This window comes from Lemur catta, chromosome X (assembly GCF_020740605.2).
Source record: "Lemur catta isolate mLemCat1 chromosome X, mLemCat1.pri, whole genome shotgun sequence".
NCBI classification, from domain to species: domain Eukaryota; kingdom Metazoa; phylum Chordata; class Mammalia; order Primates; family Lemuridae; genus Lemur; species Lemur catta.
Window position 1 is genome coordinate 46,580,121 of NC_059155.1, and position 144,179 is coordinate 46,724,299.

The following is a 144,179-nucleotide window of genomic DNA, read 5'->3' on the forward strand; positions in this document are numbered from 1 at the left end:
AATAATCAAGGGTAGGAGAGAGGTGGAGCATTAGGGGTAGGAAAGGTGCTTGGGGTTCTGTTAATCAATGACTGGTAGAAGTTTCACAGTTTGGTTGTTTGGGACTAGGTCGACCTGTTGCAAAATATTAAATGAATATTTCCAGTCCTAAATGTTATCTCTGACCATACACTCTGCCCCAAATCCTCTTGTGCTAATGGGAACACCATTGAGCATTTGAGGGCCATAGTGACGATTTAGATGTTCTAAAGATTCAGGGCATACAGAGTATTGTAGAAAAAAGCAAGAATCAAGGTAATTGAAAAACAGAAAAGTGGGCGTTCAGCTTTAGAATATTGGGGGAAACCTCCAGAGGTAGCAAGGTGAGGGGAGAGGCAAAACCCACTAGAAGTAGTAAACAAGAAACTTCCAGAAAAATGAGCAGAAGTAACAAGTCCTAAAGTACGAGTCCCATACTCAGCTTTAGAGTTCAGCTAGTCGTAATGGTTCCCAAGGAGCAGGCCCTGGCAGCCTTTCACTTTTGTTAAGTAAAAGCACAAACACTCCTTCATTTCCCTATAGAGGAAAAGGTTTCTGTCTTGGAATTCTGAGTCTGGGGCAGACAAGGTGGAATTCATATATAAACTAAGGCCAGGGATGAATCTATTTTATTTCAGGCAAAAATTCCTTAAATTTGTTGAGGACCTTCAAACCAAGTAGTTCTAATACTTTCAAAAGCAACTGGGCTTTCGCTAGCTGTTTATTATTTTATTTGGTTTCTTTCTAAATCAGAGGAAGTGCTGATTGCAAGGGAGCTGGTAGGCCTGGCCTGTTCCCAGAAGTCTCGAATTCAGAACTGTACCAACCGAGGGCCTAGGCCTGGAGTTTCTCTGTGTGAGAGGCCCCAATCTTCTCAGTACTCGGTGCTGTTTTTCGGCTGCTCTGTCTGGCTGGAGTGCGGGCAGTTGAGCTAAGAGCTTGCTTCTCATTGGTGAACAACACGACCTATAGAAATTGAGATCTGCTTGTCTCTGGAACTCTTACTGCATCCTCCAGGAGGTTGACCAATGAATCTGTTGGGTGGGGGGTGAAGTAGGAAGGGGTCCGGGAACTCTCTTTGTGAGGCAGGCTACAATTTCACTTGACTTTTCTTTTTGTCTCTTGGGATGGTAGACAATTAGCTTGCCATCACTGGTCAGCAGGTTTTCTTTGTTCAATGCTTCGTCTGTCTTCCCCCCAACCTCTCAGAAATCAAGCATATGAAGATCAAATGAGTCACTGCTCTTGCTCTGCTTAGGAAATTGAGCTGACAAGAATAGTTAGCGCCTATAAGCTTTGGGGAGGAGGGATCGCAGTGGCTGTCCTGGAGGTCTTTCAGCATCCCATTTCCCCAAGTCTTACACTGTGCCCCAGCACAGTTAATTGAAAGTTGGTCAAACAGCAGAACCTAAATGACAAAAAGTAGCCCTTTTTTTGGTGTTATGGGCCATAGCAACTTGCAAGGCTGCCTTTTAGATTTTGGATAGATCCTTTTAGTTTAAATGTTCTTGGTTTTTGGAACAAAACCAACCACAAACCACGATCTGAATTGAATGGTGAGGGGCAAGTTGCACTTACTTTCTATCCTCCTTGAGCCTTTGATGCTGCTGCTCCTTCAGCTAATTACTTCCTGTAATGAGTGTTATATGCAGATGAAATGAGAGTTCTTAGAATACAGCATGAGCTGGGCACAGATCCTGGCTACCGCTGTTGGCAGACTCTTGAAGGATCTCAAGTCGCACGCGCGAGTTACCTTGGCTAGATCTGAGTGAACAAATGACTGTCTCGTTTGTTGGCTGAGCTTGGTTAATCCAAAGCAACCTGGTCCAGGCCTTTTCTAACGAATGGGGGGGGGTCTATATATTTATTGAAACTCATCACCCTGATCTCCGTGTAGACAATCAAGCTGAAAAAGGCATGAAGTTTCAGGACAGAGTCACATTCATATTCTGCACCACAAAAGCCATCCAATCAACCCCATGCCGAAATAAGTGCACACCTGCAAACCTCTCATAGGTGGAGGGAAGTTAAACTGTGGCTGAGGAGGCATTAGAGTCTTAGTCTTTCTGTCTCTCCACACAGGGCTGTCAGGGCCTCCCCAGGAAAGGGAGCTATCAGTAATGGCACCCTACGCCCCCCAGGCTTGGCAGCCTCCAATCTCCTCCTACACTGAGCTCCTCAGTGACAGGAGCCAAGGATGGAGCAGCCAGGTCATTGACTGAAAAGGTGGCACATGTGCCCTCACATCTGAGAACTTCTTAGTTTGTGCGCACCACTGGGGGAAAATAAGAAGAAACTCGGGAGTCAGTCCAGGCAAGACTGTAAGTATGAAAATGTAAAGTGTCTGTAGATGATTAAGTGCCTGATGACTTTAGCTTTAGATGAAGTGGCCTCTCTCCTGCCGTCCAGAGTGTGAGTTAATGTGATAGAAATGTAGGCTCTGTCGTTATTCCCAAGGTTCCTTTTTAAAACCTTTTCTCTTTCCCCTTCTCTACCCAAGTTTAGTAAGTAAACCCCGCTTGTTGAACTAAGTGCTTAGGTACTGGGGTTATCAGTGGTTTCATAGTCTTTTGAAAATTGTGCAATAATTCTCCGAGCCAGTGGGTTAGTGGTCTTCAGCAGTTCGGCTGCTGAGGGGCGGGACTTCAGAGTTGCCTTGCTTCCCTTCTTTTGTAGCAAGGCCTTGAAATCATCGTTTCTGCCAGCATCTAGGTTGGCGCTGCCGCCCGACCCTGCGGTGGCAGCCGACTCACTGATCGGAGACTCAGCTGTGTTCTTTATCGGCGAGTGGGAGCTCTGTCTGCTGCAGGCAAAGGTCTCACCAGGCTCCTTCCAGCCGAGCAGCTTTCTCTTGGACCTAAATAAGACAAAGTTTGATTTGAGTGAGTTCACGCAGCAGATGTTTACCAGTGCTTCACAGACCTCCATGCTAGTGACACGATCTGAGAATGGCCGTGAAGCGGCCTGGCAAGCGGTTATATTGACTGGCCTTCTCCCTCACCTCTACGTCCTCAGAGTTCCTTGTTGGGTCCCCTGTCCCCACACGCCTTTCAAGGCCCACAGCTGGAGTCACTTGGCCTGTGCCTGCAGGCTCAGTCCCACCCAGGTTCTAGGACCAAGGACGAATTTCAGGAGTCAAGGCTAGCAGCTCAGTGACTCTGAACCAGAACAATCTGGAGAACGGTCCTGTTCTAAACTGATGCTCCAGCTCCAATAATTGGGCTCTTTCCAGTTTTCTTGTCACCGAGCCCCTGACAGGTGCCCCTGTTCAAGAACTGGGTCCTCATTTGGTCCCCCTTTGCCCAAGTCCCTGCTTTGATATACTACCTGGTGCCCTACTTCACCTCTTGATAATATTTTTTAGTACAAGGAATTCTGTGAAGGGTTAAATGTCTCTGACTATAGACAGCTGTGAGAGAGCAGATGGAGCCACAATAGGCCAAGCAGTTGCTAGGAGACGAGGGGCCTCTCACTTAGCACCTGGTCCTCCCCCACTCCCCTCCTCCCCTTCACCCAACCATGTCAGTGAATTTGAGATGTGACACCCTGGACTGTACTCATATATGTGCATATCTGAATTTAGTCTCCAATTGCAATTCTAACGGCTGCTTAGAGGTAGAAGTTTTTCTTTAAGTAGAAGAAGGGAAGGCAATTGCAATTAGAATTAATGAAAATGGTCCAGACCTGTGTATCACAGTAAATAAATCTTCAGTTGTGCGTGAAGCCACAAAGACGTCATCATCATCCTCCGCAATCCATTCGGCTGTTTTATCACTGATTAAACTTTTTTCTTCGGTACTTGATTCCACAGAACTCCCTAGACATAAGAATCAGAAGGAATGACTTTGACCACAAAAGATAGGACGAAGCGCATTCTCATATGTTATTTCATTCGATGTTCAAAGAAACTCCAGATGGGCAGCAGGGTAGAGATTTTTAATGTCTCCATTTTGCAGAGGAGGAACATGAAGTTCAGAAGTTTAATGATTTGCCCAAGGTGGAGTGAGCGGTGAAGATCAGCCTGAGTTCCTGTTCTCTCATGCCTTTGTCATTGCAACAGGCAGCCCGAGCATTCTCTTGCTTTAAATATGGTGCATCATTTTTAAAAATCAAGGAGCTGAGAGAGATCTAAAGTAATGACTCTCACCCAGCGGGTCCTAGTGGGACCTATCTGAATCTCACAGAGAGCCTGTGGCATCTGAGGGAGCATATGCTAAAATTACCTGTGGGTTTGATTTGCTTGTGTTAGTCACAATGATTGACTTATACCAAAAGTTCAAATCAGCTTATAGAAGGCCACGAGATTTTGATGTTTGGTGTTATGACTCAAAGAAGGAGGAGAAACATGGATGAACCTGAGAACATTAAGCTAAGTGAAATAAGCCGGTCACAAAAAATCAAATACTATATGATTCCACTTAAATGAGGTGTCTAGAGTAGTCAAATTCATAGAGCCAGAAAGTAGAATGGTGGTTGCCAGGGAGGAATCTGGGGGGAGAGAGAAAGGGGAGTTGTTGTTTACTGGGTATAGAGTTTCAGTTTTGCAAGATGAAAGGCGTTCTGGAGGTTGGTTGCTCAACTACTCAACTATGTGAATGTACTTAACACTAATGAACTGCACACTTAAAAATGGCTAAGCTGGTAAAAGTTATATTTTGTGTATTTTACCACAATTGAAACAAAAAGAGACAGAAAAAGAAAGAATGAGAAACATTAACTAGGCTGCTTTTTTGGTTCCTGGAAGAGCTAGCCTCAAACCACCCAAGAAAGTGAGCTCCCTTCCCTCTGGAAGGCACGAGGAAAGGCTGCTGGTGGTAACATATTCCATTCTTTCTGAAACCCCCAAGCCTCCCGCGGCACTAGAACTCAGACTAGGGGGCACTGAGTCCCCAGGAAACTAAATTCAGTGCAGCTAATGAAAAGTACTGTACAGGGAGGTGGAGAAGTAGTTCCTGGGGCCTAGGGATGCATGCCTGACTAGGCAGATGGGATCCTGAACTCCTAAGGTGTTAGGACCTAGTTTGATTTCATTAACTCAGCACTAGGGGTTCGAGGGTGGACCGGCCCAAACTGGGCCTTGGCCATCTGCCCCGGGTCAGTCTTGATCCCAAAGGGAATAAGGCCGACCCATGGTTCCCATATAGACTAACCCAATCTTTAAGAGGTGCCCCCTACTGACTTGGTCCTCCTGGGATCAGGATAAATATTCTGGGGTACCTGCTTCTGTCTTGGGCACTCTATTCTCACGCCTGTCTCTCCTGTGATTGAAAAAAATCCAGGGAACAGTTTACTAACCCAGAGGGCTTGCCTCCTTTTCACTGTCAGCCTGTGGAGTTGAAGTAGCCCTTTCACCATCCCCGGTGCGGGGACACTTGGCATCTTCCTCCAGGGTGATGATGGGGCTGAGAGGCAGCCTTGGTTCTGCCATGTAGGCCTCCATTTGGGCTGTGGGGGAGGTAAGAGGCAGGTACAACACGCTGGGCTTTTTTGGCACAGGAGGTGGAATCTTGCCTTTCTTTTTCTCAGCTTCTTCTTGGCTCTGGAGGCTAATTCTATCAGGGAGGGCTCTCACCTTGGGGCCCTCGTCCTCCATGCTTCCCTGGGAAGGTTGCTGGGTTCCTGAGAAGAAAGCACCAGAGGAACTGGCAAAAGGCATGAAAACAACAGACGAGGGTGCTGTCGACTCGCCTGGGCTTCTGCCATTGGGGAAGCTGGAGGACTTTGGTTTCCGCACCACCATGTAGCTGTCTTGAGAGAGTGGTCTCACGTGTTGAATTGAGCTCTTGGGGGTTATAGTCAAGGTAGGTGAAGTAAGTGGGTACTCCTCAGGGACAGATGGTGGCTTGTGGATCAAGCTTGGAGGTCTTCGAGCCAGCGGAGGCTTCTCAGCTATGGGAGGTTTCATCTTTCTCTCTGGCAAGGTGAAGACTTCTTCTGCTCTGGGTTCCTCAGTATAGTCAGGGCTCTCAATGTCATCTTCCGGCTCAGACTTGCTGACTGATCTCAGGCGAACAGAACGTAGGTCAGACTGAGTAACCATGGGCATGATTGGCTGGTTGGGACTAGTTTTCTGGGCCAACTTGGCCCCGAAATTTGTATCTGAGTGATGCCTGCTCACCTTGGTTTTGCTTCGGATGGAGATACTCATCCCAGACAGATCCAGGTTGGTTGAAGGGGTCAATGGTAGGTCAAATGATAGCCGTGACTTGGGAATTTTCTCCATTGGTGATGTTGGGGGGAGTGATGACTTCCTCTCAGGTACCACTGGACGTACCCGGACGCTGCTGCTTGGAGGGGGTACGTGGCCCAGGGTCAAGGACATGGAGACAGTGGGTGTTGGTGTCTCCGACTGGCTGGAGTAGCCACTGGAGGGTGACATCAGCCCAGTGGGCCTTCCTGGGGAGGATACCTCCCTGGCTTCCACCTCGATGGAGAGTTGGGAAGGTGTAGTGGCTCTGGAGGTGGAAGGGGAGGCAAGAGACTCTGAGCTGCCCTGAACTTGGGTGCACTCAATGACCGTGGTGCCAGTGGCAGTGCTGGAGCTGGACAAGGATTGGTAGGTGTCACCAGACTTCCAGTCAGTAAGATACCAGTGGTGGGAGAATTGTGTACCTTCCGGATCTTTGAGGGTTGGCACAGCTGGGTGACCCTGAGCATCTGGGTGGGACGAGTGATGTCCTTGGTATTCCAAGGAGAGGCAAAGGCTCCTGGGCCTCTGGTCCTTGGGTAGCACAGATCCCCCTTCTGGCAAGAGGACTGGCTCATCTTTGACCAGTGAGACACTGCGCGTTGGTGGGGAAGGCTTCTTTTTGGCCTTCTTGAGTGAGATACTCTTGGACCTCTGCCTTCTGTGCTGGGCCTCCTGTTGGGCACTGAGGGAGGCAATGTTGTCAGCACTGTTGCTGCCCTCAGAACTTGTACTGGCATAAGGCATGGCACAGGCCTCACTGGCCTTCTGCTCCTTGTCATAGTCCACATCTGTGGTACCCGAGTCTGTGGGCACAGACAGTGACCGTTCCCGGAATCTGCTGGCCCCACCTGGGCCTGTCTCCAGCTTTGAGGTAGCACCGGTCAGAAGGCCAATCTTGGAGGGTCTTTCCGGTACTTGCCTTCGTTGAGTAGGGTGTTCAGAGTAGCCAGACAACCCACTGCATCCTGCTGGGTTATCACGAGCAACAAAGAGGGTAGCAGCCTCCTTAGGAACCAGAGGTGGGAGTGTGTTCAGAGAGACCCAAGAATTCCCAGAGGAAGGATGTTTTCCATTTTCATTGACTTGATTTCTCTGGCTGGTGGCACATGGAGTCATGTAGGTAAAAGCATCTCCCTTCCAGGAAGTGGAGAACGTCGATTCTGTGGGTCCATTGCAAGAATTGGGGATGCTGTACACCATTCCCATGCTCTCCATACCAGGAGGGTTTGGGCCACTCCGTGCCTGGGGAGGTTCTTCTGGCTCACTCGAAGGATTTCTCAGTACTGGTGATGTGACACTTGGGAACCGAGCTTCCTGACCAACCGCAACTCTTCCATGAACACCTTCCAGAACTGAGTGACTGGGCCTGATGTCAGAGGTGGTACAGTGGGCCACACTGCCTGCTGGGCTGTTGCTGTGACCTGGAGGAAGTAAACACAGAATGTTAGTGGTGCAGCAAGGGATCCCCGATCAGCTGTTCTGAGACAGGAGCACCAACTTTTTGCCAAGAAGCATCTGTCAACAGCTTGGTCAGAATTCCTTGGTTCTTCCTTTCCATGGATGAGGGAAGTTGGGTCCTTTCCCATCACCCCACAGTGAGTCATAGGGTGCCCTTGAATTGTCCAGATGGCTGCCAAAGGCTTTCCAACTTTGATTATTCCTTTTACAGCTGAAGTGTCACATGGGACTACCTTGGGCTTTTCCCATACTTTCACCCCAGCCTCATGAAACCATCACAGACCTCAGCGTTCATCCATCCGGAGATGAGAGCAGAGGCTTCCGAACTAAGGACAGCACTGTGTGACTTTCAGCTCCAGCAGTGACTCTGGAGTATGCCCGAGCTGGAAAGTTAAGAGTCTGGTTGCATTTCTGGCACCTTTCAATTTTAGGTTTTGCAATATAAGAGACTTAGGATAATCTACAGATGTGAGGAAACCATTCAGATGTTCCAAATCCCCAAAGGTTTTCTCATATATGTGAACAACTATTACTGCTATGTCATTACTACTACTGCTATGATCATTTATAATAACAGTCACCATTTGTTGAACACCGGCTATGTACCAGGCACATGGTAGGCAAATTATGTACAATAACTGTAATCCTCACAGTAACTCTACTGGATCGGTATTATTATTCCCAATTTACAGACGAAGAAGCTGAGACTCAGAGAGGTTATGAAACTTGACCAAGGTCTCATGGTCAGTAAGCGGAGAGGCCCAGACTCACATCCTCTGGTATCTCCCTGCTCTGTGCTCTTTGGATGGCGTTCATTTAATGGTAGCAATGGTTCTGTTAAAATGATGGTTTTAGCAATGATTCCTCCCCTCTTATCTATTTACCTAAATTCGGCACATGTGGTTATATTACACTTATGATGGGTAAAAATAATGTAATGAATTTATTAGCCCAGGAGACCTGCTCTCCATAATCAGCTGCTGCCCTTGACAAGAGGCCCTTGGCTATTCTTAATCACCACATTGGCTTTTTCAGGACATCCACAGCCCCCTACCCACCCCCCCCAAATTATTCCTGTTCCCCATCACCACAGTACCACCTGGGTGGCAGGATGGTGGGAGTGGGCAAAGGGAGGGGTCTGGGGGATCGGCTGTGGTGGGGTCACCTTGGTCTCGCTGGGAAAAGTTAGAGAATCCAATAATGGTCCGCCTCCGCCTCAGGGTGGACTTAGGGTTCACGGCTGTCTCTGTGTTAAACAACGAGTGTCGCAAACTTGCATGTTTATCAAACTGCTGCCCTGTAGCCAAAATAAAGACACTTGGGTGCATCCCAGTTTCTGTTTAAAGTACAGTGGAAATTGGCCTGAGGTAGAGAGAAGGGATGATGGCAGTAGCGATGAGCATGAACAGTGTCCAAGGCAGGCGGCGCTTCTTCTCCATCCCTCCCAGTTTGGCCCTGGCACACATGCTGGCTTCCACAGGCTGCGTCCAGGTCACCTGCAAGTCTTAGGTGGACTGGGGCAGTGGTTTTCAACCCTGGCTACATATTAAAATAAACTGGGAAGCTTTTGAAGCTCCAATACCTGGACCCCACCCCAGTACACTTAAATCTCTGCGAGTAGGGTCCAGGTAGTAACATTTTTTAGAAACTCTCAGGTGATTATTAAGATTTAGAACCACGTGCGAGAGCCGGGGGTGAGAGCCATCAGCGAGGAGCAATGGGCTGAGACTAGATGTTGCTTGACTGTGATCTTTTCTCAGCCTTTATGTGGGCCAGGTGAAGCCTGTGTCTCCAGGAAGCTGCCCGTCTGTGCTCCGCCATCTGGGTGCCTATAGCCACCTGGTTACATTATACCAAAGTTGGCTGCAGTACAGTGAATGAGCTCAATTTCTCTTCAAGTGTTGGGCCAGTCTTTGGCTCCCAGGAAATGACTGGGGCAGTTAGGGTGACACAGGGCCACGGGGCGAGGTATGTGGTTCCCCTCCCTGTCTCTCATTCCACAGCTGGCTCATCAGACCCTTCCCCTTGGCCACACGGCCACACGGCCACATATGTACACACACACCCCAGCAAGAGTCTCTGTGGGCAAAACTCAGGGACAGCCTGCTTGAGAGTAAGAGAGATATTTCGAAAGAGAGCACCCAACGTCACTTTATGAGTCTCTCCTTATCAGCCCTTACTCCTCTTGGTACATCTCCCTAAGCCGTGGGCTCTGTTTCCTGTCTCTGGTTTCCTGAGATGACGCCAGTGGCAGTGGATGACCCCATATCAGGGAACATTGCCACATGTGGCCAGAGCTGTCCTCATCGTCTTCATTAACATTTTCCAGCATAGCATGGGCTGGTGCTAGCTCGCATGGTCCCTCTGGTCCCTTTTGGTTACTGAGGTCTTGGTTTCATCAGGTCACTGGCCCTATCTCCTTCTGAAAATGACTGGCCCTCCCCTTCCCCTTATAGCCTGTGGAGTGTGGAGCATGAATTAGCAACGGGCATGGCATAGTGTGCCACATGTCCCCAGAGCCACAGCCATCTGAGCTGTGTACATCATTTTCCCCACTCTCAAGGGTTGTACTGGGTCCCCTTTTGGTCTCTTTGGCCGTAGTACCTTTCTACTACTTCTATTCTTGAAAAACTTGCCAAACAAGTCGAGGAGGCCCACCTCGCTAGAAGACCAGTGTCTAGTGTAAGTGCCAGAAGGCCTCTGGCCTGTGCCTGGGTGTGACCCTCCCTTTTACCACCAGCACTCTGAACTCCTCTATCCCCCTCCAGCTCCTATTGGTGTACTCCAAATCTGGCTTCGGGCACAAGAAGTTGTCTTTTTCTGATCCAAACAGAACTCACTCACAAACTTTAAGTTTCCACATATCCTCTGAAGAGCACACAAATTCACAAAGTTTTGGAGCTTTCTATTAAGAAAATTTCACTTGCTATCAAATGGGCTCAGTTAGTGTGGCAGTGCCAGTAGGGAGTGAAGAAAGAGCAGCCAGAGCCCCCTCTTCTGCATACCTCCGTTCCCTGGCGAGAGCCATGACCGTGACAGCGCAGGGCGAGCCAGTAGCAAAGAAAGTCTCACTCCCTCCCCCAGCACCCGGTGCACCGGAGAGGATGGTCTGTAGTGGCATGGAGGGAAGCGGACAGAGGTGGTGCTAAGCAACTCTACCAGAGACGTTGATGGGCACAATGTCAGATTGCGTGGAGCAAGGCTGAGGCCACCGCTTCTCCTCTAGGATAGGCAGAGGGAAGGGGCTATTCCAGGCAGTTTGCTTGTCGGCTGTGGTAGGCAGGCCCGGCAAGGCCTCGGGGGCCCTCACACCCTGGGTGGTGGTCTCATCCTCGCTCAGCTGTCGTTTTGTAGGCTGTTGGGAAAGAAGGTGATGGAAAGGGTGTGCTCCCGCCTGGCGATGAGCCAGTGCCCGCAGGACAGCTGTTTAGAGAGGGTGGTTGGAGGTTTTGTCTGGGAGGCAGGAGAGCGTGGACAGGCTGCCAGGCCAGGCACCTGCCATGCAGGGCTCATCCTGGTGGGGCCTCAGGGTAGCTCTGCTGGTGAGCAGAGGTGAGCAGCAGCTTCCAGTGGGTAACGTAAGCAGCTTGAGGTCTCCTGTCACTGGGTGCACGCTGGCTCTCCCAGGAGGGGCAAGAGGCAACTCACCATCAATACAAACTCCAGACGCCTGGCAGACTGGGGCCTTGGGCTGGGGGTGGGCTCAGGGGCCTCATCAGAAGAGCGGAAGGTCTGCCCCAGAAGTCTGGCCTCCGAGTACTGTTCCTCATATTCTTCTGAAAAATAGCAGAGTGGAGACACACTCTAGGGGGCCACGGCTGAGCACTGGGCTTGGGAAGGACCATGAGCCGGAGCTCCTGCTCCAGCCGCCAGGCCTGACTTGCATTCTTACTATAGGCTATTTCCCAGAGTCTGAGCCAATGGATTCAGAAATGGAAAGTGCCTGCTTCCCAGGACTGTGAGGGCCGAAGAGAAAAGAAAGTCAATAAATAAATTCAAGCTGTGCTGGTTTGGGGACCAAGTCCTTATCTCAATGGCCCCCACCCTAAGTGCTCAACTTGGAGAAGAGACTCAGGATGCAGATACCTTTTGATACTTTAGACTGCAAGGTCCTCTCTTTGAAGCCCTGCAGCTCTTCAGGTTTTCTGCAAGCCTACCAAGGGAATGACCTGTGTGAAGCAAGAGGAGATCTGCACTGCAAAGTCCAGTCTGGAGTTCTCTCTTGGATGCCAGGAACTCTTACTTGAGCCTTTGAAAGCCTGTACCTGTACCTTAGTCCCACTGTGGGTGAGGTCAGGTCTAGGAGGACTAAGGTGAAGGAGAGGGAAGGAGGAGGTAGCAGCATAGAAGAGGGAGAAGTTCAGAGGCACTGTCGTAGGGTGATAAGAAGGATGCATAAGATTTGAATGGGTTTGACTGAAGGGATGAATTCAATGAATAAACAAAGAAAGTGAGAGTAAAAAACAAATGTCCATGGTCTACCTACATTTGAACAAAGACTCTCTTAGAATCATAGAAAGTCAGGGTTGCTCTCAGGGTTCTCTGGTCCAACACCCCATTCTGCCCAGAGTCCCTCCTCAGCAGCCCTTCCAGTGCTTCTGCATGCCCAGCGCGCACACAGTTGGGGCTGTCAGGTGTGTCAGAAAAGTTCTTCCTTATCTGGAGGTGAAATCTACCTCCCTCTGGGTTTCCACCCACTGGTCCTAATTCTGCCGGTAGCAACACAGAACAGAACAGACCAACTCTTTTTTTCTGCATGGCAGCTCCTCTGTTATCTGAACACAAGGCTTATGCTGTCCCTTGGCATCTTGCTTCTCTAAGGTCACCACTGCCCTGGCAGGGAGGTGGGGGTTATGGCTGTAGTCCAGTTGGTGGCCCATGGGCAGTTTTCTATTCTTCATTAGAGTCAACCTTCGTTGGTAGGTAAATGAGAGCTGACAAGACCTGTCTTCACATTTAACATCCACTGAGCATCTCTTGGGGGATCTAGCCCTGTGCCAAGTGCTTCTGAAACCCAAGGGTAGTAAGAGATGTGATTCTTTACATCAAGAAGCTCAGTCTGGTTAGGAGGGCAAAATAGGTGACCTCTGGTTGCTGTGTATTGGGCTTACTTTGGTGAGGCAGTAGCTACCCTGGAGGCATGTGGACAAGGTTACTGTAAGAGCAGAGTGAGTGAAGCCCAGAGTGAGAGACTATGCAGATGGCCCCTTTGTCTTCCGGTGCCAGGATTCCAAAGGCATGGGCGATGTGGCAAGAGGAGGCCTGGAGGGAATGTGGGAGTTTCCCACCCAGCTCTCTGTGAATGGCTTGACCCATTGTCCGGCCTCAGCCTCCGTCCTTGTTTTCCCCATGGACTACTGAGCTGAAAAAGGGGTGGGGGGGCGCTTGGAAACAGACTCTTTTAGAATCATTAGTCTGAAAGGCGAAAGATGGAAACTGTGTGCTCTGTTTGTTGATAGGTTTTAAACCGTTCTCTTTCTCTTGCTGGTCCCTGTCCTCTTTCTTCTTTGCCTCCCTCCTGCCGCTGCGCATGTCGCCTCTGGACTCCGGCCGCAGCCCCCCTCCCTCTCAGTACCTTGCAACAGGCTCTGGAGATTGAGCTGCGCCTCGCGAAGCAGCTCCTCTACACTCGGGGGCCTGCCCGAGGAGAGGAACACGTTCACTGGCTGTCGCCATGACGACCTCGAGTGGGCAGTCGCTGTCGCATTTTCCCGACCCGAGTTAGCTGCAGCTAGGGAAGGAGAGAGTCAGTGAGAGGCGCAGCCGAGGGGGGCGGCGCGCCGCGGCCAGTGGGCGCCCGCGGTTCCCCAAGACCCGCCCCCGCGGGCGGGGGGAGAGCGAGGCTGCGCTTAAAAGGCGGGGAAGCGGCGGCCGCAAGACTTTTCCTCGACAGATCCTGCCGCAGTCGGCTCTCTCTAGGTCCGACCGCCTCGTCCTCCCAGCCGCCTCACCACTGCCACCGCCACCGCCGCCGCCGCCGCCGCCCGAGTCGCCCGCACCCTCCGCCTGGCGCCTCCCGGCCCGGTGCCGCCGCCCGCCCTCCCTGGCCCCGCGACGAGGTAACGCGCTCCGGGCCCGCGCCGCTCGGCCCTCTGTCCCCAGCGCCGCCCTCCGCGCTCGCCCCGGTGGGTGTGGCCCGGCCTCTCCCGCGCCCGCCGCCGCATTTCGGCCTCCTCCCGCCGCCCCAGCTCCCGTCCCTCGCCCCGAGACCCAGGGCCCCTGAGCCGGTCAAGATGTCCGAGGCGGCAGGAAACCTCAATAGCCTCCGCATGGCCAACGTAGCCCTGCGGGAAGAATTAAATGCTCTGCGCGGGGAGAATGCCAATTTGGGCCTTCAGCTCGGAAGAGCCCTGGCTGAGGTTAATTCCTTGCGGGGCAATGTCTCGAGCTACATCCGCTGGCCAGTGCCCATAGTGCCCGTCCTTGCCGAGGAGAACTTTGAGTTCCCGCTCAGTGAGATCGACGCCATTCCCGAGGGAGAACTGCCCTTCTTGTGCTGGCCTCCCCCACGCACCGAGCCCGAGTATGTCTCGGATGATCTTTTGATTAACGTGATCCAGGACTGCAGCACCCCGGATGGGCCCACCGACCCTCCTCTGCTGCCCATCCCGCCCCCGCCGGCGGTGCCCCCGCCCGCGTCAAAGGAGCCGCCCCCGCAGGCCCCTCTGCCACCGCTGGAGCGGCCTGAGATAGAGCCGTTTTCAGGCGACCCAGTCTATCTGGCTGAATTCCTCATGCAGCTCGAGACCTTCATAGCTGACCATGAGGATCATTTCCCCGGGGGCGCCGAGCGGGTGGCCTTTCTGATCTCCTTTTTCACTGGTCAAGCCAAGGACTGGGCCATCTCGGTCACCCAGGAAGGAAGCCCCCTGCATGCCAACTTCCCGCGCTTCCTCGATGAAATCCGTAAGGAATTCTGTGGTCCCATCCCCCCACGTGTGGCTAAAAAGGCCATCCGCAAGCTCAAGCAGGGACACTGTACCCTCGGCAGCTATGCAGATGCTTTTCAGTTCCTGGCCCAATTCTTGTCTTGGGATGACTCCCGCCTCCAAAATCAATTCCTCAAAGGCCTGTCGGAATTCTTCCGCAAGGAGCTCTTATGGTCAACTGAAATGGCTGACCTGGATGAACTGATTCTCGAATGTGTGGAGATAGAAAGAAAGGTGCGCGTCCCCAAGCCAATCCCGCTCCCTGGGGTTCGCAATATCTTCTTCCCTTTTGCTCCGAGCCCTAATGAGGATGAAAGTGAAGTGGAAGAGTACTACAGTGAGGGTGAAGGCCAAGAGGCACGCAGGCACAGGCTTCACCCCAAGGACCAGCGGAGGCGCATGAGGGCTTTTCAGCAAGAGATGGAGGAGGAGGAGATGAAGGAGGAAGACATGCGGAAGGAGGAGGAGGAGGAGGAGGAAGAGGAGGAGATGAAACAGAAAGTGGAGGAGGAGGAGATGAGGAAGAACGAAGATGAAGAAGAGAATAATGATGAGGAAGAAGATGAAGATGAGGATGGGGGCCAGAAACCAGAGCAGGAGCCAGGGATGGTGGAGACCTATGGTGAGGAGGAGGAGGAGACCCTGGATGAGGCCCAAGAGGATGACCTAGATGACCTGATGGAGATGGAGCCGACCTTTGCCCACGTGTCATCCCAGACTTCTGGCCCCATGAGTGGCAACTATGCCGAAAATTTTCTGGGTGCATCGCCTCCCATAATACAGCCCAGCAGACGGAGGAACCAGAACCGAGTCCCACTTCTGGAGGGCCTTCCAGGCACCAATTCACCATTCTACAGCTCACCACCACTGATTCGCCGCGCGGGTCGCTTGGGGCAACGCCAAATTCGAAGACGCCCCCCAGTGCTATTCCGCCTCACTCCGAGACAGGGGGGCCACCGAGCTGCTCGTGGCCGAATTCGCGTGTGAGTGCTGGGGCGACATGGCCACCCAGAACACACCCTTCTTTGTCTCCCACCCCTGCTACTGCTGCCACACCTGCTCACCTGCTGACCAGTACTTAAGGGAGTTCTAGACCTGCAGAACCCAAAGAAGACCTACAGAATTCCAGACCGTCTTGCAAGCAAGACCAGAGAGTGGCATGTGCCTGACCAGGGCCACCTGGGAAAGGAGGGATGAGCGATAGCTGCCCTCCTGGCATGTACTCTGCTCAGTCCTGCCACAGCTGGAGGGCAGGTTTCTGGGCCTGTTCCCATAAATGAACTGGTCGCCCTCTTGTATTTCCCCTCTAGTTGTTCCTAACCCTCACCTCTCCTGCGTTTATTTGCCCTGTGTTCTACAGTTTTATCCTCTGATGGCTCACCAGGACTTCATCCAATGCCTCACTGATCTGCCCCAGTGACTAAAGGACAGGCTACACTGAACTCCTAAAGCCACTGAGGCCAGTTACTAGATGTAATCGACAGCAAGCAGGATGGTATCAAGAAATGTACCTAGAAGCCTCCACTCATTTCATGTCACACCTCCAGTAGAAGGGCCTGGAAGAGGACCCTACATCTAGTCCAGTGAGAGTGCGCAAAGCCGCATGTCAAATGAACAACTGAGATTTGTCCTTGACTGACTGTGTAAGCTAGTTCCACTTCTGGCACTTGAGGGCCCTTGAACCAGCTTGCCAAATCTGGGGCCCTCTCCTCTTACCACACTGCCCTCCTGGGTATCCCTGGTGGACAGTGCCCAACAATGCAGGCTCTCCACCTTTCCTTGATGTTGCCTAAAGGGTAGGCAGTTGTGGGGTGGCAGAGGAGAAGGAGAAAGGAGCAGCAACAACTCAGTTTGCCGTTGTAAGGAGTGACTCTTTCCTTAGGAATGGTGGTCTCCTCCCCCAGCCAGGCCTTGGACTTCAGCCCCCAGTGAAAGGTCTTTACAGGAGACTTTCCATCCTTGGGGTTGCAGAGGAGGCCTAACTGGCCTTTCCTTCTGGGATAGCCAAAGAGAGGAAGAGCCCATAGCCTGCTCTTTAACTCCCTTTGACTTCAAGGATTCCTTAGTTCTGAGAGGAGAAAGAAAGGTTGGCTCTACAGAGACTGCAGCCTTGCAGCTGGGACATCTTCATGACTCTCAAATGGGGGTCAACCCCTGGCCTGCTGCTGTGCTTTGATTAGACAGTGAGGCATAAGAGGGTGACTGCCTCCTAGGAACTCCTAGGACTTCTGGGTGAAAAGAGACCTGCTGCTCGTCTTGGGTCCAGAAAACACTGCTTCTGCAGTGAAAAATACACATTTACTATGTCAGCTCTGGCCACAAAATGCCAGCCAAACTGGCAAGCCTGAACTGCCCCTGGACACTGAACTTTCTGCACAGTGCCTGGCAGCTGGGCAAGTGCAGCCAAAGTGTCTGTGGCCAGAGAGAGGGAAACAGTTAAACCTCTGCTCCTCACTGGAGTCTGACACATAACCTCAGCCCAGCCTTAGGATTTGGTCCTGGAGGCAGGAGGAAGGAGCTGGAGGAAGAGGAGCCGCAGAGAAACCCAGTCCTCCGACTGGTTTCTGGTGAGGTCTCTATTCATCATTGGGAGGTAAGATGCCCTTTTGTTGATCACTTTTGTTTCTCAACCCGGGGATCAGTGGAGTTGGGTTCCTATAACCTGTTGCTACCTTTTAAAAACGTCTCCCCTCTCCAAAGAGAAAAGTAATACATAATCATTACAGAAAATTGGGAAAATAGAGAAAACTATAAGGACAACAACAACAACAGCAAAACCCAAATGTTCAGAATCCCACCACACGACGCAAGCACTATTAACACACTGCCACCTTTCTTTCTAGTGTGTTCTTGCTGTGTCTTCTCAAAGCTGAGATCATCCTGCTTTGCTCTGGATCAGCAGGATTTAAAATGGCTGCCACCTGTGCAGTCATGCATACTGAATAATTTATTTAAGCATTCTTCTAATTTGTTGGACATTTCAATTGTCTGGTTTTCCCCATTCCCATCAGGGCAGGAGTAAACAACCCTGTAAAGAAACTTTTGTCTGTTTTCCAGCTTATTTCCTCAGGAGAGCATTCCAGAAGGGGAACTGCTATTCTTCGAGACTGTGGACCCTGTTTGCTGATGGCCGACACACTGTCCCTGCTGTCCCACATCCCTGTGGAGGAGTATGAAGGACAGGTGCCTTGCACCCCTACTTCCAGGGAGCCCTCAGCACAGGCCCTGCCTATTCCCATGATGCTTCTCACCCTGAACCCTCGGAGCCTCAGCCAGGGACAGAACGGATGAGCAGTGAGCTGGTTTCCAGCACTCTGGGGGCAGGAAGGGCTTGGGCTTCCCTTTGACCCTCTTCCCCGCTTTCCCAGATCTTCAATATTGTGATGTAACAGCCACAAGAGCTGTAAGAGGAACTACGGGCTTTGGGCTTTTTTTGGGGTCGAAAGAGGGGTTGGGGGAGGGGATGCATGCGGGGCATGAAGGCAGCCCAAGGACTCCCAGAAACTCGGAGGACTCGTTTGAGATAAATATGTTATCGTTGCATTACTGTGTTGTGAAAATCAGAAATTGCTCTGTATGCTAAAGCTTTCTCTCCTCAATAAAAATACAAAGGGTGTGTAAAGATTGGGTCTCTCTGGGTTACTTTACAAGCACAGACAGGTACCCAATAGGTATCCGGGTACTTCCAAGGCCCCCTGCCTGAAGCAACCCTAGCCTGAAGTCTTGAAATCCTCAGATGAGGAAACTAAGGCCCAGCGAGGCTCAAGGGACCTGCCTACGTTTAGGATGGCAGAAATTGTTAGGAGGGAAGTAGAAGCACTGGGCATCTTGAAAAATAGCATGAGTTCTCTACCTACTGGGGGTGTGGGTGGCCCAGCCCTCCCTCCCATCCCGTGACAGCACCCCCTCCACCCCAACAGCACATGGGGCTTTGAGTGGAGGGAGGGAGGCCAGCCAGGGTGCGTGGGGAGGGCCCTTCCACTTTTTTGCCACTAGATGGCGCTGTGGGACGCCAGTGAGTGGCTGGGGACCCTGTTGAAACACAAATCCCCAGAGCTGTCCCTGTAGAGGCCCAGCAAGACTGTGGGGGCAGGAGAAACTGAATCCCATTCTGGGATTTTCCCAAGTTTTCCAGCAGGAACTGGACATTTTTTTCCCTGGGGAAGTGGGTGGGAACACTCACCGAGCCTTTACTAGTTGTGAGTGCTGTGCCAGGCACTTTCCATCCCTTATCGTATTTCATCCTGATTATCTTCCTGGGGGGCAGGCCCTGTCCTCCCCCTCATCTTAAGAATGAGGAAACTGAGGCTGAGAGAGGAGAAGTCACTGGCCCAACGTTGACAGCTAGTGATTGGCTCCTTTGTAGCCCCTCAACTGCCCATTGCCCCACTCCATTGGCTCTACTGTCTTATAGGTCAGGCTGGTCTCCGGGTTCTGCCCTGTCCTCCCCTCTTCCACAGCTTGCAGGATTCCGGTGGAAAAACAACCCCTAGTTTCAGAGGCACATTTGCTTTGTCCCTTTAAGAGGAAGGAAGGGAGGAAGGGAGGAAGGGAGGGAGGGAGGAAACCAGCCAGTTTCTGACCATGTGCCAGGCACTTTTAACGACATCATCTCATCTCGTTGGCACACTTCAGCAAGGCAAGCAACAGTGTGTCCTTTTAGAGTGGAGGGACATGAATCTCAGAGATATTTGGTTCCATGGGGTCTCTGGGTCTTTGTGACTCCTAAACCCACATTCTCTCAACTCTAATACACCATGCTGTCACCCAGGAGAGGCCCCTGACAAGCTCAAGCCTCAACCTGACTGGATACTTGGTCTTTGCCAAAGCGACCAAGTATGCATCAGGTGTACTATCTCTGGAGGCTCTGGGGAACCAGCCAGGTGGCAGTTCTGCCCTGCAGGGAAGGGAATCCTGAGTAAGGCGGGCGAGTGGTTGTGCTGAGTATGTAGCTGACTGCCCCTTCTGGGGAGGGACAGGGTTATGGAGCCATGAGCTTCATCAGTGAGTAACGGGGCTCCCTGTTATGTTTCAGGGGGTCAGACAAGGTCTCTAGCATGCCTGGGATTTCACATGACATCACAGGTAGGGATGGGTGAGTCCATATTATGTAATGGCCAATCAGAGAAAGTGGGGAAAAGTAAGAAAAATAGGGTCAGCCTTTTTCAAACCCCACAGCTAGAAGCACTGTGGGGACAGGGAAAAGAGACCTGGATTCCAATCCAGCCCTGCCATTGGCCCATACGGGATCTTGCACAATTTCCATCCCCTCTCAGGCCATGGCTTCCTTATCTGTCTAGCCACTGTTGAGCCCCTGGGGCCCAGCACATGACTTGGTACACAGTCGGATCTCAACCCTAGTTTGATACATAAATGAAGAAGTGAGTGAGTAAATGGGGTGCTGGGTGGAGACCTAGAGGCAGCCTGCTAAGGGCACCTGCAGGTGGCATGAAGCTTGGAGGACTAGAGGATCCCCTCCAAAATGGACAACTGAAGCAGCTCCCCTGCTGGTCTACTCAGCCTCTAGTCTCTACCCTCCTAATCAGCCCACCTTCCACATGCCCGGGGCTGGGGGCCATGGGCCTTTGAACTCACAGATCCAGTCTTGTTGCTCCTATAACAAAAACCTTTCAATGGCCCTCCTTCCTCTTGGAAAGACTTGTGGACCTGATTGTGGCATTCTTCACCATCTGCTCATAAACTACCTATGCTGGCTCATCTGCCCACACCATCCTTCTTCCTTCTCCTATTCAGTCCAAACTCCAGACATGCTGAATTACTTCCTTCTTTTCTTTACATACCAAGCCCGTTCTGGCCCCTGGGCCTTTGCATACCTGATTCCCTCTGCCTTAAAAATTCGTGAAAACTCACCACCCCACTCCAACGGGCAATCTTCTTCTCAGCTCCAAGACCACTTCCTCCACAAAACTACCTCCACTCCCCAAATAAGCCCCTTGCCTTCTGAGTTCCCCCTCAGCCCCCTACCGCTGACCCCATGGTCTGTGAGGCTCGAGTTCAACCTGGGAGCAGAGGCTGGTCCATGACTCCACAGTGAGTTCGTTGCTGCAAGGCTGCTGTTACGTGTGAGAGCGTGGAGTTGCCCCCTTTGCAGAAGAAGGCTGCATTGGCAGTGGCCTTTAGGAGGAGGACTGGCCCCTGAAGACCTGGCTGATGGTATGCAAGCAGAGCTGGAAGTCCCCCAGATGAAGTTGGATGTGGGGACAGTAGGGACAAACGGGAGAGAAAAAGCAGGAGCTTGCAGAGCTGGTTGTTATTTCTGAGCTGGGCCCTCTGTTGATGGCCTCCTTCTCTTTGAGGGCCATCACTTCCTCTTAGTGGTGTGGTGGACAGTGACCTCCACTAGGCTTGAAAGTCACACAGACCTGGCTTTGAACCCTGGCTCTGCCACTCCCTTGCTGTGTACCCTTGAGTTGGTTATTTCACTTCTCCTAAGCCCCAGTTTCCTTTTTCTAAAAATGAAGATAATAATAGTATATATTGATGAGATCATTGATATGAACCAGCAACAACAATAAAAATAACTAATACTTGTTAGCCCTTACTATGTGTTGGGCACCAAATGTTTTACATTTCTTAACACATTGAATCATCACAACCACCCTAAAAGGTAGGTAAGTGTTATTATTTCCCCTTTTGTATATTAAGAAACTGGGCACAGAAAATTTAACCTGCTCGATGTCACAACACTAGCTTGCAAGTGCTTTGAACCCTTCAGTAAGATAGGTAAAATTCTGTGGATCACAAGTGAGGCCCAAGGAGCAGGTGATCTCCAAGATCCAGGGTAGAGTCTTAAATCTTTTTCAGGGCATGGAGACCTCTGGCAGTTTGGTGAAACCGCTAGACCCCTTCTCAGAATAATGTTTTCATGTGCATAAAATAAAATATGTAGAATCACAAAGGAAACAAATCATATTGAAATAGTTAGAAAAATATTTTCAAAATTTTATAATCCATTTGTATTACTACTTAATGTATTAAATCATAAGATCTCGTGGCAAGTCTATAGATGAGAAATTCTGAAGTGGTGATGAGCATAAGTGATTTTTTAGATACTTCCAACCACTGTAACATGATATGAAAATAATTGTGATTTCTGTTGGTGATAAAGTCACAGATACTGCTGACACTATTATGGTTTATTGTCTGCATTCCAAATTCGAGGAAATGTTAAATTTCTGTTTGAGGTTAGTAGAGAAAAGACCAAATAATTTTCCCTTCCAAGTTCACAGATCCCTCCCTAAATTTCTCCACACACCCCTTGGAGGTCCACAGAGCTCAAGTCATGAAGCCCAGCCCTAGGGTTTCTGAGAAAAGACAATAGCTGCCCTGTCAGCTACGGGGACAAGCTGAGGGCTGGCAGAAAGACAAGTGTGTGGTTTCTCTTTCAAGAACTGTTTACAGAAATCGTGAAGTCTGGCAGCTCCCTCTTCCTCTTGGTCCTGAGACAGCAGCCCAGGGTGGGGCTGAGGCTGTCACACTCGGTTTGAGTTTCAGGCTCACCACACACCCATCCCTAAGAGTTGATTTGTTGCCACTTCCTTACCAGGGAAATGTTGGTGGGTTTTGCTCCATTTTAAAATGGGGACCTGCTTGCACATGCAGATTTTCTATTAGTCTGGGAATAATCTTTAAGTGGACATTTGGCTCTAAGACATTTTCTGAACTAATGAATGCTTCTACCCTAGCACCCCAGCCAGGCTTAGGGCTTGCAGAGAGTAGAGGAAAGATAACCAACGGGGCCAGGCACCCCAGACTACCAGTCAGAATTGGCACTTGCCCCAAACCCCAAATGCTTTTTCCTGACTTCCTAGATTTACCACCTGTCAGTGGAGTCTCTGCCAACCAGGGCAGCACAGTCCTGGGCACTGTGACCAAGGAGACATATGGTGGGAACAGCAGTAGGCCTCTGCTTTTCTAACTTGCCTTGGTCCCCATTCAAGACTCAATGTAAGCAATGCTCATAAAGACCAGGCCCCAGGCCTACCCATAAGGCCTTGCTTAGGGCTCTTTTGCTCTTTCCTAGGCCTTCATATTTAGTCAGAAATGAGCAACACTTGGTTGATGACCATATACTAAAAAGGCTGCAGCTTAATTTCCACAGTGAGAGGGTGGGATTGTGATAGCCTTATGCACCATAGCCATTGGCTAATAAAGAGGCTGGTTTAGAATAAATATGCCTCAGTTCGCTGAGGGAAGAGAACAGTATGCTATGGGGGTTGAAGCTGAGAGTTCCACATGCAAGAATGTAGGGAAGACTGCTTTTCTTGTCTTTAAAAGACGTATGTATGTTCTTAGGTTGGCTAAGGCTCCCAAACACAGGCAGAAGGAGGCTGAGGGCCAAATGGGAATTCAGAAGAACTTTGGTTAGCTAGATTGACCAAGAATAAAAGACAGAAGACCCAAATTACTAAAATCAGAAGTGAATGGGGGGACATTATAATCAATCTTACAGAAATAAAGTTATAAACACATACCACGAATAACTGTATGACAATAAATTAGACAACTTAGATGAAATGCCTAAATTCCTAGAAAGACACAAACTATTGAAAATCACTGAAGAACTAGAAACTCCAAATAAGCATGTAACAAGCAAAGAGACTGAATTAGTAATCAAAACTACCTACAAAGAAAAGCCCAGACACAGATGGTTTCATTGATGAATTCTACCAAACATTTAAAGAATTACTGTGACACAGCAACCTTGGTTCGCATCCAAGTCACAGTTCAAAAAGGAAAAAAAAAGAATTAATGCTAATTCTTCACAAGCTCTTTCAAAATATAGAATAGGAGGTAACACTTCTCAACTCACTCTATGTGGCCAGTGTTACCCTGATACCAAAACTAACAAAAACATCACAAGAAAACTACAGATCAGTATCTCTTGTGAATATGGATGTAAAAATTCTCAAAAAATATTAGCAAATCAAATCCAGGCAACATATAAAAAGGATCATACACCATGACCAAGTGGGATTATCCCAGAAATGAAAGGTTGTTTTAACATCTGAAAATCAATTAATGTCATATATCATATCAATAGAATAAAAAACAAAAACAATATGATCATTTCAATATATACAGGAAAAGGATTTGATAAAATCCAACACCCTTTCATGATAAAGACATTCCACAAACTTGGAATAGAAGGCAACTTCCTCAACCTGACAAAGGGCATCTGTGAAAAACCCACAATAACATCACCCTTAATGGTGAAACACTGGATGCTTTCCCCCTAAGACCAGGAACAAGACAAGGCAATCCACTTTCACCACTTCTAATCAACATTGTACTGAAGGCTTTAGCCAGAGCAATCAGATAAGAAAAAGAAACAAAAGGCATACAGATTGGAAAAGGAGAAGTAAACTATATTTGCAGAGACCACATGAGCTTGTACATAGAAAAGACTACGGAATCTACTAAAAAAACTATTAGAACTAACAGACGTGTTAAAAAAGGTTGCAGGCTATAAGATAAATATAAAAATTATGTATCTACATACTTGCAATGAACAATCTGTAATGAAATTAAGAAAACAATTCCATTTACAATATCATCAAAAGAATAAAACATAGAAATAAATTTAATGGCCCAGTGCGGTGGCTCACGCCTGTAATCCTAGCACTTGGGAGGCCGAGGCGGGTGGATCGTTTGAGCTCAGGAGTTCGAAACCAGCCTTAGCAAGAGCGAGACCCCGTCTCTATTAAAAAAAAAGAAAGAAATTAGCTGGACAACTAAAAATATATAGAAAAAATTAGCCGGGCATGGTGGTGCATGCCTGTAGTCCCAGCTACTCGGGAGGCTGAGGCAGGATTGCTTGAGCCCAGGAGCTTGAGGTTGCTGTGAGCTAGGCTGATGCCACGGCACTCTAGCCAGGGTGACAGAGCAGGACTCTGCCTCAAAAAAAAAAAAAAGAAAAAAGAAAGAAATTTAACAAAAATGGTGCAAAGGCTGTATGCTGAAAAATATAAAACATGGTGAAAATATTAAAGATAGAAACAAATGGAAAGACATCCCATGTCCATGGATCAAAATACTTAATATTGCTAAGATGGCAATATTCCTCAAATTGATCTATTGGTAGGGATTCAATGCAATCCCTATCAGAATCCCAATTTCATTGTAGAAATTGACAAGCTGATCCTAAAATCCATATGGAAATTCAGGGGACCCAGAATTGCTAAAACAATCTTGAAAAAGAACAAAGTTGGAGGACTGACACTTCCCGATTTCAAAACTTTATACAAAAATATAGTAATCAAAATAGTGTGTAACTAACATAAGGATAGACTTATAGATCAATGGAACAGAATTCAGAGTCTAGAAATAAACCTATACATCTAGGGCCAATTGATTTTTGACAAGGGTGCTAATTCAATTCAATGGGGGAAAGAATAGTTTTTTCAACAAGTGGTGTTGGGACAACTAAATATCCAAATACAAAAGAATGAAGTTGGAATTCATTCTCACACACATACAAAATTAAACTTGAAATGATCAAAGACCTACATGTAGTGGCTAAAACTATAAAATTTAGAAGGAAACATAGGTGTAAATCTCAAAACCTTAGATTATGCAATGGTTTCTTAGATACAACACTAATAGCAAAAACAAAAGAAACAAAGAGACAAATTTGACTTCATGAAAATTAAAATCCTTTGTATCACAAATAGTGCCATTAAGTAAGTGAAAAGACAGTCTATATATAGAATGTGAGACAATATTTGCAAATCATACATCTGATAAGAGACTTGTGTCCAAAACATATAAACATCTCTTACAAATCAGTAATAGAAAGACAATCCAAATCAAAAAATGGGCAAATGATCTAAATAGACATTTCTCCAAAGAAGATAGTACTATACACAAATGGACAACAAACACACGAAAAGATGCTGGACATCATTAGTTATTAAGGAAATGCTAATAAAAACCACAATGAGATCCCACTTCACACCCAATAAGATGACTATAATCAAAAAGTCAGATAATAGGAAGTGTTAATGAGGATATGGAGAAACTGGTACTCTCATACATTGCTGGTGGAAATATAATATGGTGCAACCACTTTGGAAAACAGTTTGGCAGTTCCTCAAAATGTTAAACACAGAGTTACCATATGACCCAGCATTTCCACTCCTAGGTATGTACCCATGAGAATTAAAAACATATGTCCACACAAAAACTTGTCCATGAATGTTCACCATAGCCAAAAAATGGAAGCAATCTGAGTGTCCATCAACTGGAAAATGGATAAATAAATAAAAAACGTGGTCTATCCATACAGTGGAATATTATTCAGCCATAAAAAGGAATTAAGTATTGGCACATGCTACAACATGGATAGACCTTGAAAACATCATGTTATGTGAAAGAAGCCAGTCACAAAAACACCACATAGTCAATGACTCCATTTCTATAACATGTCCAGAATAGGAAAATCTATAGAGGTAGAATGTTGATTCATGGTTGCCCAGGGCTGGGGAGGGGTTTGGGGGGAAATGTGGAGTGATTGATAATGGGTACAGAGTTTCTCTTTAGGTTAATAAAAATGTTCTGAAATTATGGTGATGGTTATACAACCCTTTGAATATACTATTAATACAATGTACTGAATTACATACTTTAAATGGGTGAATTATATGGTATGTGCATGCTTTATGTTTCAATAAAGCTGTTATCAAAAAAAAGAACCTTGGTAAGTCAGCAACATACTATATCATACTCAAGCATCAAAACAAAGGCCACAGGGATCAGGAATGCTATGTGACAAATTGAAGAAATTCTAGCATGTCATAATAGATCCCATAGTGACCATGTATCAACCAGGTATGCTACCACTTAAAAGTAAACTGTTTACTGGGATGCAAAGAAATATACCATAGAGACAAGCATCATACTCAGACCTTAGTAAACTCTTACTTGAGTGTCTTCATTGCAGTTTAGAGGGGAAAGTGGGGCCGAGAGTAGCACATCTGGTTGGAGTTTCAAGATCACCACACATGCACCCCAATCATTTGACCTGGATCTTGATCTTGAAATTAGTTCTCCTGGTCCTTTGCCAGGATTTCCCAGCCTGATCAGGACCCTGGTACCTATAGATATGTAGGTGGCAAGACAGAGATCTAGACCCCACTGGCTAGCTGTAGTTTACAGATGGAGATCCAGTTGGAGCTCTCACCAAATGGTTCATAGTTTTCCACAATAACCAGCCAAGTCTCTCAGCTTCCAAAACCACCCTAGTTCTCAGCTGGACTCTTTCTCTCTCTCTGAGGATGAGTCCATTTCCCAGCCCCTCTGTCCACCCCCCAGCTGTCCTCACTGGGGCCAGCCATCCGTGCTGTTATTAAGTGTCCTCAGGTGGACCAGAGCCTTGCTCGCATCTCCTCCCTTCTAACCTTGAGGGACCTTGAGCTTGATTCTGTTCCAGTGTGACCTGATGATCCCAGAACCATTCTCCTGCCCCTGAGTGGGGTGGGGACTCACGGACGGCAGTCCTCTTTCATGAGTCTTCCAGAGCGATCTTTACTTCAACTCTACCCATTGCTTATTCATGATCCAAAATGTTTCTCTTGTCCAACTGAATCTGGATTCCAAACACATATTATATCTAACCACATTTCAAAAGTTTGTGATTAGAAAAAATCACCTATAATTTCACCTTGTCCATACACATACATATTTTTATATTAAGTACAATCACAATAAAGATACAATTTTGTACTATATATTTTTTTTGAGACAGAGTCTCTGTTGCCCGGGCTAGAGTGAGTGCCGTGGCGTCAGCCCAGCTCACAGCAACCTCAAACTCCTGGGCTTAAGCAATCCCTCTGCCTCAACGTCTCGAGTAGCTGGGACTACAGGCATGTGTCACCATGCCTGGCTAATTTTTCTATATATATTTTTAGTTGTCCATATAATTTCTTTCTATATTTTTAGTAGAGACGGGGTCTCGCTCTTGCTCAGGCTGGTCCCGAACTCCTGACCTCGAGCGATCCTCCTGCCTCGGCCTCCCAGAGTGCTAGGATTACAGGTGTGAGCCAGCGCACCCGGCCTGTACCATATTTTTTACATATCAAATCACAGGAACTTTATGATCTGGTTAGAATCACTGTCATGCTGAGGGAGCAGACAGAAGTTCCAGGTTCCATTATTTCCAACAGTTGTTACATATATATATATAAAATATATATATATATACACACACACACACACATATATATATACCTTATTATGTCCTGGACATTGCTCTAGGTGCTCTATAAATTTAATCTTCACAACAATCCTATGAAGAAGGTATCATTATTTCCTTCATTTTACAGATGAGGAAACTGAGACACTGAGAGGTTAAATGGCTTGTCCAAGGTCATATCAAGTAACCCAGGCTGCCCGGTACCAGAATTTGTGCTCATAACTTCTCCAGGGTGTTTCAAACTTGAGTGTGCATCAGAATTCCCTGGAGGGCCTGCTAAAACTTAGATGCTGCTGGTGTAAGGATCACATCTTGAGAAACACTGCCCTACACTACACTAGTAGCACACAGGTTAGAGATACCTGGAACCCAACACCAGTTCTTATAGTGGCCAGGAATGGGGCATTACTTGTCATCTGCTTTCTCATCTCCTTCCCTCACCCTTCCCCCTGCACTGGCAGGACTTCCACTGAGCAGCTCCACATCGCAAGGGGGTTGTCTTATTCGTGCCAGCCCCAGATTCAATTAGCTAAATGCAACCCCATCCATTAAAAGGCCTGATAAATCAGTCCCTGGCTATCAGGTGGCCTCTGCAGCTGCTGAATTAATGCCTGTGCTGTCATTTGCCTGGTGCCTGTAGCCAATTGATCTCACAGGTTAATAAGATTAACTCAGGATTAACTCAGCCAGACTGCCTGCAGCCTCTCACGTCCCCCCAAACTTGGGGAGGTTCAGGCTTGTCCTTGGTGGAAGAAAGCTCTGCCCCCCTCCAAAGAGAGCAACTTTCTAGGATACTAAAAGACCCTTTCTGTTGCATCAACTAAGTCAAATACGACTTTGTGATCTGCAGGATTGAGGCTAGCTCATTTGAAAATTGATTGCTGGACATGGGAACAAACTGGTTCAGTGTTAACGAGGAGGAACAGAGTTGTCCATTTGACCACAAAACAAATCACTTGAAAGTCTGGGAAAGAAGGTGGGACCTTGAGTTGGACAGACCTTGCTTTGAGACTCTGCCTTATCACGACCTCACTGTGTTTCCTGTTTGAACCTAGGTTTCTTCATTGATAAAGTGGGGCCGATAATACTTCCACCGCAACTGTGTTCCAGCGCAATTAAAGAATTATAGGAGGCTAGGCGCGGTGGCTTATGCCTGTAATCCTAGCACTCTGGGAGGCCGAAGCGGGATGATCGCTCGAGGTCAGGAGTTCAAGACCAGCCTGAGCAAAAGTGAGACCCCCGTCTCTACTAAAAAATAGAAAGAAATTAGCTGAACAACTAAAAATATATAGAAAAAATTAGCCAGGCATGGTGGCACATGCCTGTAGTCCCAGCTACTCGGGAGGCTGAGGCAGGAAGATTGAGCCCAGGAGTTTGAGGTTGCTGTGAGCTGGGCTGATGCCACAGCACTCTAGCCCAGGCAACAGAGCCAGACTCTGTCTCAAAAAAAAAAAAAAAAAAAAAGAAAAGAAAAGAATTATAGGAGACAAAGCCTAGAACAATGTTTTGGATCCTGAGCAGCACCTAAACTAGAGGCTGGCACATTGATGGCCCTCAAAGGTCACTGCCTGAGGAAGCAAATCAGGAATGGAGATCAGAACTGAGAGTGGTGGGTGAAGCCAGGCCTCCAAGTTCAAAAATGGATTTTTTCTTTTCCCAAATCCCCTTTATATCTGCCTATGGCCTTGCCCTTTAGGGAGGTCACCTCCACCAGGCAATACCCTTACAGGGGACACTGTGATGTGCCACCTAGATGCCACTTCAGGGATAAACAACTTACTCTCCTAACTGTTGGCAGAGCTGCCATTTTGTTGTCACCCCTCTTTGGGGATTGCCTTGTTTAATGTCACACCTCCTTCCCAGGACAGCTCCCTTACCCAAACTCAGTGCAACTCCAAGGGGCTGTCTCAGCTCCAGAGCTTCCCCCGCAACTGACTGAGGCCTTTGTTGCAGTTTACATTACCCTCTCTGTCCAATCCTGCTTCCTCACCCACTTTCCATAGCTGTGGATCCCAAGAGCCTGCCTAACAAACTCCTTTCACACTAATCTTCACCTGGGAGTTGGCTTCCCGGGGCCCCCAACCTCCCTTGGCAGGGAGGGCCCTTTGCAGTTTGCAAGGCGCGTCGACCACCCTCTCCCGTGGGCTCTGCATCGCTCAGAGGCCCGCCCCAGGGCGGGGTGGCACTGCTATCTTTCCCACTCCCTTTGCCTGCTGATAGCTTCTAGGCAATTTTTCTCTTTAAAAAAATGGTCAGCTGTAATTTTTTTCTGTTATGCTTTTCTTTCTTATCCTTATTACAAAAGCAAAACGTGTTTATCATAGTTAGAAATCAGAACATACAAACTGAAAGAAGAAAACAACATTCATTATCCTACACACCAGAGACAACCACTGCTGATACCTTGGGTATATCTTTCCGGAAATTTTTCTATGCCAAACAAAGATGGGATCACACTATAAATACTGTTTTGTGGTTTGCTTCAACTTTCTCTTGCTACCACAATAAATATTTTCTGCCAGCTACGTTAAGCCGCGCTGTGAAAATGGGGAAGTGAAGACTCAGAAGCCTGTGGGCAGCCAGAGCCCTAGTCCAGCCCCTCACGCACGAGAGAGGTGGAAACTGAGGCTCAGAAAGAGGAATGGCCTCTTTTCAGGTCCCATATTGAGTGCATGTGACAGGGGCTCTTCCTCAGCTACCCCGAAGCCATGCAGATCACCTTCTGACCTGGCCCTGAGCCTGTCTTTCCACATGTCTGAATTGCCCAGCCTGGTTCAAACCAGAAGAGGAGCAGGAAATGGGATTGGTATGAAAGAAATGCAAGAAAATGAAGCCAGCATGTCAGTGTTTGTGTCTGGGTCTGGGCCACTGCAGGGTTCTGCATTTGGTCCTCAGAGGAGTCGGCGAGCTGTGCACAGGGCACCCCTCACCACAGGAGCCACCCCTGCTCTCGCTTGGGACTCTGCAGCTCCCCCTCCCATCTCTTTCCCACACAGCAGCCGGAGGAACCGTTCTCAAAGGTTGCTCAGGGCAGAGGCAACTGATTCTTAGATATGACAACAAAAGCACAAGCAACAAAAGAAAAAAAATAGATAAAGTGGGCTTCATCAAAGTTAAAATCTTTTGCGCTTCAAAGGCCACCATCAAGAAACTAAAAAGGCAACCCACACAAATGGAGAAGATATTTGCCAATCATATATCTGAAAAGGAACTTGTATCTAGACTATATTAAAGATCTCTTACAACTCAGTAATAATAGGATAAATAACCTAATTCAAAAATGGGCAAAGCATCCAAGTAGCTATTTCTCCACAGAATATAAGTGGCCCATAAGCACATGAAAAGATGTTCAACATCATTAGCCATCATGGAAATGCAAACCCAAATCACCATGAGATCCCACTTCATACGCATTAGGTAGATGGCTAGAATCAGAAATGAGATAATACCAAGTGAAGAAGTTGAAACCCTCATATGCTGCTGGGGGGAATGTGAAACGGTGCAGCCACGATGGAAAATGGGCTGGCAGTTCCTCAAATGATTAAACATAGAGTTTATACAGAGAGTTACCAGATGACCCAGCAATTTCACTCCTTGGTATCTACCCAAGATATGTGAAAACAGATGTCCACACAAAAATTTGTACATGAATGTTTATAGCAGAATTATATATAATAGCCAAAAGGTGGAAACAATCCAAATGTCCATCAATAAATGAATGGATACTCCAAATGTGGTCAGTATACCCGTACAATGGAACATTATTTGGCAATAAAAAGGAAATGAAGTTCTGATCCTGACTACACCATGGATGAACCTCGAAAACTGTATGCTAAGTGAAAGAAACCAGTCACAAAAGGCCACAGGTTGTATGACTCCATTTCTATGATATGTCCAGAATAGGCAAATCCATTGTGACAGAAAGTTGATTAGTGATGACTAGCAGCTGGGGAGGGGTGGGGGTTGGTGGAAGTGGAGAGTGACTGCTAATAGGTAAAGGGTTTCCTTTTTGGGATAATGAAAACAGTCTGAAATTAGTTGTGACGGCTGCACATACGTGGGAATATTCGAAGAACCATTGAATTGTATGCTTTAAATAAGTGAATTGTATGGTATGTGAATTATATCTTAATAAAGCTGTTAGTAAAGAAAGAAGTACATCACATCCTCTTGCTCCCCAGTACATCTTCCCATTGCTTCTCATCACACTGGACTACAGCGCAAAGTCCTTACCACGATCTACGAGGCCTGAATGATCTGGCCTCTGGCCTCCTGCCTGGCTTCATTGCCCACCACGCTCTTTGCTGGCTCTTTGGCCATCACAGGGCCCTTTTTGCTGCTCCTCAAACATGCCAGGTCCATTCTCACTTCAAGACCTTTGCACGGGCTGTTTCCTCTGCCTGGAACACTCTTCTACCAGGTTGTCACATGGCTTGCTTCCTTCCTTCATTTGGCGCTCTGCTCAAATATCACCTCCTCAGACCTTCTCTGGTCCTGCTATGGTGTCCCGATCTGAGTCACCCTAGCCACACCACTCGGCTTGCTTTTCTTCACAGCGCTTACCACCATTTGAAACTTTTCTTGTTAATCGGTTTCATAGTTTGCTGTCTGTCTGCCCTGTACTGGACTGTAAATTCTCTGAAGTCAGGGACCTCGTTTGTCTTGGTCACCAGCATATCCACAGTGCTTGGCACATAGTAGGTGCTCTGTAAATGCACGTTGAATGAATAAACGAGTGTGTCTCACTTCAGCCAACTGTCTTTGCAAATATTCACTCCTAATTCCGAGGGGGACTGAGTGTGAGTATGCAGAGGGTCTATGCAGCTCCTCCCTGACGCTAAAATGCTACCATGGAACTGCGGCTGCTGCAATTCTTTAATTTAGCTTTTGATGGAGTTTACCATCTGCTGTCAGCTGCAACCTGACCCTAGACCCTGCACCCCAGCTGCAGCCCTGACTGTAGTGGGCTGTGGCTGCCTGTTGACTTCTGTCTTTTCCACTGGTTCGGAGCTCTTGAGGGGAGGGACCATGGACATCATTTCTGGAACCCCACAGCCTGATCCGGGGAGGTGCCCAGGGAACGACTGTTGTGTACCTGAGTACACAATACCATTTCCTCCACAAGTGAGTCTGCCTTTCTTCCCAAATGGGCGCCTAGGGTGGGCATGGCCCTGTAGGTGGACAGGAGTTCTCAACCCTGCCTGCACCTTAGAACCATCTGGGGGTCGTACAAATAGTAGTACGTGGACCCCACCCACAGGGATTTTGATTGATTTGGTCTGGAGTGGGGCTCCAACACAGGCTGTTTTAAAAGCATCCCTAGATGATTCTTTTTGTTTTTTATTTTTATTATTTTATTTTAAAATATTAAGGGGGTACAAATGTTTTTGTAACATGGATAGCTTTTATGATGCTTATGTCAGGGCTATTAGTGTGCCCATCACTCGAATAGTGTTCATTGTACTTGTTAGGTAGGTTTTTAACCCTCCCCTTCCCCCTCTCCTCCCCCTTCTTGATTTCCAATGACTTTTACTTCTCTCTGTGCCCATGTGTGCCCATTGATTAGTTCCAACTTATTAGATTCTTAAAAAACCCTTTACTGAGTCCCTATTATATGTCAGACATCAGACAAGCCCTGTACATACATTATCTCTAGTTCCTACAACAAGTTTTCATTTCAAAACTGAGAGACTGAGAGATGCTCTATAAATTGTCCATGTCACACAGTTAGTAAACAAGAGACCTATGCTTAAATTTAGGTATATCTAGCAGTTTATTTCCCAACCCAATTAATTTGGCAGTTCATTTGTCTGCAAAAACACTTATGGTTTCTTAATCACATATCTCTAGGTGATTCCAATGGGCGGTGTGTTTGGTAACACCGGGCTAGATGTAAATACTGCTTGGCAGGTGCTGCCAAGGCAGCTGACAGAGCCATAATGCAGTTTTCGGGATGGTTCTTCTGGCCTAGTAAGTAGTGAGGGATGAGAAACTCTGCAGTTCTTAATCCCAGCTCTGCGACTTCCAAACTGTGTGAACTTGATATGTCATTACCCCTGGGAAAGCCACTGTTTTATCTTCTATAAAATGGGAAAAATAGTATCTACTTCACAGTGAGGATTCAATGAGAATGGGGATGTTCATTCAGTGGCAAATTTTACTGCCCTACAGAAAACTGCACAAGACCCGGAGTACGTGTGGGAGGTCCTGACTGGACCCCCTTTGCGCTCAGTGGTGAGCACTGACTGGAGTCTGCTGGGGTGAGGGTGCCTCCAGGTGGGCCTTAGGCCTGACCTACTGGGGTCCCGGGTTGGTGATCCTGAAGGCTTTGTCTTGGGGTGGGCGTGGGGCTCTTTCTTAGGCTCCCATTCAGCAGGCCTCAGCCCACGTGACAGCTGCATAACACCGAGCAAACCGGCGCACAACAGGATGGTGACAATCTCACAACAGTAGCCTATTCAAGGCTAGAAAGAGAAGGGGGCAAAGGCTTCAGCGCTATTCATTTAATACTAACTGAAAATTTCAAAAGAAGCAACAGAATTCGCTATGTTTTAAGAAATGCCTAGAACTTGGCACACAATGGTCAGGCTTAGTGGGATGGGGCCTGCTCTTTCTAGTGCGTCCAAAACGCCTCACAGCAGCCTCCTAAACCCTGCCACGGCCAAGGTTCACAGTGCACTTCTCAGAGTTGCAGAGCAGGACGCAGAAAAACTCAACTTAGGTCGGCCCCTCTGACTCTTCTCCTTTCCTCCAAAGCAACTTCCTAACCCTGGAGTTCCAGGCCCTTCCGTCCCTCTCCTCTGTTATCTTGAGCCCCTCAACCTCTCTGCTTCCCACTCCAAAGGCCAGTGTTTCCTGAGTCTGAGGAACCTTTTGGAATATCTGGAAGGAAGAGGGAGTCCAGAAAGGAGGGGCAGGGCCCCTGTGAGGAGTGGCGGATCTGCGGCTCACTCACCGGTAAGGTCTGGGCACTCGGCTCCCCATTGCCTGGCAGCCTGTCTGGGTCAGCTGATACCCATATTCGCCTTATTGCAAAGTTCCTCCACCGCTCAGAAGAGTCCTTGGACTCCCTGAAGGCAAAAAGCAAGTGTCTGGGTTCTCCTCAGGGTCAGGCACAGAGTGGGTGCTTGATAAAGGATTTTTAAATGAATGAATGAATGTGGGCATAACAGTCTGGTTCTGTGTTTCAGCTTAATAGCCCCTTGAGTTTGCCTCAGAGGCTACAAGTGGAGCATAAGATTCTGCTCCCAGCTCTGCGCTTACTGTGTGACCTTGGACAAGTCACCTCTCTGAGCTAAGACTCAGTCTCCATATTTGCAAAATCAAGATAATAATAATGTTTCACAGGGTTGTTTCGAGGATTAAAAGTGAGCGTGCCAAGTACTCAGCTCAGTGCCCGGCTCACAGTAAAGACCCAATAAAGAGAGTAGCCATTGTTATTTCCCTTTAACCCTCCTGCCTTCCCCTAATTGCAGGAAGTTAGGACGCTCCTCCTGCAATGAGTGGAGGGCCCGCTTGCACACCGGACAGTGCTGGACCTCTGGTCTGAACGTCCCACTCAGCTTCCTTTCCCACACAATCCTTTATGTCCTCGGCCTGCATCACCACAGGCAGGGCCCCCGGAGTGGCCCCAGTCACCCTGCACGAGCCCACCCAGGTGGGGCGGCCGGACCCTCCACTGGCCTTTGTCCCCCTTCTCTGAGCAGAGCCGGGGGCTGGGGAGATGTGCTTACAAATTGTCTTCACTATTCTAAAAAGTCTCAGTCCCAAAACATTGCACATAACCTCCATGGCCAAGTTACTTTCCTAATTCTGGTTGCCATGACAACACGACTTAATGAAGGAACAATTTTTTTCTTAAAATAATTCGACCCGTTTCCATATCAACAGGGGTTTATTTTGGTTCCACAGGCAGCAAGGGCTTGGTAGCCAGCACCTGGCAGCACCTCCTGCACTTTGGGAGGGACTCGGATTTCCAGGGGGCTATCTGAGAAGTGGCACAGGGACTGTGATGGCCATGTGTGCTGAGGAGGCCATGCCCTCAGTGAAGAGAGCAACAAACAGTGTGGGCACCTCAGAAGTTTCTCCTTAGGGTTTTTGGGGTGGAAGGATGGAAGGAACAGGGAGAGGTCAAGCCTGTTAAGTGTCTTGTCCAGAGTCTGGTGCCTATATAAACAAACTCCTTGTTGCTGAGCCTCCCTCAAGGGACCACAGGCCACGAGGGGTTTCCTAGGGCTGGGGCTGGCCTCTCGCTGGATAGCTTGCAGGAGGGGGCAGGGCTGTGCAATGTGCACAGTAAATGATTTTATCTATGCCTAAGCTGGCTATATGTGACTAGATTCCTTCACAGATTTACTCATTCAACAAACATTACTGAGTACCTACTAGGTGTCCTGTACTGTGCAGGGGCCCTGAGGATGTGACAACAGGATACAGCCCCTACCCTTAGGGAGCTCCCAGTCTGATGAGGAGGAGGTCGTTCTCAGAGGCTCCCTCTAGGCCAGTGATTCTCAAACTTTTTCTGCACAGGAATCATTGAATCCCCTGGGGATCTTGTTAAAATGTAGCTTCTGATTCAGCAGGCGGAGGGGTGTGTGTGCTGAGATTCTGCATCCCTGGTGATGCTGCTGGTCCTCACACCTCTCTTTGAATAGCAAGGATCTAGGCAAATTAGAAGCTGGTGGAGAAAACACATTGGGGCCAGAGGGAAACATTTTGTCCCTCTGTTCCCGGCATCTTCTTGGGGATGCTCAGTCCTGTGTGGTTCAGCAACATCTCCCACTGGAATGGGGCAACTTTCTCACTGAGCAGGAAACCCTGCTTTGCTTTCTGAGGTACTTCTCCAAATCCGTGGGTTTTTTTTTTTTTAAGAGACAGGGTCTCACTCTGTAGCACAAGCTGGACTGCAGTGGTACAATCATAGCTCACTGCAACCTTGAACTCCTGGGCTCAAACAATCCTCCTGCCTCACCTCCCAAGTAGCTGGGACTACAGGTGTGCACCACCACACTTAGCTAATTTTTCTATTTTTTGTAGAGATGAGGTCTCACTATGTTGCCCAGGCTGGTCTCAAACTCTTGGCCTCCAGTGATCCTCCTGCCTCAGCCTCCCAAAGTGCTGGGATTATAGGTGTGAGCCACTGTCCCTGGCCAAATCTGTGGAGTTTTTAATAAACAAGAATGAAAAGGTGGAATAACCAGGGTAGTTAACAACCTCAGCTGAGAGTACACCAGAATTGCTTCCATTCCTTCCTGGGCAAGTCCAAGTCAGCCATCTGAAGCAGCACATGGAAGGACAGAGCCCTGCTTAAATGCACACTTTGGAGCTATGTGTCACAGGGGAGCCAGCATATGTCAAGAGTTAAGTCCCAGCTCTGTCTCTTCCTAAGCCCAATGACCTTGGCTAAGTCATGTCACCTTCCTGTGCCTCATCTACAAAATGAGGATAACAGTCACACCTAACTCACAGGGATATTTTGAAGATTAAATGAATTAATATTTGTAAAGTACCTGACACACAGCAGGTACCAAAATAATTATTTCATTCATTCAACAAATACTTACTGAGCCCTTTCTGTGTACCAGGGAAATACAACAGTGAACAGGAAAAACAGTCCCTGCCCTCAGGGAGTTCACGCTGCAGCAGAGGAGATCTAAATGATAAGAAGGAGCCAGCCATGCAAAGAGAGAAAAAAAAGAGCATGACTGGCAGAGGAAACAGCAAGTGCAAAGGCCCTGGGGTGGGAAAGAATGACTAAAAGGAGCCAGTGCTGTCTGTGGGGTGTGAATGAGGGGGAGCATGGCAAGAAAAGATGTCACAGAGGTGGGCAGGAGCCACCATACTTCAGGGTCTTGCAGGCTGCAGTCAGGAATTTGGATTTGATGCTTAGCATGACTGAAAGCTATTGGAGGGTCTATGGTTTGGGGTAGGGACAGGATGCAGTGCCACCTGACTACTCTCCTTCCTTGCCCACAGTGCTGGGAATCTGGGCTCAGAGTTTCCCTCCTCCCTGCCTGGCCTGCATCTCTTTAAGTTCCCAGAACTTGAGAGCCCATCCAGGGCCTCAGGTTTCACGTCTAGATGCTCACTGGAGCAATGTGTGGGGCGCACATGTCACTAGTCTGATGCAGTTCACTCAGGCTGGCCTGCGTGAGGTCTGTGTGCTTGATGACTACTCTTCCGGCCTGCACAGGCAGCAGAGCATAGGCTCTGGAGCCAACTACATGGGTTAAAATCCTTGCTCTGTCACTTACTAGCTATGTGACCCTGGGAAACTCACATCACCTCTATGAGCCTCAGTTTCCTCTCATGTAAAAAGGTGTAAGAATAATATATACTTCCTAGGGCAGTTGTGACGATTCAGTGAGTGAATTCGAAGGCAACACTTCAGCCCTCTGCCTGGCACATAGCGAATGCTGCAGGAAGCCTTATGGATTGGTGGCAGATTAGTGTCTTTGGCTTTGAGACTGGGGAGAGTTAATGGATGAGCAAGTGCTGCAAATGTCACAGAACCCTGAACACAGGGCAGCTGTTGCTGTGGCTGGGATCACAGTACACACCACTGTGCCGCTGTATGCAGGTTTTCCCCTTCCGCCTTGAGCAATTGCCAAGACCTGTCAATCTGGCCTCCTAAATCCCTCTCAAATCCATTCCTGCCTCCACTCACTGGCACTTTCCCAAATCAAAGCCCTATTCTTCTCACCTAAACAATTTTAAGTACCTCCTACCTGCTGCTCTTCCTCCCTATCTTGCTCTCTTTCAATCCAGCCTCCACAGGGCCAGCAGAGTCATCTTCTAGATACACAAGTCAGATCAGCTCACCCCTCGGCCTCAAAACTGCCAGGATAAAATGCCAGTTCCTCAGCCTGGCAAACAAGGCCTCCCCAGTCTGGCCCCAGCCTCCTCTCCAGTTCACCCATGCCACTGCCTTTAGAAGCACCACTCACTTGCATCTAACTGTTTCTTTGCTCTGGAATGCCTCCTTCCCCCACTCCTGCCCTCCTTTCCTCCTAGTGGAGGCGTACCAGTGCTCCTAGAATCTCTCTGTGACACATTCCCAACTTCATTTGACCACATGGGTCACTCCTTTGCCCAAGGCCCAGGACTCTGTCTTCTGTCTGTTGGCGCACATGGGTCTTCCTCCCTACTAGATGGGGAGCCCTGTGAGGGCAGAGGAGACAGCCCTGTGAGCAGAGAGGCAACATCGTCCATCATCGTGGCCCTATGAACAGAAACTCTGGCAGAGCCCAGGCAGGGAACATTAAGGAGAGAAGCAGACTAGAGGGGCCTGCGATGAACTGGGGAGCTCCATGCCCACCCACAAGGGGGCAGCACTTCTCAGTTTTAGCTGATGTGTCCACTGGGGCCAGATTTTATAATTTTTTAAAAAGTGCATTGGCAACTAACTTAAATTATTTTTAAAACTGCAGAAAAAAGAAAACTGGCCTTCAGGCCATGCTTGGTCTTTCAGCCTATCATTTTGCAAATTCAGAACTTATTTTTTATTCGGAATGAATGATTGAATGAATGAATGCGTGAATTTTTCTGGATTCAAGTTTCCTACAGCTACTCTAAATTTCAAAGGTTGGGGGAATTTATGCTTAGTCAGTTCAGTTGCTATTTGGTTTGCTTTTTAGGTGTAAGGACATGAAAGTCAACATCAAATTTAAGTTTTTACATTTCTCTCAAAATGAAACCCAACTTTTTTCACTTGGCAGCTCTAACAGTATCACGTTTCCTGGGCGGCCCACAGGCCTTGTGAGCAGGGCTCTAACCTCAATTGTGGTGACATCTCCTCTTTGAGATGTGGGTCACCCTAAAAGGAAGGGAGGGATGCCGAAGCCACAGGGCCTTTTTCGGCAGTGGTTGATTTACTTACTTTGGTAACCTCTTATAAACAAACTGTGCAGAGGATAGCAACAGCTCCACGCCCTCCAACTTCCCCAACCCCATCCCACCTAGCTTAGCCCCAAATGGGAGAAGTTGGAGGGGACACTGAGGACCCTGAATTACCGGCATCAAGGACTCAAATTCCTGGCATCCTGTCCCTGGGACTCCTATAACCGGCTATGGGCAGCAGGGAGGGACTTGCCCAGAGGCCTGCAGGGTTGGGGTAGGGGCAGTTGCATTTCCTGCAGGGCTGGTACAGTAGACCTTGAGCTACTCAACAACCTATTCAGGACCAAGGCACTCATTCCCCCCAGCTGCTAGGGGTGCTGGCCAATGGCTCACAGTTGAGTCCTTCTCCAAGGTAACATCCTTTTCTGGAGAGCAACCCGAATCCAAAATCTAGTCAATAGATGTCCGGAGGGAGCAAAAGAAAGGCCCAGCTGCCTGGCCTCAAATGGGACCATGTGAAGCACCATCCTATCTCCAGAGCTTCCCATGGGAGGCGCTGAGGTCTCCAATGGGACTACATCACAGTTCAACTCCTGCCTCTGAGCAGTCTTGTTTCTCTTACTCCCCTACATGTGCTGTTAGAGAAGGCAGTCCCCAACTAACCTCTTGCATGCAAATCTGTCTCCAAATGTTTCCTGGAGAAGTCGGCCTATGACAGTCCTCTGCCCTGGCCCCTTTTCTCTCACTGCCCTTTCTTCATCGGTGACCACAATTACTGCGAATGCTTCTGTGATCATCTTGGAGTATGACCCCCAAATCTTTCTGTTGCCATGGCCACTCTCCCAGTCTGTCCATTTGCATTTCCCAGAGCCCAGTGGACATCTTCACCTGGATGTCCACATTTTTCTTGGCCTCAACTTTAATATATCCAAAACAGAACCCTCTCCCACTACCCTAATCCCTCTTCCTCCTGGTTTCTCTATTTCCATTGATGAATCCCAAGCTGGAGATTTCAGCATCATCTTGGGCAGCGTCTTGGTTAGAAACCTTTAGTATCGCCTTGATGCCCACAGAACACAAGCCAATGCTCCGTCTCCTTGCGTTCAAGGCCTTCCCTGTTGACCCCAATCCACCTGACTTCCTGCCAACCCTCTAATCCGGGGTTTCTTAAAATTTTTATGGCTTGGATTCCTTTCAGAGTCTGATGAAACCTATGGGCTCCTTCTCGGAATATATTTATGAGCATAAAATAAAATACATAGGATTGTGAAGGAAGTCAGTTGTATTTAGAGTTATCAATATATATGTTTCTAAATTTGAACTATAGTAATATACATTTCATTATTAACACATTAGGTAACATGATCTGGTGGCGGGTCCACTAACTACCATGATTTTGAAATAGTCATGAGTGGAATGGTAATTTGAGATATCTTCAGCGGCAGCAATGAAATATAAAAATACCTGTGGTTCCTATTGGAGACAAAGCCACAGATACTGTTAATGCTACTGCAGTGTGCTGCCTGTGTTCATAATGTAAGAAAAGCTAAATTTCAATTAGAGGTTAGTGAAGATAAAGTTGTAATTTTTCCCCCCCTTCTAAGTACACGAACTCCCGGTCAAGCACCTCTGTGCTATGTGGAGTCTATACTGTAGCTCAGATTGTATATTCACACTTCCCTGAACAAATTTCACACATCCTGTGTCCATCCTGGCTGATGCTGGGAAACTGGCACTCAGGCACTGGGCCAAGTCGGCCCCACTCTCCATGTACACCCTCTGCCGAAGGCCTTGGTTTGGGGCCCAGAGCAGCCTGGCCCACTGTCTGCCCACGGGTAGATCCTGGAGGGTGTCTTCCCTGGCTTTTCTCCCCTCAGGTCCTAGGCCCTGTCTGAGTGACTTTACATGTCTCCATGGGTCTGACCAAGGTTACTCAGGCACCAGGCTCACGGGGCAGCTCACAGCCATCAGGCCAGTTATGGAGCGTCTAGTTGAAGAAGTTACCTCCAAGATGCCATTCGGAGCTGTGGAGGGGCCACCACTCTGCCTGGGCCCTTCTCCTGAGCCTTGGCAGCTGGGAATCATCTGGCTCTCAGGCTTACAGGGTGCTCTCTACCCTTATCTTGCTACCCAATGCAAAATGTGCTGCAATGCACGAGACAGTCTTGTACAATGAGGAACTGTCCTACCCAAAATGACCATTGTGTCGTCAATGGGAAACACTGAGGAGGCACTCTATAGCTGTTTGTTTAGTGCCTCGGTGGTCCTCGTTGGTCTGGGATGCCAGCCAGCATCTGAGGCACAGCCAAGTGACAAGCATTTCTCTTGGCTCTTCCCAGTCCTTTCTGGCCTGAAATTCCAGTGACCTTTACAGCTAGGATTGGGATTGAGGAGCAAATGTATAGAATGTTTAGAGAGTCCTCCCAACTGTGGCCACTGCAACTATCAGTTCCAAATCCAAGCTTCGTCACGCTGAGGCCTTTGCTAGGTCAAGAGAACTATCTGGGATTGGCAGCTGCCACTAGGGAGGGAAAAGCTGGCAGGCAGCTACTTTCAGTTTCCTCCAGGTGCACGGTGGCCTGGGACCCTGGTGGCTCTGCCCCCTGGGAATGAGGGCCTGTCTTAGGCAGCCTCTGCCTTGCAACTGGAGCTAGGGAGTGGACACTACCACCTGGGGCAGGACAATGTGCCAACTCCTACTGTGCTTTTGTGGGTGAACCATTTCCAGGTAGGAGCTGTCACGAGTCATTCTGCTGCTCATTTCCATCGCTTTCTGTGAACTAGTCTAGTCTCCTAAAAATACCTGGTCCCCATTTCCCAAGCCAAAATGCTCCAGGAAATGCCTGGAGCCCATGATTGGCAGAGAATTGGCTTCTTCTGTTAGTTTGACCTGTATTCTGATGAGTGGGATTAGTCACTTACTGCAAAAACAATATTTTGTGATTTTCAAATTAGCTGTCTTAAGAATAATGAATACTTATATAGGGCTACTTATTATAGTGCTTTATACTTTATAAAACATTTTATATATTAGGTTTAAGCATACAAAATTGCAGATTGCTGGTATTCAAATGCTTTGGGCAATTTCATTGGGTTCAACCTAACATATTTTCTCATTTATTCCTTACTACTCTCCTGAATAGGTATTTTTAGCCCCATTTTACAGAGTAGAATACTAAATCTTGGAGAGGTGAAGTGACTTTTGACTAAGGCTACATAGGTAGGAAATAGCAGGGTTGAAACGTGAACTGAGTCTGTCTGATAACAATCCTCACGCTCTTGGTTCTTGAGGTAGGATGATTCATCCCAGAAGACCAAGGCAAGGCTGTCAGGCCATTTTCCTAACTTACCCTCAGGAAAGCCCTGGTTGGTTTTACTCATCATCTTTTCTTAATTAGTGGAGGAGATCAGTGGGTACATAAGTGCCTGGTCATAGAAGGCTTTAAAGTGATAAGTTGACAAGTTTTAGTTTTAGGGCTTTGGGAGCAAGAGGTACAGCAAAGACAATATTCAGCGCATGTTAATTCATCCATGCATCCATGCATCTATCCATCCACGCACGAATGCATGCATCCATCCAAGAGAACTCTACTGGGTAGCTCCTGTGTATGTGCCAGGCTCTGCACTAGGTGCTGAGCTGCCAACATTCAGGGAAGAGTTTTAATCAGCAGGACTTCTATCCTTTGGCCAGCCAGGAAGGGAGCTGGAGTGGCAGAAGCTGGGGTGAGTCCACCATGTGCATGGGACTTTGATTTGCTGTGATAGTGCTCTGCTTTCCTAGTCCAGGCCTGATTTATTGGGAGGCCACAGCTCGTGTGACCAGACAGAAAAGCTGGGGTGTTGTCTGGTGCTTCAGCAGTCTGCACCAGCGAGAGTTTCTAGGCTACAGGGCTGGAAGAGGCAGCTGTAGGAATGAAAAAGGAATGCTGGTGCTCCACCCCTAGGCTCGGCAATGGGAAAGCTGGAGGTGGGGCTGGTGAAAAAGAGCTCCCTCCCAGGCTGCCACAGGAGGAAATTCCTTTCTTATGCAGCCCGAGCTGCTCTGAACGCTTGGCTCGCCCGCCCGGAGCTGCAGGCTTGGGTCTTGTAGCTGGCCAGCTGGGCGTAGGCAGGCTGGGAGAGGGCTGGTTTGGAAATCAGTCAAGCAGTGGGCATGTGGCCACATCTTTTGCCCAGGGATAGCACATTGCCGTTGCCCTGCAGGGGATAATCACATTTCTTAGCTTCCTGCCAACCATGGGGCCAAGCCCTCAAGCCTGCTGTGGAGTCCAAATGCTTCCCAAATCTGACCTGGCTCGGGCTAGGCCAAAGCTCATTGTCCCATCCCCAGTACTGTCTGGCTACCTGCCTTGTCCCACACTGCAGACACCCAGCCAGCTGCCAAACCCTGAGCTCATCCCATGCGAATCCCTTCACAGTATGCAGTTGTACCCGTGCTTACCATTCCAGGCTCTAGGCTGTGCTGCCATGGCTGTCACCACTGCCGCCCAGGAGCACAGTGGCTCTGGGGCCACCGAATTAAGATCTCACAGTTGAGTAAGCCGCAATGTGAGTTCCTCCCACCACACCCTCCCCAACCCCAGCACCAGGGCTTTCCTCAGAGCCTCGTTGCCACACACTCTGCTTTTCAAAAAGAGGAAATGGGCATTGGGTTTTGAGTATAATGAGAAGTACAATGAGAAGCTGTGAACAGAGGCATCTCTGAGGCAAAGAAGGAGGAACCTGTGACAGGCCTCAGATAATCATTTCCTGAGTACCCAGGCCCTTTCCTTATCTCTGTGGCCAGCAAAGCTAGAGCCCGTGAAGAGGCCTAGGGCCTTTGATACAGTCATGAGCCGCGTAATGACAGACTGCCTGTAGGAAGGTAGTCCCCCAAGATTATAATACTATATTGTTACTGTACCTTTTCTATGTTTAGATACACAAATACTTGCCATGATGTTCCAATTGCCTACAGTATCTAGTACAGTAACATGGTGTACAGGTTTGTAGCCTAGGAGCAACAGGCTCTACCATATAGCTTAGGTGCGTAGTAGGCTACACTATCTAGGTTTGTGTAAATACACTCTGTGATGTTCACACAACAAGCTCGCATAATGGTGCTTTTCTCAGAACGTATCCCATTGTTATGTGAGGCGTGACCGTACTTGGCTCAGCTGTTCTGCTCTGTACCCAACCAGCATTCAGTAAGTTTATTGGAGTCCACAAACCAAGGCCCAGAGAAGCCCCAGAAGTTGGCTCAAGTGGTGAAGTTGAGGATTTTGACCTAAATGTCTGACCTTCTAATTCATTCCTACCAACTACAGAGACACACAGCTCAGGTGACATTTTTTTTTTTTTTTTGAGACAGAGTGTCGCTTTGTTGCCCGGGCTAGAGTGAGTGCCATGGCATCAGCCGAGCTCACAGCAACCTCAAACTCCTGGGCTTAAGCGATCCTCCTGCCTCAGCCTCCCGAGTAGCTGGGACTACAGGCATGAGCCACCATGCCCGGCTAATTTTTTCTATATATATTTTAGTTGGCCAGATAATTTCTATTTTTTTTAGTAGAGACGGTGTCTCGCTCTTGCTGAGGCTGGTCTCGAACTCCTGACCTCGAGCGATCCACCCGCCTCGGCCTCCCAGAGTGCTAGGATTACAGGCGTGAGCCACCGCGCCCGGCCCCAGGTGACATTTTGAACCTCTCTGCCTGCTTGACCTGTACTGTCCAATACAGTAGCCACACATGGTTCTCGAGCTCTTAAAATTGGCTAGTCTGAATTGAAATGTGCTGGAAGTGTAAAATACATACCAGGTTTCAACGATTTAATATGAAACAAAGAATGTAAAATATCTCATCAATAATTTTTAATATCGATTATGAGATCCTATTTTTGATATATTGAGTATGTTAAGTAAAAAATTATTAAAGTTAATTTCACCTCTTTTTACTTTAATGTGGCTACTGGAAATGAGGGATATACTGGTAACAAATTGGCAAAAAAATAGACAAATTAAATAAAATAGACATGCCAAAACTAACTCATGTATATATGGGCATTTAAAGTATAATAAAGGTGGCATTTCAAATCAGTGGGGGGAAATGTGGCTACTACTACAAAATTCAAAATTCCATAGGTGGCTGGCATTTGTGGCTCACATTATATTTGTATGGATAGTATGGCATTAGACTTTCTATCTTACCTAAATGTCCACTAACAGGGGATGAGTCCCACACACCACAGTGCAGCCACACAATGGGATGATATGCAGCCATTAAGGAGATCTCTATGAGTAGAGATGGGAAAACTGTAGAGAGTTATTGGTAAGTTTTCTAAAAAACAGGAAAGGAATGGGCGAGCATGTATTATATGATCTCATTTGTGCATCAAAAGCACACAGATACTTATATAAGCCCAGATCAAGTTTGCAAAGACACACAAGTAACTGTTACCATTGATGGCCCCAGGGAAGTGGGAGGAGGACTTCCAGGGGGATGGGGAAGGACTTTGACATGTACTTTTAACTTGAAACCCTTCAGGACTATTTGAAGTTTTAACAGCAAATGTGACATTTTACAATAACAAAACCATTAAGTATATTAATATTTCATACATTTAAATATAACACACTATAATAGTTTATATAATATAAAACTATTAAAATAAAAATTAAATTAAATTAAAAAATCAGAATTTCTACTATTCTTTTCATAGCTTCCTCCACTGGTAAACACCCCTCTCAGTTTCCTCTTTCTTACTCCTTTTCTGCCCTATTCTTTCCTCTCACCTTCAAAACCCACAAAGGTCTGTGAATGGGGAGCCATTTCACTTCTGTTGGCTCCTTGCTCAGCTTGAGCCCAAAGCTTTGGCATTTCCTGCTACCTCTGTGTTCCCAAGGAGGAAGAACTTGAGAAAGGGCGCTATGTTGGATACTGCTCCATTACAGACACCATGACCAAAGATGGCCACGTCAGCCCCATCAACTGTGGAAATACATTCTAGTGGAAATACATTCTACCATTTCTCCCTAGCAATTTTGCCACATTCGTGTTGAGAGGGCCGATTAGCGAGAGAAAAATAACTCCAAAAAGTGTGTGTGTGCATGTGTGTATGTGTGTGTGTGTGTGTGTGTGTGTGTGTGTGTGTGTGTGTATCTGTGTGTGTGATTTTTTTCTTTCCTGGTTCAGGGGTGGGTGGAGGCAGCATAAATGCAGGGGGTATTGGAGAGAAGGCTTGGTTTAAGTTTGGGAAACCAATTTAATTGCCACCTGCAGTTAAAAATCACTAAGAGGGTCAAGTGTTTTGAAAAGAGAGCTATAGAGATTGGAGAAAGGAAAAAAGCTCTCCAGATTCTGGGAAACAGGTATAACAAGAGCTGTGTTTGCTCCAGGGCAGATGGGAACCTCAGTCCTTAGAGTTTAATTGAGAGAGGAAGAAAGACAAGAGGTCTCAGCGATTGTCAGGCAGATAATAGCTTCTGAAGGGTGGGCCTGCGAGGCTTGAGAAATGAAAGCACTGTTGATGTGTGTGGGGGACAAGTGGTGTGGGAAAATACCAAATTTTCTTTTATGCTCATTCTCAATGCAAATGGAATAAACCGTTTCAAATAAAGAAGGGCCTTGAATGTCTATTGGAACTTTTTTTTTTTATCACAGAGAGACCTGCCCCTCCCCCTTCCAAAAAAAAGTTAAGGACCCGGCAGTGCAGTAAGTAGCAAGAGCATTGGACTAGGAGTCAGGAGACGGCTCTGGTTCTGAATTTGCAAAATATGACAACAAATAATTTGTGTGAAATTATATAAAGCATGGTTAACTGTGGTTAATCGTTATGAAACTCGAGTTTGTCTTTGGCCTTTCCCGTTTCCTCCTCCCCTTTCAGGCGCTCTTTTCTAGTCTCTTGGAGCAAAAGCTATTGGGCCCAAGGTTTGAAAGGAATCCAATTCAAAGAACATATACTGGTCCCTGAGGAGATCACCAACTGAAGAATGTTTTCAGTATCCCAAGTTAACGGCAACTCTGTTATTTTTAAAGTAATATCCCATTCAAATTTTGGAAGAAAAGAATTTATCTTAAGGAGAAATCTGCATCCAACATGAGGCCAGAATGCCATATATTTGGCTTTATTATTCTACACAAAAGTAAATTTTTAAATATTGATACTAAATGCTTATTTCAGATCAAGTCTAGCAAGTCTATTTCCAGACTGAAGGGCTGACATTGTACTGCTCTACAGAAGGGAGAAGAGGAGAAATGGACCCTCCACGCAGTCCCCTCAGCAGCCTTGGGACTGGCTTTGTGGTTACAGTGGCCCAAGTCCTGGGGACATGGTTAGCTAAAATACTCCTTGTATTTTCCTCACTCCCAAAAATCCATCACCACGTTCCCTTGCTTCTACCTCCCAAATCTATCTAGAATCTGACCACTTCTTACCATGGGCACTGCCACCACCCTAGTCTAAGCCACCATCACTGGCAGAAGCCTCCTAAGTGGCTCCCAGACACCTTTCCTGCCCTCTCTGGCTCTACATAGCAGCTACAGTCAGGTTTTTTTTTTTTTTTTTTTTTTTCTGAGACAGTCTCACTCTGCTACCCGGGCTAGAGTGAGTGCCATGGCATCAGCCTAGCTCACAGCAACCTCAAACTCCTGGACTCAAGTGATCCTCCTGCCTCAGCCTCCCGAGTAGCTGGGACTACAGGCATGCGCCACCATGCCCGGCTAATTTTTTCTATATATATTTTTTAGTTGGCCAGATAATTTCTTTCTATTTTTAGTAGAGACAGGGTCTTGCTCTTGCTCAGGCTGGTCTTGAACTCCTGACCTTGAGTGATCCACCTGCCTCGGCCTCCCAGAGTGCTAGGATTACAGGCATGAGTCACCGCACCCTGTCAACAGTCAGCTTTTTAAAAGAGCACTCCTACCACATCTCCCCTCTGCTTGGACCTTGCTTGAATGGGGCGATCTTTGGCTAATGCCTGCCTACCTCTCTGGCTGAAAGCTCTGTGCCAGCAGGGACCTGTCTGTTTTGCTCACCTCTGTACCCCTAGGCAGGCATGGCCTAATGCCTAGCATGTAGTAGACACTTATTTCTAATGTCTAATGAAGGAACGAATTTTAACAGCTAACATTCATACAGTGCTTTAAAGGTAACAAGCATTTCATGTGATGCTCAGAATAACCCTGTGTCCTTAGGTATTATTGTTCTCATTTTGCAGATGAAGAAATTGAGGCTTAGAATATTGTTCAAGTTGATAGAACAACTGTGCAGGGCATATTGAAATCTGGGTCCATGGGAGCCAAAACCCCATGCCTTTCTGGCCACACCTTCCCTGCCCCTGGAGAGCTACAGGGGTAAAGGGGGGTGAGGAGGGGGCACGGAGTCCAGAGGCGCTTTCATATCTCTTGGCTGTACAAGGGGCCACTTTACTCAGGCCTTCGGGGCCCAGGGGCAGGCCTTGTGGGGATTCCCTGCCAACCCATGAGGGGGGAGTAGATTCTAAATCAGGCTTTCCTGGATGGCTTAGAGAGCTACTCTAACTACAGTGACCTTATTTTCTGAATCTCAAATCAGGATTCTTGGTCTGACAAACAGAATAAAATACTTGAAACTGGGACTTTTCTGGAAAATCCAGGGCATAGAGTTGCTGTACCTGTACCACATGGCAGCTACATAATGGGCACTTCTCAGTGAATTCTGACCCAGCCACCTCAGTCCATCACATCTCAAGAAGATTCTTAAAAAAACCAAAAGCTGTTTTCTGGGCCTCACACCAAATTCTTTCCATCTACTCATTTTGTTTGTTTAATTACTTCCTTTACTCGCTCTTATCTTTCCTGTTAAAAGCTTTCTCCCTGGTCTGCCTGAAAGAGTTTCTAGGTCCTGCTTGCTGATGGATGCTACAAGCAATTGAGAGAAATCACAAGTAAAAGTGCTTGGGGACCATGGCAACAGGGGCCATAGCAACGGGGGCCAAGCACCAAGAGACAGCCCTTCCTACCCCTCCTGGTTTCTGTTTTAGATCAAGTGGTGCTGATAAGGCCTGGTGGTCCCATTGTGGCACCTAACCAGGCAACACTGTTTGCAGGAGACATTGTGACAAAATTCTGGTCCCAGAAAGAGCTTTGCAATGCTGTCGCTTCACTGCACCCAGTGTTGCAATGGTGGGCTCATGGTAAAGACCACTGCCAAATCCAGGGTTGGATCTAACATTTGCCTCAAGCACTCTTCACATTTGGTGCAAGTATACCCAGAGCTCCCTGATGGGCAGGCAGGGTCCAGTATTAGGGTGACAAGAGCACAATTTCAGTGGTCATCCTCTTGGGCCTGGAAGCCAAGAATCATAACGTTACCCAAAGCAATCCATCCTCAGGATCTACAGTGGTGTCTGGGAGAGAAGACGACGCTCTCAGTGAATTAGGGTGCAAGGTCTCTTCCCACGGAGATTATCTATCTCTCTGATGTACTGGGTGCCTCTGAACAAAAGTGTGGGCTATGGAAGGATTGTGAACCTGTTTGAGCCTCAGTTTCCTCATCTGGAAAAAAGACGCGGCAGTAATCTCTGCCCTACTTTTTTCTTTTCTTCTTTTTTCTTAGGTGTTGAACTATTTCAAGCATATAGAAAAGTGTCAGGAACAAATACATTGCCCCATATTTGCCCCAGAACCTTTTCCCTAAAGAAATAACATATTGGCTGGGCGCGGTGGCTCACGCCTGGAATCCTAGCACTCTGGGAGGCCGAGGCAGGAGCATTGTTTGAGCTCAGGAGTTCGAGACCAGCCTGAGCAAGAGCGAGACCCCGTCTCTACTAAAAAAAAATAGAAAGAAATTATATGGACAGCTAAAATATATATATATACAGAAAAATTAGCTGGGCACAGTGGTGCATGCCTGTAGTCCCAGCTACTCAGGAGGCTGAGGCAGGAGGATCGCTTGAGCCCAGGAGTTTGAGGTTGCTGTGAGCTAGGCTGACGCCACGGCACTCTAGCTCGGGCAACAGAGTGAGACTCTGTCTCAAAAAAAAAACAAACAGAAATAACATATTACAAGTTCAGTTGAAGCCCCTGTGTTCCTCCCCAACTGGATTCCTCCCCCTCACAGGGTTAGCATTCTCCTGAACTGAGTGTTTCTGATCTGCATGCATGTTTTAAGATGTGCTATATATGTGCTCATAAGCAATAAACTATACAGTATGGGATTGTATGTTTGTAAACTGTAATATTAATAAATTGCATCAAACTGTACATATCATTCTGCAACTTGCTTTCCTTGCTCAGCATTAGATTTCTGAGAAATATTTATTGTTTATACAGGTAGTTCTGGTTCAGACTACCAGAAGTATTCATGCTGTGTAGTAGTCCATTGTCTGAATCTACAATGCTTTTATCTATTCTCCTGTTGTTTCTCAAATTATTTTGCTCTTGAAAACAATGCCATCATGAACATCACGGTATATGTGCCATTGTTCACCTGAGGGTTTCTCTAGGGTATAGAACCAGGAGTGCAATTGCTGAGGTAAAGGGGTGGGAGTATAAGTATTTAAGCCTTTTTGGAGTGTAATATTCTGGTACTTTTTTTTCTTTTTTTTTTTCTTTTTTTTTTTAGCGATTGAGTCTTACTCTGCTCACTCTGTCACCCAGGCTAGAGTGTAGTAGCAGGATCATAGCTCACTGTAACCTCTAAATCCTGGGCATAAGCAGTCCTCCTGCCTCAGCCTCCCAAGTAGCTAGGACTACAGGCACACGCCACCACACCTAGCTGATTTTTAAATTTTTTTTTGTAGAGATGGGGACTCACTATGTTGCCCAGGCTGGTCTCAAATTCCTGGCCTCAAGCGAACCTCCTACCTCGGCCTCCCAAAGTGCTGGGATTACAGGTGCGAGCACCTGGCTTCTGGTACTTATTTAAAGTAACTATTCAAACGCTATTTGATCCAGTAACTGTACTTTCATAAAGCTATACTAGGGGAATATTCATACACGTGCACTCAGATATATGTCCAAGAATGTTCACTGCCCCATTGTTAGTAACAGGGTAAAACTGGAAATGTCCTCAATATCCATCAATGGGGGGCAGGACCAATGAATAACCTGTGGGCCACCCACCCTATAGAGTTAAGAGCAGAGTTAAGAGCAGTGTTAAGCAGGCCCTTTCTCACCCACCTCCTTGACTCCTGGACTGAAGGAATAATGTTGCTCACAGCACAGGCCCAGGTACCCTGGGAGAGGACTTGTAACTGCCCATGTATTAGATGGAGATACCCTAACTATACCCTAACTACTGCCATGTGGGGACCCGTCCAGAGTCCCACGTCTGCGGGGAAGGTGCCTTTCCTGGCAATCAACTCCAATATATCTGGGGAGATAGTCCAGAGAATAGATTTGAACTCAGGTGGCGGAACTGTCGGAAGGAGATAGAATTTATAAGTATTTGAAAGGAACATTAGCAAATTGATGAGGTGGCTTGCCTTGTCTCTAAGCTAATCAACCAGCAGAAAGAAAAGGCTTTTTCCTTTAGTTGTAAACATCAAGAAGTGGGAGTGTTTGCAGTGCCTGGCTGTGTGTTGACTCGGGAAATCCACACTTAACTCTAGAAATGCAAGCACAGTCGCATTTCCTAGGAGCTTAATAGACACAAGCTAAGAGGCTTAACTTAAAAGATAACTTCAATAATCACAATAGATAATACCTATTGAACAACTTTACACATTGGGCACTGTAGTAGGCACTTTGAATTCTTTGTCTAGACTAGTTTTCACAATAATATTGCAAGGGATATATTATAAACCCCATTTTATTGGCAAGGAAATGGAGAGGTCAAGGAACCTGCCCAAGGCCACATAGTTAGTGTTAGGATTTGAACTCAGAACTGTCTGGTGACAAAGCCTGTGATCTCAACATTGTACATCTCCACTTGGAGATAGAAGGGTTACAGAAACCCAAGTACTTTATTTGCTGGATTTGGCCTTAAGCCTAATATATCAGAGAGGAAGCCCCCAATGCTTTTCGTGCCTCCCTCAGTCATAGCCCCCTTCTGAACAAAGTGGACAGAAATGATCCCTCAATTCTGTTTTTTTTTTTTTTTTTAAGACAGGGTCTTGCTTTGTCGCCATGGCTAGAGTACAGTAGCATCATCATAGCTCACTGCAACCTCAAAGTCCTGTGCTCCAGTGATCCTCCTGTCTCAGTCTCCCGAGTAGCTGGGACTACAGGCCTGGGCCACCATGCCCGGCTAATTTTTTCTATATATATTTTTAGTTGTCCAGATAATTTCTTTCTATTTTTAGTAGAGACTAGCTCACAGCAACCTCAAACTCCTGGGCTTAAGTGATCCTACTGCCTCAGCCTCCTGAGTAGCTGGGACTACAGGCATGTGCCACCATGCCCAGCTAATTTTTCTATTTTTTTGTAGAGACGGGGTCTTGCTCATGGTCAGGGTGGCCTGAAGCAATCCTCCAGCCTTGGCCTCCCAAAGTGCTAGGATTACAAGCATGAGCCACTGTGCCCAGCCCTAGGCACTGTTCTTTAGGTCACAAATGAACAGACCAAATAGCCTATGCCTGAGTCAAGGGTAGCCGTCTTTCAGTTGGGTCGGCGGGTGCTCAGTGACCTCTGAGGTGTTCTGCACTGAGAGGACTCAGGCTGGCAGCGATGTTCTAGACAGCAGTACCTGGAACTGCTAGATACCTAAGGTCTTGGGGACATAACATTTGTGGGCTACATCCACACCCACGGGAACAACCAGACAATCTCTGCCCTCCCTGGCCATATTCCCACCCCCAGCACCTCAGGTTCTCATCCTGTTTACCAAGCACAGATTTAAAAGGTTTGTGACATGCTGTGATGGGGAGGGAGGATATGGAGGAACAGACTCTCCCATACACGACTGGTGGGAGGGTGAAATGCAACAACTTCTTTGGAGAGTAGTGTAGCATTATCTGACAAAAATTTAAATGCACATTCCTGTTTACTTCTAGGGATTTATACTACAGATATAGTGCATATGACGACATTAATACATGAACAAAGATATACATTGGAGTACTATGTGTGACAGCAAAATACTGGCAAAACCCCCCTTTCGATAGAAGACAGGTCAGATAAATTGTGGTTCAGCCATATAATGGAATACTCTACAGCCATTAAGAAGAATTATGTGGCTAAAAATACGTGCTGATATGGAATGTTCTCTAAGATATAGTGTTAGGTGAAAAAAAGCATAAGGCAGAATGCTGTATGTACTATGTTATCAGTTATATTAAAATCTTTCTCTCTCTCTTTTCTCTTCCCCTCCCTCGTCTTCTCCCTCCCTCCCTCTCTCTCCACACACACAGACACATACATACTCACATACTTCTATATGCATAGGTCATTTCTGGAAGGACACACCAGAAACTGGTATCTGTGGTTTCCTCTTGAGAGGGGAGCTGTTAAAGTGGGGATAGGGGGTGGCTGGGGAAGGCAGGAAAATTACTTTTTTCACTAAATACTCTTACACACTGTTGAATTTCTTTTACTACATGCAAATGTTACATTTTGCATTTAAAAATGTAAAAGTAAGGGCTGGGCGTGGTGGCTCACACCTAATCCTAACAGTCTTCCTGCCGAGGCAGGAAGATTGTTTGAGACCAAGAGTTCAAGACCAGCCTGAACAACACAGTGAGACCCCATATTTATGAAAAATAGAAAAATTAGCCAGGCGTAATGGCATATGCCTGTAGTCCCAGCCACTTGGGAGGCTGAGGCAGGAGGATCACTTGAGCCCAGGAGTCAGAGGTTGCAGTGAGCTATGATCACACCACTGCACTCTAGCCCAGGAAAGAGTGAGACCCTGTTTCAAAAAAAAAAAAAAAAAAAAAAAGTAAAAGTAAAAAGTGACAGCAACATTAATTGCAGAAGTCTTCATCAATAGGGAATTGATTAAATAAACTGTGATCTATTTGCACTAAGCAATATTCTATAGCCATAGAAAAGAAGATACATTCTGCCATAGAAAAATGTCCACAGACATTAAGTTTAACAAATCAAGCTTTGTATAAAATGTATAATAGAATCTCATTTATGTAAAAAGATAGGAATACGTACATGTATGCAGTCATATTCATAGGAAAAGGTCTGGAATGATATACACCCTGCTGTTAACGGTGTTTAGCTTTTGAAAAAGGCTGGAATTGGCTGCATGGAGGGGTGAGGGTGGAGTTAAAGACAGGCTTTCATTTTTTACTCTAATGATTTGTTGATTTACTTTCTTTTGCATAATGAGTCTATATTTTATTTTGCAATAAGACACATAAATGATAAATTATGGGGAGGAAAAGAAGCCTTTCTCTTAGGGGAATCTGCATTTTAAAGCTTGGTTGCTTCCCCACTGTTTCATCCCAGAGTCCCCAGTGGCTTCTCACAGCACAGGCCCAGCTCCTCTGCCCAGCACCGGGGGCCTTGGCGCTCTGGGCGCACTTGCCTTTTCTCCTATCCCCCTCTTCACACTTTCCTTTGTAAAGCCCGCTTGGCTGCCTCATCAGCCCTGAGCAAGCATCCACCTTTCTTTCTTTATTCAATTTGCTTCCGTCATGTTCCACACCTAGATACTGTCCCCCCACCTACACCCCAGCTTATTGAACTTCCTTCTGCTCATGCCTCATGGCCCAGCCACCTCAAGCAAGCCCCTGGGAATCCTCCTGCCCGTGAGTGAGTACCACAGGGACTCATTCAAGGCTTGGGAAACTGTCTTGTGACATTCTTTATTTGGCCATCTTGTATTGTTAGTTACCTTTCATGGAATCATTTCACTAAAATGTGGATATCACTTTCTCATTTACAAAGCAATTCCACAACTATTGCTTTGTTTGAGCCTCCTGTCCATTTCATGAGGTACGTGTAAAGGCCCACTAGAAAACTTACGCTTGCTTGCTAGATGACCGATGTCCGCTTGACCTAAGTCTATAATTTAAACCTATGTTTGCTCACTAGGTGACGTATGTTCGGCTTGACTTATGTCTGTAAGTGGAAAGATGTACTCTGCAAAGATAAAACAAAGCAATTAACTTGTAACTAATTGTTTAAACTTTCCAGCTGCCTGTCGTGAAATTTATTGTGCTTGCTTGATGCCTGAAAGAATGTTCCTTAATTGGTGCTATCTGCTTCTGTAAACCTGCTCGCTTAGAGATTGTAACAGAAACAGGGGGGTCCAAGGCTGGTCCCAGACCCCGCAGCCGTAGAAAAAATGACATAATGTTGTTTGTACCACCATGCCTAAAGTCACGTAGCTCTAACTCAGGATAGTATAAAACTTTCCTGTTTTTTTCGGCTCAGGGCCATTCTCTGTACCTGTACCCTAACAGGGCAGGGGGTGGTTGCTGGCCAGCTAATAAAGACTCATAACTTGGCTCAATTCGGTGTCTAGGTGGTCATTTCTCACACTCCATAATATAACAGTAGGCAAGGCAGGTATTATTATTATTATTCTCATTTCATTGATGAGGAAACTGAAGGGTAGGGAGGTTTCTTGTTCAAGATGATGCAAGTATTAATAAAAAGTGGCCAAGAGGGACCTAGGTCCTCCTGACTCATCTAGAACACCTGCTTTTGTTCTCGTGGTCAGAATACAAGTCCCTGGAGGATAGGAAGTGTGTTTGCAATGATTCTGTACACAATAAAGGGGCAAAGGGAAAGTCATCAGCATTCTGACAGGATGCTTGCAAAGAAGACAGGACAGTCAGCCAACCAAAGGGTATGCAGTGAGCTTAGGTCACGGCTGCGTGCTGGAGGGAGACAAAGGCCATCTTCATGTGAGGCCAAATGCACCAAACAATGAGAACATGATCAAGTATGAAATGAAGGTGATTTGAGGTGGTACCCAGATGAGCTTTTTTCTTAAATGGCATATCTACCTGTAGCTCTGGGCAAGTGGAAACTTTCAAAAGAGAGGAGATTTATTTTTTTAAAAAATTAGAAAATAATACAGATAGTAAATAAAATTTGTGACAGCGATATACAGATGATTGAAATTCGGGAAACACTGCCAGAGGTCAGTCAGGCTAAGAGATGGGCCAGGGGCATTCAAAGTGGGAGTGTCTGCCTGAGGCAGGGGAGGTACAGCCAGGAGTAGCGAAACACCAACCTAGCTGGGACCAAGAGGGAGGAGACTTGTAAGCTCCTTTCCAAATCTCTAGTCAGGCTAGATGCCAGAGGCTTATGAGAGCCAGTCTGAGAAGTGTGGGCTAGATCAGGAGTCATGCCAATTCTTGTGTGTAGGAGGAGCACAATGAAAGTGGCACTTTGAAAGGTCATTCTCGCAGTGATGTGCAGTATGGACTGAAGTGAGCCTGATAAACAGTTCTAAAAGATGTCACCAAGATGCTAATGCCCAGGAGAGTTAGGCCTTGAAACTAAAGTCAAGACTTTTTTGTGGAGACTCACGTGAGGGTTGTGCTTTGTCATGTATTATTTAAGGTGTCAAGAAAAAGTATCTAAAACTTGACAACAAGGCAAAAAAGATCACTGAATACCCTTTCAGGAGCATCATCCATGCAACTGCTTGACTTACCATTCACTATTGATTAAGTCACAGACTCAGTAAAGTTAAAAGTAAACTTATGGAAGATTCCTAAATTGCAAATGATTTTTGTCTGGTAAAAATAAAAACTAATTCTGTGTAGCAGGAAAGATAGCCCCAAAGGTTACAGTTATGTTATCTATCCTACAGAACTTCACAGTTTTGTATCCAATTTTTTAAAATCTTATTTCAGTTTTATTTTGAGGCCTCTCATATCTTTTTTACACTATCTTTTGTTGCAGTAAAATATATATCAGATGAAATTTGTCATTTTAAGCATTTTTTTTTTTTTGAGATAGGGTCTCACTCTGTCGCCTGGGATAGAGTGCAGTGGCATCATCATAGCTCACAGCAACCTCAAACTCCTGGGCTCAAGCGATCCTCCTGCTTCAGCCTCCGAAGTAGCTGGGACCACAGGTGTGACCCACCGTGTCCAGCTAATTTTTTTATTTTTTGTAGAGATGAGGTCTCGCTATGTTGCTCAGGCTGGTCTCAAACTCCTGGCCTCAAACAATTCTCCTGCCTCGGCCTCCCAAAGTGCTAGGATTACAGGCATGAGCCACCACCCGCAGCCCATTTTAAGCATTTTTAAGTGTACAATTCAATGGCATTAATTATATTCACAATGTTATACAACCATCACCACTATCAATTTCCAAAATTTTTTATCATCCCAGATAGAAACACTTATAGTACCTGATAAGCAGGAATTTCTTATTTCTCCTTCCTCCTAGCTTCTGGTAACTTCTAATCTACTTTCTGCCTCTATGAATTTGCCTATTCTAGACATTTCTTATAAGTGGAATTATACAATATTTGTTCTTCTGTGTCTGGCTTCTTTCAGTTAGTATGTCTTCAAGACTCATCCATATTATAGCATATGTCAGACCTTCATTCCTTTTGATGGTTGAATAATATTCCACTGTATGTATATGCCACATTTTATTTATCTATTCATCTGTCGATGGACATTTGGGTTGTTTCTACCTTTCAGTTATTATGAATAATGCCACTATGAACATTCATGCACGCATATCTGTTTGAGTCCCTGTTTTCAATTCTTCTGGGTATATGCCTAGAAGTGGAATTGATGAGTTATATGGCAATTCTATGTTTAACTTTTTGAGGTAATTCTATGTTTAATTCTCATATCATTTTAAAAACCAGCTTTACTGTAATGCTGGTTCCATCATCGATGAGTTAAACAAATCTTCAACATGTGACCACTATATATTTGAATAAGAGTCGTGTTTTTAACCTTTTGAAAGTTACACTTTGATGATAAGAGTGATTTATTTACCTCCCTAATCTTTAAAGCATAAAGTAGACCCCTGCACCCCACTTTGGCCCCCATTACTTATTGCACACTCCCTGCAAGGAAGTAAAAGAAATGAGTAGAAACGAGGGTCCCTTGGTTAACTGATGAGGCCAGCATGGGATTTTGATCTTTCCAAAGAGACAGTAAATTTTAATTAGGGTCCTGTGCTAGTGATGGGAAATGAGGGGCAGGCATGGCCACAGAGCATGGGTACCTTTGTTTTCATTGGAAACATATGAAAGCTTTTCTCCTCTCTTCATAGAACAACTGTTGGTTCTCTACAGGGTGATGGCTTCTGCTAGGAAAACCCTACAGAAAAGCTGTGCTTTAGGTGAACTTGGAGGCCAGGCAGACTGCACTGAAACCCACTGGGAAAGATGCTAGAATTTTTTTGTTCACCCTCAAAATTTGCCTCCACTGGCATGAGACAGGAATGGAGGCCCTCAGGAATCTTTTAGGCAGGGAAGGAAGAGAAAAAAGGGACTTGGTCCGGAGTTTGAGGAGGAAGGTGAGCACAAAGGTGACAGAGAAGGCACAGTCTAGGGGCGGTGGGGAGGGAACAGGGAGCAGCCGCCCTGCCTGAGACCCAGCTCCTTAAAGGGGATTTTTAGTTGCCTTTAAGTGGCCTTTTCTTCAGACTGTACCACACCCCCTCCAAAATAAAAACTCATACATTTTTAATGTTTTCAACCAAGAAAGGCTTGCTTTTTTGAGTAAAGCTGTAAAAAGTTTAAAACCTGTATTTCCCCCCTCACAGCACAAAAGGAACAAACTGAATTTTGATCATAATTTTCTCACTTTTGGGACAAGATACGGAAAACAGATGAGTGCAGTGGAAGAATTTCACAGGTAGTTAAGAAGGTATAGGAAAAAGAAAACCAGAATAAAAAAGAATGTCACTGTTATAAATATGATCCAAATATATCTATTTCTGAAAGCATACCAGGAAGGTTAAGAAAATAAGATAAAAACCTGCTTTATTCTGACACCCTTATTTTGCTATCTTGCAGGGCTGGGTCAAGATGAAATATATGTCATGGGCACTTTGCAAACTGCAAAGGACTGCGTGTGTCTTTGAGAGGGGCTGGGTGGTGTAGGGGAGAGAGTAGACCATGCTGTGGGTTGTCCTGGCCTGGGGGGTCTGACAGTGAGGTCTAGAGCATATCCCTGATCTCAATTTTCACATGTGTAGAATGAGGACAATAATTTGTGACTTAGAGGGTTGTTGGAAGGGTCATATGATAAGGCCTCCAAGAAAAGCAAGAACAAAGTGCTGTGGAAGCATGGTCTTTGGTACACATCACAGGTGTAGCACTTACCACATTGTTCTGGAATAGTCTCTTTACATATCTGTTGCCCCAATTACACCAGAAGTTCCCTGTGACTTGTTTGCCTCTGCATCCTCCTTGCCTCTAATGCAGTGCCTGGAATATCATACCCTGTCATTTTTTGTTTTAACAAACATACACTGGGCCCTTGCAGTCACCCACTCTGGATAGCCACACTGTACCCTCCAAAGCACCATTCTCTTCTCACTGCCTCCGCAGCACTGAAGCCCCAAGGGCTCTGATCAGACCCCCATGGTGGACACTGTGATGTGCGTCCAGATTCTCCCTCAGGACTGAAGGGCTGATCCCCTCAGCCGCCGAGGGTGCTGCTGGCTGACAGCCCTCTTTGGGAAGTGCCCAGCTGCCTCCCCAGACAGAGCTGCCTTGCCCAAGGCTATGCTCCCTCCCCAGGCGCAGGCCACATCTAAGGACTGGTCCCCTCACCCTGACTGGAACAACTCTGAAGGGCCAGCCTACCTCTAGAGCTCCCCAACGGGTCAGCTGAGGCTGTCATTAGGACAGGGTCACAGCCCAATTTCTCCCTCAAACCAATCCTGCGTCTTCCCCTGAGATTCCAGACGGTGATCCCAAAAGCACCCCAATACACTTCCTCCGTGGGGCCTGCAGGCTCAGGCTGGGTTTGTGGCCTGTGCAGGCTCTGGCTTGGTATCTGGGAAGCCTCAATTCCAAGTGATCCCAGGCGCTGCAACAGCCCCCAGGGCCCAGTCACTGGGACAGGCCTCACTCACAGTCACATTTCTCTCTCTCTCCCTTCCTTCCCAGCCCCCTCAAGCTTTAATTATAAAATGCATCTGGAACCAAAAGCGTGGAAGATATAGGCCTGTAAACAAATGGTTACAGCAATGTGAGAGATGCTACAATAGAGCATGAATCTGGGGTTAAGCTGAACTCAACCTGGGGATTTGAAGGAAGGCTTCCTGGAGGAGGTGCCATTTAAACTGACTCCTGAAGGATTAGCTGGCGTTTGATGGGTGGGCAAGGGATACAGGAGGGACATTCCAGACAGCAGATACAGCATACTAGAAGGCACAAAAGAATGTGGCAGGGGGAGTAGGGGGCAATAAAGTCTGAGACAATAGTAGGGGCAGATCATGCAGGCCCTTCCACACCACAGGAACTTGGTGCTCAGGAAACATCTGCTGAACGAAGGCACGTTCCAGTGCAGCCCAACCTTCAACCATTTCGGTACCACTTTAACAAGTTTTGCCATATCTAGGCACCACTGGTTCTATTTACTATTCACTTAATCTTTTCCTCTAAATGAATTTTTTTTTGCTTAAATAAATCTACATTAAAAGAAATTGTATATGGTAATCAAAAACCGAAACAAAAGGAGTATCACTTGCCATAAATAGAAAGTAGCTGTAAAAAATAAAAGCAATGGAAACCGAAGACAGTAATTAAATTCTATGTAGATATTGTTGCCTGTCGATGTCTTTGAGTCTGAGGCCTGCTCTAGCTTTGTTACAAAAGAAGATTAGCACGCATTATAGAGGCTGAAGAATAGCACCACACTGAGACTTTCTCCTTGATGTAATCAGAATGCTGGAAAGAGAAGGAAACGAGAATCATTTTCTCACCATGTAATTCAATGTTCTTTAAAGCCGTACCATGTACCATTAAAATCACCTTGGCGTCCCCTCCCCACCACTCTGCTGACTGTGAAAACGGTTGGTAAACAACAAAGTGCCCTACACACGTGGTAGTTATTACCGCTCTGTTTCTTTGTCCATTGGCTCCAGAGCAATCGCTTGGCTCAGTAAAGGTTTCCAAATCAGGGACTGTGGTGACCCTCCCCCCTAAGGCTGTGGGAGACAAGGCAGTAGGGGTGTGGCTTCGGAGAGGGGAAGGACCCTGGGAATCCTAGACTTTTGAAATGGAAGGGCCCTTAGAGAGTGTCCTATCTTCCCACTCTACAGCTGAGGAAACTGGGACCACAGGAGGGGCACAATTTGTCCAAGGCCACAGAGGCAGTTAGTGTTAGCAGTCTAGGGAACAGACATGGAAACAAATGAATAATATAGCTGACTGTTTTAGGCTACTCATCCCAGTAGCTGTTATCTGCAAGGCAGAAGAGAACAGAGTGTGGGAGAAACCAGCCCATGAGGCCTGAGAGCACGGGGCACCATCAAAAAACCCAAACTGCTGGGCTCCTGAGCTAGGGGCAGAGACTGAGGTGGGCCTGGGGCCTGGTTGATGGGCAGCGTGGGAAGAGTGTGCCAGGGCTTAAGTGTTTACCAAAGAATCCCAAAGAAGTGTGGGAGGCCAGCACATCAGAGCTGCTCCAAAGGGCAGGGCTAACTGAGCTAGGGACATCCTGGGACTGGGCAAAGCAACGAGACTTTGGAGTTTGACAGGCCTGGGTTCAATCCCCATTCGGCCACCTCCTAGCTGTGTATGACCTTGGATAAGTCACTTAACTCACTGCAATACAATGTGGCTAATGATGGCACCTACCTCAGGATTGTTGTGAGGATCACACGGAGCAAAGTATGCGAAGCTTCTAGTACACGGCCTGGCACATTACTCCGCATGGCTCACCTCCCCACGCCCATGGCACAACCAGACCGTACATTTCCTTGTCTCCTGGCCCCTGCCCTAGCCCACACTCCCCGCCCGCCCTTCCAGGCCCTGGCCGTCCTAGGCTCATGCTCTCCTGGCCTTCCCACTTATCCCAGCTATGGGGCTAGTGAGGAGTCTTTCAAGTATTTGCAGATAAGAAAGCTGAGGGGGCACACTCCAGAGGGTGTGACGAGGACATCCTTCACCTAGAGACAGAGGCGAAGGGAGATGACCTGGGGCAGAGGGCTGGCCAAGCAGCCTGCACGTCTCACTGGGGGAAGAGGCTGACTGTGGCCTCTGCCTCTCGGGGTTCAACCTTGGCTGGCAGAGAACAAAGAAAAGACTCTGGTCTCCTGTGGCGTTAGAAGGCAGTGCCTGAAGCAAGTCCCTCCATTAAAAGCTACAAGACGGAAGGTTAAATATAGCCCTTTCCAGCTGTCTAGGACAAAGATTTATGAAATGTCAGAGCTGTGTTAGAGTGAGAAACGATCTTATCTCTGCTCTGTTTTTAGAGAGTAGAAAGAAGGCAATAGAGAAGAGAAATAAATCTGGACTTTCACCAGTGGGTGATGGGAGGCCACTGGACGGTTCTGAGCAGCTGTGTCTGTTCTTCAAAGGCTCGCTGGGGCTGCGGAGTGGAGAATGGGCTGGGGAGTGGGAGCAGGGAGCCCGGACCAGGGAGCAGTCGCGGAGGTGGGAGAGCAGGCGACTGCTGGGTGGGACTGGACCCTCATCCCAGGTGAGGGCGGCCCCGCCTTCCTGCTCTCCCACCCTCCCTCCCTCCCTTCCTCACAAGACAAAGGCCAGCTCCCACATGCCCTTGTCTTCTCAAGGGCTCACCCCATACCTCTGGGAAAAAGGCAACCTGCCCAGATGTACCCAGACCCTTCGCCCGTCTTCAAGGCAGCCCATTGCACCCATAGAGAGTCTGTTAGAAAGTTCCTTCTTGTCCACAAGCCTCAGCTCTGCCACCCGAGGCCCCACTCAGACCCCATCTACTCCCATCATCCTGCGACAGCCCCTCAGAGACCTGAAGACCCAAGACCACTCTCCTCTCATTCTTCTCCATGCCAAACAGCACGTGGTCCTGACAGGCCTTTGGTTTTGGTCCCATCACTCTGCCTTACAAATTGCTTTAGCTCATAAACTCCTTTTGCACCAATTCCTGCTACAGAGGACCAGCTAGAACCCCAGAGACACAGCACGGACTCACAGTCTGTCCTGCCAGCTACCTCCACAACCATAGCAGTAGCTTCTATACATTTTCAAGGGCATGTAACTGTGGTAATCACCTCCCCCCAACCCAGCTATCCTCTTCACAGAAGCCAGAGAGGGGTCCTGGTGTGGCATAGGGCCCTGAACTTGATTTTGCCTTACTGCCAAGAGGTCTGGCTGGAACTGTGATTAGAAAGCACATGGTCCCTTGGTAGTAACCTGTATGCATAGATGACCAGTGACAGGAACACTTTCTTGCCTCTCCCTGCCTCCATGCCTTGGTATAGTAAAAGCAAATTTGGCATTTTAGCAGGAGTTCAGCCAAGCCCCAAGATAGATTGAGATGGGATTTCCTACCATCCAAGGGACAAGGCCTCAGAATCCATGTTAAGTCGATTTATAGGAAGTAAGAGATGCAGTTATCTCTTACACACACACACACACACACACACACACACACACACACACACACACAATTCCTCAGTCACTTTTACCATCCCTTTAGAATCCCAGAATCTCAGGGTTGGGATGTGATCACATCCACCCTTGGCTCCCCCAGAGCCACCCAATAGTGAATTCCCTTCATAGCATCTCTGCCAAGTGGCCGTCCTGCCCCTCCTTGCACACCTCCAGTACGAGGCCCCACTCCCTCCCGAGACAGTCCAGGCTCTGAGTGTAGAAAGCTCCTCCTCCTCTTCCTCCTCCTCCTCCTCCCCCTCCTCCTCCTCCTTGAACCCCAATTCCTTCTCTTCTCCCCTCTGCTGAACACAAGACCCTTCTCCCCCAGCCACTTACCTCCTCGGCTCCAGAAGAGGGTGATAGACTCAGCTCTCTCCATCCCAGTGGAATGGATAACCAAGAATCCACATCCAGCAAATCCTCATGCAAGAGAGAAGCGTGTGCTGGACCCACGTTTTGGGCAGGGAGCTGGAGGGCTCCACACTGCTCCAAACCCTGTCCCCAGGCTCCTCAGTGGGTGCCCAGGGACTTTCCTGAACCCTGTTTCCCAGCACCCTGCCTGGCTCAGTTTGGCCCCATCAATCACATACTCCTTTGCCCGGTGAAGTTGTTCCTGGGCAGCCCAGCCCAGGGAAAGCAACTCAGGATTCAGAAAGCAAGTTTCCTCTCTCTCCTTTCCCACTGCCTGCACGCCACCCACAGCCACCCTGGTCCCATCGGCCCAGTCACAGCGGACCAGTGAGGGGAGTTATCTGTGAATTGAGCTTGTCCTTCTCTGGGAAAGGTTCTCAGCCAAAGGACCGAGTCAGAGCCCCACGGAGGGCTGACCTCCCGCTCAGCTGCTGTCCTGTGGTGAAGGGAAATGAACAGGAACTGGCTGTCTGAGTCAGCGCCCCTGGTCTATTGTCACTGTGCAGGCCCCTTCCTTCCCAGAGGAGAGCCGTGCACAGAGATAGGCCTTGTTTTTTGCAAGTCTCTCTTGCACACACACTTTCTCTCTTGGCCTGGAACAAGTCTGTGAACTATGGCTGGATACGATTCAATTCAATTTCCCCAACTCTTAGCGAGGGCCTATTCTACAGCACACAGAGGTCATCTCACGTCATCCTCACCACAACAGAGGAGTTAAAGATGACTAGTCCCATTTAACAGGGGGGCAGACTGAGGCTCAGAGAGGGAAAGGGGCTTTCCCAAGGCCCACCAGCTACAGAGTAATGAGACTTAGAGGCCAACCTTGCTCTTCATGGCATCAGGAGAACCCTGCCGACCTTCCTCGCTGCTTCTCCTACCTCCACTCCAGCCAGTAGACCGCAGATTCTAGCAAAGCCTATTTCCCAGGGCACAAAGCATGAGAGAATCACTGGCTTTAAAACCATGAAAACATATCTTGTTCAAATTTGTTTCTGTGTGTTTAGAAGGACAAGGACCCAGGAAACAAGTCACATGTGGCAGAACTTCATTACAAAGGGACTCCTTTGTTACTGGGTACTAACTGACCACACAGGCGGGATGAGCACGGGCAGTGGACCAAGCCCGTGTCCCAGTGACCATCTTCTAATTGGAGGAGAGGCATTGCTGGTTCCTGCCCACAGAGTGGAAAGAGACCTAGCATGAGCTTTGTTCCCTTTCCGTCTTTGCCAGGGGTGCAGAAAGATAAGGGAGCAGCTGGAGGGAAGGAGTTGGAGGTCTCCCCTGAGAGGAACCACCTGTATTGACAAGATTTTCAACTGTTTGAGAGCAGGGCCAGGGCTCATGCGTGGGTCTCTGGAGGCACCACCTTCAGAACGTATTTGTACAGCATGGTATAAAAGTCATCGAAAAAGACTGAGGTGAAATGTCTAGACAAGGACAATGCATTGTATCCCTGAGGTTGGGAGAGGGCTAGTTTCTAGGAGCAAGGAATGGTTAACATCATCAACTGCATTCAAAAATTTCAATAGGCTGTGGCCTTGGCAACACTGAGCGGGTGACCTTGGCAAGGATGGCTTCGCACAGGCCAGACTGCAGCAGGTTAAGGAGGGAAATGGGAGGGGAGTAGAGACACCTCTCAGGAAGTCTGGCTGTGGTTAGAGAGGAAAGAGATAGAGCCATAGCTAGGGGGAGAGGCAGAGCTGCAGATGGGAGTTAGATGTTTGTCAGGATGGGAGAGATGCTATATGATTTTAAGTTGAGGAGCTTCTGTGAAAACTGCCGTTGCACCCTAGCCTCTGTACTCCCTGAAGGCTGAACTTCACTTGGACCAACTAAACCAGAACTTCTGAGGGGTGGAGCCCAGGCATTGATATTGTTTTCAACGTCCCCAGGTAGAGAACAATCACACTAATTCTTGGGAGAGATTGAAGTCCAGTCTTAAAACCCAGCTAGTGGGCAGAGGGCAAAGGCAGCCTGTTGGCAAATTAGCATAGGGGCTACGAAGACAGACTCGGAGCCCTGCTGCCTGGGCTCAAACCATTTACTGCCTGTGTGCCCTTGAGTACATTGCTTAACCTCTCTGAGCCTCGGTTTCTAATCTATAGATGAGTTATATAATCTACAGTTTCTAATCCATATATCCCATTTAGGAGATAATCAAAGGAGCCATACCATAAAGCTGTTGTGTAGCCTGAATGAGTCAATATCTGCAAAGTGCTCAGGCTACTGTCTGGCTCACAGAAGCTCTGCAGGAGCTGGCCTGAATTTTCTAGTAGCCGTCCTACTGCCTCTCTGATACCCTGGACCTCCCCCTAAGGCTCGGGCTCCCTTCTAAAATGTTGCTGGCTCTACCCTTGAGCTTGGCTCTCCCACGGGCTATTTGCTCTGGGCTGCATGGCACAGGCCAGAGTTTGCCATCCCTCCACAGCCTGGGGCCCTCTGGGGTGGAGCCGGCTGCTTTTGCTGTAACAGGAGCTGCCATCGCACATGGCCAGAGCCACATGGCTTGAGATGGGAAGACTCTACAACTTAAGAGTCCCAGCTGATATTTGTGTTTTTTCTCCCAACTCAGGCTTTGGGGTTCTTTTCGCTGGAGTCAGGGTAAACTATTGTTCCTGGGTAGGGAAATGGCTGGTGTGTATAAGTTTTCATAATACAGACCTCATGTTTGGGGGGCTGGAGGCCTGATGGTGGTGGGGGTGGGGAGCAATCTTCATCCTCAGCCCCAGCAGTGTGACCTTTGGCTCCGTGGATCATGACTCTCACTTGGGTGGCCAGCAAAAGAGACCTCAACCTTTTCGATTTTGCTGTTTACCCTGAGCAGACAGCTCTCATACCCCAAGCCAGGCCCTGAAGCACCCCAGGAAGAGAAGGGACTGGTGACGGAGCCAAAGTTTAGGGCAGATGTCCAAAAAGACAGTCATGGGGCAGAGGTGGGGTCGTCAAGAGTCTGAGTCTGGCTGGGGAGAGGGTAGAAGTGGCAGTGTTCAGCAACACGGTGGGCAGAAGTGTGAGGAGCTAAGTGTGGGAAACCAGAAACCCCAAAGCCAGCTCCCAGAAGCAGAAGCAAGGCCCCAGGCTGCTAGGTGGGTCAGAATATTTCAAAGGGGCAGTGCATGCCTTTTATCTCCTGTGTGGCACGGTTGGCAGGGAACAGCACGTGTTCTCTGAGGCAAGCTTAAAGGGCCTGAACGGCACCCACCCCCACCCTGCCCTGGCCAGGCCCATGAATTCCGCAAAAGGCATTCATTGAGGTGGCTCTGTGCCACCCTCCCCAATGCCAGGAATAGGACTCAGAGAACACACTCCACCCGACTGGCAGGGAGCAATCAGGAGCCTTGTCCTGCTCCTGGGACCCCACGCTCCTCCATCTGTGCTCTGGGAGAATTTGACAGGAGATTGACTTTTTTTTTTTTGAAACAGGGTCTCGCTCTGTTGCCCGGGATAGAGTGTGGTGGCATCGTCAGAGCTCACTGCAACCTGACACTCCTGGGCTCAAGTGATCCTCCTGCCTCAGCCTCCCAGGTAGCTGGGACTACAGGCGTGAGCCACTGCACCTGGCTAATTTTTCTATTTTTTGTAGAGATGAGGTCTTGCTATGTTGCTCAGGCTGGTCTCAAACTCCTGGCGTCAAGTGATCATCCCGCCTCAGCCTCCCAAAGTGCTGGGATTACAGGTGTGAGCCACCACGCCTGGCTGATACTGACTTTCGAAACAGAAAATCTGCTGTTGAAATGAGGGTTTCATCAAGCACCGTTTACTCTGCAGGAATGCAGATAGCATTTAGGAGGCTACATGAGCCCAGACTGTTTGGAGGTAGTGCCCAGGGGTGAAGAGGAACTGACACATCAGTGTGCAGGGTCTCCTACCAGGGACATCTTTCCTTGTTGTCTCAAGTATCATTTTTGCCTCTTTTCAATGCCAGAGCTCTGTCTGGTTTCTTTCAGCTTAACAATGGTTAAATGACCATGGCCATGTGGCCCTGGGTGTCTCTACTACAGTAATGAGGAAATCCCAGAGGTCACAAGGACAACTCTTGGGCAGTAATGGTGGCAGTGGTGGGGGGAGTAGCTGGACTGTTGCCCACATTAATCTCTGTAGCTGGGTGACCTTGGGAATATCACCTCCCCTTTGTAGATCTATATAATGAAAGGTTTGTGGGAGATGAGTGGTTTCTAAGTGTACATCTCACCTTTATTAAAGGACCTGGGTCCCACCATAATTAAGACCAAAAGCCTGCTTTTGCCACAGAAGACTTTTCAGTGTTGACATGCAAAAATAATGATAGTCATGGCCATACATACACGCTGTGCTCCCCCAAGACCTCCTCCCCACCCCTCTCACCCCCGGTAGAGAGCCCCTGGAACAGGTGCTCCTTAGAGGCCCTTCCTACTCTGACAGTCTAACACTAACGATGGCGGCTCACACACGCCCCTTGCTTACTACATATGGCAGCTTACATATGCCACTTGCTTACACACATGCCCCTTGCTTTACACACAGCACCTGATTTCATCCTCACACTCACCCTATGAGGCAGCACTGTAATCCCGCCTGACCAAAGAGGCAGTGGCAGCTCCGAGAGCATAGGCTGCTTGCCCAAAGACACATGGCTTGTAATTGGCCAAGTCTGGTTGAGAACCCAAGAGCTGTGGGGGTCCTCACCATGTTCAGAGTTTAAGCATTTTAGAGGAGGAAAAAAACCCGACAACATCCTGATTATGGCTCATCCAAAGCTAAAACTGGAAAGCTTCACTTGCTTAATCAAATTTCAGTGGCACCCAGTGCTCAGAGAAGACAAGGCCCACGTTGGCTTTGTTGGCAGCTGAGGTGAGACAGTAGAGAACAGTACCTGACACTTTCGTTTCCAAGTATCTGTATGCATACCATGACAAGGCTTTACCCTGTGCCACATCTTACACCTCACAAGGCCCCTTAAAACACCCCAGATCATTTGCTCCTCACCACAGCCTTATAAGGGAGTGGTGGCTATTACTATTATCCCCACATTGCACATGAAGAAACTGAGGATACACAGGGTGAAATAACTTTCTCCAAAGACCCAACATAAGGGTCTGAGCTTGAGTTCAAACGTGGGTCCTCCCACACTCATTCCATCGCATCTCCCCATTCCTTGTGGCTGCTTCTTTCGGCAAAGAAAGGCACCTAATTTTGTATTTATGTCTTTAAAGTGTGTTTGCTGGCTCAGGGAAATGATATGATTTGGTCTCTCAGCTTGACAGAATGATCTGCCAGTGTAATTGTTCTATATGTTAATGGTTTTAACATTCTTTGCACAAACAACATTATAACAACATTAATGGAAATCTAAGGGAAAGAAAAACCCACCAAGCCTGCCACCCACAATAAATCAAGTTTTGATTTTTCCACAACTCTTTTCCAATTGTTGACCATGCACAGACATACTTTTTACAGGGTTTGTAATGCTCGCCAAAGAAACAGTTTTGTGTTGTGCCTTTTGCATGTTATACTTTATTATAAGCATCATCCATGTTGCTCAATAATCTTCATAATTAGCTCTTTTGTGGCTCTATGATATTTCAGTGAGGTTGGGTGTACCATATTTATTTAGCCATTCCCCTGCTAGTTGACATTAGGGTGGTAATTGCATTTTTGTCACCCACTTTTTGCTTTCCTCTAGTTCTGGCCCAGGAAATGTGGGAGTATCACAATTGGCCCCAACCCCAAGGGCCTGTGACTCTGCCTCCAACACATCTCTCAGTTGTGGGAGGCGAGGAGCACCAGGAAAAATATTTTGTTTGGTAGCCTAGAATTTTAACTTCTTCTTCTTCTTTTTTTTTTTTTTCTTGAGACAGAGTCTCACTCTGTCGCCAGGGCTGGAGTGCCGTGGCGTCAGCCTAGTTCACAGCAACCTCAAACTCCTGGGCTCACTGATCCTCCTGCCTCAGCCTCCAGAGTAATTGGGACTACAGGCATGCACCACCATGCCCAGCTATTTTTTTTTCTATTTTTAGTAGAGACAGGGTCTTGCTCTTGATCAGGCTGGTCTCAAACTCCAGACCTGAAGCGATCCTCCTGCCTGCCTCAGCCTCCCAGAGTGCTAGGATTACAGGCGTGAGTCCCTGTGCCCGGCTTGAGAATTTTAACGTCTTCCATACTTTCTAATGGGCTCATCAAGTTTGGCTAGGAAATAGATCTTTAGGAAGAAGGCCCCAGGGGGATAGGGGCCAAGTGACTCCCTTATAAGTCTCTGCCACTTTCGCTTCCATCATACTGAAATCAAGGATTGTGAGAATTCAATAAAATTGTGAAGATGAAAAGCCAGGTCAACTATAAAAATGCCTTGTAAATGCAAGGAGATAATCTCCTCATTTTGTTTCGATACAGAGAAGAGAATAGTAGACTCATTGTCATCCTGAAGCACAGGTCACCTTGCTCACAGTGTTGGTGCGGCTGCTTGGGGGAAGGGGGTTGTTGGAAACCAGCATGTTACCAGTTCCCTGGATCTGCAGCCTCTCTCAATGCCTGGTTTAGGCTTAAATTCAAGAATCCTCCACTTTACCACTAGCTCAGGAATCCCCAGCTCCGGCTTCTGGACCCAACACAGAGCCTCCAGTGAGTTCAATTATTCTAACAATATAAACGTGCCATCAAACAGACATATGGTGGGACTTCTACAAGGCTGGGCATTGCAGCCCTTGTTGCCATAGAGATTTGCTAGCCCTACCAGAACGGAGCCACAGACCCCTCCTTCCACCACACCCGGTCTCCAGGGTTACTAACTCCTGCCACAGATGCAAAGATGCTGAGAAGCACATGGCGTGGTGCAATAGACACAGGCTTGAGAGTCAGACAGATCTGGGCCCAAATTCTGGCTCCACAACTTCCTTGGTATCAGACCATGGGGCAGCTCTCCCTCTGAGTCTCAGTTTTCTTCTCTGTAAAATGGCATCAATGATCCCTGCCTGGTGATTGTTCTGAGGATTAAGTAAAGTTGTGGATGAAAAGTGCCGGCATACAATAGGTGTGTGATAAATACTGATTCTCTTTCCCTTCTCTATGGGATACTAGTTCAAATAGATGGTTCATATGTGCACAGCTATGCACATGCTGTGTAGTGACGGCGGTGCTAAGCACACATCCTCCTCCCTGCCACATCCAGATTCACAGGGCGACAGGGCTGCACTTACTCAAGAGTTGGCTGTGAGAGTTAGTGAGAAATCAATCCCAACTCATAAGCTTGGCAGACAAAGCTTTCCAGTCTTAAAGCAACCTATGCTCTAAAGTCCCGTTGGGCTTCCACATGTTGTGGCTGCCCCACCCCACCCCCACCCACTTTGCGGCTGGTTCCCTCCTCACTTCCAGCCACACAGGGCTGTCCCCACAGTCCCCTAACATGCTGGGCTCACTTCTGGCTCCAGCCTCAGGGTAAAGGCCCATACACGGTGTTTCCCCCTTCTGTAATCATATTCTTCTTCCTTCAAAAAGCAATTTCAACTCTCTAAAACCTTTCCTAGCTATCTCACACTGCATCTTCCCAACCATCCTGGGAATGTGCTAAGGATTCCCGCTAAGGATCCTTAGCTTTTCATAGCTGAAGGATGAAGGTAGCAGAGGGAAATGGCTTGCCTAAGATCACCCTGTGGGTTCACAGGCAAGAGACCAGAAGCCAAGCCTTCCAAGAGCTGGTCGATGGCTCTTTCCCACCTCTTATTAAACAAACTGTAGCCCTTGCCCTTGAAAAGCTCATGTTTTACTAGGGGAGATAAACATTCAGTAACAACTACAAAAATGATAATACCAGCAATGATAACATTATGTAAAAGCTACCAAATTAGTACAGAGGAGGGAGTGATGAACTCTGTTAATTAATTTTGTATGGAGGAAGGAGGTCAGTCAGGGAAGGTTTCAGAGAAGAGGTGACACCACCGGGTTTTGAAGGATGAATAGAAAATTGCCAGAAGATAGGAGGTGGAGGAGGTGTTTTAGAGAGAGGAAAGTGCGTTCGTGAAAGCTTAGAAATGTTGGATGGGTGAACTTGGAGAAACATGTCATTGAAGATGGCTGGATCATCATGTTCAGAGTGAGAAAGTGGCAGAGGTGAGGCTGGGGAAGTAGGTAGGGCCCAACCATGGAAGGTGTCTAAGTTGTGCTAAGGAAAACATTGTTTACCCTAGAAATTGCTACATCCCAAACCTCAGGTACTGGTGTCTCAGCTTCCCAATTTTTGCCATTTCCATGTACCACCTGTACTACTAGTTACTTAATCATTTTAATCAAAAAGAATCACTTTAAAAACATTTAACCTTGCCCTAATAAAAATATATGAGAAACCATGAGTTTGATGAAATAGTTATATTTTTTCTAATACACATTAACATACATAAAGAATTCTGAAAGCCAAAGGAGTTTTCTCTGTATCACTTACAATGATCCCCTGGGCAGCCTGGGATCCACCCCACGCTTTGGGAGCAATCTTAATCCCACATCCCCAAGTGACTGAGGCTTGAACTCCTAGCAAGGGAGTGCAGGGGAAGGTCACTCTGGTGGCTGTGTCAGATACAGCCAGGAGAAGGTCAGAGGTGGAGGCAGGGAGCCCAGTTCTGGAACAGATAAGAGTAACCAAAGGTCTGGACTTGGACATTGGCAGTGGGATAAGAGTGGGGCTCCCATGTCTCAGAGGAAGCCTCAACAACAAATACTTGTTGAATGAATGAATGGATAGATTGATGGGTGAAAATCACGTGTGTGGTGAGGGAGGGAGGGAGAGAAGAGCAAAGGATGACTCCCAGGTTTCCAGTTTGGGTTACTGGAAAGATGGTGGTGTCACCAAGAGAAAATGGAAGAGAGAAAGGGAGCAAGAAGAGAAAGGGCAATGCAAGATGTGCTCAGTTGAGCATGAGATACTCGTGGGACATTCAGGTGGAGATGGGGCAGCTGTCTGTGTGAGTGCGAGCAGCAGACAGAGGTTTGGAGGTAAAGCCTATGGAGGTGGTCTCCTCTAGGGCTTGACTTAAGGGAGAGGGTGTGGAGTAAGAGGAGATGCAGGCCTAAGACAGAACTCTGAGCAAAGGATATTTGCATTTCAGGGTGGGGCAAAGGAAGAGATGATTTCTTCCTGCATGAAGTCTTTCCTCGCAGGACAGACCCACCTCCCACCCAGGGTCTCACCTTCTCCCTGAGAGCATGAGCTGATTGTTTGCTGTGTTTGTCTCCTCTCCTTGGCCAGCCTGTGAGCAGCCTGGGAACGGGAGGTGAACCACTCTTTCTCCAGCTTAGCCAGTGGGAGTTAATGTTCAATCAGTGCCTCTGGGACCGCCTAGGGATGGCGAGTGAGTGGGTGTGGTGCTGAGGTAAGGTGAGGACCAGGAGGTGGAAGGGAGAGGGAGGGAGAAGCCATTATGAGGCTACCTCCTCATGCTGCCAGAGGCTGCCCCCATGGTTACTACCTCCAGGATGACCCTGGATTGGAGCTGGCATTGAAGATGCAAAACAACTTCCAAGAAATAAAACAGCAGCCAGTAACTGCTCCAAGCTGTTCCACCAGTAATTATGTGGAAAGTTATCCTCAGGTTCCTGTACTGGGTTACACAGAGCATCTCTAGTAACACCAGCAGGTCCTGGGTCTCCAGGTCTGTGGCAGAAAAGCAGGATGCTATGAGGTGGTGGTTGGGCCACTCACCTAATGGTGGCCTTAGAAAAGTGTGTCCCCAGAAGATTCCAAAGAACCTTCAACTCTCAGCATCTTTGTCCTTGGCTCACTCCACCACAGAGGCCCAAACTCAGCCCACCCAGGAGGCCAAACAAAGCCCTGCTCTGACAGGCGGGCCCCAGGGACTGTTTTCCCGCCTGCCAGCACAGCCCAAGTTGCTTTCCTGTAGCTTCCCTCCCTCCCACACCGTGTGAGACCTCTGTTCTAGGGATGTCCCTGGGACTGGCTGGCCCTGGACAACTAACCTCAACTGTGTGGCCAGCTGAGTCCCCAGGAAGAGTCAGGGACAACCCTCTTGGGCCTGAGCATGGCATGCTTTCAGCAAGACACCAATCCATTTATTGCTTTCTTATGGTAAACTTGGCAAAAACTTTCCATTCCTTCCCACTGGCCTGAAAGGTGGATGAGAGCCTCCCAAACAGACACAGAGGGAACTCCCAGACTCTGTATGATGAGGGGTGCTGACAAGGGAGAAGAGGGGACACCGTCTATACAGCAGGGGGAGGGCATGGAGAGAAAGTACCCCAGCCCTCATGCATGCAGCCTGATCTGAGGCAGCAGTGGAAGGTGCTTCTGAGTGGCCAAGGGGCAGCCAGGAGGGTAAGAGTTGGTGGGAGGGGGTGACTGGGAGAAGGGAAGTTGCTTCCACATTGCTCTTGCAATGCCTGGGAAGGTGAGCTAGGAAAAGTTATCTCCAGACCCCGATTCCCATAATATCAGTATCCAGGAAGGAGTTGTTGGGGGAAAACTGTGCCAGCACCCTTGAGTTCACATCTGGAGAGGGGCAAGGAAGAGGCAAAGCAGGGCATGCCAGGGGTAGGGGCAACACATCCAAGGCTGGCAAATGCTCCTCTCGCCCATGCAGCGAGACGAGCTCTCTGTCAGGGCTGGGGCAGGGAGGTGGGGGGCAGGGCATTACACAGCAAGAAGCAGATTTGTCTGGATCATTCTGTGCATGCAGCATATGAGGTAGAGCCAGGAGAGGTGTAGGTGTACATGTTCGGGGCGGGGATGGGAGCTGGGGGGAGACGAAGGTTTGAATAACAAAGGAGGCTTGTAAAGGATAAGCCATGCATGGTTCCAAGACTCTGCCTACTGGTTCCAGGGAGAAAGCACAGTCCTAGCAATAAACTTCAGTCACTGGCACGTTGCTCACTTCCCTGACACTCCAGCCACCCTCCAGAGGCTACACGGGGTTGCTGGCGAAGGGACCAGCCCCTCCCAGCTCAGGGATCTGACTTATGCAATTCAGCCTGGCACAGGAGCAAGGGAGCTGGGAGTTCACCCGCATCTCCCTCTGGCGCTCTCCCCACCCCCTGCCAGCCCCTGCAAGTCACACCAAGGGTCAGGGGCCCTGCACGGCAGCAGCTGGGGAGGCCCTGGCTGTAGGAGCCCCCGGAAAAAGGAGGGAAAGGAAGAGAGTACCTGTTGCTGAATGCATCCTGCTTTGGCTCTTACTCCTCGGTTGCTTGTGGTGAGAGTTGCCCATCATTCTGTTCTGGACTGGCAGCCACCGTGGCTGCCGCGGCCACCTCCTCCTCCTCCTCCTCCTCCTCCTCCTTTTCCTCGTCCTCCTCCTCCTCCTCCTCCTCCTCCTCCTCCTCCTCCTCCGCCTGTGCTCCTCCCCAGGTGCTTACATCACCTCAGCTTTGCTTCTCACACACATGGCTCTTCCAAATCCCATTTGTGCCCTTAGCACAGAATTGTACAGATCTGACCCTCTCACTTGGACTACAGCCTGCTAGGAGCTTCTCTCAGTCTCCCCTCCCTCCCTCCCTCTCTCTCTCCCCACTCTCCCCCCTTTCTCCCCCTCCCTTCCCCCTCCCCGTTGCTCAGTGCTCCACTCAGGTCCAGTAGCCCAGGTTCCAAGAGGAACCCTAGCGAGCCCCGAGTGCGGCCCCCACCTCATCTGCCTCTGCGGAGGGAGCCAGCACGGGCGCCCTCCGGGACCCGACTCGCCCGCCCTCACCGTCCCTGGCTGCCTCTGCTCTCAGCGCTGTCATTCCTGCTGCCGCTCGCTCACTCGCTTGCTCTGTCTGCAGAAGCTTGCAGGAGCGAGGGGCCAATAACAGAGCCTAATCTGAGAGTGTGACAGGGACTAGTGAAGGAATGTGCTACCCAGGAATTCTAAGTGACACAGCTCCCTGCTCCACTGGGGGACGGATCCAGTTCTGTAAGTGACAGCTGCCAATGGGCTCTGGGCTTCAGTTCTGACAGAAATCTGGGAAAATTTGGGCAGAGCATGAGGCTGCCAGGCTGCAGACTTGGAGCTAGCACAAACAGATGCCTCTGGAATGCCCAGTGTGGCCACCAGGTGTACCTGCTTCCTTGTCAGACACACCTGAAGCCTCACTCCACTCTCCCCTCCCTCTCCTGCTTTGCCTTCCCAGGGGAGGGCAGAGCTGGCAGCCCAGAGATTCACACACTGGAACTGGGACCCTCGGCAGCCAATGAGAGCACTCCTTCCATGAGTCCCACAGCAAATCCACGCGCGCACGCTCACACACACAGACACACGTACCTAGCTGCTTGCTGCGAGTGCTGCAGCCCTGTGGGATAAGTGACACGGGGCAGGTGGTGCTGGCTCAGCAGCCCTTTCCAGCCCCAGCAGCCTGGCAGCGAGGAAGGGCCATGGCTTTTGGAATCAACTCTGCCTGAGCTAGACAGCCTCGAATGCCTTCACTTACTTAGGCGAGTCATGGCACTGCTCAGTGCTGATGTCATCAGACTCATGCTCACCGGGACAAGGGGCCTGTCTGTCATTGTCATGGCCATGGAGCGCTGTGGGTGTAGGTCCAGCCAGAGCTTCAGGCTAGCACACTTGGGGCACTGTGCCACCCAGAAAGAAGAGCTTTCTGAATTTGGGGCAGGAGATCTAAAGTGGGACCCATCAGTCCTTCCACTCACTCACCCAGCCAGTCATTCAGTCATTCTTTCAGCAGTTCCCAGGGATCTGCTCTGGCCAGGCCTGGTGCTAGTGCTGGGGACACAGAGGTGTAAGTCACTGTCTAAGGAGGTGTGTTTGACACATCCACAGGCCATGACAATACAGGGAAGGATCAGTAATGTTGTGGGACTATCAAAGAGAAACTTCTTCAGTCTGGAAGGGCTGGATATACCTCCCCAGAGGAGGTGATGCTTGAACTGGGCCATGAAGGATGAAGAAGAGTTGGCCAGATACAGAAAGGGGAAGGATGTACTGTTAACTATTTTGGAATATTACCCGCACTAGGAACCTCTCCTGCTGGACCCCCGGCTTTCAATGGTCTCTTCAGTTTTCTTCAACAGCTCCACAAACATTCCTCAAGCTCCTGACTATCAGACTCTCTCAGCCTAGTGAGAGCAACAGATAATTATACAGGGGAATCTCAGGATAGTGTGACCCATGCTTGGGCTTTGCTGCTCACTGTGGAATGTGGCAGGAGGCCTCCAAGGGGACCTACCTAAGACCAAATAAGAGGACATGGGAAATAGAGGTCCCAGAGCAGTGTGAAGATCCAGAAGTGAAATATCTTGGGAAAATAGATTTATGAATATGGGAAAAATCATGGAGATTTATGAACACAGCAAAAATCTTGAAGGTGATAAGTGAATAACTGAAGTTTGGAGAGCATTTAGTCCCTGCCCTCTTATCCACTTGTGATAGGTCCTAGGTAAAAGTCTTAGTAGGTTGTCTTGGTAGGTTCAAGGTTATAAACATGGACTAAATAAAGCTTAGAGATGCTGTAAAAGACAGAACCATGACTTCTTGAAATGATTCTAAAATGCATAGGACATTCTGAAAGTCAAAAGAGAATTGAATTCAATTGGGTTGTGCACTTGGGACCCCAGATTATATTCCTAGGGACCAGATGAGGAAGCCTGAATAGGAACAGGCATGTTTTGGAAGTATCTGGGGAGGGTGGGGCTGAGGAATGAGCGCATGATCACAAACTGGACACACCTGTGTACCCACTACACAGGTCACGAAGTTGACCATGACCGGGACTACGGAAGCCCTTCTCAAAGTGGTTTTTTAACATCATTGCAGATCTTCCTCACAACAGCCCTGTCAGGTAGATACTATTAGTTCAATCCACTCTACAAGTACCCAAAGGGAGGCTAGGAGAGGGAAGGCAACTTGGCCAGGCTCCCTGTTGGCTTCTACTGGGCCTACACACAGGCTCAAGTTGTTCCCAACAAAAGAAAACAGTAGACACAGAACCCCTCCTTTCTCCCCTCTACCTCGTTATTCCTCTCTCTCTTTTTCTCATCTGGGGAGTCTACACCCTGTGTCCCATGTTCTCACCTCCTCTTCTCTGTAAGCCCCACTGTGGCCCCCTGAGCTTTTCTCACCCAGGCACCAGTCTCCCCGTGGCCACAGTCAGTAGATGCTTTAGCTTCTGCTGTGGGTCACACACTCCTTCTCGGCTAAATGAACCCAACTAATACGTGGGGCACCAGGATTTGGACCCCTGTCTGTCTATCTCCAAATTCAGTGCTTTCTCTGCCCTGTCCCTCTTTATTATCTAAAATGGATGGGGAACACTTTTAGACATCTTTACCACTTCCTTCTCCCTCCTGTATCCATCCACTGGGTCCTGTAAATTGTTACTTACAACTGTCTCAAATCTGAGCACTTCTCTCACCCTGGTCCCAGCTGCCATCATTTCTCCCCTGGAATATCCTCTTCATGGGGCTCCCTGCTTCCACCCCTGCATCCTATAATCTGTTCATCACACAGGAGTCAGAGCAAGCTCTTGAGCCTATACTCGGAACTGGCCCCATCTGACCATGTCACCTTCTCTCTCTTTATTCCCTGAAAGAAACCCCTCTGCCCAGTCAATCTGGGCTACTCACTCTATTCTCTACTGGAGTTTGGGTGTTTGAAGCTGTGGCCTTGCAGTGGGCCTGGCACAGAGGATGGCTCAGTTAGTGTTTGCCAATGAATGGGCACAGGCCAAGCTACCCTGCTCATGCAGACTTGCCCCCCTTTACTTTCTCACTCCTCTCCTTTGCTCCCTGATGACTCCCTGAAAGCCCCACACTCTTGATCCATGTCACTCAACCAATCCAAGAGTTTTCTCAAAATTCTCTCACCCCTTCCTATTCATCAGGGTGGACATCGAGGCTGGGTGGGATGCTGGTGGCAGCTGTTCTGGAGAGTCCATTTGTGTAAAATCACTGCCTATGGAAAGATGCTAGAAAGTTTCTCTACCCTTTTCACTGAGCTCTATGCTTAGGGAGAAACGTGCAGTGGCTTTAGGAGGGACAGACACCCAGTGGTGTCTTCAGGTGGAGTTTGGGGAGGAAACAGCTTCTTTCTGGCATATGTGCAAGTTGAGCCCATCCAGGAGCAGCCATGTCTATAGAGGAGAGAGGGCCAGGTCCCACCATTTGGCTGATACTTCACCCTACTTGGTGCCTTAGACACAGCAGGAGAGGAGACAGAGAAGTCTGAGGCCTGAAAACAGAAACTTTGGGGCCCATGTCCACAAAATGAAGGAGCTTAAGGTTCACTGTTACTGCCTCAGCAGCCGTATCCGTCTATACTCAGGGATGGGGAAGGGGGTGGACAGGGAAGTGGGGTAGGCGGTGCTATTAATATCTCCAGACAGCCCCCCAGAGCCTAAGACCTGGGACAAGAACCAGTTTTTCACTTTAGTCATGCTATCACATATGCCGCACAACCACCCTGTCAGGTGCGGATTATTAGGCCCCAAGGTGAAGATAAGGAAACAGAGATTAGGGTAAGGAGATGGAGCTAGAAAGTGGCATAGTCAGGACTTGAACTCAAGTTAGGTTGTTTTCACTCTGCTGGCCCCATCTGCTATGACTTGCAAGTACTCTATCTTGGTGTGGGGCATTTCCAGGTACAAGTTCCATAAGGAGAAGTGAATTGTAATACACAGCTCCAACTCTGACTCCAGCAGGCTCCCTTGGCAGTGCTCGTGTGTTGTGCACCCCAGGAAAGCAAACTCCCTCAGCCCTGGGCCTCAAGATACTTTCTAACCGCCTTTCAGTCACGGACCCTCAAGCCTGAAGCATGAACTTCTCTTCCAGCCCCAACGAAGTGTTCTCTATGTTCTATTCCTTCCACCTGGAAAGCTTTTCCTTCCACTTCATCTCTGCTTGTGAAAATCATACTCATCTCTTAATACCCAACCCAAATGTCTCCTCCTCCATGAAGCTTTCTCTGAGCCTTGCAGCCAGAATCTAACTCACCTCTGCATGGCCACATCTTCTCCATAGATTTCAGGTCCATTCCATGTGCCTGTCCTGCTGGAAGCCTTTTCTGATCTTCCCAAATGTAAACAGCCTTCCCCTTGTGTTAATTCCCACAGTACAATGTTCCCTGAAATGTGGTACACATTTGCTAGTGTGGTATGTGAGATGATAGTATGAGGGGGAATTTTAGAAATACACATAATAGATGATCTTTTTAAGTTTAATAGCAATTTATTTATTCTAATGTATATTGGGCTCTAATAATAATTAGAGGGAAAAAACCATGTGCATGAAAAGTGTAATTTCTTGAATATTCTAGGCAGAATTAAATGAGCTGTTTTAAGGAAAAATAATTTGGTATCTGTAAATTGTATTGAACTACTTACACCTTCCTCACAGGGCTGTGGGAGCGAAGAGTGCAGTGGCTAACAACCACTTTGAGGAGGCCTTCTGCAGTCCTGGCCATGGTCAACTTCTTGACCAGGGAAGTGGGTATGTGGGTGTATAGAGTTTGTGATTATTCATCAATGTGTACACTTATTGGTATGTATGTTAGTTTCTCATTAAAATTTTAATTTAAAAAAAGTGCCTGACACATAGTAGCCCCCACTCAAGGAAAGTTGAATACTTTGTATTTTGGGCCAAAGTAACTAGAAGGGCAGAGAAGTCACTAACATTCAAGGAAGGGGGTTGTGGATATATAAAAAGTGGGTTTGGGGGAGGTAGGAGGATATGGAATTGTGATTTAGGACATGTTTTCCTTTTTGGCCTCTGTCCCAGTGAGAAAGCCAGAGTGCCTTCTGGGAGCTGGTGATATGAGTAGTAGGCCAAGGCCAAGGGAGTAGAAGGAGCCAAGGTCCGGATCATAAATGAGCATACATCCCAGAAGCTAAGCAGAGAGGCAGGCACAGGGGAAAGAGTGCTGGCTGGATGCTGCAGGACCTTGGGCAGGCCCTGGCCACTCTGGGCCCCATTTAGTTTCTACCTGAGCAGTGAAACATATGAATCTAATTGCTCCCTGAAGGTCCTCTCATCTCAGATACTCAGAGGGACTTGTGCTATGCACTTATATTAGTCACCAAGTGTGGTCACGAATGATTTGAGCACCCACTCTGTTCTAGGCATCATCCTGGTTACAGAGGACACAGGAATGGGAAGTCCATGCTCCCCATTCAGGAGCTCCTGGGCCTCAGTCTTTCTCACATACTTGCCCCTGGGGATTGACCAGCACCAAGTTCCAGAGTAGAAGTTTCTCTAGAGACTTGCAACTTCACTGGGGTTGGAAATGCACATGTCTCTGAAGGTCAGGGCCATTTGTGAAGTAGGCTGGAGGAAGCAATAGGGCGTTGTGGAGACCTGGAGCATGCATACTGCCCACCCCAGTCCCCAAGCCAGTCAACCTCCAATCTGGGAAATCTCTCTGCTGGCCCCACCCAACCTATCGTAGTCCACATTCTGCCAACAGTCTGCCAGTTTGCGCCTCACCAGCTGTGGTCTCCAGGTATTTTTGAGCTATAACCCCATATATGTTTATTTATGTATAAACTATATACAACTGTGCTAATCAGTTTTATAAATTATAAAACATAGAAAAACATGGAAATTAAGGTGTGATAAAGATGAGTGTTAATAGAAATGCTATTCGTTGACCATTGTCTCCAAAAAGAAAAAGAAAAAAAAAAGTAAAAGGAAAAAAAAAATAAAAAAAGAAAGAATAGAAATGCTATTTTCTTCCTGCATCCTGAAAGATGGTGTACCCACTTTGGAGGCCCCAGATCTAGCAAACCATTCCCTGCCTTATAGCCAGATGATGGAAGAAGGCAAAAAGAAAGGGATAAACATGTATTGTGCTCTATTATCTTTCAAGCTCTATTGTCAATGCTCTGCCTGCCTCAGTCATTCATTCATTCTATAGATTTATTGAGCCTGTTATATCTAGGCACCGTGCTGGGCACCGGGGGAGAGAGAGAGATGAACAGTGCAGATGTAAGCAGACTACAGTTCAGGCAAAGGAGACAGATAACAACCGAATGCACAGTCAACCAAGGTAGGGCTAGCTTGTGAGAAGTTCCATGAAGAAAATTAGCACAGTGATACAACGGCAAGGGACAGGGTGGATGTGGGGAGCTAGTTTGGATGAGTGGTTGGAGAAGGTCTTTCTGAGTTAAGAGTTGAGCATGAGAAGGAGCCAGCAGAGGGAAGAGAAAGTGCCGAGATCATGAGGTGAGAGGGACCTCGAAGTCTATGAGAAATGGAAAGGAGGTCAGCACGTCTAAGACGGAGGAGTTGAGGGGGAGAGGAGTGGATTTTATCTGAAGTGCAATGGAAAGCCATTAGAAAGTTTTAAGCAAGGGAGTGACAGGATATGACTTAAATACTTAAAAGATCACCAAGTCTGTTATGTTGACAATGGGCTGGAGGGGGTTCCTATAGAAATGGGGAAGTTGGGAGGCTATTGTACTGGTCCAGGCAAGAGACCCTGTGAAAAGTAATTTGGAGATACCACAAAGAACTGAAAATAGAAATACCATTTGATCCAGCAATCCCACTCACTACTAGGCATCTACCCGAAGGGGAAAAAAAAAGACATTCTATTATAAAGACATTTGCACTCAAATGTTTATGGCAACATAATCCACAATCTCAAAGATGTGGAAACAACCCAAGTGCCCATCAATACATGAGTGGATTAATAAAAGGTGGCATATGTACACCATGGAATACTACTCAACTACAAAAAACAATGGTGATCTAGCACCTCTTATATTATCCTGGGTAGAGCTGGAGCCCATCCTTTGAAGTGAAGTATCCCAAGAATGGAAAAACAAGCACCACATGTACTCACCATCAAATTGGCACTAACTGATCAACACTAAGGTGCTCACATGGAAGTAATATTCATCGGGTGCTGGTCAGGTGGGGGTGGTGGTGGAGGTGGGTAAACTCACAACTAATGGGTGCAGAGCGCACTGTATGGGGGAAGGGCACACTTGTAGCCCTGGCTTGGGTGAGGCAAAGGCATTATATGTAACCAAAATGTTTGTACCCCCATAATATTCTGAAAATTAAAAAAAAAGAGAGATGATGGACCAGGACTGGGGTGATGGAAACAGAGAAGCAAGCAAGCATAAGATATATTCAAACCTCATAACAATCCCACCATAATGGGCATGTAAGACCACTATCGTCATCCCCATTGCACATATGAGGAAAATGAGGCCAGTGGAAGTTAAATAACTTGCACAAGATCACACAGCTTGTAAGGGATGAAAGCAGGATTCACCCAGGTCGACCTGGCTTCCTTCCCAGCCTACTCAGAATGCTAATTATGTTTCCTGCTCCAGGGAATCATTCACCGGGACAATATAGGGTCTTCCTATTTCAATCCTGAAAATCACTGGGCATTCCAAACAAAGAAAAAGGGATTAAGGACTATTTGATCCAGCAATTAGCCAAGGGTATATGAGTGATTCAAACAGTCCATCCCTCTCGTTTTCATAAACATGCTGAGTTCACCAGAGCTCTAAGTAAGGGAAAAACCATTCTTTCCTTTGGAGGGGGGAGTGGACAGGAGGAGGATAGTAATGGTATATTTCGAAATAGAAAAATAAAAAGCTGCCAACTTGTGCCTTCAAGGAAAGCCCAGGGGGGCAGGCCAAGACAGGGGAAGTGACTTGCCAAATCCCTCCTCACAGCCCCCAGAGTTATTTGTGTGAAGAAGAAGGCAGAATTGTCTCTGCCAAAGACATGAAGTCCTTTACATAGCACTTTGTTAGCAAAGCCTAGCATCCGTGTCACTATGCAAAGCGCGCTGGAATGTTGCCATGGCAACAGGCAGCTGGGCCCCTGAATCAGCTCAAGGCCTGCCTTGGAAGAGAGGCCCAAGCCTGTGGGAGCACCTCCTTGAGGTTTGGGGGGGGGGCAGTGAGCTGGTTTTGTGTCTGTTGATGAGGAGCCCTGAGCTCCCTTCCAGGTCACCAGGGTCCAAAGCCTGTGCCTTTGGGAAATATTTCCTGTTGTCAGATATCCCTAAGTTCCACAAGACACAGCACCCCAGGTTGGCATGACCTGACCCTTTTCCCAGTTCTCCCCTGCTGGGTTTTTTCTCCTTTCATTTTTGAGTGGCTAGATAATGAGATAAAATTGAAACATCCAACAGCTATAAAACAAAACTTCCTTCTGTTACAAATGTAGTCAAAAACCAAAGCCCAGAGAGGGAAAGTGGCTTACTGAAGGTTGCACAGCCTTAGTGGTGTCAAGGTCAGAGCACAACTCCCCTGACGCCTGATGTAGTGTGAGTTTCACCTTCTTGGGTGCTGGGGAGAGAGGAAAGTGAATCGAGATTGATGGAGTTTATGTACCTAACACCTTGCTTCTGCATTCCTCATAGCCCATCTGCACCACAAGCCTACAAGGAGCCATTATTATCCCCAATTCACACGTTAGGAAACTGAAGCTCAAAGAGGTCAAGGAGCTGGCTTAAGGTCACACAGCTAGAGAGACTTCAAAGACTGGCCTCTGCCCTTCATCACATGGCCTCATGCTTCTGATGTCAAATGTACTTCTTTCTCTTCTGTGTGAAGGAGGGACACAATTGCAAATGATTCTAGATTCTGTCCTTACTCTGCCATTTATGGCAAGAAAGTGTTCTGAAGCTTTCTTCATCTCTAAAGTGAGGATACTGCTAGTCTGGGGTTGCCTGAGCGCTGAAAAGAGAATGCATATAAAGTACAAAGAGCAAGGTCTGGTACATAGTAAGTGCTCAATAAATGTTAGCTATTGCTGGGATTATTCCCTTTAGGTGTCAGCTCGAATTCTGGAACCTCAGTGGCTCCAGCCCTCGTTTGATGCAATTGAGTTTCGTTCCTCAGTCATCCATTCATTGCTGGTTGACAGCAACCAGAGTTGATTCCTTCTAACAGAGAAAAGGGAGGGCATCAAGAAAAGGTGATACTAAACTAGTTCCTAAAGAACGAAGAAACATTTGCTAGTAAAATGAGGGCTGGAGAGAGGATATTCTACACAAAGATGACATTTTGAGCAACATAAAAGTATGATGGTCCCTGGTGTTCGGGGAGAAAAAGAAATGATCTGGTATAGTCAGATAGAAGATGAGGTAGTTGGAACTAGACCGTGGAGGCCTTAAATTCCATGAGAAGGGGTGTGGATTTTATCTTGAAGGTGATAGAGCCATGGAAGCTTTTAGGTGAAGAAATGACCTGAAGATCAGTATGATGGCTGCAATGTGGAAGGATGACTAGAGAAGGGCAGGAAGACTAGTCAGGAGGCTGGGGAAGGGGTCTGGATAAGACATGATGAGAGCCTGCCCCGGGGTGAAGCAGTGGGGCTGGGGAGGGAGGAAGACTGCAGTGGTGATGTGGAGATATTAATAAAATGGTTGGTGCCATTTCCCAAGCTGTGGAGCCCTGGAAGACGAGCAGGTGCAGGGATGAGGAGGGGGGAGCTCAGCTTGGATGCAGTGTGTGTGTCTGGGAGGTGGTGGAGACATGCTATCTGGAGCTCAGAGAAGGTCAGGGCTAGAGACATAAATGGAGCAGTCACTAGCTGTTGGGAGTACATGAAGCCAAAGAGCAGGTGAGATGGCCCACTTTGAGTGGAGAGGATGGGAAGAACAGGGAGCACTGACATTGAAGCTTTGTGTCATGACTTTTTGCATCTCTGCCTTGCTCTGCAATGGCAGCCTTCCTGATGCACCAGTCCAGCATTTGTGCAGCTCCCTGACATGCAGACCAAGGCGTTCCTGCAATATGGTAGACAAAGATGGTGCATGCTCTCACGCACAGGGCCTCAGCAGGCCAGGCCAGGTAGCAATCCTAGCACACCTGACATGTGGCTTTTCTGGAAGAGGGACTAGAGAATCCCAACAGGTCGTAAAGAATTAAGGGGCAGGCTGAGAAAGCCTTTAAGTATTGGGAAGCTGTTGAGGCCCTGGTGGCAGAAATAAGTTTTCTAAAATCCTGATTTTCACTTGAAAGTTCAAGTTTTATCTTTGGCAACAAATACTGTGTCAGCTGTTTTCCTTGAAGTGACAGGCTCACTTTGTTCATATTTGAGAAAAATGTCTGCCAAATAAATACCCAAGTCTAACTAACCGTAGTTTATCTGTCAGTTGTTCTTTCAACCAAAAATAATGCTTCATGAAGAAGGAGGGCTGTTGAACTCACACCTCAACAATCGCACAGTGCTCTTATCAAGATGACCATCATACTCAGCATGAAGCAGAAGCGCTTGATGTGTTCTTCCCATTTCATCACACAGGATACTAAAACAACATGAACTCCAGGGTTGAGATTTAATAAAATTAACATTTTGACTGCTTTATCAAAGCCACTCTTCAGTAAGACTGGTGGCTTTTTTTTTTCTTTTTCTGAGAGTGTGCAGCAGTGAAAAATACAATGACTACTAGTACAGGTTGGTGTCATTGCTTTGATTCATGCTAAGGTACCAGCAGTTTTGTGATCAGTGCAAACATCAACCCTATGAAAAATACAAATAATGTCTTGGTATTATCTTGGAAAGGAGCTCTGACCTTGAGCACTCTCTGAAAGGGTCTCAGGAACTGTGAGTGGTCTGTGACCATGCTTTGAAAACCAGTGGTTTAGAGAAATTCTTGCCCAGGTCCATGGAGGCAAGTTAAGGGAGGTTCACTGTGACATTATTTGTGGTCATAGAGAGCTGGCAGGACCAAGATGTCCATCCAGTCTTAGAGGAACGGAGAAGTAAAACGCGGTGTACTAATGCCAAATCAGACAGAGTGATCAATGAGATGTGCACATGGCAGTACAGAGAGGCCTCAAAACAGAGTGCTGAAGGAAAAAAGAAACAGAATATGATCTATGGATTGATACCATTTATGTAAATTAAAAGTACATGGGTACGTAAAACACTATGTATTTTTCAAAGACACCTATATTTCCAAGAGCACATATCAACCCATTAAAGAAGAATGAGCGTGGAGATTGGAGGTGAAAGGGAAAATAAGAAAAAAAAATTTAAAGGACCTAGCATGGACACATAATGATACACAGAGCAGTATACTTAACTGTGCCCTTGAGTGCAAACAAGGACAGACTGAATGGGAGGCAGAAAATAATCTATCTTTTCAAGAGGTCTGATGGCAAAAAGAAAGGGGGATTGCGGGATTGATAGGGAGGTCCAGAGAAAGGAGTGGGCAGGGATATCTGGCTTTTGCCTCCTATCAATCTGCCCAACATGCTCTAGCCTGGGTTCCCAATGGCCTCCTGGTGTCTGAAGTTCACAGAATATGGCCCAGAAAAGTAGGGGAAGGCACTAAAGACCTCACACTTGCTGGCTCCCATTTTCTCTGGGCAGTAAGAGATAATATCATCATCTAGAAGTGGGGGTGGCATGCAGTCCATGCCTGAACAACCAGGAGGGTGTGAAGCAGCTGCCATGGAGACTAGAGAGAAGTAAAAGTATTTGCAGGCAGTCTTGAAGGCTCAGCTGGAGATCGAGGGAAATTTGAGTTGGATAGGAGGAAAATTGAAGGAATGAATACCTGGCAGCCTTGGTTTTTCATTCATTTATTCAGTCAGTCCATTAGTCAATAAATATTTATTGAGTATCTATTATGTGCCAAGGTACTTGGGATAATTAAGGAGTGAAACGAACTTACTTTGCATCTTCATGGACCTGCCAGTCTTGTGTGTGTGTGCGTTGGGGGGCATAGATGTTAAACAAGTACACAAATACATATATATTAATAATTAAGTCATGATAACCGCAATGAAGAAAGGGTACAGGGTGTTGAGAGAGTATACTGGTGAAGCTTGAGGTAGTCTGGTGGGCCTGTTGGTAAATAGAAATTTCCATCCTCATTTTCAACAACTGCATAGTGCCCCACTACATGGATGCTCCATAATTTACTTAGGCAGTCCTCTGTTGTAGGGCACATAGAATTTTCTCCCTTTCTCTTCACATCATAACCAATGTTTTGATGTACAACTTTGTACATGCATCTCTGGGCACTTGTTGGATTATTTCCTTAGTATTCATTTCTCTTTTTTTTTTGAGACAGAGTCTCGCTTTGTTGCCTGGGCTAGAGTGAGTGCAGTGGCATCAGCCTAGCTCACAGCAACCTCAAACTCCCGGGCTCAAGTGATCCTCCTGCCTCAGCCTCCCAAGTAGCTGGGACTACAGGCGTGAGCCACCATGCCCAGCTAACTTTTTGTTTCTATTTTTAGTTGACTGGTTAATTTTTTCTATTTTTAGTAGAGATGGGGTCTTGCTCTTGCTCAGGCTGGTCTCAAACTCCTGACCTCAAGGGATCCTAGCGCCTGGGCCTCCCAGAGTGCTAGGATTACAGGCATGAGCCACCGCGCCTGGCCTTTAGTATTCATTTCTAAAAGTAGAATCGCCAGATCAAAGTACATACACATTTTAAAGTCTTTTGAAACATACCGTCAAACTGACCTGCAGTAAAGTTATACTGAATTACATAGGCAGAAGCAAGCTTAAAAAAAAAGAGATTAGTGGTATTCAGATCTAGGTTGTAAATTTTTTTTATTTTCTAATTTTTCTATTCTAACCACTCTAGCATGTATGTGTTACTCATTTAAAAATATTTTTTGAATAGCTAATACAATACACAGTATTCAGAGAGTACAAAAGAAAATTCAGAGAAGAGGCCTCTTGACCCCTGTCCCTGTTTCTCAGGCATCCTGCCAGAGATGTTCTGTGCATACAGAAGAAACGCACTGGTAGCATCATACTATACACATTGTTTTATACCTTACATTTTTCATTTAACACAAAGTGCTGCCTCATTTTTAAAGGCTGCATAGTATTCCGTGGTTATTTAGGCTTCTACTCTTTTGCTATTATAAAAAATGTGCATTACTTATTTAACAACAACAATAACAAAAGTGTAAAGGTTTTTAGAAAAATGCCACCTATTGAGGTTAAAATACCCCTTCATCTGTTCAAGTAATATGCTAGGTGATAGGAATAAAAATATGACATCTTTTTAAAGAGTCTCTTCAGAAAACAAACAAACAGATTTTTAGCCTCAAGGTTTAGAACATTCATTCTTCTAGTGAGCACTTTGCTTTTATCTGTGAATCTTATAACTGATCATGCCTCCCCTTTTTGTTATCCGTCATGAAAGGTTAAAGCCAAATTCGGGATCCACATTTATCATGTGGGGACTTCCTGACATTCACTTTCTGTTACTACTCTTTCACCAGTTACCCTTGTTTTCCTCTCTTTTGTCTCATCTTTCTCTCTTACATCAATTTAGGTTCTCTCCAAGTATTGGGTGTATCTTCCTAAGCCACCTTAAGTCCTTTTTGGAATAAGTCAAGGCAGAAATAATTTTTTTAAAAAATTGAGCTAAATACTCGAATATCTGTCTGACGCAGTCCTCAAGAGGCATAGGCAAGACACAGGCAGAAAGATGCCTCAAGGAAACAACAAAAACCTAATTGGAGGTCAATCGATTTCTAGGCTACGTGCGTCAAAGCTGAGGTCTTCAGCTTCCAAACGGGCAAAGCAATTTAGCGCTCGCGTCCCCATGGCAACCGTGCCGGCGATGGAGAAGATGCGGCGAGCCTGGCCTGGCGGTTGCTGGGGGAACTCGGGCTGCTGGCCGCGTGACTTCGCTCAAGTCTGAGCTTTTAGATACTCGGGGACTTTCCATTAATCGGGAGGTCTGGACTTGGACCTAAGTGAAAATGTAGTTGCTAAGGAGATCTGAAAAGTGTACACTGGAAATGGGGTGACAACTAGGTAGCCTCTAATACTTGAAGTTAGCACTTTCCTTTCCCTCCTTCTCTCCTCCCAGCCAAGAAAGGCGGTTAGGAAGCAGGAGACAGGACATCTGGGGAAGGGATCCACTCTAAGCTGTCCTTTTTCAAAGGGGCTGAAAGAGTGACAGGGGAAAGGTTGACCTCGTTAGCATATTTAAAGCTCCAGCCTAATTGATTGCCTCCACTGAAGAAAGGTTGTGTTAATCGCAGGGGGAGGGGCTGCAAGGAGGCTAGAAAAGGGGAGCCCAAAAGAACCGGAAAGGGGCAAGGTTGATGAATGTCACCCTCACCACTCGGGGAGAATATAGATGAGTATTTATCTGATCTGGGATGAGGAAAGATTTTCTAAGCATTAAAATCACAAAGGAAAAAGTCAACATATTTGGCAGCATCATATAAAAAATGTTAGCACATCCCTAAGCACAATAAACCCCAAATCAAAGACAAAATAGCAAACTGGGAAAAAAAAAGATATTTGCAGCACAGGACAGGAAAGGGTTAATATCTTTACCATCCAGAGCTTTAAGTAACAAGCTCTTTACCAATAAGTAAAAAGACACACATTTTACTCTTCTAATCGGAAAAAAAAAAACAACTCTATTTCAGAAGACAGCGAAGGAGACCAGAAGAACATGTTATTCTCTGAAAGGGAAACTATTAAGAATCACAGAATGTGGATCAGCTCAGACAACTACAAAAGTGGCCCAGAGTAGAGAGAGTTTGAAAATATTCCGCTTATTGCAGTGGGGAGATGGGAGTATGTGTGTGTGGGGGTGGGGGGGTGGTCTCCTAAAGCTTATTGCACCAATCTAAAACCAACCACTTTAGAACAACCTGTCAAAATGGTACGGGAACCTGGAACCTGGAACCTGTCATTGACATGTGCACACAGGAGGGCTCTGCTTCCCACACAGTGTAGAGAAGAGTATGGGAGAAAACGTGTTGCAGTATCTCCTTGGTGAGACGGTTATGGAGTACTCCCAGCACTTAGAGCAAAACTGGCCTAGAGTAAGCAGGTACTCGGTGAGGCCTTGCTGAAGAGTCTGTGAGGTTCTCTTCATGATGACCAAGTCCTTAGGTAGAGGCCCTGCTGCTAAGCAGCCTTCAAGGGATTCACTTATCCTCTCTCAGAGATCTTGCCAGGAGCCCACTGTGACTGTCTATCCCAAGCTCCAGTTCTGGGAAGGGGAAGCAGACCTATTCTGTGTTGCTGTAAATGGTGGGACTATTAATTTCTTCCACAAAATTTCTGGAGACCTATTGAGTGCTGGGAAGGAGATAGGGGTGAAGGAGTGGACCCCCAAATGAGGAGCAGTCTATTGGGGGAGATAATATGTAACTTGTGAAAGAAGCACTTTTTAAGATGGGCTTTGAAGGTTGAGTAGGAGCTCAGTAGGCAGAGATTAGTCAGGGAGGGCATGAGAATTGGAAGTGAAGGCAAAGACGTGTACACAGAAAAGGGACCTCTCAGGCCGTTTTTAGCTCTGCAAGTCTATGATTCTGAACTTCAGCCTCATCCTCAGCATATTTCACAGATATGCTGGTTATTCTTTTGTCTAATATATAGAAAAATAAATATGGAAGCATTCAAACAAAAAGTTCATCTGTACCTCTTGAAGGCATTTCTATTAGTGGTGTAGGTTCCACAGTTTTGAGAAACTGTGCCAAAGGTAGTAAGGAGCCACTGAGGGGTCTATCCTCAGAATGGAGAAGACTGGAGGGGAGAGAATGGAGGCGGGCAAACTGGTCAGGAGACTATCACGAGAATTCAGTGAGAGCGCACAGGGCCCTCACCTCAGGAGAAATGGCCCAGAAGCCTGGGTGTGTGGGAAGTGGCTGATCAGACTAGAAAGCAGGCTCCTAATTCGTGGTTTGCTGTACTCAAATCCTAATGAGCCAGGGCTCACATTCAATTCTGGCCATTATATTCTTCTCAACACGGAGGCGTATTGTTTTCCATTTCCCTTCCCCAATTTGGTACATATTGTTATGGCTGTTTAAACAAGGTGCCAATCCGACTGGGCAATGGCAGGAAATGTTTCCACACAGGAAAGGCTCTCATCAGATCCCTGCTGCCTTTTGCAAATGGAAATCAAGCCTCCTCCTACAGAGGGCACGAGGGCTGGGTCACAGCAGCGCCTTCAACAGGTGTTAATAAGAGAGAAAATCCTCCTTTTCTGTTAGCAGCCTGGCCAAGAAGTATCTACAGAGGGGCTGGGGAGAGTGGCTGTTGCCTGAGCAGGGTGGAGAGAGATGCGGAGAGAGGGGTGGCTTGGGAGAGGCCCCACCCACCTTTCCATTTGCAACCTGGAGGGGGGCCTTACCTCCTCACAGACAGGAAAATGACACATTTGAAAATCACCAGGATGGTCAGCCCAAGTTGGATAGGCCAGGTAAGAGTGTCCTGTGTCCTTTAAGGAACGAGAAAGGGACATTGGAGAATTTGGGCCAGATTGAGGGGGAGTTGGACTGGGGGAATGGGGAGGGGTAGGGAGGACTGGAAAGTAGCCAGGTCCTTGTCCCATCCCCTTCCTTACCCCTAAGCCCACCTCCTTCAGAAGAGACCCCTCTCCATGTTCCAGAAATCACGTGGCTTCCCAGGCAACTCCCAGGGCAGTTGGCTTGAAGGTCACAGGCACCTGGCCTCCTGGCACCTCTGTGACCTAACTGAAACATGGTTCTCCTCCCTCAGAGGAGGAGTCTTTCAGTGCCCGACCTGCCATGCAAGTAAGCTTGTCCTCACTGTACTTGGTGCCAGGCACTGGGGACAGCAACCAGGGATTGAGCATCCAGTTGGTCAGGTGTGCCTGAGAGGACCGAGAGGCCAACTTTCTCAAACGATGATAGACATGCATGTTGCCCCTCATCCCATCACATCAGAAGCGCCAAAAAGGCAGGGGCCTCGTCTGCCTGAGCCACTGCTTGGTGCCTGGTCCAGAGTTGGCATGCAGTATACTTTTGTTTAGTTTGTTGAAGGAATTCTAAGGAACAGGGAAAACGAGATCCATGTTGGCCAAACTTAGTTTCCAAGCAAGTGAATCAAGAGGGTTTACGTCTGATTTGTATAAGCTGCTGGGATAAATACTGTAATAAAGGGATAAAAACTGTATAAAGTACAGTGGGAGCCAACAGGGTGCTTTGCCTGGAGGTATCTGAAGAGGCTCCCAGAGAAGGTGTCATTGAAGCAAGTTTTGAGAAAGAAATGAAGTCTTCCTGGGTGGAAGTGAACATCAAGGCTAGGTGTAGGGAATGGTAGCATGACCAAAGGTGTGCGGGCAACAGATTGGGATGGGTGGACAGAGGCCTGCAAATGGAAGACTTTGGAGGGACTAAAGACTTCCTGTGTGTGTGCTGAGGGCAGGTGGTAAAATGATGTTGGAGAGGTTGCCTGGACCCATCCTGTGAAGGGCCTTAAATTCCAGCTGGAGGAATAGATCAGGAACATGTTGTAGAGAAGGAAATCTTAAATGGGATTGACCCAGTGGTGATGAGGGGAGAAGGAAGAAAGAGGAGGGTTGGGTAGGAGGTGATCACATGGCATGGCAGCGTTTAGGACACTTGGTCACTGTGAGAACAGAGATGGAGGGCCTAGCATGAAGTGTTGATGAGGATATAGGGAATAGGTTCTCTCATATATTACTGGTGGAAGCACAGATCAGTATAGCCATCTTAAAGAGCAATTTGCAATATCTATACATACCCCTCAACCCAACGATTTGACTTCCAGGGATATACAATTGAAAGTTTCCACACATGCATGGAGAAATATGTACAAGAATATTAATTGTAGCATAGTTGGCAATGGCAAAAGATAGAAACAACCTAAGGTTCTATCAATAGCAGATTACATAAATAGATTTTATTATTCATCTCATGGTACACTATATAGCAGTTAATGTAAACAAACTGCATCTATGGGTATAAAAGGAATAGATACCAAAAAGTATAATGCTGAGTGAAAAAGAAAATTTTGCAAAGTTATTTTACATAGAATCATATCACTTATGCCAAATTTTCAATGTACACAAATGAATACTACATACCATTTATGGACACAGAAACACGGCCTGGATATGCATCATGGTTCAGATAATAAAACAATAGGATCAGGGAGGAGAGCACAGGGACTTCAATGGTATCTGTAATGTTTCATTTTGCTAGAAAAACACCTCTGGCAAACATGACGCAAATGTTAACATTTGTTCATTTGGGTACCTGGGCATTTGCTATGTTATCTTCTGACTTTTTTCTTTGTGCTTTTTAAGCAAAAAAGAAAAAAAGGATAAGAGGGGAGGAATGAAAGAGACAGAGGTGGCCATGTACCACATCTAGCAAACAGAAGCCCACAGACCCTTACTGAAGGACACCACAGCCACAGTCAAGAAAAAGAACAGGAACAATGACGCTGCAGCTTCTAATAAATGCCTTATCTCAGAGCCTGGGCTCAGTGCCACCCTTGCCCCTACCTGCCTTTACTGGCTCTCAGTCAAGAGAACGATAAATGGCACACAAAAGTGACCCAAGGTAGAGAACAATGATTTGGAGCTTTCACCCGGGCCGGATGCAAAGGCACTTGGAGAGCAAAATTTACACATATGTTCCCCACGTGAGAAACAGCTCATCCCCACAGGGTGCCCAAGTGCCACAGCCAAAGTGAAAGGTCCAGCTTTTGCCAGGCGCCAGGAGGGGCCTTCCGGAGAGGAGGAGGACTTTCAGGACATCGGACCAAGGGAGAAGGATCATGAAATCAAAGGGAACATAACCTCACTAGAACTAGAACTAGAACTAGAAGCTCCAGGGGGATTTATTTGTGTCTGTTTTGTTAACTGCTGTGTCCCCAGTGCCTAGAACAGTGTCTGGCAAATAGTAGATGCTCAGTAAACATGTGTCGAGTGAAGGGGAGCAGTGAGCGGCACAGAGTGGAAGGGAGGAGCTCTCCATCATCTTGATTGCCCAAGTGACCACATCTCAGATGTGCCAAAGCAGGCACTCACAATGTTTTCTAGTGAATTTATATTGCTGCCTGAAGTGGAAGCTGGGGACTAGGATTGAGGCCCTGGCAGAAGAAAAGGTGATGGAGCTAAAGAGAAGTGAGTCTCCAGGAAGAATAGAGAGCCAGGAGGCTTAGGCAAGAAATGCCCCTAAAAAAATGAAAATCTGCACAGGTAGGAATAGGTATGGGGAGGGGGTTTGGGGAAGCAAAATGGATACCAGGGAGAATAAAGAAGGGAGACGGGTCTCACCCACTCTGGGCACTGCTGGCTCATAAGGTGCCTTTGTGCGAATTTGAGAAAGGTACCTCCTCCCGCTAGATGCACAGCTTGGAGAGCTGCAATGCCTTTGGGAGAATTAGGAAAAAGTAGACCCAGGATGCAGGGCTTGGCTATTGGATCTTGGGCTGGATCTCAGTCCCTGCTCACCTGGGCGCCCTTGCACAGGGCACAACTTGTGCAGCCATACACGGTGACCCTGACCCCAGATTGACATTCTTGGCAAACAGGTTCTTCATAGTCTCCCATCATTCTGCAACCCCTCGCCACCTGCTGGGGCCACTGCCACCACTCTGACTGCCATATATGCTTTGCAGCACCTGCCAGTCCACCTTGCCCTGGACCATAGCAGTACATTCGCTGGCAGGAAGGTCCGTTGAGCCAACAGGCAACAATCAGTTCTTCGGTGAATTTTGAATATTATTCTATGTGCAAAGACTCTGTGTTCTATTATCAGGAGCATCTTGACTGCCTCAGATAGGGAGGTACATGCTTTTCTACCCTTCCGAAACAGATCAAATAAAGTCCAAGAAGCCACAGGCCAGGAACAAGTTGCTGCACCCCCTGGTGTTGACTAAAGGAAATGTTGATGACATTTCTCCTGTCACTGTGGAGGAGAAATTAAACGCCACCCCACCACCCCTCTCCCACCCAGGATAAGTTTTCAAGTCTGCCAGGACATGTGCAAACCGTGGGGATACAGCATCAGCACTCTCCTCAGGACCCCACTGGCAACATGTCACCCTTCCTCAAGCAAGAGAATGCAGCCTCCTAATTCTGAGAAAGTGGTAGCCATTGGATGGGAACTCTATCACTCTGCCCTGTCCTCCCTACCAACAAAGTTATCTGCATCTGCCCCTTTGTGACCTCCTTCCTCTCCAGGATGATAGGACCTTCATCTTTTCCAAGGGCTACCTCTACCCACCCCCACTCTGGGTCCCATCCCATCCTAATAACCACCTTTCCCTTAAGCCCAAGTGTGGGAAAGTGACTTAATCTCTCTGTGCCTCAGCTTCTTCATCTTTATTATGTGGGGAGAAAATAGCATCTAAAGTTGTTGTGAGGACTGAGTTTATCCACATAAAGTGTTTAGTGCCTGCCATATAAATGTTGCTTATTATAATATTATCATCCTGAGTGTGAAGGCATAGTTAATGGCACTGAACCAGTCTGGACATCCAGGTCTAAGCTGAATATCTGTGAAGCCAGGGTTTGTCTCAGGATGGAGCCCCTACCAAGAAGGTTTCTGGCACTGCCAGGCTGGCTCCTGGAGCCCTCAGGGTACACTCCTCTGCCTAGCAGAGCTGGCATCCCTTACTTCCTGACACTCTCAGCTTCACATCTTGCCTCCCCTTTGCCCTATTTAGAGTTGCTCTGCTGACTGAGCTGACTGGGAAGTCCCAAGGGCTGCTAACACTAGGGGCTGCTCTCGGCACCATGCTGCACCATAGCACGAGGCCAACCTTCTCCATACCCAGCCCAGCACGCGGGGCCTCACAATGGTTGGGAGAAATCTACGAATGGATCTCATCCTGACATGCATGGACTCCCTGGAACCCCATTTAGGCTAAGAAATTTGCAGTCAGGGCCAGTCTTAGTATAGGCAGATAGGATTTGGGGAAGCAAGAGAAAGACCATAAAGTATCTCCTCAGTCATCCAGGGGCTGTTGCCTAAAGTTTCACCATTAGAATGTTTCATTCCTGGGCCATAGCCATTGTTCCCTGTGAGAATGCAAAGGCCCTGAGAATGGGAGCACAGTGACTCAGTCTCTAATGCTGATGGCCTCAGTGAAACAGTTTACTGAGCAAAGTCTCTGCCCAACTGAGAAACACAACAGGTACCAACTCCCGTCTTCCCTGATCCCCACTCAACAATCATTGAGAAATAAAGACCCAAACACAGGTAAGGGGAGCATGATCAGGGAGGCCCTTCGGGGAAAGCATGAGGCCACTAGGCTCCTGGGTATGGTTTCAGGATGGTGGGTGAAGAGGATGATGAAGTGAGGTGTGGGTATGGGGAGAACTAAGGGTTCAGCCATGTTTCAACTTCATCACCTTCAAGGTGAATGACAGCTATAGTGTATGCACATCACACAGCATTTTGAATTAAACAAACCTGGGGTTTTAATTCCAGCTTTGCCACTTATTAGCTGTGTGACTTTGTAGAAGACACTTAACCTCTCTGAATTTCAGCCTTCCCATCTGTACAAGCCTGTTAATAATAATAATAATCATACCAAATTCAGAATGTTGTTTTGGGGCTTAGTTGAGAAAAGATATACAAGAGGAACAAGCCCAGTGCCTGGCACAGGGGCAACCCATTTATTTGTTGCATATGAATCTTGCTCTGGTCCAGCAACAAGGGCTTTGCCAGCAATGCAAAGACACAGAGAAGCAGAAATACAGGGCAAAGGTGATTCCTGAATCCTTTCTCTGCAGTGTCTGTCCTTGAAATGTCCCCAGAGAAGAGAGCATAATCCTCAGCCCAGGATCTGGGAGCCAGAATCCAGATGGCATGGCCCATTTATCAGCACCACCAGACTCTCAACTTTAATAAGCTTTCTGCATTAGTAACCACAGGAAGAGGAGGAAATGGGCCAGGTTCCTTAGTGATAATGCGTACTGCCAGCTCACTTTTATATTGGCAAAGTGCACTGTGATCACTCCGATTAGTTTGCTCTCACATCAGCCCTCAGGAGGTACAACTATTTTTCTCTTTGTTTTAAAGATGTAGGAATTGGGAAGCACAAGCTTTCTGCCATTTCTAGCACTTGGCCTGGTCAATGCCTCTTCTAGGTATATGGAGTTGCCTTATGGCTGTTAGAATTCTAGAGGTGAATTTTTCAAGTCTAGTGCCATTCAATACTTTTCCAGGAAGACAGGCTGCCTGGTATTCTCTAAGAGACTCTGTCCTTTACCTATCAGATGAGGTTGTGGGCAGGCGTAGGAGCAAAGAAACTCCAAACCTTAAAAGGTTAGGAATGCAGGACCCAGGGAGTTCAGGGAAACAGACCAATGAAAGCACTTAGCAACATCCCAGGACCAATGGGGGGGTGAGCCTCTCTGTTTCCACGAGGCAGCCTTGATTTTCATTGGCCATGAACATGAGACTGGCTCCCTAAACAGGGTTGGGGGGTGGGGGGTGTCTGCAGCTCTGTTTAGGTGTTTACACCTGTCCATGAAGGGAGCTTAAGAAAACTGGGGGAGCTCCCACTCAGGCCCTGGGCACTGGTAAGCTCTCAGTCGCATCAGAAAAACCAAAGCCGTTTAGCAGACTTTCGCTTTTGCCAGGTCTCTGCACAAATGCAAATTGTGCAGGCCATAGGCATGTAGTCTGTACACAGTACAGAAAGGCACACATGGTCATCTTAAACCCCTGAGTGAAGGGAGAAGCTATTTATATGTCAGTCTCTCCCTGTCCCAGGCCTGTCTCAGCGGGGTGGTCAAAGTCCTTTTTCCTGCTTAACCTGGCCCAGCTCTGGAATCAGTGTGAATCCAGCCTTGCCAGGCACTGGGGGCAGGAGTACCTCCTCAGCAAGTGGTGTGAGAGGGGACTGCAAGTAGCATATGCTGCCCTGGGTGCTGCATGTGAAGCTGGGAGCAAGTTGTGCCCCAGAGGCTGAAGGAGCCTCCCATCTCTTGCCATCCCTCTACCCCTGCCATGAGGGGCTGGTTTTCCTGACTGGCCATTGTGCACAGAGCCAATGTCCTTGGTCTCTCCAGGAGCCCCACCCCATAATGGACCTGCCACATAGTCCTGAGCCTCAGCTGGCAGCTGGGGAGCCAGGTTGGCAGGTCTGGCTTCTGCCACCCCTGCCCCAACATACACAACTTCCCTCAGTATTGGGACTCTGCTTATGCCTCCAGGCCATGTATGCACCTGTCGGGTGGGGGACTAGATTCCCACACACACCAAACACTGCCATTTCACCCTGCTCCCCTGCACTCCCCAAGTTGGGCCATCTGTACCAAACTTGCCTTGAGTTTTCCCAACACCCCTTTGACTCTTGACATTGTACTCAGACTGCTTCCCATGCCCTGACTTGAGCTGTTATTTAATTTCAGCACCTACTGTGTGCTACAAGTTGGGAAGGCTGCTAGGTTCCAGTTGTCTCCAGCTTTTTTTCCCAGTGCCATCTTGGACCCTGATAGCCCCATACCTCCACATGGGAGCTTCCAGCATGCTGTGCAGCCAGGGCCACATGAGTTAGGAAATTTCCTCGGGCCACTCTTACTATGAAATTTCCAGAGTTCTGTGGAGACCCAAACTATCCAATGGGGGAGAGGAGCGGGGACAACCTGACTGGGATACCGGTTGATGCTCATGCTAAGGAAGGCTTGAGCTCTTGTTTAGGAGCAGGACCTCCCCTCCCATTCTACTGGGGGAAGAATTTCAGAAATAGGTGGAATCTGGATTCAGTCAGCTGTCCTAAATCCCAGCCTCTGGTTGTTTCAAGTGAACCCCAAGCATGTGAGAAGCCAAAAAGGTACAACGTCCTCCACTGCTATCATGCTGGCCCTGAACATCTGCTTCCACTTCTTCTTTAGACACCTGATTTGCACTCATTTCGCTCACTGTGCCAGTAGCCCTGCCTTGAGTTCTAGCCTGCTGGGCCTAGGGTTGGCCTGTGTTTCCTCGGCTCCATCCTCTTCTCCTCCATGATCACAGCACTGGCCATGTCCCTCTGAACCTTGCTCCCCACCAGCCTCCCAATTAGCCTGGTAGCTCCTTAAGTACAGGCACTGGCCTTCATTCATCTCTGCATCCCCATCACCACACAGGGAGTGTGTGATACACAGTGCGGCTTGATAAGCGTTGGCAGGACAAACACGTGCACTCAGATTCTCGTGTAGGACTGAGCTGGTTTCCTCACAGCATGGCCAGTTTATTTTGTACTTGCAGAATCTCCACCCCTTTCTAACAAAGAGCCTACCTAAAACTTGGATTTCTGTTTGCCTGGAGTGGGGAAGGACAAGGGCTCAGGAATGTAGACCCCAGGTGAAACGGAGAATAAATATTTGCCAAAATACTCAACTGTGTGTAGTCCAAGAGGGACAGAGACCACACTGGCCAGGAGGAGGTCTCAGGGTATCTTGATGCATAGCAGCTCCTGAGAAAGGGGGGGCTGCACTAAAGAAGTTGTTTTTGAGGGAGCAAAGTGTAATGGAAAGCGTATGGGCTTAAAGCCGGAGTGCCTAGGGTCAAATCCCAACTCAGCCATTGACTATGTGACTTTGGGCAATTTCCTAAGGAAATTTTTTATTGCCTCAGTTTCCTTGTGTGTAAAATGGAATGGCAACATTGTCTACCTCATAGTTAGCACAAAGATTAAAATAATATATAGAAAGTACCTGGTAATTTGGAACATTCTCAAGAAATGGCATATATTAATATTAATAATATCATTAATAACATTTGATATGTGATTGATACTGATGCCCAAAGTTTAACCTAGTTAAGTTTGCAGAGACCTCAAGCAGTGTCTTCAGGGTGAAATTGTGTGTGTGTGTGTGTGTGTGTGTGTGTGTGTGTGTGTGTTATATTTTCTAGGAATGTCACTTTAGGATAAGAAATGAAGTAATAGTAAATTGGCTATATAAAGGGGAATTAGGTCTGAAGGGGTTGAGAACCACTGAAGTAGGGAAACAGCGCATGTGTCGTGTGTGTCCATGCATGCCCATCTCCCCCACGTCAACTGTGAGCATCTCAGCGGCAGGACTGAGTTCTGCGCCCCTTTCTCCTTCTCCCCACTCCCTGCGTACCTAGCCCAGGCCTGGCATGGAACCGATGCACGGGGGTGAGAGGGTAACCAAAGAATTTTGAACAAGAGAGCTACCTGACTCAGTCTGGGAGAGCCCTGAGTTACATGTATACACCTGGTTCCTTCCTTCCTTCATTTATTTATTCAACAAAGCACCTACCATGTGCCAGGCACACAACAGGTCCACACCTTCAACCCAGGCTCAAGGCTTCGTGCTCACTCTACAAAGTCCACGCAGCACTCTCTCTCTCTCTCTCTCTCTCTGTATGTGTGTGTGTGTGTGTGTGTGTGTGTGTGTGTGTGTGTGTGTGTATTTTTTTTCTTCTTTTTTTGGCTTGGGGACTGTCTTCTTGGCTGGATACTCTGCTTAACTTTGATTTCAGCCTCTTCTCAAGGTTCTGCTTCTTCAATTCTCTGCCTCAAGCTCTCATTACTGCCCTGGAATAGGCACAGTCCAGTTCTAAGCCCCCTCTAACTCCAGGGCACACCACCCCGGCCTGGCCCTAACACCCAGGCACCTATTGGCCTGAAAAATGGTGAAGAACTAGGACCAGCTCACAAGGAAAACAGAGAGCAACTGAGCCCTGTCCTCAGGGAGGAAGTAGATGGGGGCAGAGTAGGGCATGGAGAAACAGTGAGGCCAGGAAGTCAGTTGGTGACAGTCCCATCCTAGACCCCTTTGGGGGCGAACTGGAACTGCCATTCTCCCACAGAGGCAGCGCACAAGGCTGACTGCCCCTGCATGGCCACATTTGCTTGTGCCCCAAAGAGCAGAGCTTCAGGCTTTTGTTTCAAAGACTGGCTCACTCTGCCTGACCCTGAACACATTCTAGATGTTTTCCTGCTGAAATCACATGGACTAGGGATTGGAGAGAGGGCAGGGCCTGAGGGAGTGGCTTCATACATGATGGCTGCAAGGCCCTTGTCCCCAAGCAAGGCCTCCAGACTCTTCCAGTCTCCACCCCAGGCCAGTCTAGCTGCTCTTCCCTGAAAGGAAGCACTTGGGATCTATAGTAGCTGTTTCTGTCAGGGCTGGCAGGCCTCGTACGGAAGGCCAGACCTGGGGTGAGGAGGAAAGAGAAGGCCAGCAGCATGCAGTGTGGGCAGCCCCCAAGCACACAGCCTCACCACGCCCCTCTCATGCTCCTTCTGGTTTTCATCCCACCTCAGCCCCAGCCTGCCGAGAATCAATAGCTTGGGGCCAGATGCCGATGAGTAAATCGACTGGACACGAAATGTTTGGACTCAGAAAGGGAAAGAGGGACGTGCCATGGAACCCTTCCCCCACTGTTTTCTTCTCCAGTATCTTGGACTTTATTTGCGTTGTCTTCTTTTTGAAAGCCGATTGTGAAAGTCAGGTGGCTGGACTTCTGCCTCACCCAGGGCTTGGGCTGTTTGTGGAGAAGGGCAGGGCATTTGGCCCTGGTGCCCTTCCCAGTCTCATCTCTTTCCAGCGCCCTCTGCTCTCCATGTTACTGTCACACCTGAGCCTGCAGAGTGGCCGGTAGACATGTTCTGATGGTGTAGCTTACAAATTTGAAATAGTTGTCAATGTTGAAAAGTGACAATATTTTACATTAAAAAATCTGGATTTCTGGGATCTCTTGAAAAACTGGAAAATGTAGCAACACTGGGCCAGTAATTCCATGTGACAACTAGCAGCAGACCTCAGAAGCAGCTGCTCCCTTAGACAGGGTGCAGACTCTCCAGCTTCCCATGGTCCCACGCCTCCCTGTGGCACTCCAAGCATGGAGGGCCACTGGTCATGCTTGTGTGGGTGTTTGTACATGACCTGCTTCACCCACTTATGTTAACTTCCTGGGCCCTCTTAGCCTTCAGTTGAGATCCCTGATTTACACCCAGCTACTTACTATTCCCAAACACACCTCCGTATTTGCCTTTATTCTACCCTCTGTGTGGAACACCACCCCATAGCCCACCTAGAAAATGTCTACCTGGGCTTTAAGACCCAACTGAAATCTCCCTTTCCCTGGTAGCCTCCCCTGACTCACGCAAGCGGTCAGGGACATCCCCCTCTGGATTCTCACTACATCGAGCCCAACACTCCATCGTTGTCATTTACCCAGTGTATTATGATTATGTGTCTACATGTCTGTTTCTGCTTCTAAATTGTGTGTTTCTCCAGGGTAGCTACTGAGTGTTCCTTAACCTTGCATCTCCAGCTCCTAGCACAGGGCCTAGCACATGGGGGACACTGGAATGCTTGTTGAATAAATGATGCAATAACTGACTGAAAGGACAAAGAGAGGGTTGTGAAGTGCTCATTCAATATGGACAGTGACTGTTTCTTGATGAAGATCAGAATCAACTTGGATGGTACCAGAGCAGTTCTAATTTCCCTTAAATAAGAGCTCTGTGGAGTCTTATTTGGCACTGACTACTTGGTGCAGAGCCTGGCACACTCTAGGTGCTCAGGGGACTCTCCTGGAATAAAAGAATGAAGCCCATCTGACCATGGAGAGTGACACTTGAACTTTAGTTTGGGGCTGGAGTGCTCCAGGGCCCACCCCACATGACTCTGGTTTAGAATGCTGCCTCTAGCACATACGGGCTCTGGGACCCTGGGCAAGGACTTAATCTCTCTGAGGTTCAACATCTAAACCTGAAAAAAAAATGGAAATAGTGATACTTTGTTACAGGGTGGGAATGAAGATTAAACAAGGTACCTCTAGGTCAAGTGACATGTTGCAGATAGTTAATAAGTGTTTGGGCCCTTTGTTAGTCTGGGTTGGTAAGAAAGTATATATGTGAGAGAGAATGGGTAGGTATGGTAAATGAAATGTGAACTGCAATCTAAAAGCATAGATATGATCTGTGTTCCCATCCATTCCTTGGGCTACCCTCTCAAGGAAGATTAGGGCACATTTCCCTGAACAGAAATGACTCCTGTTACAAGATGGTCAACAAAACCCTGTTGAGAGAACTAAGCCCAGTTCCTCCATCAAAGGCTGCCTGTAGCCTCAGCTGATCGGTGGCCCAATCTCTATCCCATAGTGCCCACAATGCCCATACGTATGAGTGCTGCACTTGCTTTATCTCTTTTGGCTACAGTTTCCTCATCTCTATAACAGAAATGATAATAACTGCTTGGCAGGGTGGTTGAGCCCACTAATGAAACTGGGTAACCAAAAGCACTTAACTTGGTGTTAGGGTACAGAGTAGATGCTCAATAAATGTTGAGCTCTTTCGCTTACTTGGAGCCACAGGGCTGCAGGCTAACAAATTAAGAATGACAGAGTGAGGGACACTGAGTGTGTTTCAGGTACTGCAGAGGGCAGACACAAAAGTGACAGGGACTAGAGGACTTTTTATAGGGTCATGATGAGATGAGGCCAAGGGACTGAGAATGGGTGAAGATGTACACACGAGTCCTGAATGTGTGTGTATGTGTGTGTGTCTCTGGCTGAGTCCTGAATACCTACAACAATCCCACACAGGACCTAGCTGACCTGGTGAAACTATCTCCTATCCAACCAAAAAGGGCAAGATTGTGGTTAATGGATCTTTCTGAGATTTCCCTCAGACATAACCTGGGGATTATTGATTGGAAGTGTACCTGCCACTAAACTTGACTGAAGTTGAAGTTGTAGACTTTCTCAAATGCTTCAAAAGGCATTTCAGGCCGGGCGCGGTGGCTCATGCCTGTAATCCTAGCACTCTGGGAGGCCGAGGCTGGAGGATTGCTCGAGGTCAGGAGTTCGAGACCAGCCTGAGCAAGAGCGAGACCTCATCTCCACTAAAAATAGAAAGAAATGATCTGGACAGCTAAAAATATATATAGAAAAAATTAGCTGGGCATGGTGGTGCATGCCTGTAGTACCAGCTACTGGGGAGGCTGAGGCAGAAGGATTGCTTAAACCCAGGAGTTTAAGGTTGCTGTGAGCTTGACGCCACGGCACTCTAGCCCGGGCAACAGAGCAAGACTCTGTCTCAGAAAAAAAAAAAAAAAAAAAAACCACAAAAAAAAACCACAAAAAACAAAAGGCATTTATTTCATAGCAGCATTGTTCATAAACAATGAAAAGTTGTAGGAAACCTAAATGACTAACAAGGGAGAATGGATAAATAAATTGTGGTACAGACATTATATGGAATAGGTACAATGGTTAAAATGACTAAACTGTAACTTGCGTATCAGCATGGATAAATCTCAAAAATGTAATGTTAAAAAAGAATAAGGTGCAGAAGAATATGTACGCACAGTATGATGCCAGTTTGGTTTAATGTCAATGCCAACAAGTTTCAAAGTAATATTATATATTGTTTATAGATACATGCGTATGTAGTGAAAGTATAAACACATGCATGGGAATTGGAAACAGCTGGTTTGGGATACTGGTTACCTCTAGGCCAGGATGGGGCGGAGCTCACAGCTGGATGTATAATGAGCTGTTTCTTAGAAAAGATCTGAAGCAAATGTGACAAAATGTTAAGATCTGACATTTTTCTCTCTACTTTGCTATATGTTTGAAAGTATTTACAATTTTGAACGTGTAGAGAAAAAGATGTATAAAGCTGCCCCTGCCTCATCCTGTTACCCACGTCCCATTGTTGAGGGTCTGCTGCAACCGCTGTGGAACTGGAGGCATCACAGACCATAGCTCATTTAAACCTTTACACAACCCTGGAAAACAGATGCCACTTTCACCTTATTCTACAGAGAAGGCACTTGAGGCTCAGACAAGCAAAGTGACTTGTCCAAAGACAAGAAGTGTGATTAGGTCCCAGGCTTTCAGGCCCCACTCTCATACCTTGCACCTGGAGATATGAATGTTGTGCTGCCAAAACCAAACTGGGATCATTTGAGCTTCTGGTGTTTTAGATTCTGTGTTAAAAAGGGGTTGATCAACATTTCTTGACCCTCCACTCACTGGCAAAAGGCAACCCAGGTCCAGCATCTCCCAGTCTTCTACTCAGTGATGTAAGGTGGCCTTTCCTTCCCTGGTGGCATTGGTAGAGATTGAGTGAGAGCCCTGTTGGCACCAGGCTGCCCAGAGAGTTGGCAAGGTGAGGCACTCTGCCCTGCAGCATGGTATCTCTCATCCCTTACCTAGAGAAACTCAGTGAGAGGCACCTTCTGCCAGCATCGGAGGGATCAAATGGCAGCCCTACAGATATTTAGCCTGAGGAAGAGTTTTCTTCCCCCACAGGCCTGGCATCTTCCACCCCCACCTAGCAGCATTAGTCCTGGGGAAGTGCATTCTGCCCCTGTGTGAAGCACCAGTAGGGACCAAGTTGGGGAGCCGCAGCTGAGCCAGGTGAACAAAGCAGACCAGAATAGCACTGCAAGGGCTCTGAAAACTAAATTGTCATTGGAACCACAGCCCACAAAAGTAGGCCAGGACCTACACATTAAACCTAAACGGACTGACTGCCCGCTAAAACAGAAGACTGAAATAAGATCTGGAATCTCCTAACATAATATCTAAAATGTCCAGGATCCAATAAAAAAATCACTCATTATATCAAGAACCAGGAAAATCACAACATGAATGAGAAGACAGTGAACACATACCAACACCAAGATGTTAGATGTTGGAATTACTGGGCAAGGATTTTAAAGCAGCTATCATATAATGCTTCGACAAATACTCTTAAAAAATAAAAAATATAACAGCTCACCAAAGTAATAGAAGATTTAAAAAAAACCAATGGAAATTATAGAACTGAAAAGTATAATAACAGAAATTAAAAACTCACTGGATGGGCTCAATAGCAGAAAGAATATGACAGAAGAAAGGATCAGTGAACCTGAAGACAGAACAATAGAAACTATACAATCTGAACAGCAGAGAGAAAATAAACTGAAAAAAACGTGAACTGAGCATTAGAAAGCTGTGGGACAATAACAAAAGATCTAAGAGTTGTATCATCAGAGTCTCAGAAGGAGAGGAGAAATAGAAAGAGACTGAAAAAAGCATTTGATTATCTAAAGGCTGAAAACTCCCCAAATTTAGTGAAAGACCCAAAACTACACATTCAAGAGGGTGAGAAAACCCAAATAAGATAAACTCAAAGAAATTCATGCTGGCCGGGCGCGGTGGCTCACGCCTGTAATCCTAGCACTCTGGGAGGCCGAGGCGGGTGGATCGCTCAAGGTCAGGAGTTCAAGACCAGCCTGAGCAAGAGCGAGACCCCGTCTCTACTAAAAAAATAGAAAGAAATTATCTGGCCAACTAAAATATATATAGCAAAAATTAGCCGGGCATGGTGGCACATGCCTGTAGTCCCAGCTACTCGGGAGGCTGAGGCAGTAGGATCGCTTAAGCCCAGGAGTTTGAGGTTGCTGTGAGCTAGGCTGATGCCACGGCACTCACTCTAGCCCAGGCAAAAAAGTGAGACACTGTCTCCAAAAAAAAAAAAAAAAAAAGAAATTCATGCTAAGACAAGCATAATTAAATTTCTGAAAGCTAAAAACAAAGAAAAAAACCTTGAAAGCAGTCAGAGAGAAACAATTCATTACCCACAGTGGAAAAGCAAGTCAACTGACAATGCATTTCACATCAGAAAACTCGGAGGCCAGAAAAAAAGTGGCACATTTTTCAAATGCTGATAGAAAAGAGCTGTCAACCTGGAATCCTATATCCAGTCAAGACATTCTCAAAGGAAGGAAAACTAAGAGAATTTGTCACCAAGAGATCTGCCCTGAAAGAATGGCTGAAGGAAGTCCTCTAAACATAAAGGAAATGATTAAAATGGCAGCCCCACAGGCATCTGGCCTGGGGAAGAGCCAGAATACCAGGAAGGAAGAAAGAACATGGTAAGCAAAAATATAGATAAATACAATAGATTTTTCTTCTCTACTTGAATTTTCTAAATTATGTTTGATGGTTGAAGCAAAAATCATAATACTGTCTGATGTGGTTCTAAATGTATGTAGATGAAGTACTTAAGACTTCCTCTTAAATGGGGGAGGGTAAAAGGACATAAAGGGAGATAAAGTTTTGCACTTCACCCAAAAACTACAGACCAATATCCATCATGAATATAGGCACAAAAATGTTTTGAAACTATTAGCAAATAGAATTCAGCAATATATAAAAAGAATTATATACCGTGACCGTGTGGATATTTTGTTCTATTTGGGGCTATTCCAGGAATGCAAGGCTTGTTCAATATTTGAAAGGTCAGTGTAAACTCCTATATCAACAGGCTAAAGAAGAATCATATAATCAGATCAATTGATTCAGCAAAATCATTTAGCAAAATCCAACATCCACACATGATAGAAACTCTCAGAAAACTTGGAAGAGTCGGGGAACTTCCTTAACTTGGTAAAGGACATCTACCAAAGAACCCCCCAAAACCAAACAAACAAACAAGAAAACCCAAAACAAAATAAAACCAAAATCCCACAGCTAACATCAAACTTAATTGTGGAAGACTGACTGCTTTTCCCTGGAAATCAGTAACAAGGTACTCTCACCACTCTTATTCAATGTAATACTGGAAGTTCTAGCTAGTGCAATAAGGCAAGGAAAAGAAATAAAAGGCACATAAATTGGAAAGGAAGAAATAAAACTGTCCCTATTTGCAGATTACATACTTATCTGTATAGAAAATCTCAAGCAATCTATACAAAAACTCTTAGAACTAATAAATGAGTTCAGCAAAGTTGCACTATACAAGATCAACACAGAAAAGAAATAAGCACCACGTGTACTCACCATCAAATTGGTATTAACTGATCAACACTTAAGTGCATATATAGTGAAAACATTCGTTGGCTGTTGGGCAGATGGGAGGGGGGAGGAGGGGATGGGTATAGACACACCGTCTTGGGGACGGACACACTTGAAGCTCTGACTCGGGTGGGGCAAGGGCAATTTACATAACCTAAACATTTGTACCTCCATAATATGCTGAAATAAAAAAAATGTAAAAAAAGCACAGAAAAGACAATTGCATTTTTATATACTAGCACTGACCACATAGGAACCAAATTAAAAACACATGGTTTGGAAGACTCAACATAGTAAATACGTCAAATCCTCCCAAATTGATTTATAGGTTTAATGCAATTTCTATCAAAATCCCACATGGTTTTTTGTAGATACAGACAACCTTATCCTAAAATTTATGTGGAAAGGCAGTAGGCCCTAGAATAGCTAAAACAATCTTGAGAAAGAAGAATAAAGTGGGAGGAATCACTCAGTGGTAAGGTCTACTATATAGCTACATTAATCAAGAATGTGTGATATTGGAGGAGAGACAGATATACAGATCAACAGAACAGAACAGAGAACCCAGAAATAGACTCACAAAATATGCCCAACTGATTTCTGACAAAGGTGCAAATGTAATTCAGCGGAGGAAGGATAGCCTTTTCAACAAATGGTACTGAAGCAATTGACATCCACAGGCAAAAAAAGAGAGAACCTTGACCTAAACCTCATACCTTACAAAAAATTATCCCAAATAAAACAATAAAGCTTTTATAAAAAATATGAGAAAATCTTTGCAATCTAGGACTAGGCAAAGAGTTCTTAGACTTAACACTGAAAGGACAAGCTATTAAAGGAAAAATTGATCAGTTGAACCTCATCAAAATTAAATTTTTTTGCTTTTTCACAAAAGCCCACGTGAAGCGGATGAAAAGGCAAGCTTTAGAGTGGAAGAAAGCAAAACACATATCCAACAAAGGACTAGCATCTAGCGTATATAAAGCACTCCCAAAACTCAACAGTAAAAAAAAAACAATCAAACAAACAATCCAATTAGAATATGGGCAAAAATCATGCACAGACATTTCACTGAAGGGGATAAACAGATGAAAAATAAACACATGAAAAGATGTTCAACATCATTAGCAATTAGGGAACTGTAAGTTAAGACCACAATGCAGTATCACTACACATCTATCAGAATGGGTAAAACATTTTCTAAAAAATAGTGACCACATCAAATGCTGATGAAGATGCCAAGAAACCTGATCACTCATACATTGCTGGAGGCAATGTGAAATGGTACAGTCATTCTGCAAAGTAGTTTTATAATTTCTTTAAAAACTAAGCATGTAATTACCATACAACTCAGCAACTGCACTCTTGGGCATTTATGCTAGAGAAGTGAAAACTTATGTTCACACACGGACCTGTTGCGTAAATGTTCATAGCAGCTTCATTCATAACAGCCCCAAACTAGAAACAACCCAGATGTCCTTCAACAGGTGAATGGTTAAACAAACTGTGGTGTATTCACCCACGCAATACTACTCAGCAATAAAAAGGAACAAACTATTGATGGATGCAACAACTTGCAAGGATCTCAAGAAAATTGTGCTGAATGAAAAAGCCAATCTCAAAGGGTTACAAACAATATGAATTCCTTTATATAACATTCTTTAAATAGCAAAATCATATAGATGGAGAATAGGTTCTTGCTTGCCAGTGGTTAGTGATGAGGGGAGTGGGTAGTGGATGGATGCAAATACCAAGAGGTAGCATGAGGGAGATCTTTGTGGTGATAGAACAGTTCCTCAATCGTGATGATGGCTATACAAATCTATTCGTATGATAAAATTGTATAGAATGATACACACTCACAAACAGAGCATATGTAAAACTGGTGAAATCTGAATAAGCTCTGTGGATTGTACCAATGTCAGTTTCCCAGTTGTGTAAGATGTAACATCATAAAATCGGGTGAAGGGTCACAGGACTCCTGTACATTTTTTTGCAACTTCCTGTGAATCTAAAATTATTTTAAAATAAAAAGTTTTTTTAAAAGGGTTGATGCGTTTACTTGATTTTTTCCCCTAGCATGTCAGAGCTGAGTTTTTTCAGGAGAGGTCATAAGTCAGTATGTTGGAAAGAAGAAGAAAGCAGGGAAAAAGGAAAACAAGCATTTGCAGAGAACATGCTCTGGCCCAGACAATTCACTTACACCATCTTATTTAATTATATATCATGACAACACTGACAAGGTTGGCGTTTTATTCCTATTTCACAGATGAAGTAAATGGGTCTTACCGAGGTTCAAGGCTTGTCCAAGTTAGTAGTTAATAATTCCTAATTGAAGCTAATAATTAGTAAGCACTTATGTGTGCTAAGCACTACACGTGAATTATCTCTTTTTTTTTTTTTTTTTGAGACAGAGTCTTGCTCTCCTGCCCCAGCTAGAGTGCAGTGGGGTCATCACAGCTCACTGCAAACTCAAACTCCTGGGCTCGAGCCATCTTCCTGCCTCAGCCTCCTGAGTAGCTGGGACTACAGGCACGAGCCACCATGCCCAGCTAATTTTTTCTATTTTTAGTAGAAACAGGGTTTCACTCTTGCTCAGGCTTGTCTCAAACTCCTGAGTTCAGGCGATCCTCCTGTCTTGGCCTCCCAGCGTGCTCGGATTACAGGCGTGAGCCCACACCCAGCCAAATTATCTCATTTAATACAATAACTATGTAATGTAAGTACTACTATTACCCTCATTTTACAGATGAGGGACCTGAGGCTCAGAGAGGTTAAGTGACCTGCCCAAGATCACACAGCATGGAAAAGATGGAACCAGGATCCAAGACAGGCATGTAAGAGTCTGATGCTCTTTTCCTCGGCCCCAAGACACCTCCCAAAGTAAAGTGGAGTAAGAAATGCATTTCTGATTCCAAGGAATGAGCGATCCTTAGTGTCCTCAGTAAGTCCCATGTAGTCTCCTACCCCAGCCCCTAGAACCCTTTATTGCAGATATACCTTCACACATCTGCTTCTCCTTCCAAGTGTTAAATTATGCAAGCTCCTTGAGGGATAGAAGCATGTTTGTGACCCTAGAGCTTGCCAAAAAGTAAGGACACAACTGATGTCTGCTCTGTGGATGAAAGAAGTTGGAGATCTCTTTAAACCCTGTGAACAATTCTCTCCTCACTAAGGGGGCTGGACCTGGGAGTATTTGGGAGCCCACCCCTACCTGAACCCCAGCAATCTGGGCTGGGCAGATGGGTGGACTGGGCTCTTTGATCCCTCATCACGACCAGTGGTGCGCTGGAGCCAGTTTTCCCTGAAAATTGAACCAACTGTTCAATTTTCAGAATTTTGCGATTCAGTTGTCAAACTGTTGGTAGCTTGAAATCAGCCATGGTGGGAATATTTACACCACAAAATTGGCAAATGTTACAAAGCAGGGTGCCCCTTTACACACACACCTGAGTGTTAAACATTTACCAGCATATCACTGATCACAAACATTTGATTGCAGCACTTGGTGCATGTAAACAAAGAAGCCCCAAATGGAAGGGGAAAAAGCAAGCCTTCTGGGGTGCTGCAAATGTTCCATATCTTGATCTGGGTGGTGGTTACACACCGATGTATACTTATGTAAAAATTCATTGAGCTGTACATTTACAACCAGTGTACTTTATGTAAGTTACTGTATGTATGCTTTCCTCAATAAAAAAGAACCCCCAGACTGTGCAAAGAGATGTGGATTTATCCGGAGTGCCCCCTGCAGAGACCCCACTTATCAGAACGCATGGATGAGCCCCAGCCGCGCTGAACAGTGTCACCAATGACACAGCCCAGTCCAGTGCATCTATTGCATGGGAGGGGGTAAAGGTGGGCCGAACAGCTGCTGGCATCAGGAATCTGGGTTCCTTCATGTCTTTTCTTTGTCATAGCTACTGGCATCTCTCACCTCCATTATTCCTGGCTCTGTGGCTAGGGACAGTGCTGTTTGCTGACGGGCAGCATGACTCACTACTCAGCAGATCATTTTTCTAATTAAGTGGAGAGATGGATGGATATTTTCCCATACTTGGGCAGAAGCCTCATTCACTTGGATCCTTTTCCTGGAATTATTCAGCTTTACATTTAAGGGGCAGTTTTCTCCACTTTTTAAAAAGTAGTACACAAAACCTTTAGCTCCCCTCAAACAATCACACTTGGGGAGAAAATGCACAGAAAAACAAAGTGCTTCTCAAAAATGTACCCACACAAGGGAGAGGGAACAACCTTTACTGAGCCTCTTCCATGAAGTCACCCTAGATCCCTACTTCATCTCGAGGATGCTGGCAGACATTCAACCTTCCTGACGCAACTCCCCTTTTCCCAGCCCCCCTCCCGCAGCCACCCAGCTGAACCGCTGCTTGGGGTAGCTGCTTTATTTTGCAAAGGAAGGACAGGAGCTCCGAGGGCTTGCAGGCAGAGCCCTGCAATCCAGGAAGTGGGCAGAACATATGAGAGGGCAGCGGGCCTACCTGCAGGAATAAGAAGGTTGAGCTTGCTGTTATTCCTTCCTGAGGAGGCAGCAGCAGCCACAGTGGGATTGGAGGGGTGAACAAGGAGAAGTCAGCAAAGCGTCGCTGTCATAGCCTCAGGAAATCATGGTCTATTCCCCACCTCCTTTCCAGGCTCAGAAATAATCCTTCAGATAAGCCCAGCTCAAGCCCAAACACCCAGAGTACAGTGGGAGACAGATAGGCTATGAGACTTTGTTTTTAAGTAGGGTGGTGGCACCCCTTGCAGTCCCACTCAACTCTCTCAGCTGAAGTCACGAAGCTCACCCCTCCCATTCCTGCCCACGCAGGGTGAGAGCAGAGTGAGCAGGCCCCGGCGTTGGTCTCTCTGCTCTTTCTCTGTATGCACAGGGCCCTCGTGCAAGCTGCCAGTTAGGAGTCCAGTCCTGAATCCCAAGCCTACTTGGATAGCTTGGATAGGGTTAGACTCTCGGCCTTTTGCCAGGTCTTTCCTTCTGGGGGCTACTTCCTATATCTCAAACACACACACCTGCCTCTGCCATGGCTAAGCTTTCCACACCCAAAAGACCATCCAAAAGCCAGTATTTCCAACCTCACCCCTTCCCCAACAGCCTAGTGGCTGAGATCCCAGCATGCCTCCTGCCCAAGTTGTGACAACTTGCTTAAGTCACAAGGACCAAAGTCCTCAAATGCTCTTGGCTAATCCAAACAATGCTTGGTCCACATATGACGCTGAAGGCCCAGCTAGGAGCCCTGCTCTGTTTGTAATGTCCAAAGGAGGCCCAGCCTGCCCCTTCTGTCTAGGAGGGGTTAGGCTGAACTTGTGGATCCCTGATGGTTCCTGACCTTCAGAGTCCTTCTCAGTGGCTGAGGTAATGTTTGGGGCCTAGGCCCAAGTTCCTTTCTTTCAAGAGAGATTATTGTCAGGTGAGATGTACCCACTCCAGTGCCAACAATGTCAGCACCTATCATGCCCTTATCAGGTCAGCTCGGTACACTAGAAGCTAGTGTCTCTTCCTCTTTCAAACTGGCAGGAGGGCAGGGGGAGTGGAGATCTGGAGGAGGTCAGGCGGAAGGATCAACTCCATATTGGGTTGCTGGTTCCCCCCCACGAGGGATGGGTGCCAATAGGCATTTAACAGATGTTTGTTGAATAAATACATAAATAAATGCATGAATGAATCCTGAAATACAGGGGAAAAACATCCCTGAGCTCAGAGGAATCCCGAGCTCTCCCTGAATCTCTATCACCAACCCAGTTTGCCTTCTCTACCTCTTCCTTGTGCTTCTCCCCTTCTGCTAAGCAGCATTAAGTCATTTTCTCTGAAGTGTAAACTGAAGTCCTTAAAAACTAACAGCCTTGCTTGCAGTCATCCAACAAAGTCAAAAGCAAGCCCAAGAAGACCTTGAGTGGCTCCTGGCCCACCACACATGCAATTCGTTCAAGCAGACTGAATCCTGTTCACCTCATCTGAGAGGTTACATGTCACCAGAGTCATAGGTGGCCGGGGCTGGACGTGTCATCATCTGGTTTTCTCGTGGAGTTCCTAGCACCCCTCTAAGCCTCCACGCCTCTAGCAGCAGCAGCAGCAACAGCGGAAAACTCAACACTCCACACTCCCAAACGCCTTCCCTTCAGGGGTTTGGTAAGCAATTCACAAGGGTGGGGATAGGCCAGGATGCACGGACCAGGCCTCTCCCTGAGCCTATGGACGCTTGAACACAGAGCCTCTGATGGAGTCACCAAAGACCACCCATCTCCTTCCTGCCTCAGTTACCAAGGTTCTTGGAGGTCCTGAAGGTCCCCTCCCACCTCCCGCCGAGTCCATGTTAGACACTCCCTGGACCTTCCTGACAGGGTAAAGGTGAAAATGTCCAGGCCACATACCTACTCATTCCAGCCACTTGCCCAGTAGTCCTCCAAACTGTGTGCTCGGAAGCTGGAGGAGGGACCGGCTGAGAGGACAAGGCTGCTGGGGAAAGCCCTGGGCTCCGGAACCTCCTGGCCAAGTTACCCGAATTTCCAGATGAAGGCCGGGGGAGGGACGAGCAAATGAGAGAAAGGAAAAGAGGCAGGACCAAAGCTAACCCCTTCTTTTTTCTTCCTAAACTCAATCCAGATTTGCCTTCTGAGGGCTGCTTGAAACTGATCCCAGTGGCTCTGACTCGTCCTTTCTTAAAGACATAGTCTCCACTTTGGAGGTGGGGAGCGAGGAAAATCTCACCTGGCCAAAAGATGTTCAGGAGAAAAAGATGGGGTGGAAGAAACACAAGCACAAAACCCCAAATGTCCCACACTCCTACTCCTGACCCAGACTCAGAGCTGGAGGCTTATGGGAGGTTCCTTCAGAGTGGCCGACTCAAGATCTCTGCTGGATGACTCAAAAGACCCTGTCAGAGACACAGTGCCGTAGTGGAAAGTGGGCCAGTTTCCCAGCACTGGCAGATTAGGGGCCAAAGTTCAAGTCTCAGGGTGTGTGGGAAAAGGAGCACTGGACCAGGAGTCCTGGCTCTACCACTGTTCTCTGTGTCACTTTCTTCCTCTCCTCTTGGCCACAGTTCCCTTTCTGGCCACACTGAAAAGATAATCATCGCAGCCCTGCCCAGCCCCCAGGTTGCTACTGTCTCCTGTTACAGCAAAAGGCAGCACCCTTGGTGTCTGACCCCTGCGTGCTGTCCTGCTTTGGCCGCTAGATATTTACAGAGATCAGAGGTGGGACATTTTTCTGGGTTGAGTGGGGGTGGAATCCGGGTGTGAGCTTGTGAGTGGGTAGACGGGGAGCCATTTTGTACGTGTGCCAAGGGAGGAGGAGGAATAGACTGTTTCCTGCGTTCCTTACACGGTGTTAACAACTTATCACGATCTGCCATTCAAGGGTGCAGAAAGAGGCCATGAGCACATCCTTCATCTCCTCTTCACCTTCACATTTCCCATTTCCTTCTGCTGGAAAACCACCTAGGCCATTGGCCTGGCAGGGCCTGGGGCCATGCTCTGCCCTCGTGCCTTCTGCATATCTCTTTCTTACTGCAGGTTCCAGCTCCTCTTCCTCCCTAAAATTTAAAGCTGCCCACCTCCTCTCTATGCCTGAGTTTCTGTACCTTTTCATCCTGTCTGCAGAGCAGGGCATGATCTCCAAGATTCCCCCGCCTTCCTTGTTGTCCCCAAAGAACAGCACACAGACCCGTTTCCTTTTGAGGCCATGGTTCTCAGCAGTGTCTCCACATTAGAGTCTCCTGAGGAGCTTGGGAGAAAGCACTCCTCCCACTGCTTCCCCATCCCAGAGTCAGATTCCATTAGTCTGAGGCGAGGCCTGGGCACTGCCATTTCAAAAGCTCCCCAGGTGATTCTAACATGCAGCCCGAGGTATGAACCAGGGGTTGAAGGGTTCCTACTGTTTAGCACATCGGGGAATCAGAGCAGGAGAGACCCAGAGAACAGATGGGGAAGGGACAAAGGGTCAATATCCCTCAGAGGTCTTTTAGAACCCCTGAGCTCCCTCCATGCAGCATTCTTTTAGGAGAAATTACGGCAATGGCTCACACCACAGTGCCAGGTCCAGTGCCAAGGGCTTTATGTGTATTTATCTTGCTGAATACTCATGACCACATTAAGAAGTATCATTAGTATCCTCATTTTACACTGAGGAAACTGAGGCATCAAGAGGTTAAGCAATGGGTCTAAGAGTGCACAAAGAGTAAGAGGCATAGCTGGGATTTGAACTCAGGCATGCAACTGGCTGTCAACCATTATGCCACATCCCTCTAGGTGCCAAACCATCAAACGTGGTACTGCTCTCAGATGCTCCCCTCATACCTGGAAGGGCCTTCATTTCATACTCCAGGTCTGGAGATGTGCTGGGGCTGAAACAGCGGTGTCACCTAGTGTCCACTCATGTGTCCATTTTCCTAAGTGGGTCATTTGTATTTGAGGGAACTGCATTTGAGGGTTGGCACTCATCTTCCAGAGGAGAAAGAGAGCTGTAAGGTTACAAAATGGTCTCTGTGGTCAGACAGACCTGGATGTGTGTCCCAGCTCGGCCATTTGCTTTCTGGAGGACTTAGACAAGGCTCCCCTCCCATCTAGCCCTGGTCTCCTCGTGTGTCAAGTGGGAAAATCATCCCTGCTCTTCCTGGAGTTGTGGGGTGAGTTGAGAGCACACAGGTGGGTGCCTGGCATGGAGGGCTGCTCAGTAGGCATGTGTGCCAAGCCTCCAGTCCCACTCTCTATCAGGAGAGCCTCCTAGGGCATGCCACGGACCCCTCTGGCAGTCTGGTGGACCCTTTCTTGGAAAGAAATACCTTTTTTGGGTGGGAAATAGTGACTATTATTTTGGGTTTTTTAAAGTTTTGTTTTATTTTAATTGACAAATAATTGTATATATTTAGGGGGCAGATACAATGTAATGTTTTGATACATGTATACATGGTAGAATGATAAAATCAGGGTAATTAGCACATCCATTACCTCAAATATTTATCATTTCTTTATGATGAAACATTTAAAACCAAGATATTGGTCAATGAGTACAAAGTTACAGTCAAATAGGAAGAATAAGTTTTGGTGTTCTATTGTACAGCAAGATGACTATCATTAATAAAGTATTATATATTTCAAAAAATACTTTTAAATGCATTAAATAAATTACCTAGGATTACCAAGGAAACTGATCACTGTATACTGAAATATAATTTACAATGGTCACATATGCTTCTTGATTAACACATTTAATATAACAAAATCTAATGGTAGGTCTAATGACTGCTATAATTTTGAAGTGGTGATGAGCACAAATGATTTTTTGAGATACCTGCAACAACTGTAATGTGATATGAAAATAGCTGTAATTCTACTGGTGACAGTCACAGACACTGCTAATAGCACTGTGGTTTACTGCTCTGGAGACAGGTTTGTCTGCTCCTCTGCTCTTTAGTGTACAACCTGGACAATCTACTCAGCCACTCTGTGCCTGTCCTCATCTGTGACCTGGGGGTTGTCACAAGGATGAAATGAGTTAATTAGCACATGTAAAGTGCTTAGATCCATCCAGGTGGAGGACATAGGAGAGGCTCTTTAAATGTTAGCTCTTATTGTTATCTACAAAAGGGCTTCTATACATCAGAGTTCAGACTTCATTTATCCAAACCTCAGGGCAAAACCCTACCTCCAGCTAAGTTCCCCTACTATGCAAAAATGACTCCAACACCATGCATAATGCCATGTCATTTGTGTTCTTTTGGGACCGGGATCTTTAAATGTCTCCTTTAAAATACTGCCAAGGCCAGGTCTTCCCAGGACAAGAAGCCAGCTACTTTTCAGGGACTGCCCACCCTTGGGCCTCACCTCCGGAGAGTCCCCAAGGCTTCTCCTGGTAGCCCCACCTGTGGCCCCACTTAAGGCCCCGCCTCCAGCCACTACAGTTACAAACTCTACCATGGCCCCCAGTTTTCTATTTAAGAGTCTGGAATTCTCCTACAAACTTCTAGCAAACTAAAGAAAACTGAAGTGCTTCCTAATTTGTTGCAGTTGTCATGGGTCAGGGAGGGGGCCAGGGAGCATTAGAATCATCCCTTCACTGTGCAGATGTAGCAACTGAAACACAGAAGGAGGCAAGGCCTTGCCTAAGGCCACATGGCAGTTTGTTAACAGTGCTTGGTCTGGGACCCAAGATTCCTCTTGCTCAGGCTGCCTGGGGTGGGGCCAAATCTCCATCCTCTTCAACTCCTCCTTCTCCTTCATCCCCACCATCTGGTCAGTTGACAGTTCCTGTCAGTTCCATTTCCTCCTAAATGAGTCACCAATCCATCAACCCCTGCCCTGGCTCAGGCCCTCTCCCACTCTGCTCCCACTGGCACTGCTGCCTCAGCCTCCTCGCCAGCCTCCCCGCCTCGAGTCTTGACTTCCAGGAGAACCTTCCTAACCCATGTTTCTGCCCCTGTTGCATGCCGAGAATGTCAAGAGCTTGGAGGAAGCTTACAGTCCCTGAGTTCAAGCTCCTCGCACACCAGCCCACTCCACATCCTGCCATGTCAGAGAGGAGGAATCTGAGGCCAGGCCAGGGGAATGGAGCCCGCCGAGGTCTGATAGTGAGGAAGACGTAGCGCTGGGACCAAAACCCAGGTCAAAGGGTCATGGAATCTGAGGGCTAGAATGCACTTTAGTTTAGTGCTATTCCCATTACATCACCCGCTTCTCAGAATTACACCCCAGATCCTATTGTTTCAGGTAACAACTGGAAATATTGTTTTCGTCAGGACCATAATTACCACTTCCCCTTCTAGGCGCTCACTTTAGAAAAAGCAGACAATGTTCCATCTCCTTCTCCCACTTCTCTCCAAGGCTCCTGAAGTAGGATTCCAGCATCCGCCAGCCCAATTTGCCTCCTTATCTGTCCTAGGCATAGGCAGGCTCTGCTTGTTCACCAACCATTTTCACATATATTTTTACTGGCCTGGGCCCAAAGTCAATTTGCTAATCTCATGTCATTGGACTTCCCTGTTGCCTTGAATCTACTAGAATATACTAGGCCATGTTTACCTCCCCTTTGCTGCCCTAGCATCTAGTGTCAAGCCTGGCAGAGAATGGACATTCAATCTTTGGGAAATGAATGAATTAATTAAAAACATGCTGGTATTGCAAGGGATAAAGAGAGAAATAAGACACAGACAGTCCTGCCCTCCAGGACTTTAGAGTTTACTTATGAAGACAAGACCTAGAATGTAATAGAAAAATGTGAATAGAGAACGAGGTAGCCATGTTTGACTTTCCCATCAGGCCAACCAGGGGCCTGAGAGACTGTACCCAGGCTGGAATGCAAAAAGGAGCTGGGTGCAAGGCTCGGCGGATCAGGTCATGGAGGTGGGGTGACCTGAAGCAGCAGCTAGGATCAAAACGTGGGGATCGGCCAGGTGTGGTGGCTCACACCTATAATCCCAGAACTTTGGGAGGCCGAGGTGGGAGGATCGTTTGAGGCCAGGAGTTCGAGACCAGCTTGAGCAACATAGCAAGACCTCATTTCTACAAAAAATTGTTAAAAATTAGCCAGACATGGCAGCACACTCCTGTAGTCCCAGCTACTCAGGAGGCTGAGGTGGGAGGATTCCTTGAGCCCAGGAGTTCAAGGTTATAGTGAGCTATGATTATGCCACTACATTCCAGCCAGGGTGACAGAGTGAGACCCTGTCTTTAAAAAAAAAAAAAAAGGAAAAAGTGGGGATCAAGTTAAGCATCAGATTCTAAATGGGGTTAGAGGGAGTTATGAAAACCAGATATGGTTTCTAGAAACTAGAGGCACTAAGTGCTATGGACTGAATATCTGTGCCCCCTCCCCCGAAAATTCATACGTTGAAGCTCTAATCCCCAATGTGATGGTGTTTGGAGGTGGGGCCTTTGGGAGGTGATTAGGCCATGAGGATGGAGCGTTCATGATAGGATTAGTGCCCTTATAAGAAAAGACACAAGAGAATTTGCTTCCTCTCTCTGTTCTCTGCCAAGTGAGGACACAAAAAGAATGGGACCCACACCAGATACTGGATCTTCCAGCACCATGCCCTTGGACTTCCCAGCTTCCAAAACTGTGAGAAAAAAAAGTTTGTTGTTTAGGCCACCTAGTCTATGGTATATAGTATCTTGTTATACCAGCCCCAAAAGACTGAGACACTAAATTTAATGAAAGCAAGTTCAGAATGGAAAAGAAAGATTCTATAAATATTTCCTCAAGCCTTGGTGTGCAGCTGCAGAGGCTTATTATAATAACAAGTATTGGCCTCACCTGTGGGTGCGGGAGGGGCTCTTCAGGCCACCAACAGGGTCCAGCCCTGCTAAGTGACAGACTCAGACCTCAAGGTTCTAAGGGCTGAGGGCAGCAGAGAACACCGAGAGTGTGGGCAGCTTTGTGGGGGCTTCCTGGAGGGGTCAGAATCTGTGTTTTGAAGCATAGGAAAGATTCCCAGAGGCAGGTAGAGTGGCCTGGCATTTGAAGTTGAGAAAAACATAGAGAGCTGAGGCACAGTGGTAGGGAAATTCTAAGGCAAGCCTAAGGCTAGGGAGGACTAGGACTCAGCTAGGAGCACGGACTACTGGTGGGAGAGGAGAAGAGAGGTGGTCTAGCACCTGCGCATGCCAAATAAAGTGCTGGGGAAGAAAGAGGAAACCAAGCTGAAGCAAGAGGACCATGGAAGGCCTTGGCTGTCAGGCCCAGAAGTTTTGACTCAATTCTATAAGCAAAAGTGTGTCTCTGAAGGCTTCTGAGTAGAGGAATTACCTAATGAAAATTCAGCTAAGGTGTCAGAAGGGAGTTTCCAGTCTTAGTTCTATCCCGGACTCCCAGAGTGACCTTAAACAAGTCACCTAATCTTCATCTTCCTCCTGAGTAAGATGTAGGGATGATACAGTGAAGAGCCCAGGCTCTGAAACTAGAGAGACCTGCATTCAAATCTCAACTCTGACTTCCTTGCTGTGGGACTTTGGGCAAGTTACTCAGTGTCTCTGAGCCTTGGTTTCCTAGGGAGTAATAATGCTTCCCTTGCAGGCCAGTATAGATTCATAGTAAGAAAAGTTTAAAGCCCCACCTGGCCCTGAGGAATGCTCCCTTTCTCTGCCCACCCACTGTCCCTTGGATCCCACACATCCGATGATTTTAAATTGGATTTTGGTAAGAAGAATTGGGGGACGGGCAGTGAACTGGAGGGAAAAGGGACCAGAGACAAGAAGGCAGGAGATATATGAGAAATGTTTGAGAATAGAAGTGGAAGAAAGAAGAGGCAGAGCAAGGACAAAAATGTCTAAGGAACCAATTCCATTTGGTGACTGAGAAGCTGATGCCACCATCACTGAAATGGGCAAGTCATTGGAGGGGTGGGAGCACAGCTTTAAGTCTTCTCTCTCCTTAACTTTATGTGTTCACTCACCAAGTATTCACTGAACACCCAGGACATAGCTCTCAACCATGTGCATGTATATATGTCTGTCTCTGTGTGTGTGTCTACATATTCTAACCTGTAGGGAGCCAGGGAGCGCTCAAAGCCTCCTCTGACCCTTCACTTTCAGGGAGGACAAGAGCAAAAGAGTCATCTAGGTCTTTGCTACTCAAAGTGTGGCACATGGACCAGCTATATCACCATTACTTGGGAGCTGGCTAGAAAATGAAGAATTTCAGGCTGTGCTGCAGATCTTCTAAAACAGAATCCGCACTTTGCTTCTCAGCCTTCAACATGCAAACCATCATCTAGAGATCTTGCTGGCTTTGCCACTGGTCCATGGGTCACACATTGAATAGCAAAGAACCAGGACATAAAAAGGGGCCACTGTTCTGGGGATGGAGCTTTAAATGGAAGGCACCAAGGGAAACCGAGTCAGCTAAGGTTATAGGTTTACTTTGGGGGTCCCCCTCAGACAGATGAAGTAGTAAGTTCCCAAGCAGCCATTTCCCCCCAGAAAGCTTATCAGTGCTGTCACTTACCTGGACCAAAGGAGGCCTGGTGACCCCCACATAATCTAGCCTAACTCTAGCCCAGCTCTAGGCAGTGGGAGGAGGCTACATAGTGGCTTGGGTTCAGAGCTCCTGCCTCAGAACAAAAAGTCTTCTGAGTAGTATATTCTTTGAGGATTAAACTTGACAGTCTGCAGCTGGTTAAAGAATCAGAGTTTTGGGGTCCCAGCCAACATCTCTTTCCATCAGAAACACAACTAATGGAGGGTGAGAGAGAGCTGTCCCCAGCTCATGCTTTCGCTGGGAGCGTAAGACTCACAGCAAGCTGTGCCAGGGCTGCTGCAGGAGCTCAAATGTGTGTGCATTTTAATGAAGCCATAAAAGATCAAGGAAGTACAACAGGTAGTGAAATTATGGGTGGTTTTTATTTTCTTTTTTGTACTTTTCTGTTTTTTTCACAATTAACCTGTGTTAGTATAAAAATCTGTAAATAACAAAGACAATTTCAAAAAACAAATTTATACAAAGAAAAATCATGGCAAAATACAAATAAGAGCTGCCTTTTATGCTGTAGATAGTTTATTCTATGAGGATTCGAGGGAGATTTCTAAGGTGAAAGAGCAAGTAGATGGAGAAGGGGTGCCTAAGATCACGAAGCCTTTATTCAGAAGATGGGCTAAGTCAAAAGTCAAAACCTGAGTCTCCTGGACTGCAGAGCTTCACAGCTCTGCCAGCTTCCCTGGCACTGGCCAGGCTCTAACCTGGGTGCTGAATTCATTTCTCGAATCAGAGAATCTTTAAGCGAGAAAAATCTGAGAGATTACAGGGCCAGCCCTATCCTTTCCTTCTCACAAGAGGGAATTGTGAGAGGTGAGGACTCTAAGGACTCTGTACCTTTTCAAAGGCTGTTCTCTGCCTGTATGAGCCTCCATCTGGCCCTTGTCTGCCTAGCTAATGCCCATCCTTCCTTCAAGACTTGGTTCAAATATTGTGTACTCTTGTGGGGTAGGTGGCCTCCTCTGTGCTTACAAAACACTAAATACATTCCTCTGTCATTCACTCAACAAATTACTGAGCATCTACTGTGTGCCAGGCACTGTTCTAGGCACTTCAGATGCATCAGTGACCCAAAATCTCTGCCCTAGTGCATGGTGACTAAATCATTGCATTTGTACATTCAGCCAATATTAATGGATAACCTACGTGTGGAGCCCTGTGTCTGGCATAAACTGTTTTATGATCAGGATAATTGTTCACAGGTTTGGCCTCACTATGAATGCCTTGTGGACACAGTGAATATTTTCTGAGTGGATGAATAACGAAATGACCAAGGTCACACAGCAATCTCAAGATGGAGCTGGCACTGAAACCCTGGCCCCCTGACAGCTAGTGGGGCTCCTGCCCTCCCATTGCACTCAGCTCAAATCTTTGTAACTTCCATCACCTCGGGTGAGAGAGGTCAGAGGGCAGAAGATCCAGGACTGGGTCTCCCAGGCAGATCCATTTTGGAAAGGGGAGAAGGCACCCTCTCTGGGAAAAGTGGGGAAGCTACCAGTGTCGGAAATCGCTGCTCAAAAGCTTGGGGCAAGCAAGGTGCACCCTCTAGCTGGGGCCCTGTGGGCTCTATGACTCAGCACAGGGGCTGATAATCTCTAAGTACATTTCGTTTCTGTGTTAAAAACAAGGCTATCACTAAGACTGCAGAGACATTCATTCCCCACTCCTGGGCCCCGGGATCTTTCCCTCTGAGCCAGAGCTAGTGCACGCCCTTGGCAGCTGGAGCGGCTGGCAGGGCCCGGCAGCTGCACCGCAGCGCCCTCTGCCGGGCACCGAGCTGGCGCCGCTGCTCTGCGCGGCGGGGGAGGAGCGCGGGCGGGGGGCCGGGCGGCTTCCAAGCAGCCTCCTGTTCTGGAGGTGCCGAGGGACTGTGACTCATCGCGCCGGCTGCGCCCGCATCGGCCGCCCCCACAGGCTCGCCGCCTCCGCACGCGCCTGGTGATGCGCCAAGACGGGCCGAGCTGCTCTGCGCACGAAAAGCAGCCAGGGGGGCGGCCCCCGACGGCAGCACCTGCTCCCGCAGCGGGTGCCCTCGACCCGGGCGCTAGAAGCCCCACTCGTCCCCACTGTTACATCTTGTCTTCACCACTAACCCGGGATCGAGGGTGCTTTATTACACCACCTTACCAGAGGGGTACAGTGAGAGCGAGGGAAAGGAGAGGTGAGGGCAGGATCAAGCAGCTAAGGGTCTAGATTAACTAGTAATCTTTGACTCCAGGGTTCAAGGTTCGCTTTCCACAGCATCAAGCTGCATGGTTCCCCCAACTCCCTACCCGACCCCATACACATGAAGGAAGGGTAGGTCGGACCACATCACGGAGGACCTTGAAAGTCAAGCACTATAATAAACATTTACCATTTTAGAAATAAAAGAAAGGCTATAAATGGCATTTAAGAGGAAAGACAGGTAGGCATTGGGCTTTATTCTGTAAGGATAGATGTTTTAGATTCTGGAGCAGAGAACAGCGATCAGAGCTTTGAGTTGGGAAGACGCACCAAAGAAAAATAGATTGGAGGAGTGGCACCTGGGGTTGCCCAGTAGCCTCAGGAGTGTCTAAATTCAAGTCATGAAAATGAGAAAAAAAGGGGGTACAGAGCTGGGGGCAGGAAGGACTTAATGATAGATTGGATTTTAAAAAGTGAGGCAAGTAAAATCCACATAGCACTTTGTATCTCTTCTTGGGTATTTACCTCAATTGATTGTGCCTTCTATATGAGTAATATTTTGTCGGCCTCGTGAGATGGTAAGATCCATAGAGTGGTGCTGGTGGCTCAGGCCCCCACCCCTGCCTTGGAGACTATGACCTTGTGGGGAGAGAATACCGATGTCTGGGGCCTAGTGCCCATCTGCCAGCTGAATGGAGCACAGGTGAGGACAGAGCTGCTTGCCCACACAGCATCTGCACGTGCCAAAGAACCCTTGAACTAGCCCCTACTTCCTCCTTGGAAAAAGTCTTGAGGGCTCCAATTAAACTCCAATGCTGCCTCACACCACTGAATGTCTTTCTGAGCCTACAGTTTGCTGGAGCACCTGAGTGGGAAGGCTGAGCTACTTTGGCAGCCCCATCCCCAAGCCAGGTATCAAAACTTGTGCAACTGGCTGTGAGTACCCACCACCAGCTGGCAACATTGAATGGACACATCACTGGGCAGGTAGCATAGCTCTATTGTGAGAGAATGAGCTGTTTTTACATAAGGGAAATTATCCAGGCATCAACACCGCCACCAAGACAAAAACTCCACAGAACTGGAGAGTGTTATGTCAGCAGTGGACCCTAAGGTAGCCAGATCTTCCTCCGAATCCACACTTTGGTCTACCCAGAACCTTAGGCCCAAGAGGCCCTGCTACCAATGCAGCCTGTCTGCCCCAACCCATAACACCAACATGGAACAACTCCTAATTCCTGGTACTTCTCATCCTCCACCATTCGTGATGACTTCTTGTCATCCTAGGCTTTCCCAAAAAGAAAGGCGCAACCCCACTGTCTCCTAATGTTACCATGTGCTGTTTACTTCATCCACTCCTCGTTCCCTTCCTTGAAGTCCAGCAAGGTATGTTATCAAGCCAGAGTTTTGGTGTCTTTGTTTGTTTATGATCAGGAAAAGGAGGAGTTGCCCCTACTTTGGGAGTAATAGACTGAGTGTTCAGAGCCTGTGTTTATAATGAATATTTTCCCTTGAAGCCTGAAGTGCAGGTCTTCACAAATACACAGATGTGTGTGTGTGTTAGGGTGGGTGGGTTATGTGGGTTCTTTAGCCCCTGAACATCTTTCATGCAGACCCCAGTGGCCTTTGTGAAGGATAAAAAGTTGTGTGGGAAAAAGATGTCGATTCTCCCTAATTTAATCTATAAACTCATTGCCATTCCAATCAAATCTCCACAGGAATTTTTCATAGAACCTGACAAGCTGATTATAAAATTCATATGAAAGATAATATGTACAAGAAGAGCTAAAACAATTTTTGGGAAAAAAGGACAATGAAGGATTACTTCCTATACAAGGTATTAAATCTACAGTAATTAATAGAGTGTGTTATTGGCACAGAAGTAGACAAGTAAATGAGTGAAAGAGAACAGGGAGCCTCCAAACCAACTCATGTAAAGATGTTAAATAAATAACAAAAGTGGCATTTACAAGCCTGTGGTGGAAGGATGGACTATTCAATAAATAGTGTTGAAATAACTGGCTTTCCATTTGGAAAAAATTAAATTAGATCCCTACCTCATACTATATACACACATATATTCCATATAGCTCAAACAACTAAATATAAAAAATAAAATAAACTTACAACCACAATGGGAAAAATACAGATTTATATATTTGTGAGTTTGGTGTAGAGACAGCCTTTTTAAATAATACACATACATAGCCCAAAAGCCATGAGGGAATGGTTCACAAATTTGAATCTACATAAAAAAATTTCTTAGACAAAAGATACCATCAATAGTTAAAAAAACAAATGATAAACTGGGAGAAATATATTATTTGTAATGTATACATCAGACAAAGAATAATCTATATATATATAGAATTTCTGTAAGTCAGGAAAAAGGCAAACAACTAAAAAAATGGTCAAAATATTATATATGGATAGGCAATTCAAAAGGAGAGTTATAAATGTCACTAGACATTTGAAAAGATGCTCAACCTCTAGTGATCAAGGAAATGCAAATGAAAACAACCACCAGATATCATCTTTCATCCATCACATTGGTGACTGAAGGTTTGATTATATCAAGTGTCATCAAGGAGGTGAGCAAAACTGCTATTCTCATACACTGCTGGGCAAAGCACAGCCATTATGGATAGGAATTTGGCAACATCTATTAACATGTAAAATGTGCATCCCCATTACCCAGTGACTCCACTTCTTAGCATATATCCTGAAGAAACTCTTGCATGTGTATACAAATGTTTATTGAATGGATGCTTATTGAAGTATTGTATTAGCTACCAAAATTTAGAAACAACCTGAGTTCATCAGTAGGTAAATATTTAAATAAATTCTAGTAAAAGTCATACTCTGCAAAATTATATAACATTAAAAAAATAAGTTAGGACTTCTGCCTCTGGGAAGACAAAATAAACATACTTTTCCCTATTCCTTCCTCTAAGCACAACTAAAAGCCCTGAGCATCATATATAAAACACAAAAAGACTGAAAGGTGGAGAGAAAAATGCACACCAGCAAGAGACCTCAGGACTCAAGGAGTAGTAAGGTGATGAGTTCCGTGGATTTTCATTTTGCCTTATAGATTGCAGAGTTGAAGCTGAAAAGGCCTGCAACCTGGAAACACCAACAGAGGCAGACCAAGAAAAAAAGAGGCTGCTCTCTCTTACCAAAACAGAAAATTTTAGACAATAACTGCTCTGCTTCCAGCCAAATACCACAGAAAAAAAAAATGTCATACTATCCCCAACCGTACCAGCAAACATAGTAACTAGTTGTCCCAAACCTCCCCACTGATGTCAGAGAAGACTTTGTGGGCCCCTGGGACAGATCTACTAGACAGAAAATCAGTAAGGATGTATAAGAACTCAAAAACACCTTCAACCAACAGGATCTAATTTGATACTTATAGAACATTCCATACAACAACAGAAGAATACGCATCCTTTTCAAGTGCCCATGGAATACAGACCATGTTTAGACATATTCTGTGTCATAAAACAAGCCTCAACATATTTAAAATAAATGAAATCAAACACAATGTATTCTGTGACCACAATGGAATCAGATTAGAAATCAAAACCAGAAAGATAGCAGGAAAATATCTAAAACTTTAAAAACAAACAACATACTTCTAAATAACCCATGGGTCATAGATGAAATCTGAAGAGAAATTTTAAAAATACATTGAACTGAATGAAAATGAAAATATAGCATAGCAAAATTTGTGAGATGCAACTAAAGCAGTGCTTAAAGGCATATTTATAGCTCCAAATGCTTATACCTAGAAAAAAGAAAAGGTCTCAAATCAATAATCCAAGTTACTACCTTAAGAAACTAGAAAAAGAAAAGCAAAATAAAGCCAAAGCAAACAGTAGGAAGAAAATAATAAAAATAAGAGAGGAAACCAATGAAATTGAATACAGAAAAACAATAGAAAAATCAATGAAATGAAGAGCTGGTTCAGTAAAAATGAAGATCAGTAAAACTGACAAACTTCTAACAAGACTTATACGCATTACTAACATCATGAATGAAATGAATATCACTACAGGTCCTTTGACATCAAATGGATAATGAGGGAATACTATGAAAAACTCTACACGCTTTGACAACTTCGATGAAATGGACCAATTCCTTGAAAAACATAAACTCCCCAAATCCACCTAGTATGAAATAGATGATTTGAATAGCCCTATAACTCTTAAGAACATTGAATTCATAATTTTAACTCCCCTTCCATCTCCAGGTCCAGAAGTTTTCACTGAAGAATTCTGCCAAATGTTTAAAGAATTCTACACAATTATTGTAATCCACCATAGTAACAGACTAAAGGAAAAAGATCACATGATTGTATCAATCAATGCAGAAAAAACATTTGACAAAATCCAATACTCAGTATGATAAATTTAAAAATCTCTGCAAAATAGGCAAAGAAGGGAACTTCCTTAACTTTATAAAGAGCATCTACAAAAAACTAATAGCTAACATTAAACTTAATGGTAAAAGATTGAAAGCTTTCCCCCTCAGATTGCAAACAAGGCAAGAATGTCTGTTCTCACCGCTCTTATTCAACATGCCATTGGAAGTTCTAACCACTGCAGTAAGGCGAGAAAAGAAAATAAAAGGCACGTAGATTGTAAAAAAAAGAAATAAAACTGCTCCTATTTGGAGATGACATGATAGCCTACATAGAAAATCCCAAGAAATCTACAAAACAATTCCCAGAACTAATAAGTGAGTTCAGCAAAGTTTCAGGATACAGGATAAGCATGCAAAAATAAATTGTATTTCTATATACAAGCAATGGACACATGGACACTGAAATTAAAAATACAATGCCATTTACAACTGCTCAAAAATGAAACACTGGCTGGGCGCGGTGGCTCACGCCTGGTAATCCTAGCACTCTGGGAGGCTGAGGCGGGTGGATCGCTCGAAGTCAGGAGTTCGAGACCAGCCTGAGTAAGAGTGAGACCCCGTCTCTACTAAAAAATAGAAACAAATTATCTGGCCAACTAAAAATATATATAGAAAAAATTAGCCGGGCATGGTGGTGCATGCTTGTAGTCCCAGCTACATGGGAGGCTGAGGCAGGAGGATCGCTTGAGCCCAGGAGTTTGAGGTTGCTGTGAGCAAGGCTGACGCCACAGCACTCACTCTATCCCGGCCAACAGAGCGAGACTCTGTCTCAAAAAAAAAAAAAAATGAAATACTTAACTGTAAATATAACAAGACATGTACAGGACTTGTATGCTGAAAACTACAAAATGCTGATAAAAGAAATCAAAAAAGACCTAAATAAATGGAGAAATATTGCCATGTTCATGGATTAGAAGACTCAACTTAGTAAAGATGTTGATTGTCCCCAAATTTATGCACAAGTTTAACACAGTCCCTATCAAAATTCCAGGACAATATTTTAGACACAGACAAGCTTATTCTAAAATTCTATGGAAAGGCAAATGAACTAGAATAGCCAAAAAGTTTTTGAAAAGGGAGAATAAAGTGCGAGGAATCACTCAATTCAATTTCAAGACTTATTATGTAGCTACAATAGTCAACACTTTGTGGTATTAATGGAGGGATAGACACACAGATCAATGGAACAGAGTAGAGAACCTAGAAATAGACCCACCCAGTATGCCCAACTGATTTTCAACAAAGGTACAAAAGCAATTCAATGAAAGAAAGATAACCTTTTCAAATGGTGCTGGAGCAACCGGACATAGACCCCAAAAAAAAAAAAAATCCTTGATGTGTGTAGCAGGTTGACTGGTGCCCTCCCAAAAGATATGTCCACATCCTTATCCCCAGAACCTAGGAATGTCACCTTATTTGGAAGATGGGCTCTTTGCAGATGTTAAGGATCTTGAGATGAGGAGATCATTCTGGATTGTTCAGGTGGGTCCTAAATCCAATGACAAGTATCCTTATAAGGTAGACACACAGAGGAGAAGGTGATAGGAAGATGGAGGCAGATATCGGAGTGGTACAGCCACAAGTCAAAGAAGCCAAAGAATGCTGGCAGCCAGTGGAAGCTGGATGAGGCAAGGAAGGTTCCTCTGCAGCCTCCAGAGAGAGTGTAGCCCTGCGCACACTTTGATTTCAGACTTCTGTCCTCCAGAACATGAGAGAATGAATTTCTGTTGTTTTGAGCTACAAATTTTACAGTTATTTGTTGGGACAGCCTCAGAAAATCATATAACCTGTCTCACACCTTATATAAGAGAATCAACAAAATGGATCACAAACTTAAATGTAAAATGTAAAACTATAAAACTTTTAGAAAAAACAGGAAAGTGTCTGAAATCTAGAGCTAGGCATATAAGCCAGACATCATATTTGACGATTAAAACACATCCATAAAAGGAAAGTTGATAAATTGGACTTCATCAGAGTTAAACAGTTTTGCTCTGTGGAAGACCCTGTTAAGTAAGCTAGAGACCAGGAGAAAATTATTTGCAAACCATATAGCTGACAGAGGACTCGTATCTAGAATGTATAAAGAACTCTAGAAACTCAACAGTTAAAAATGTAAACAAACTAGAAAATGGGCTAAAGACATAAATAATTCACTGAAGAGGATTTATGGATGGCAAATAAGCATGTGGAAATATGTTCAACATCATTAACCATTAGGGAAATGCAAATTAAAACCACAATGAGATATCACTTCACACCTATCAGAATGGCTAAAAAAACAAAAACAAAAAGAGTGACAACACCAAATGCTGATGAGGATGCCGAGTAACTGGATCCCTCATACATTGCTGGTGGGAATGTAAAATGGTACAGCCACAAGCCACTCTGGAAAACAGTTTGGCAGTTTTTTAAAAAACTAAACATGCAATTACCATATGACCCAGGAATTGCACTCTTGGGCATTTATCCCAGAGAAATGAAAACTTATGTCCACATAAAAACCTGTTACATGAATGTTCATAGCAGCTATATTTATAATAGCCAAAAACTGGAAACAGTACAGATGTCCTTCAATGGGTGAATGGATAGACTATCTGTGTGACACCCATGCCATCGAAGACTACTTAGAAATAAGGAGGAACAGACTACTGGGAGAAAAAAAGTAGCAGACTATTGATACATGTGACAACCTAGACAAATCTCCAGAAAATTACGCTGACTGAAACAAAAAAATCTCTAAAGGTTACATACTGTATGATTCTATTTACTACATATCCTTGTTGAAATGGCCTAATTTTAGAAATGGAGAACAGATGAGTGGTTGCTAGGGGTTTAAGTAGGAGGTTGGAACAGGAGGGAAGAGGATGTGGTTATGAAAGGACAACGTGAAGGATCTTTGTGTTGATAGAACTGTTCTGCATCTTGACTGTGTCAGTCAACATTCTGCTTGTATACTGGACTATAGTTTTGCAAGAAGTTACCATTGAGGAAAACTGGATGAAGGGTACATGGGATCTCTCTGTATTATTTCCCAAACTGCATGTGAATCCACAATTATCTCAAAATTAAAAGTTTAATTAATTAAGAAAAAAAGAATGAGCTAGATCCACATGTCCTAACACGGAAAGGTTTCCAAGACATATTACTAAGTGAAAAAAGCAAGCTGCGGATCAGTATATATGGTGTGTCACAATTTATTTTTAAATATCCACATAAAACCAAAGTGTGTATACACAGAAAAAGATTTGGAAGAGGCTGGGCACTCTACACTGGTAACAGTGGCTACCTCAGGGGAGCAGGGTGGGACAGGGGAGATTTTAATTAAAGCTGGACTGTTTGATTTTTTTTTTAATTTAGAATATATTTGTATATTATTTGTATAACAAAAACATTATCCTGGACACAACTACAGTGTTGTTCTAGGAATTCTTATCTGTTTTGCTTATCCTTATTTGACCTATCCCTGTTTCACCAACATTGTGGCCAGAGGACTCAGCTCACAGCTCCCCTGCCCTGGAGCCTCAAGGAAGTGGCTCCTGGGCCTCCTAATTTGGAAATAAGCCCACTAGCAATCGGGGCTACCTTTAAGTAGCACCTGGAAGAGCCGATGCCCCCATGACTGTGAATCTACCCACTGCTGCTGATAACAAATAATACACAAAACTCAGCCTGTGCTAATTAATGCAGCAAGAATTTCCGTAAGGTTCAAGCTGACAAACTGTCATGCAAATTTCAATACTGGGGGCAGCAAAGGCCTCCCCACACTCTGATCTGAAAACACGGCAGCAGTTGAGCCTCTTTGGAGGAAACTGAGAACAGCAGGCATGAATAACAGCTGGACACCTATGCCCAGCTGTGCCTGGCTAAGAGCAGGCTTACTCTAGGGTGGCTCCAGAGAGTGCATACATTTAATCATTCATCGAGTCACCATTCATTGAGCACCTACTATGTGCTAGGTACTGTTCTAAGCACTGACAACAACAGTGAACAGAACAAAGTTCCTGCCCTCGTGGAGCTCCCATTCTAGCAGGACAGCTGACAAATAGGCAAGAGAAATAAATAAACTACATGTCAGGTAGTATTAAGTGCTAGGAAGAAAAATCATACCATGGAAGGAAGATATGAGGTGTTGGGGGCTGGGGGCTGAAATTTGAGAAATGGTTACTGGAGAAGGCCTCACTGAGAAGGTGACATTCATGGAGATGTGAAGGAAGTAAGAGAACCAGCTATGGAGACAGCTGGTTGTTCCGGACATTTTCCATTTGCACCCTCCACATCTCCACCCTTCTCCACCCAGCTTTGTGCCCCGGTGGGCTGACCTGCATGGACTGCATCAACAGGTTCCCTTGTCCTCTGGCTTCGGGTTAGGTTTGACCAATGGGAGGCACCTGCAAGGAGATCAGAAGGAAAAGGAGAGTGAGATTGGGGTATTTATTCATCTGCTCTCTGTTCAGGGTCATCATGGATCAGCTGCATCCCTCTGCCAAACACCACAGCTCCCGTCAGGCAGCTCTCTGCACACAGCAGCCCTCCCCCCATTCCCGAGACCACTCCCTCCCAGGATCCTCACTGACACACTGGGGAGAGAATTCGAGGCAGAAGAAAAAGCAAGTACAAAGCACCAATGTGTCTGGCAAGCTCAAAGGATGATCAGGAGGCTCATGTGGCTGGAATGGAGAGTGTGACAGAGGGATTTCTAGGAAATAATGTCAGGGAGGTAAGGGGGCCCAAATTATGCTATTATAAAGATTGTGGCTTTTAATCTGAGTGAGATGAAAAGCAATTAGAGAATGTTGAGCAGAAGACTGACATGACATGTTTTAACACCATCACTTTGGTAGACTGGTGACAGGGACAGTACAATAGTCCAGGCCAGAGAGGATAGTGGCTTGGACTAGGGTGGTAGTAGTGGAGATGGCAAAAAGTGGCCAGATTCTGAATCGTTGTTTAAGTTGGTGCAGAAGAGTCCTGTTCCATTAAAATGACCAATGTAAAAGGCCAAAGCCAAGACCAGAGACTTGTTCCTCTGCATGTCACTGTGTATCACTGAAAGTTCTGTTATTGAACAAGATTTCAGAAGGCCTTGCATGCAGCATGATAATCCTAATACCCTACCATTGTGCAGGACACACAACTCTAAGCCAAAGGCTTAGCCAAAGGGTTCCTAGACCATTCATGACTCTGGAACAACTCAAGAAAACTACTGTCATAGGTTTTCTAGCCAACTTACCCCACCCCAAGGCCATACCTCCATGGGATGGTGCTGGGTGCCATTTTTTCCCCTGCTCTAGACTTCTGATTGGCTCCAGCCACTCTACCTCCATTGGCTCCTCCTTGAGCTGGCCTAATCATGTCACATCAGAATTCTGGAAAATACTGTCCACGGCCTGCCCCGTCCATATCTCTTACCCTCTACTTGTCACTCACAGGCTGATAGCAACAGAATCCATCCATCAACCACTGAGCAGACAGGGATGGGGGTCATACAGACAGTCAAAACATAGGTTGGGCAACATCTCAAGGCTACTATTATGTTGATAAGGATTGAAAAATTTGCCTGGGAAAGTAAGCAACCAGGAACCGTATGCAGATCACGGGGAGGGAACAGAAAATCAAAAACTTGGCCCCATAGGCTAAAAGCCCCCAGCTTGAAGTACCTTCTGGGAACAAAAGCACCCAGGCATTTTTCTGTGCCCTGTGTTGATTCTCAGGATAGGTACTGTTGCTTCATATTCGTGAACACCCCAGCAAAGGCACCCAGCTGAAAACTGGAGAACAGCACATGATTCTGAGGGCTCATTCCAAAGCCAGGAAAAACTGATGGTATTTTGTTTATGTTCAAAGAAATCAATCCAAAGAGATCAACCCCACAGCCAAAGTCAGCAAGACTGGAGAGCAAATTGCTGCCAACCTCTGGGTCTGGCCCACTCATCAAGGGGAGGGGATGATCTGCATTGGAATCCTGGATCTAAGACTTTCAAGCTGTGTGCCCTTGGGCAAGATTCTTAACCCTCCTAGGACCTCAATTTTTTAATCTGTAAAATAGGGCTAATATCTACCTCACAGAAGGATCAAATGAGCTCTTGCGTATAAAAAGTGTCTGGCACAGCCCCTGGGATACTAGCTGCTCGGTATGTGTTAGTTCTCTTTTCGTGTCCATCTTTTTTTCGCAAGAGCCAGGCCAGTGGTGTGGGGCAACTATGGGGTGCCAGTGGCCCTTTGAGCCCTTAAGAAGAACTCTGAGGAATTTTCCAGCTCTCACATGCCAATGTTGTTTTCTGCTCTTTACTAAAAGGGTGTCCTGGGTAGCTGGCATTTGATCCCAGCAGGACATGGTTCCATGCACAGCTTGGCACCGAAGGACACTAATGCACTATTAATTAACTGTACATTCAGCTGACCTGCCAAAGCAGCTGCTTTCATGTCCAGAATCCCAAACTTTTTCTTATCCCACTCCTGGTTACCTGAATCCCTTATGTATGTGAACGGTTAATGCAGACCTTTGCTCCCCACATCTCTTTCTCTTTTGTCCTCTCAGCCTCCCCTCTCTTCTCCACACTGCTCCCTCTGCCTGTCCCTTGCCTTGGCTCACCACCTTTCTCATTCTCTTTTCTAGCTCTTCCAAAAACCCTCATCCAAAGACAGTACTAGGCAGAGAGCAGGTAAAGGCGGCTCAAGTAGATTCACAGTGAGGTTCAAAGGAAACCATTCCACTTCCTCTTTGCCCTGCCATGCCAGCCCAGCCCCAGCCCCACTTTCCCACTCATTCACACTGGGCTGGGCGATAGAATCGCAGAGTAAAACAAGGCGTGGCCGCTGCCCCCAGAGAACTCATAGTCTACTGGGGGACAAAGACAGCCTCATGGTGTGTATGAAGAGCTGGAGAGGAGGGTACACAGAGGTGGGAAAGTGTCTGCTTGCCTCCGAGGGCTCAGGAAATGCTTTACAAAGGACAGGAGACTTAAACTGGGCCTTGAAGCCTGAGTGATATTTTTCCAAGGGTCAAAGGGCATGCCAGGGGTGGAGATGGCATGGAGGAGAGAAGGGCAGTGTATGTTCAGGGCTCTGTGTAGCCACACAGTAAGGTCTGGGAGGTGGGAAACAGTGAGCCTTGAATGGGGAATCAGGAGCCAGCTAGCCAAGGGTGTGCCGGATTGATGGGAAACTGGACTGCAGGGGGTAAGAATGCAAGGCTAAGCACTTTGGGCTTGGAGAATATTGGGAAAGGACATAATGAAAGCCATGTTTTAAGAAGATAATTCTGGAAGGCAGAAGAAGAAGAAAGGAGGCCAGTAAGGAGACAGACTGCTGCAGTGGTCCTGGCACGAACTGAGGCCCTGAACTAGGGTGCTGACCATAGGAATGGAAATGAGGGGGCAGAGAAGAGATACCACTGGGGCCTACTTCCTGTCTCTCTGGCCTTCATCCTGGAGTCATTCTTCACCTTTCCCAACACCTTCTCCACTGATGATCTTAATGGAGCCTGGGACTCAGGTCTAACTCTCACCTCAGTGTAAACTGATCCTAAATCTTTATCTTGAGAGCTGACCTCTCATCTGCCCCTGGGACCAGATTCTGGTTGCTTTCTAGACTTTTTCAAGTAACCATCTCATTAGCATGTCCAAAACTGCCATTGTGGTGCCTGCTCCTCAGCCCTAACCCAGTTTGGTAGAGCCACGTACCTCAGCTACATAGGGGCTTCTGGGACCAAACCCAGCAGCTGAAGGATCATTTTATATCTCTCTAGGGCAAATATGATTTCCCAGTTCTAAACCACCAACTTATACATGAACTTAGAGGACTCAACATGTTCACACCTTGAAAATGGCCTTAGTTCAGTCCCCACTGTCAAGTTTCTCAGCAGTGGCCCTCATCCAGGGCTGGAGCCTCCTGTCCCCTGGAAATATCTGGAAATGTATAGAGGTATTTCCGGTTGTTCACAAAAATAATTACTGGCATTTAGGGCCAGGGAGTTAGGATGTTAAACATCCTGCAATGAACAGGAGAGTCCCACATTGCAAAGAATGATCTCAGCCCAAGTGTCAATAGTACATACCCTCACTGGGAAACACTGATCATGAGCTCAGTGAGGCAGGGACGCTATGTTGTCCTCCACTGTGTTTTCAGAATGCAGCAGAGTGCACAGCACATGAAAATGTGTGATTTGTTATTAATTTGTTCAATTAATAAATCAGCTCATCCCTTCATATAACCAACACCTGCTGAGAACCTCCCTTGGTTCTGAGGATAGAAAGATGAACAAGGCTTGGGCAGTGCTTCTGTACCCTGGTCAGCCTTAACTGGGTGAGGGAAAAGGCGATCCTGAGATGGAGGCTAACCCAGAATGCCTCACCTTCCATAACTACCGAGGGGCCCCTTCCTAGCAAGGGGAGTTTACAAGCTAAATGCTGAATTGAAAATTCATTCATTCATTCAACCAACATTTGAATAGCATGTAAAACTTTTTGAAGCACTTTCTCAGACATTATCTTGCTGGAGTTGGGCTGGGAGGAGAGGAAGGTGGGGGTGGAGGCTGAAAGTCGAGTTGGAGCCCGAGAGGTTCCCGCCCAGCTCCGGCCAGAGCAGACAGGCCCAAGCAGACAATCTCCTGGGACTGGGGGGGTCTGGTGTGAATGGAAATATGCGCCACATGGCCTGAATCGCAGGGCCGGCCTCAGGCTCCCACAGCCCCAAACACTTCCAGATGGATTTATTTATAACTCCCAAACCAGAGGCAGCACTCGGCTCCTTTTCCTTACTCCCCTCCCACTCCTGGAGCAAGGCTTGGCCGCCCCTCTCCACTCCGGAAACCAGCGGGAGACAGGGAATTTGCAGCTGCTGAGGCAGACCCGCAGCAGCCACAGCCACAGCCGCAGCCTGGGCTCCTGGTCACCGCCTGTCCCCTAGGTGGCAACAGCAGCCGGCGGTGTGGGTGTGCCTATGGAGCCTGGCCAGACTCCTGCCCACCTGGCCCATCTGGGCTCTCTCAGGATGGCTGCTAAATGGGCAGTGTGAGCCAGGCACACGCACTCTGGCAAGACTCCGTTCCAGACCTGCCTCCATGTCATAAAACCACAGTCACACCCATGTCTTCTCATTTTTTGTCTCTGGGACATTCTGAGCCCCTCCCTTCCACCCTCTCCCATAGGATACTGTTCCTCACTGTATAGGCTGCCAGAGGCTTTGGACTCTTGACAGTTTCCAATCAGAAAACTGAAGCTCAGAGAGGTTGAGCAACTTGCCCAAGGTGACAAAGCAAGTTAGATAGCAGAGACAGAAGCTGAAAACTCAAGCCCTGCCCAAGACACCAGTACCTCCTAAACTCCAGTTTCTTCACGTGTGAAGTGGGACTAACGCCTGGCAGGTGGTGTGGTTAGAAGTGTCAGCTCTGGAGTTGCTCTACATGGAGCAGATCATTTACTAGCTGAGTGACCTTTGATGAGTCACTACTCCTCCTCTCTTAACTCAAGTTCTAGATCTTTCTTTTAAGGATCAAAGACATAATGAATTTAAATGGTTTGGCATAGGGTCTGGCCCACAGGAAGCCCTCAATACGGAGTAATGAATATGATAGTTTATTGTTCAGTTGCATCATTATAGAGCTTACAGCTCCCCATCTCTGGAAATATGGGCCAGGCCCCATGCAAACATCATGACTTCTCACACACAGAGAGCAGTAAACTTGGGCTTGGAGAGGTTAAGTGACTTGCTGAAGGCCATAGGCACAGAGGAGGGACTTGAACCACCAGTTCTAGGTCATTACAGGGATGCAGATTCCATGCTTCCTATAGAGTCTGAAGGATAAAAGCCCCTTAGCCAAGTGTCTGGCCTGCCTTCCCCATCCCCACTCTGTCCCACCTTTCCTCCTTCAGGACTGACCCAGGAGCTTTCCCCTTTCCAGAGGTTTAGCTCACCTAGCTGAACCTGTGCATTTTGGTGGCCCTAAGCAGGGTCTGTGGACATGTGAAGCCTGGAGGAATCTGATGGTCCCGGGGCTGAGACCTTCCCACCTCCCTCCTCTCCTAGCCATGGCTAGAACTGGTGGTGGCTGGAGGGGACAGGGTGGCAAGGAAAGCAGACAAAGGCTCCAGAGTCAAACTTTTAGATGCACCATATCTACTTCCTATAAATTCTCTTTGCCCTCAAAGTTACTCAGAGCCAAAGTCTGGCAAACCCATCTCTCTGCATCCAAGGGTTCAGACAAATTTTCCTGCAGCTGTTCAGCAACACATGACACCAGATTTCTGCCCCAGTGGGAGTCTTTGGCATTCTCACATTCCTTTTTGCTTGCTGCTATGCAATTAAACAAGCATAACTTCTCCATGTTTTCCCATCCCGTACCACACGTCAGTACCACCAGTGACAGCATGAGCGAATAGCACAATCTCCATGCACGTATGGACAAAGGAACCAGCAGCACTTCTGTCAAATGAATGTGACTCACCAAATGGGTTCCAAATCCCATCAGCAATTAGGCTCAATCTATCTGTATGTCCTTCATCTTTTCAGTGGGCTGCCCAGGATGCTCAGAATTCCTGATAGTCCAAGGATAAACGCAGTTATTTAATAAATTCACAGCACAGAATGGGCATTTAATAAATGCTCAATCTCTATCCAAACAAAGTAACTCGCACAGTTTGTGGACAAAGTTGGAGTCCCAGGGGCAGCTCCTTTCTGCTTCCCACACTGACACTCACAAATCCTCATGGAAAAAAGGATTTGGCACTTACCATGGAGGTTATCAGATCTACAGCTCCAGCTCTACTGTATAGGCCCTCTGAGCCTCAATTTCCCTATCTGTCATATGGGAACAATATCACCTATCTCACAAAGTTGTTCTGAGGCATCTAACACTGAGTCCGGTACATGGTACTTTCTCAACAAATGTTACATTTATAACATTTACCCAGCTTTACCCTGTAGCAAAAGTAAATTCTAACACACTCTAGAATCATCTAGAGTAAAATTATTTCTTCTCTCAACATTGATCAAGCATCTACTATGTCCATAGCAGCATGAGAGAAACAAAACAAATGCAAAATAAAGTTTCTTCCTTCCAAGAAATTTAGGCAAGTATAAAATATTTCAGATTACTCAAATGTCTTTAGGAGCCAGGCAGGTACTATGGATGAGCGAAGGAGGCTGAAGTAAGACAATAGGGAGTGGTGGGGACCATGGCTGGCTGGAGAGCACATACTCCATCTACAGGGGAAGACACCACCCTCAACCAGCTAACTACTGTCCTGTGAGAATACAGATCCAATATTACCAGATTTTTGTTTTTTAAAGCAGCCAGAAATCCAGATTGTATGGAAAGATTACTATTTGCTACATGTTAGCAAATAGTTTAAAAAGAAACAAACCACATGTAGACCAAACAAAACAGATCTGTGGGCATTATTTGGCCCACCAGCCACCACTTTGTGACTTCTCCATAATGGCAGATGATAAATTTGTCAAAATAAGTGCTACTGACAATAGTCCTAGACATGTTCAGAGAAGGACATGAGTCCCTTGGGCTGGTAGGATCCAGAAAGTTTTCCTCAAGGCGAGCCTACCTCAAGGTAGGATTCAGACTAGGCCCCAAAGTATGGGCGTGAATTTGACAGGCAGAAAGGAGAGGCAAAGAGCTTTTGGAAAGATCGAAAGCAGAATCAAGAATGTCGTAGTCAGAGCTTACAGTGGTGAAGAGGTGGGTCTGGCTGTTACGAAGGCTTCCTGGGGGGAGGGGCAACTTCTGGCCATTAGTTTTGTCTCAGTGGAGGAGGTTCCTCCAGACCATAATTAGAATCAGGAAGCTCAGTATGGAGAAAACAATGGAAGATGAAAAACTACTGCTTAGAGAGTCTGATTTTCGAAAAGCCAGTCAGAAATATTAAACACAGACAGACAGATGCCTCATCAGCAGGAGTAGGGAAAGGACATTTTAGTTAAGTCCAGGGCCTTTTCTAGAGTAAGGCAATGTAAAAATCTATGAGAAGAGAAAATAAATAATGCATGTTCCTGGCTGGTGACTAGAAACAGGTACAGAAGGTGGGAATGGGAAAACCGCAGCTCAGTGAGACCTGCCATATTGTAAAGGAGGGCTCTGGCACCATATAAGCACCAAGGAAAGAAAGAAAAAAAGCAGTGATCCGCAAAAATCCCGGAAACTATTTTAAAAACACTTTAGTAAGAGTACAGGTAAAATATATGTCCAGGATTAAAAGCCCCAGGGATTGGAAAGCATTCCCTTACCAGGCACTCCGGCTGGCTGGGAGAACAACTAAAAAGGACATTTTACCCCAAAGGGGAGAGCACAGGGACCTGCGGCACACAAGTGTCAGGGAGAATTATGTAGACCTAGACCCCACGTTGGATTACGTGACCACTAAAATGAGAGGCAAGGTGGTAAAGGGTGATGGAAAAAGCACAAGGGTGACAGGCAGAATTACAGCCCCCCAAAGATGCCCATGTCCTAATCCCCGAAACCCATGAATGTGTTAGGTTACATGGCAAAGGGGAATAAGGTTTGCAGGTGGAGTTAAGGTTACTAATCAGCTGACATTGACTGAGATGGGGAGATTCTCCTGGGTTATCTGGGTGCACTGGATGTAATCACAAGGGTCCTCATAACATGAAAGCAGGAGGCAGGAGAGTCAGTGTCAGAGAGAAGCTGTGTAGAAGCAGAATCAGAGTGATGGGATGTGAGAGGGCTCGACTGCCACTGCTGGTTTTGAAGTCAAGGAATGCAGGCAGCCTCTAGAAGCTGGAAAGGGCAAGGAAACGGGTTCTTCCCTAGAGCCCTTGGCAATGTAGCCCTGTTGACACCTCGATTTTAGTCCAGTGAGACCCATTTCAGACTTGTGGCCTCCAGAACTGTAAGATAATAAATTTGTGTTGCTTTATGCCACTAAATCTGTGGTAATTTGTTACAGCAGCGGTAGGAAACTAATACAAGTAGCTGTGGACTCAGACAGATGTAGGGTTTAATCCTGGCCCATTATATACCAATCACTTGACTTTAGTCTAGTCATTTAACCTCTCTGAGCCTTAATATCCTCATCTGTAAAATGGAGACCACGGTGCTTTCACTTCACAGAGCTGAGGTGAAGAGCACCTGAAATGATGAACATAAAGGGATAGCACAGCCTGGCACAGGGAAGGTGCTGGGTGATGTTCTTTTCTTTCCTTCAGTGCATTTGATGAGATCATAATTAATATTTAGGACCAGCGGTGTTGTGGTAAATGTTTAGCAACTAGCTCTCAAAAGAATACATGGATGTATATATATATATATATAAGTTTATTATAAATTTACTTATAAAGGAATATGGCACACTCAATTTACAAATAATACTGAGATATAAAATACTCTATTGCAAATTCCATATAACCAATTGACTCTCACATGAGACTTTCATTGAGTTTACTGAACTCTTGTATCGATAGCCAACCTACAGTTGCAACAGAAGAGCAAATGTAGTTCCTTCATGAATGGTGGTTAATATTTTCATTTATGTAAATCAGAAAGAAGAAAGCAAAATAATGAAGTATTGGAACTTGACTAAGCCATGCTGATGTGAACAACTTCTTTGTTGAATCAGATGATAGTTTCCATATACTAGAAGTATTATTTCCTCAATTTTTGGGTGCTATTTATGAAGTAACAGCAATAGAAATAACACAATTTTAATGCATTTTCTGCATTTTTCTGTCCCTTTCTTAAGCCTAGAGTACAATGTACAAAAACAATAATCCAAGTCCTGATTTGCAGTGTTTTGAAATTTCTATGATGTAGATACTCCCACCTTGGCCTATTTCAAGCTAACAAAATGATGTCACTCAACATGGAGTGGGAAAAGATGTGGACTAGTGCACCATCCAGATTGGAGGAGATGAGACTCAAGAGCATGGATCATAGTGAAATGCAGTAAAATAATTAGGATGTGGTGAATTGTGAGTACTTATTACCTTCACTTTTAATATAATTTAATTTTAGGTGTACATAATTTAATATTTTAAGTTATTTTTAAAATTTTGACACAATTTTAGACTTACAGAAGAGTTGCAGAAACAGTACAGAGAGTTCCCATGTACCCTTCACCCAGCTTCCCCTTATGCATCTTACACAATTATAAAATATTTATCAAAACTAAGAAATTAACCTTGATACAACATTATTAACTAAAGCACAAACTTATTTGGATTTCACCAGTTTTTCTACTGAAATCCCTTTTCTTTTCTAGGATCCAATCCAGGATCCCAGATTGCATTTATTCGGTCATTTATTTTGTAGAACGTACCTCAATTTAGGTTTGTCTTCTGTTTTCTCGTATAATTTAATTTTTAATGATGGCTGTGCTTAACAGTTGGCTCACAGATTTCCTAAATATTTAATAATTGGCTCTCGAGAACCACAACAAGCCAGCCCCAGCCAACCACTTTAAGCAAAATTAACAAACAATTCATTTGGGTTTTTTTTTTCCCATTAATTCCACAGATATTTATTGAGCGCCCTCTAGGGGCTAGAGCTGGGGATATAGAGGACCAAAATACAGTCCTTGCCTGAGAAAATCATAGGTTAAGAGTGATGACAAAGAAGTAGCAGACAATGCCCGTAGAGTGATCAGGGCCAGGACAGAGAGTGTAGAATGTGCCGAAGTGCTCAGAGGTGGGAGGGACCCATCCTGATGGGGGGGGGGT

The 144,179-nt window shown here is 46.7% G+C and overlaps 2 protein-coding genes across 3 annotated transcripts; one reads left to right on the forward strand and one right to left on the reverse strand.

Moving 5' to 3' along the window:
* Positions 1-215: 215 nt before the first annotated feature.
* On the reverse strand, positions 216-64,551 carry NHSL2 (NHS like 2). 2 transcript variants are annotated; one of them, XM_045538620.1, is made up of 8 exons: positions 64,412-64,551; positions 13,242-13,397; positions 11,315-11,442; positions 10,826-11,021; positions 8,832-8,963; positions 5,314-7,629; positions 3,703-3,835; positions 216-2,875 (listed from the first exon to the last, which is right to left on the reverse strand). In XM_045538620.1, the coding sequence occupies exons 1-8, from the start codon at positions 64,452-64,454 to the stop codon at positions 2,554-2,556; spliced, it is 3,426 nt and encodes a 1,141-aa protein (XP_045394576.1). In that variant the 5' UTR covers positions 64,455-64,551; the 3' UTR covers positions 216-2,553. The 2 variants fall into 2 exon arrangements, with proteins under 2 accessions (XP_045394576.1, XP_045394575.1); XM_045538619.1 differs by lacking the exons at positions 8,832-8,963; positions 10,826-11,021; positions 11,315-11,442; positions 13,242-13,397.
* RTL5 (retrotransposon Gag like 5) lies at positions 13,662-18,217 on the forward strand. The gene is made up of 2 exons (XM_045538622.1): positions 13,662-17,188; positions 17,653-18,217. Exon 1 carries the CDS (start codon positions 13,900-13,902, stop codon positions 15,580-15,582), a length of 1,683 nt encoding a protein of 560 aa, XP_045394578.1. The 5' UTR covers positions 13,662-13,899; the 3' UTR covers positions 15,583-17,188; positions 17,653-18,217.
* Positions 64,552-144,179: the final 79,628 nt, after the last annotated feature.

What these genes read in the sequence shown, in the direction of transcription:
- RTL5 (XM_045538622.1), top strand. Translation starts at nt 13,900, where the DNA reads ATGTCCGAGGCGGCAGGAAACCTCAATAGCCTCCGCATGGCCAACGTA.
- NHSL2 (XM_045538620.1), bottom strand. Translation starts at nt 64,454, where the DNA reads ATGGAGAGAGCTGAGTCTATCACCCTCTTCTGGAGCCGAGGAG. An exon ending in GTCTGGAGTTTGTATTGATG is followed by an intron (nt 11,022 to 11,314) that starts GTGAGTTGCCTC and finishes CTTTCCCAACAG; the next exon opens with CCTACAAAACGACAGCTGAG. An exon ending in CTTTTCCCAGCGAGACCAAG is followed by an intron (nt 7,630 to 8,831) that starts GTGACCCCACCA and finishes TACTTCCTCCAG; the next exon opens with GTCACAGCAACAGCCCAGCA.